We start from the raw sequence: 118,651 nt of genomic DNA on the forward strand, positions 1-118,651 counted from the left end.
GGGTCATGGGGGCAGACGGGTCCCCAGGGTAGAGGGGATTGCCCGGGCCATGGTCCTCCTGCAGGAGGGGCCTGCCTGCTAGCACTGCATTGGGCCCAGGGGTGTTCTCATCAATAAGCTGCTTTGAAATTCTTGGTTTTAGGAGAAATTTAGGTTTGGTCTTGTTAATGTCATGTCTTAAGACTGGTCAGCAAACTGGCCTGCAGACCAGATCCCGTCCACTCCTGGTTGTACAGCCTCCGAGCTAAGAATGGTTTTCGCAGTTTTAAATGGCTGTAAAAAATCAGAAGAAAGGTAATACTGCAGGCTATATGAAAATCACATGCAGTTCCAATTCCTGTGTCCATAAATAAAATGTTACGGGGTGCAGCCACGCCTGTTTGTGCAGGTGTGTGGTCTGTCTGTTCTGCTCCATGGCAGAGTGGGGCAGCTGGCGGGAAGGACAGCCTGCAGAGCCTAAGCTGGCGGGAAGGACAGCCTGCCCAGCCCTTTCCAGAGAGTTTGTCCACACCTATTTATGTCCCTTTTAAATTCGTGAAATTTTAAAAAGGAACTGGTTCATTTATTTGGAAAAAACCCAACTCTGTTCTTCCTGTGTTCATCTTGAGCTTTTGCATCAAACACTCATGGTGTTCCCTGTGGGCAGGGAGAGCACGTGTCTGACAGGTCAGTCCTGGGCATCCCTGCCCAGATTGGGAGCGAGCCCTGAGGGGGGGTGTGGAGCTGGGGTGTCTAAGGAGTTCCTTTTGCTTACACATACCTGACAGTATAGGGTGGTGCCCAGAGCAAAGGTCAGTAGATCAGAGCAGAGTTGGGGGGGAACCACAGTCATCTGTCATTCTAATGGTGGTTTTTCTTTAAAAAAAATTTTTTTAAATTGATTTCAGAGAGGAAGGGAGAGGGAGAGAGAAACATCAATGATGAGAGAGAGTCATTGACTGCCTCCTACACGCCCCCCCCATATTCCCTCTACACCCTCCCCCCAACACTGGGGATCAAGCCTGTAACTCAGTCATGTCCCCTGACCATGAATTGAATTGTGACCTGGTTCATAGGTCAACGCTCAGCCACTGAGCCACACTGGCTGGGCAAGGGTTTAAACCTCTTAACTCTTTCCCTAGAACACCGTGTCCCCTTCCTTCCCTGACTTTAGCTTTTTGAGAAGACCAGGTCCACAGCCATCTCCTGATTTGCAAAGCAGTTTCTTGACTCATCAGTTGGCCTATTGTGGGAGCCAAAGAGTTGGTTTCCTCACACACTCCTGATGATATCTTTCTCACTTTTTCGATCCTTTTTTGGCTTCTACATGTTTTACTTTGGGGAGATTCCTTGGGCTTTGTTCCAACTTATTTATTTTTGTATTTTTTTTATTCTGTCAACATTTATTTGCTCTTCGGCCCCGCCTCCGCTCCCCGTCTTATTTTTGTATTTTTAAATATTAAAATTTTTTATTGATTGATTTTTAGAGACCGAGAGCAAGGGAGAGAGGAATATGAGTTTGTTCCACGTATTTATGTATTCATTAATTGATACTTGTATGTGTCCTGACTGGGATCAAACCCACCACCTTGGCATATCGGGTCGATGCTCGAACCAACTGAGCTACTCTGCCAGGGTCCACCACATTTATTGATTTTAAAAAATTGGGTTATATTTCTTAATTCTAAGGGTTCTAGTTCTTTTTACATTTTGATTCAAGTGCAGTATACAAGAAGGGCATCTAGAAAGCACAAACTGAAATTTCACTGGACACACATGTGACAGTCTCCACCAGAAACAGGACATTTACCCACAGCTGAGAGGCCCCCAAGTTCCTTCTTACACCCCTTTCCCCCGCCCACCCCCCCCCTTTCTCAGTGAAGGCCAGGCCCATTTAACAGGTTAGTTTGCTTTGGCTCAGCTTTTTGGGCGAGATTCATTTACATTGCTGCACTGGTTGTAAATTGTTCATTCTTGTTGCTACGTAGTATTCCCATGTGCGGAAACACCACAATGTATCCACTCTGCTAGCAACTGGCATTTGAATAGTTTCCAAACCGGCTGCAGTGCACATTCTGGTCCTTGTCTTTTGGAACATATGTAAACATTTCTGTCCGCTGTATGTTCAGGAGCGGGGCTGCTGGCTCACAGTTGTTCAGCTTGGGCGATGCTGCTGATCCTTGTTAATTCTTTTTTTTTTTTTTTTTTAAATCTTTATTGTTCAGATTATTACATTTGTTCCTCTTTTTTCCCCCCATAACTCCCCTCCTTCCAGCTCCCACCCCACCCTCCACCCTCACTCCCCACCCGCTGAGTTCATCCATAGGTGCATGATTTTTGTCCAGTCACTTCCCGCATCTCCCACACCCCTTTTCCCCTAAGAATAGTCAGTCCATTCCCTTTCTATGTCCCTGATTCATTATAATCACCAGTTCATTCTGTACATCAGGTTATTTATTCACTTGATTCTTAGATTCATTTGTTGATAGATGCATATTTGTTGTTCCTAATTTGTATCTTTACCTTTTTCTTCTTCCTCTTCTTAAAGGATACCTTTCAGCATTTCATATAATACTGGTTTGGCGGTGATGAACTCCTTTAGTTTTTCCTTATCTGTGAAGCTCTTTATCTGACCTTCAATTCTGAATGATAGCTTTGCTGGATAAAGTAATCTTGGTTGTAGGTTCTTGGTATTCAGCACTTTGAATATTTCTTGCCATTCCCTTCTGGCCTGCAAAGTTTCTGTTGAGAAATCAGCTGACAGTCGTATGGGTATTCCCTTGTAGGTAATTGAGCCTCTTTCTCTTGCTGCTTTTAAGATTTTCTCTTTGTCTTTTGCTCTTGGCATTTTAATGATGATGTGTCTTGGTGTGGTCCTCTTTGGATTCCTTTTGTTTGGGGTTCTCTGCGCTTCTTGGACCTGTAAGTCCATTTCTTTCTCCAGGTGGGGGAAGTTTTCTGCCATTATTTCTTGAAATAGGTTTTCAATATCTTGCTGTCTCTCATCTTCTGGCACTCCAATAATTCTGATATTAGACCGCTTAAAGCTGTCCCAGAGGCTCCTTACACTATCTTCACACTTTCGGATTCTTTTTTCATTTTGCTTTTCCAATTGGGTGTTTCTTGTCGAATCTTTGGTTTGATTCTTGTGCTCCTCTGGTCTGCTATTGGGTATAATATTCTTTATTTCAGTCCGTGTATGCTTACTTTCTAATTTCTTTATCGTAGCATCGAGGGTCTCATTAGTTTTCGTGAGGCTCTGCACAAATTTATGGCAAGCCCTCAAAATTGCGATTCTTAGCTCCATATCTTCCATTTCTGTCATGTTTTTTTGTCTCTGCATCTTATATGCTTTCTTGGTGACCCCCCTTGTGGTCTCTGTGCGCAGTCTTGTTCTAGCCAAGCCTTAATTGTTGTAGTTAACACTAGAGGGATTTGACCACCAGGGTGACTGGCTGTAGGAATTAGCTGTGGAAAACGTCTGTCTTCTGGGGAGGCGTTATTCCAGCCTTTGCCTGAGGCGGTCGGCAAATGGTTGTGCGCAGGGCCTGGGCGGGGCGGGCTCAACAGGGCGGGGGGAGGGAGCAGCTATGGCCGCTCTCAGACTGTCCCCAGGGGCTCTGCCTCTCTGTCCCAACAACCGCTGCAAACCTCGGAGGGGCCGTAGCCAGACAGTCCCGCTTCTCCCGTTTGAGTCTGGGTCCCTAGAGACTCACCCGGATCTGTAGCCCAGAGTCTGAGACTCGCTCCTGATTGAAAACGACAATCGCGCCCTCAGCCGCCAGCCCGCTTTGCGCGCGCACCCTCACCACCGCACCGCCGTACCTTTAAATTTTCCACACTGCGCCTCCGCTGAGCGTCGGAATGCTGTTGTTTTTGCTTCTAGTTGAAGAGACTCTCCTCAGCCAGCCTTCCCGTGGTTCTGGTTGATGTCCGCTCCGACTTTTAGTTGTATTTTTGAAGTGGTTGTCCACGGCGGCAGTCTCCGGTGTTTACCTATGCCGCCATCTTCCTGATCCTTGTTAATTCTAACCCCACCACAGAACGTAAGATTTAGTGCATCTCATGCTCTACATTTGAGGTGATGATGTTGAATTTTGCAAAGGCACAAACTTGAGAGCATGGGAGTCAGTGAAGCTGCCCACCTGTCCTCCACACTGAAACTTGATCTTGCTCTGGGCAAGGTCACCTTAAAAGCAACGTGGATGGCCCACTTTGGGGGATGCCAGCCGTAGGTCATGAGGACACTCAGGCCGCCTGCGAAGAGGTCAGCATGGCAAGGAGCTGAGATCTGCCAACAGCCGGCGACTGACCGCCCGGACTGAGCTGTCTTGGAAGAGCTGCTTTCTCTAAACAGCACCGTGGGTTCCTCCCCGCAGCACCATTTACCCGAACCCTTCCGTGTTGTCATGTATTTTTCTTTCTAATTTCCCTTGTGATTTCTTTCTTTTTTTTTTTTTTTTAAATATATTTTATTGATTTTTTACAGAGAGGAAGGGAGAGAGATAGAGAGTTAGAAACATCGATGAGAGAGAAACATCGACCAGCCGCCTCCCGCACATCTCCCACTGGGGATGTGCCTGCAACCCAGGTACATGCCCTTGACCGGAATCGAACCTGGGACCCTTCAGTCCACAGGCTCTATCCACTGAGCCAAACCGGTTTCGGCCCTTGTGATTTCTTTGATCGATGGGTTGTTTGGATTATGGTTTAACTTCCAGACATCTGATTCTTTTTTCTTCTCGTTACTGGTTTCTGGTTTTAATTCCATTATGGTCTTAGGGTATATGCTGACTTCATTCCTTCAAAAGTTACTGAGCTTTGTTTTCCGCTCCACAAACGGTTATTTTACATGCCCTTGAAAATAATGTGTCTGAGTTGTTGGCTGGAGGAGGGTTTGTAAATGTGGATTAGGTTAAATTGGCGATACCAACTTGAAAACTACCATCTTCCTCATCTTTGTGCACGTCTGTTATTGAAAACAGTATTTAAATGTCTGTAATTGTGATTTTGTCTCATTTCCCATTGTCCTACTGGTTTTGCTGCATGGATTTAAATATTCTGATATTTGGTTTGTACACACTTGGGAATTTTGTTATCCTGTGGAATGACCCCATCTTCATGAAACATCTTCTCTTTATTTCCAGTTCTGTTCTTTGTTCTGAAGTATAAATTGATGTTAATGTAGCCACTCCAATTTTCTTTCGTCAATGCATGTTAGCGTGGAATTTCCTATTTCGCCCTTTTTTGTTTTTTAACTTATATGCGTTTATACTTAAAGTGGGCCATTTGTAGAACACGTGCCCTTAAAAAAAAAAATCCCCAGCTTGGCTGGTGTGGCTCATCAGTTGAGCATTGGCCCAGAATCAAGAGGTCTCCAGTTCAATTCCCAGTCAGGGCACATGCCCGAGTTGCGGGCTCGATCCCCAGTAGGGGGTGTGCAGGAGGCAGCCGAGTAATGATGTTCTCTCATTGATGTTTCTATTTCTCTCTCTCCCTCTAAAAAGCAACTACATTTTTTTTTTAAACAAAAGAAATCAGTTAAAAACCCAACCCCAAGTCATTGAATTTCAATGGAAATTTAACCTGAGCCACATATGTAGTTGGAAGTGTCGCAGCTTTGCAAAGTTTTTAAAAAGCAGGTGAAATGAATTTGAGAACATAGTTCATTTAAGTCAGAACAGCAAAAATAGTCTCAACACATAACCTATGTAGTTATTCATGAGCTACTTTATGTTCTTTTTAATCCTCATGTTGCAGGTTTGCCTTATCTGTGCAGCTCCCCCTCTGCAGACTTTCTGTCCCAAATTCGAATTGCCTCGGCCTCCGAATTCCAGTGTTGGTCTCCCCTCGGGGGTCAGGCTCCGTTTGGGCTTGTCCTCCCTGGGCTGCGGTCAGAATCCCTTCCAGGCACAGATCCTCGAGGGTGTGTCTGCCTTTCTTAGGGACCACCAACCGGAGCAGCTGGCTTTCCAGCTGGTCTGGGTGGTTCCGGACCATTGTCTCCCATGGTCCTTGTTGAGATTTGAATTTACGCTTATCTTGTGATAAATGAGCTGGGGCATCTGTTTTCTTTTTAATATATTTTTATTGGTTTCAGGGAGGAAGGGAGAGGGAGAGAGAGAAACATCAATGATGAGTGAGAATCACCAGCTGGCTTCCTCCTGCATGCCCCCTACTGGGGATCAAGCCCACAACCTGGGCATGTGCCCTTGATGGGAATCCAACCTGGGACCCTTCAGTCCTCAGGCCAAGGCTCTATCCACTGAGTCAGACCAGCCAGGGCTGGGGCATCTGTTCCTTGAACAGCCTTTATAGTTTTCTTTGCCCAGTTGCTTCTCTGTTTTTTTTTTCTTTCAGAGGACAGATGATTTGAAGGTGACCTTTGTACTCTACAGCTGCTGTATGAATTGCAAATTTTTTCCAGTTTGACTTTTGGCTTTTTTAGTGTTCTCTTTTTAATACAGACCTTTTGGAGTCCAATTTATCCATCTTTTGTTTGTGCTCTCTGGGTAGCAGAAAGGTTTTTCTCCACTCCCTCCACTCCCTCCACTTTTGAAATGGCCCCTCATGAAGGGGAGACAGTGTGGGACTGAGGACAGAAACGGGCACACCTGACATGAGGTGGCGACCAGAGGCTGGTGGGAAGCGAGCGCATGGGAAGACTGATTTCCCCATCAAAAGCCATTTAGGCCCTGGCCGGTTTGGTTCAGCGGATAGAGCATCAGCCTGTGGACCAAAGGGTCCCGGGTTCAATTCTGGTCAAGGGCATGTACCTTGGTTGCAGGCTCCTCCCCAGTCTAGGCCCTGGTTGGGGTGCATGCAGGAGGCAACCAATCTATGTGTTTCTCTCACATTGATGTTTCTCTGTGTCTCCCTCAAAAATCAATGGAAAAATATCCTTGGGTGAGGATTAACAACAAAAAAGCCGCTTACTAGGGGGGCCCGCAAGCCTGGCTTTTTACTGACAAAATGGAATTGAAGGGACGCTGTAGGATTCTCAGTTGGGTATTATGTTTTGCTGGCTCCTATTTCGTGACAAATGAAAAAAAACAGAAAAATGAAGCTGTTTTCCTGGCTCCTCTGGGCTGTGTTTTGCTGGCTTGATGGACGGAAGATGGAGAGCAAAGAGCAGAGGACCCAGTGGGTCGGGACGGCGGGAATGGCGACAAGATAAGAGTTCCTGTGTGCCTGCGGCTCAGGGCCCAGCCTTCTGAGGTCTGTCCTTGGAGGTGACTGGCTCACATGACCATCAGCTGAGAGATCAAAGGGATAGGGGATGTCTGGGCGCCTGATGAAAGGCAGTGGAGTGGCTTTTAGGACGTCGCAAATGTGCTGCTTCATACGTTTTGGCCCAAGTGGCTTGTCCTGCAAAGCGAACAAGGCAGACACTGCCCTTGACTTGAGATCACATGGTTATTTGCCTCAATTCGCCAGCTTGCTTTTTAAAAAAAATATTTTTATTGATTTCAGAGAGGAAGGGAGAGGGAGAAAGAGAAACATTAATGATGAGAGAGAATCATTGACTGGCTGCCTTCTACACGCCCCACACTGGGTGTTGAGTCCGCAACCCGGGCATGTGCCTCATTTCTATCTCTCTCTGTCCCTCTCCCTTCCTCTCTGAAATCAATAAAAAAATATATTTAAAAAATCCCAACTCGAGGATATGTTTTTTATTGATTTTCAGAGAGAGAGAGAGGAAGAGAGAGAGAGAGGAAGAGAGAGAGAGAGAGAGAGAGAGAGAGAGAGAGAGAGAGAGAGAGATTGCTCAGTTGCTTCCCATCTGTGCCTAGATCAGGGTATGTGCCCTGACCGAGAACTGGACCCACGACCTTTTGGTGTACGGGACGATGCTCCAAGCAACTGAGCCACCCGCCCAGGGCCCATTTAGCCATTTGTAAGTGTACAGTTAGTGGCATTAAGTACACTCACATTGCTTGCAGCCAAGGGATACACGTTTGACCTGATGAAATCTATGTACCTTGGTGCTCAAGTCCGTATCTTACTTGGCGAAGAGCCTAAGGCACTCCCACTGAGGTCAGGAACAAGGCACTGATGGCCCTGCCTCTGCCCCCCACACGCAGCACAGGTGTGAGCCCGCAGGCCACACAGGAGGAACTACCCGAGCATGACAGCGGCCAAGAAAGTAAACCATCTCCCTGCAGGCTTGTGTCATTTATTTCATGGATGTGGTATTTCAATTTTTAAAAAAAATTTTAATTGCAGTTGACCAGATGTGTTTTTAATAAATGGAAGGCAAAACCTTCCACCAACAGAAAGATTACGACTCCCTTCCTTGCGATACTCACTTCACTGCGATACTGGCGTCACTGCGGTGTCTGGAACTGAACCCACACCATCTCCGACGTGCGCCTGCATAAGAAACCAGGGGCCCTCGGAGAAGTGGTTGGTTCCAGAACTGGGGCAGGAAAAATACAAGCGGAGCCTGGGACATTTTGTGGAACCAGAAAATGAGGATGTGCTTAAAAAGGATGGGCTTGTTGAAAGAATGCAGGAAGCAACCTGAAGGAGCTCCCAGTGGCAAAGCTGGAACAATTGGAGCAAGAAAATAAATGAGGGTAGACCTGGATGGTAAGCCGTAGCACGACGAATACCCATGAACCCATCGGATGTAAATGAATCATTGAAGAGCAAACAGAGAAATGGAGAAGGGACAGCTCTGCCTTACAGAAGGATCCCAATTAATAATGTAAAAGGAAGGACTGAAATACAAAGTCACCGCTCGGCAAACGCCGCAGAAATAGTTGCTGCCGGTCAGACCCTGTTTGGGGAGCCACGGGATATCTGCACAGCTTCCGAGTGCCTCCGCTGAGGCGTTTATTCATTACAAATGGAAAACCAGGCCTTTATAATGGAAAAACCCGGCAGATGCCGCCTCAGCCTAGTGATCAAGGTCAGCTGCCCCAGTGATCCAGCATGCGGACACCACGGCCCCAGCGGCTGCCCTGAGCACTCGCTGTCACTGCTGGGAGCTTCTGCCAACACTCGGAACCACAGGACAAATCAGACAAGCCACAGGCCACAGGAACACGGTGGGGCGGGGGAGCCATGCACGGCTCACTCCGTACCGGCCCTCCCCTCGCCAGCCTGTCTCCCCTCCTCTCCTCTGTCTCCAACTTACCTGCTCCTGCCCATCTTCAGATGTCCAATTCAAGTTCATTTTATATTTCAGTTCATCTTAAAATTTTTTCTCTTGCTTGATCTGTGCCTTATTCCCCTATTTGTGGCTTTCCCACTTCAACCATTTTCTGTTGGGAGACAAAAATAAAATCTTAAAAGCGTGCAGAGGGAATTGCTAAGTGACACGTGGCAATTCCGGACGACCAGCTGGCATTTCAGTAGCAGTGAAGGCAGCTGGAAGGCGGCAGGAAAATCCAAGCGCGGACAAAACAACTAACTGCCAACTAGGACGGGCCAACGTGGCTGACTTATCTTTTCCGAGTCACGAAATAAAGACATTTTCAAAGAAACGAAAACAAAGGGAGTTTACCATGAAAGGAACTCTACAGCCCGAGGAAGGAAGCGGAGATGCAAAGGGAGAGGTGGACAAAGGCACCGGCAACCGTGGGTGACCAGAAACGAGCATCGACTATAAAATAACGCGATGGTAACAGTCCAATGTGGGTCATTTAAACACAAGGGTAGACCCCGAAACACTGGGCGACAGAAACACACACACGAAAGTACCCAAAGCTATTTGCCTTTGGCAGGGGGGAGATTTAGTGACTTTACTTTGTTAATCTAAGTATACAGTTGAGAGTGTGACTGGCACCAGTGAAAAGTCTGGAAACAGGATAAGTGTACAACTCAAGTAGTAGAAAGAAAAATGCGATAGAAAGCTTAATCCAGAAAAACGGGGGACAATACCTGTAGGAGCCTTGGAAAAGCCTGTGGCTGGTGCTGTGGGAGCCGTCGCTGCCACCTCCCACCCTTGGAGGTCCCCCCCCCTCCTGGGTCCCTTCTCCCTCGAGTCAGCAGTTTCCCAATGAAACAGCTCAAGAGCCGTGAAGAAACGCAATGGTGGCCCTTCTGGGTGGACACGAGGCTTGGAGCCTTCCTCGGGAATTGATGACTTTCCTGTCAGGGCCGTTACACACGATCAGAGGACTACTTCCCATTAAGTTGTCAATCATGTGTTAACTCACCAATTTCTTTAAATATATATTTTATTGATTTTTTACAGAGAAGAAGGGAGAGGGATAGAGAGTTAGAAACATCGATGAGAGAGATCGATCAGCTGCCTCCTGCACGCCCCCTACAGGGGATGTGCCCGCAACCAAGGTACATGCCCTTGACCGGAATCGAACCTGGGACCCTTCAGTCCGCAGGCCGATGCTCTAGCCACCGAGCCAAACCGGTTCGGCACCAATTTTTTTTTTTAACATTGAAAAGCTTCCAATGCAATCATTTCCTATTCTTCTAAAGAGTCTTGCTGCTGACTGTACACCCAGAGCAGGACCAGGCCAACTTTCCTTCTGCCCTGGGCTGTCAGTTTCCCTCTCCCAGAGGGATTGGAGGTGGTTTCAGTGTTTTCTTTATCGGCTGGAAGTCACCCGGATGGTGGTGTCCTGCCTCCTGGTTTGCATTTTGATCACGGACGCTTCATCCATGGAAGGAGATGGATTTTTGATGGAGGAATTTTTCCTGGGAGACTTGGTGGCAGAAGGGCCCTGCGTGTGTTTGGCGAGTCTGGAGGGAGTGGCATTTCATTGGGGGACGAGCTGTGTGGATGGGGCTGTGGGGCAGGGAATGTGCTGAGCACAGCTACAGAGCAAAGACGGAAAGCACCTCCCAACAGCAGAGAAAATGGAAAACTCCAGGGAAGGAGAGGCAAGTGGAGTGTGTGTGTGTGTGTGTGCATGTGTGTGTGCATGTATGCATATATGCGTGTGTGTGTGTGTGTGTGCGTGTGGGGGTGTGGGTGCATGCACGCGTGCACAAATATGTGTTCATCTGGACCTTCGTCGGGAAAGGGACTCACATACTAGCCACTCTCATTTCCTAAGCAAGGTGGGTGCCTCGGAGGGAAGGCCACCGCCCCCGAAGCCCACCTTTGCGCCTCCCCCCATGAGCATGCTTCCCCAGCAAGGCCTCCCGGCTGCCCAGGGCCCTGTCTTGAAAGCACGGCTGGGTCTCAATGTGCAAAGCACCCGTTTCCATGCATTTCTTCAGAACATAATCTCTCCCAAACTCTGAATTTTCAGCTCATCCCATTTCTTTGTTTCCAGAGGACATTACTCAGCCACTTCAAAGGGAGTGATTACTGTGCTGTGAAGTCATCCCTCCAGCCCTGGGGCCCTCCCTGAGCTTGGGGAGGCGGGTGTGAGGTGGGGGGGGGGGGGGGGGGGGGAGGGGAGGCACCATCCCCACAGGGCTGTCCTATGGACTTCTGCGTGAACTCACTCCTTGCTCTCTGGCAATCGCTAAAAGCCAGTTCTCTGTAGAGCTAATTTGCCAAGTGACCAATTCCCTGAATCAATGGTTTCTTTGCACTAATTCGTTTCAGTTGAGCAGTTTTCAATTTGTGTTCCTATCAGAATATTCAGACTGTGCCTTAGTCTCTGCCTCAGTGCCCCGGAGATGGAGGGACGGGGGTGGGGGTGGGGTGGGGGATAGGGGGGCGGGGGAAGGGTTGGGAGGGCACTGGAGAGGACATCTTATGCACATAACCTTGACTCCGAAGAGCTCTCATCAACCAGTTCTTTATTAAAGTAATTATCATATTGAAGAATATATTCAAGATGATAGTGATGTGTTTTCCATACACGTGTTTTTTTTCTGTAGATTTATTCTTCCACCTTTTCAATCTGAAGGGGTGAATGAATTTGCTAGTTGTCTGTCCATTTCCCTTTCCCTTTAACAGAAGGCCTTGTGTTTTGGGGGGACATCATTGTGCCCAGTAAAAATCACTTTTCCCAGCCTCCCTGAAAGTAGGGAGGGCTGCAGAGATGTAAACAAATGTGTCTGGGTGGATCTCGTTAAAGAGCCTGTGAAGAGACTCACCCGGGAAGCATGCCCTTTGCCCTTCTGCTTACCTTCTTCTTTCTGCCTGGAATGTGGTCACAATGGCTGGAGCTGCAGTGGCCGTATTGGGACCACGAGGTGACCTTGATAATGAATGCTGAGAGATTGAATACACAAATGGACCATGGCCAGACGATATATAAAAATAAGACCCTGACCCACAGCCTACAGCAACCTGCCCTGGAAACCAACCCGTTATCTCCGTGACCGGCCCAGGGAGTCAGCTGCTGGAAGTCAGCTGAGTAGGAAGTCAGACTGCCATCTCTAGTGACCAGTTCAGGAAGCCAAATGAGGACCCCTGTTACCAGGGATCAAGAGGGACATCCATAAAGATGAAGGTCAAGTCATGAAGAAGAGACAGCACAACCCTAGATGTGTATGTCCCAACAGCAGGGCCTCAAAATAATGAAAATAACAAAACAACACCTGACAGAAGTGAATGTTGACATAGACCACAATGACACCGGAGACTTCCATGCTGTGTCTCAGTAACTGATGGAATGTGTGGACAGAAGATGTAGACAGAGGCCCAGCAAGCAGGGCCTCTAGTCTCCTGCAGGCCTAGCGTGGGGGCTGGGCCATCTGGTCAGGCACTGGCTGGCTTGGGTTTGTTGTTACCATGGTTATCTCAGTGCCACAGACTTCAAATCCCTCCAGGTGTGGCTGCGTCGGCCTCATGGTGACAGCGAGGCTAGTGGGCTGGAGGTTTCTTCTCAGGGTTCCTGTGTCCCCTCTGGTTTAACTGTTGCTGTTTGTCCTACAGAGAGGTCCCTTGCCAAGCTCTTACCCCCCTGAGAACCACGGGGTCTTTGCTCTGCCCTTCCCTCAGCAGCCTCAGCCTTTTGCTTGTAAAAGAGTCCAGGAAGCATGTGGGGGCTGTTCCTGCCCCTGGGAGCTGCTGACCACTTCACGGCCACCTGTGGCACCCATGGCTCTCAGATCTCCTGCCCTGTCCCCAGTCTTTTTTGGAAGCAGCTTGGGGGCAGGGGAGGGGGGTGGTGAGCGGGGAGGGCATGGCAGAGAGCTTGCAAGTGGGTGCAAACTCCTCTTATTTGGGAAAAACTGGAGTGACCCCCAGCTTTTCCCAACTGTCCTACTAACTAGTCTTGAAGAATTTCTTAAAATGTGGCTGAATCCTTCCTGTCCGCCTGTAGGTGGCCACCTCTCCGTCTTGTGCTGTCAGAGAGGAGACAGTTCTCGCCTTGGAGGGCTCGTTTCTTTCTGGAATCCAGTTCACCGCGTCCCTCTGTGACTCATCTGTCTGATGGCTTTGAGGATTACCTGGCTTTTGTCATCGCTAGCGTGGGAGCGATGTTCCTTGCAGCTTCCTGCATTCTAAGTGGAAACGGAAGTCTCTGTTAACGCATCTTTTTGCAGCCCACACTGAATGAAATCACTCTGAGAGGGCATTTTTGGTGGGAATTTCCCCAGTAGGCATCCTGGGGATGGTATTAGGCCGCTGGGCTACATATTATATGATGAGGCCTCAGCAGGAAACAGATGGCACAAAAAACTGGGTCACTGAAGAAAGTGACGAGGCTGGGGGCAGGCGTAGAGAAGTCAGTGTCCTAGCAAGGACAGGCCGCTGTGGCATCCCTTAGGCGTGGAGGGTAAGGGAGGAAACTGCTTCTGGGATCCAAACAATCAAAGAGGAAGTCTCAGGGGAAATAAAAATTACGTTGGACAGAATCAACATGAAAACACAACAGGTTAAATTGAACTGTGCAGGATCGAGAGGGACATTTACAGCAATCAATGCTGGCATTAGGAGAGAGGAAAAAATCTCAAATCAATAATCTCGGCTCTGCTCTCAAAGAGCAAAATGAACCCAAAACAAACAGAAGGAAGGAAATAATAAAGGTAAGAGAAGAAATGAATGTAACTGAAAACAGAAAAATAAGAGAAGCTCAACAAAACGAAGAGCTGGCTCCTTGAAAAAAATCAATCACCCGTTAGCAAGACTGACAACGAAGTAAAGGGAGATACACACACTGCCCAAATCGGGCATGAAATAGGGACCATCACTACAGGTCACTGCATCACAAGGATATTAAGAAAACACTTCAAAGAACTCCACGCACATACATTTCACAGCTTAGAGGAAGTGGGCCGATTCTTCGAAAAGCACAAACTAGCCAGCTCACCTAGTATGAGGTGGATCACTTGACGAGCTCTAGAACTATTAAGGAAATGGAATCAGGAATTAAAACACTCTGCCCAAATTCCTAGACCCAGATGTTCTCACTGGAGAAGTCTTCCAGGCTTAAAAGAAACAAAAAACTTAACACCACTTCTGCACAACCTCTTGCAGAAAATAGGAGAGAAGGGAGCACGGCCAAAGTTACTCAACAAAGACAGTATCACTCTTGATACCAAAGCCAGGCAAAGACAGGACCAAAGAGGGAAACTGCAGACCAGTATCTCTTATGAGTATAGATGCAAAATCCATGACAAAATATTAGCAAATACAATTCTCCCATCTATGAAAAGAATGAATCACTATGACCAAGTGGAGTTTACTTCAGGGATACAAGGGATGCATGGTTGGTTCAATATGCAAAACGAATCAATGTAATCTACCACTTTAACAAGGTGAGGGGAAAATCCATATGGTCATATCAATCAATGCAGGAAAAGCATTTGACAAGATGTAACACCCATTCAAGGTAAAATCTTTCAGAAAAACACAGGAATACAGGAATAGAGGGTGACTGCCTCACATTGATAAAGAATATTATAATTAATGGTGAAAGAGTTTCCCCTAAGATCAGAAACAGGGCAGGATGTCTGCTCTCACTGCTCCTATTCAACATGGCGCTAGACATTCTAGCCAGTTTAATAAGGCAAGAAAAGGAAAAAGAAGGCATATAGGTCAGGAGGAAGAAATAAAATTGTCCCTGTTTGCTGATGACATGATTGTTTACATGAAAAATCCCAAAGAATCTACACCCCCCCCCCCACTAGTAATTGAGCTAATCAAGATTACAGGATACAGGATCAATATACAAAATCAATTGTATTTCTATAGACTAGCAATAAACACATGGGCACTAAAATTAAAAATAATACATTTTCATCCACTAAAACAAAAAAGGTCATATTTGGGTGTAAATCTAACAAGATAGGATGTGTATGCTGAAAACTACAAAATATTGAGGAAAGAACTAAACAATGTTCATGGCTTAGAAGACAACATAGTAAAGATGTCAATTCTCCCCAAACTGAAATACAAATTTAATGCAATTCCTATCAAAACCCCAGCAAGATTTTATAGATACAGAAAAGATGATTTTATTTTATTTTAATTTTTTATAGTTTATGTAAAAATTTATTTGACCAAATGTAGAAAAAGTGATACTATTGCATATGATACAGTTGCAAGAATCTAAATGAAAAGTGTGGGTTTTATTCAATTGCACAATTTGCTAGTGTATCTCCTGGGTAGTGTGATGCGTAATACAGAGGAGTAAGGGGCAGAGGAGTCCAAAAAGCTAGTTTCAGGGTGATTTTTAGGCAGAACTGTAAACTTGAGTTACCCTCCTCACTGCTGGGGAATATGGAATGTTTCAGCTGAGATGTTAACCAAGGAAGCAAAAACACAACAAAGCCAAAATGTGCAGTCCTGCCTACAAAATACTCCATATCCAGTTAAATCAGGAGTTTCTCGGTCTTTTATTAACTTGGTGCTGATGAAGGAATTAAAGCCCTCAATAAGTAAATCTTCAATTTCCCATTCCCAAAGTACAGAGAGATAAGTTAGGCCGATTACATGATCTCTTTGGCCAGAGAGGACCCTTCTGCCCGATATTTAATAGAAAAATGCTCTTGCTCAATGATTAAAGGCTATTTTTGGTATGGCTTCCTGGACAGGACTGAATTCATTCTTGCTGAGTGGATGGCCTCAAATAAGAGTAAATGTTATAACTATTTCCCAAGCATTCTCACACTGTTTGCTCAAAGGATGTTCTGCACAGTAGAGTGTGGAAAAGAGCCAGAATGATGAATCTGTCTATGGTTTATGACTTCCCACAACAGCCTCTCCCCCAACCTTTTTTTTTGCTCTGGTTGGAAAATCCCCACCCATTTTAATGCGATGATCCCTGGCCTCCTATAGTGTGTCCAACGGTGACCCAGTGGTTCTATTCTTCAACCTTTTAAATTGGCCAGTGACTAGATATTAGAGTCTGTGTTTTGGAAGTGTGGGGTTGTTTAATCTCCCAGAAACCATATGCCCTCAGTCTTAAGAGACTAATGTTCAATAGGAAACACCCTGAAGAGCTTAGGAATAAATGCAATTTAAGGATAAAAATAGAGCTAAAAAATTCTGGTGCCATTTGGGGAAGAGGGGAAGGAATGAGATTTAACTGATGCTCAAAGCTTCTCTGATACAAAGTATTTGGTCACAGGCTCATAAATTACGTAGATGCAGTAACAGAAGAAACTTCCTACAAGAGAAGAGAAAGAAGCGGAGGTCTGGAGCTCCTGTTGGAACAAGACTCTTCTGTGTGGTTCTACACAGTTACGTTCCTTTAGTGTCTGATCCAGTGTCGGATGCAAGCCCTTGTTCTCTTCTTTGGCCTGAGCAAGTTTTTCTTCCAGGTCATCAATAGATCTTTCCAGCTTTGCAACTGTTCTCTCTGCAGATTCAGCACGGGTCTCGGCCACTTTCAGTTTGTCAGACAGAAGTTTAATTGCTTCTTCATATTTATCCTCCTTTTCAGAGGCAGCCTCCAGCCATTTCAGGTTGTTAGTGACATTCTTGAGTTCTTCCTCCAGTCACCACATTTTAGTTCAGACACCTCGGCCCGCTCCTCTGCTCTCTCCACTCGCCCTCCAGGATGAGCAACTTACGAGCTACCCGCTCCTGTTTGCGGTCAGCCCCCTCTGCAATGTGCTTGGCCTCTTTGAGCTGCAACTCCTGGGTCTCCATTTTCTCCTCCTCTTTCATGGCCCGGTTTTCTCTCACCTTCATTCCTCTCTCGCTCTCATCGGCAGCCTTTTCTGCTTCCTCTAGCTTCTGCAGGGCCGTGACCTGTCGTTCTTGAGCCCTAACTCCTCCCCAACGAGCTGGATGCCTGGAGCTGTCACATCTCCTTCAGCTTTCTGCGCTGCTCCCGCTCTGTCCAGCTCCCGCTGCAGGCCCTGCTCGCAGTCCTCCAAGGAGGCGTGGGGGCGCACGCAGCGGGCACTCGACTTGGCTAGAAATGGCTTCGGTGAAGCTGCAGCGGCTGCGCCCCAGCTGCCCCCCACTGCCACCTCCGCTCCTCCCTGCCCCAGGCCCAGATGCGGTCAGAGCCCAGAAAAGATGATTTTAAGCGCACATGAAAAAGCAAAGAAACTAGAGTAGCTAAATATTCTTGAAAAAGGAGAGGGATCAGTCCATGCGATTGTAGGCCCTATCACACAGCTACAATAACCAAGACTGTGTGACGCTGGGAAAGAGACTGCGGGACAGACACGGAGGTCCATGGAGCAGAACAGAGCACCAGGGTCACACCCACACGAACGTGCGCAACGGGAGTGGGGGAGAGCAGGTCGGTGGAGCCGACAGTCTTCTCAGCAAATGGAGCGGAAGCAATTGGACATTCACAGGCGAAACAACGAGCCTCAACCCAGAGCTCACGCTTGGTTTCAAAGTGAACTCAAAATGGACCCTGGGTTAAAGCATAAAACGACAAGACTTTTGGAAAAAAAATCATGGAAGCAAATCTCCAGGATCTAGGGAGGCAGAGAGTTCTTAGACCTGGCACCAAAGGCAAGATTGATAAAAGGAAAAGCTGATAAGTGGGACTTTATCAGAATTAAAAATGTTTGCTCGGTGAAAAACGCTGTTCAAGGGAGGAAAGGACCAGCTGCAGACTGGGAGGAAATATTGCAAACCACACATCGGACCGGTATCTGCAGTCTATAAAGAACTCCCAAACTCACCAGTGAAGAAAACACCCCTCCCTCCAAACAAGACATGAACACACATTTTGCCAACGAGGACATACAGTGTACATTCGTCCAGATGTTCAACATCTCAGCCACTGGGGACATGCAAATTAAAGCCACACGGACCAGCGCTGCACCCCTATCCGAATGGCAAAAATAAAACAGGGAAAACACAGAAAGCTGGTGAACGAGTGGGGAAACTGGGCCCCTCCCACATTGTTGATGGGAAAGTGCGCTGGCACAGCCATTCGGGAATGACAGTTTCCTGGAAAAGTAGAGAAACAATTACCATATTACCCAGTGCTCACACTCCTTGGCATTCATCCCAGAGAGATGAAAGGTCATATTCATAAAAAAACCTCGTAGTCAATGTTTATGGCGGCTTTATTCAGAAGAGCAAAATAACTGGAAGCAGCCCAGATGTCCTTCAACTGGCGAATGGTTAAACAGACCGTGGTCCACTCGCATCTTGGAACACAACCCAGCAATAAGAGAGAACAGATTCCTGACCCACACAACCACCTGGTGAATCTCCAGGGGACGATGCTGAGCGGAAAAAGCCAACCTTGAAGGCCACATAGTGTGTGATGCCATGTATATCATATTCATGAAATGACAAATGTATAGAATGGAGATGAGAGCAGGGTGGTAGGGGTCAAGGTGGGGTGGGGTGGAAGGGAAGAGGGCGTGGCTATCCGAGGCCTGCAGGAGGAACCCCGTGGGGAGGGGATGCTCTGTACCTGGACTGGTCAGTGTCCACATCCTGGAGGTGATGCTGACCTAGAGTCCTGCAAGGTGCCGCCCCTGGGGAAACTGGGTAAAGGGTCCACGGGATCCCTCTGTATTCTTTCTTGTGATGGCATGGAAATCTACAATTATTCAAAATAAAAAGATTAATTTAAAAAATGATCGTTTTCTTAGTTATGAAACCCATGAAAGAGAGGTTAATTTCTTAGGCTTGCTCACGTTTCCTGACACCCTGTGCTGTGAGAACGCTCACCGCAGAAGCTACTTCTGACTCCCCTTTGCCCCTGCTAATCCAGTCCAGCCCTGGGCATCTCAGGGACCAGACTCAGACGGAAGTGAGCGTCTGGCAAGGATCACCCAAAGAAGACAGTCCTCTTGTTGTATTTGAATGGTACGTTCCAGATCCGGGAATGATGGGGGCAGGCAGTGGCCTGGGGCAGGCTGCGGCCTGGGCCTCCAGCCTTGATGACGAGGGCCTCACGCACCAGAATCGTATCATCTCTCCTTGTGGCGAATTGAAAAGAACCACAGAAGGTCCTGCCGGAGGGGACTGTGCGGGTCCCGGAGGCTCTGGTGCTGTGCCTACAGACACCCCGGAAGTGACCGGGCGGGACCATCCTGGGTGCCCCCCCCCGGGAGTGGGACTCTCTAGCTCACGAAGAGGCAGTGCCTGTTAGGACTGATCAATTGCTCTGGGAGCAAACGGTCTTTCCTTGTCCTCCTGTGGGCAGAGGGGATCCGTGGTGACTCACCAGCCAAGCTGCAGCCAGGAGGATGCCGGGCTGAGAATGAAGATGTGTGGGCCTCGTGGGCTTGCAGCACCGCACACCTCTCCCCAGGGCCGCTTGGCCTCGCGGGCTCCTCATGCTTCCGCGCTGGGTGGGGTGGTGTCCTGTGTGGACTGGGAGAGCCAGGTTTGCCTTGGTGAGCCCCCTGCCTCAGTTTCACTGTGTCCCCCACAATCCCCTCACTGGCCTCTCCATTTCTGATAGAATTGCCTGTAGCAGCAAAGAGCTGCTTTTGCCACTGAAATTACCCCCATGGGCAGGACAAAAGAGCCCCCGATCCCCTTTCTGCGATAATGCTAACATCCTCCCTCCATTTCCCACTTATACCCTTTAATTTCCGAACAGAAGCGGATGCATTTTTCCTAAAGACAAATGGACACTGAGAATCTGTATAGTTGGAGGGGAGGACAGTGGCCCCTCACAGCAGATCATAACAGGCTGCAGGCCTTTCTCCTGGGCGACTGTGAAATCCTATCAGAAGTGAGTGGTCTAAGGTGGGTGGGGGTAGGGGGGTGGGGGAGGAGCACAGCACGCATTTTGCCTCCTGTTTCCTCTCCCAAGCTTCCTTTAAGTTGGTTTTAATGCAAAGCTGAACACAGGAGCATTAAACCCAATACTTTTTACCAGGTTAGCTGTATAAATAACAGTCCACGTACCTGCCATTTATTTGTCGATTGGTTGATTGATTGATTGGTTGATTCATTCATTCATGTGTTCATCAAGCATCCTTGAGCACTTCTTGCCCACACCAGGCCGGGCCCCAGTGAGAAAGCAGAGAATTGATCTCCCTCGAGCTCATTGGGGCCCATCCTCTCCAGCCCGTCTGCTCCGGTCTTTTCCTGAGATGCCGGTGGAGCCACTCACCTGCCAGACGTTAGCTCTTTAAGAGAACATGATTGCTTTTAAAGCTTCCTATCCCTTACTGGATTTCTTACAGTTTATAACTCGAGCTGACATGACTGGTGGGATGTCTGGTCTGACACATTTGCTCATATCAGGTAGGTGTGGGGGAGGCTCACAAGTTCCAGGGCAAGGTTAGATTTTGAAGGTGCCCAACAGCATGGAAAGATCAGGCAGTATTTAATCAACAAGTCCAGCCACCACGGTTATTCCCACCAACTCCACACTCACCTCATTCGGTTCGAGTTGCATGATTGATTCTGGGTAATTAAACGCCTAATTATGACCATCACTTGCAGATCTAATTAAGGCCCAAACACTGGCCCCATAACCATGGTCTCATTCAGGTGAGCGCTGAGGGAACTTGCATGTCTGGAGTGGTGGGGGAGGGGGGGGCATTAGGGGTCTCCAGGTGGGGCTGGGCAGAGCGCCCCCAGGTGGGGGCTACAGGATGACCCCAAGTGTGGCTGCTTGTTCCTTTAGGGGTGGGGTTTCTCTAACCATAAATATAAAGGAAAATTACACTGTCTGCTTGTAGGTTAGAAACGTGTCCTGTTCCACTGGCCCCGGGTGCCGTGTTCAACATGCACAGCCTTTCACCTGAGACCTGGTCTGACCTCTGAGCCTCGGGCCATCCGTGTTGCTTGGTGGTCCAGCCTGGGGCGGTCCCTGCAAGGACCACATGGAGCCGACATAAGCTTTATGCACGGAGCCCCTCCGCGGGAGTTTGAGGATCCCAGCAGCGGGCTGTGGAGATAAGTCTCAGCTGCTCTTTAGAGGGTTGGCCATGGGCCTCCACACCTGCGATCAGTAACTCTTGGAAGGTTTAGAAAAAAAAAACAGGTGTGGGGGGGGTGGGATCTTGGTGGTAGAGGAGGCCAGTGCAGGGGGCGCCGCTGCAGGAGGCTGGCTGGGACTCCGCCGCCTCCCAGGGGTCCCACTCAGGATGGATGGGCTTGTCCGAGGGGAGCGGCGATATGTAAGCGGGAGGAGCATTTCTGTGGGTTCCTTCCCAACTGGTAAACTGTGGGCAGCACCCCTCATCCATCAGGCTGGGGGCAGCCGTGGCCCCTGGGGCCAGCGGGGGTTTCCTTAGTGCCGGGCACCGTGTGCCCCGCTGCCAGCCACTTCCTCCGGGTCAGTTAGCACCCGAGGGGCACACATCAGCTACTTCACAGGCATCTCTGGGCGCCGGCCAGCGGCAGAGAGAACAGGCAGGTCGGTGAGCAGCCACTGCAGCTTAACATTTCCTCGGACCCACTGCAGCTGGCACGTCCGACGCATTTTGAATGTTTTGTAAAATTACTGGTGTGGAAAACAGCAGAAATGACGCCAGAGCTCTCACCGCCACGAGGAATCATCGGATGCTGAGAAGGCTCGGCTGCCATGTCTCGCTGCTCTGCGAGGGCCACTGTCCGCCTCCACCGCCTCGCCCTCGCACCTGGCCCTTTGTTCCTTAGCCAAGTCCAAGCGTTCCTTGTTCTCACCCTGTTCGCTGCCAGGGCCGGGACACCGTGCCAAGGCTAGTTGCCTGCCATCTTTTCCTCATTTCCCTTCCTTTCTCTCAGCGGGGACGGAGGTTCGGTGTGTAATAGTGCACGTACGTGCATAAGTGTTCACACACACAGACACACACACACACGTATACACACGTGTCCCTGTTCTCCTGCCCCCACCACACACACACATTCTGCAGGATGACTTTCTTCTCTTACATGATTCTCTGGGGTAGTGACCACAAACTCGAATCCATGTATTCATGTGGCAAATGTCTGAGCCTCACATGGACGTCACCAGGGGTCTTCCTAGGGTGTGCGGGGACCTGGGAAATTATTTTCTGCAGGTGCCTCGCTACATAAACAACGTGGGTCACCCCGAACCAGCTCTGGGCTGTTGGAGCTTCCTTGGGAGCAGCAGGGCCGGGGGCAGGCTCCGCTGTGGGCGTCAGAGCCGGGGAAGGCGCAGGGCACAGAAGGGCTGGTCAGCCTGCGAGCCCCCTCGGTGGTGACAACCCCCCTCGTTCCCACAACTGACCGCCAAGACCAGTCCTCGGGCCCACGACCTTCTCTCCCTGATCTCTGGTCTCCAGTCTCCAGTGTGGCCGAGCCCCACTGTTCTGCACAGACACAGACACCCCAGAGCGCCTGCGGCCCAGGCCCCGCCTCGCCCGGCCTCACCGCTGCACCTGGCAGCCCTCTCCCTGCACCTTTGTGGTCTCATGCCAACCTGCTCGTCCCGCCATGCAGCCTCCATCACTGACCCTGCTGTGGGTGCTGCCTTGTTGTATCTCTGCCTGGCTCGCTGCGTTGCTCATCCATCAAGACCCAGGGCCGCCTCCTCCAGAAAGCAGGTCGCAAAGGCTGCGGCTGGAGCCGCCTGGGGCTCCCCGCCCTCCTCCTCCTCATGCCCACTGGTCTTGTAGAGGTCACTGCAGCCACCCTCAGGCTCGCTTTCCCCAGGTTCCCAGGCGCCTCTGTGGCCACAGGTTGTGCAGGAGCACCTGCTTCACGACAACCCTTTATTCGCTGGCTTTCCAGCTTGCGTGAGCTCGAGGGGGCGGGCCGCATGGTGCCTGACATCCACCGTGGGCACCATCTAAGGAGCAGAGGGAGGAGGGAAGGGCAGGAGGGCAAGGGGCAGGGCAGTCCCTGTGCCCACTCCACACCGTGTTGTTCTTGCCCGAGGCCATGAGGAAGGCCTGGCTCTGGCAGGATGGTGGCCCGAGGGACCAGCATGAGTGGGAGGGCACCATGTGTTTAAAAAGGAAAAGCAGGCACACACCCGGGGGAGAATTCTTTCCAATTTATGGGTGTGAGAGTTTGGGACACGCAGCTCTCAGGAGAGGTGGGGAATCTCACAGCTCAAAAGTGAATTCTGTGAGGATGGGGAGCAGTATCCTGGAGTTCAGGGGGGCATGCATGCCCAGGACATGGAACCAACCAGGCCATGCGGCTGCCCTGTGAAGGCCGGTTCTCAGAGCGGAGGCTCTTCGGCAGGTTATGTTGTCCTGAGGGGGCGCGGGTGGGGCCCACAGCCTGGGGGCACTCAGGGGTCTAGATGCAGGCGGGGCTCTGGGTGAGAGCTTAGGTGTGGGGGCCCCTCCAGCTTGACCATGAACAAGCGGGGATTGGCTCTCCCTTTGTGGGCCCAGTGCCACCCAGAAAGTTCCCAATGCCTGTCCCTAAGACATAGGCAGGAAGAAAAGGACAGCTTCCTCCCTTGCTGTGCAGAGAAGGTCAACGCGGCTCCTTATCTGCGCGTTAACGGCTCCATGCCCGCCTCTCGGTGCACGGGCACCAGCCTGCGATACGTCTGTGACCTGCATGGACTGCCTGCTGTCTACAGTGTGACCGGCCGCCTGGGGTCCCCACCTCCCCCCACAGGCACCAGTGCCCTCGCAGCTCGCAAACACAGGACAGGCACGGCCTGGCGCTCCGGGCAGCGGCCTGGCATTTAATGCTGAATTTGCGCGAGGAGCGCATCGCATCGCCCTGGGCAGGCGCTCTGGGTGCGTCTGCGGGAAAGCACAGCGTCCTCGTCTCCACGCGAGCACGTTTCTCAGACACACTCCTCCACGAAGAGAAAGAGCAGGACCCACTTCTGTATAAGAATATATTATTTAAAAGGCAGTTTAAAAGTAAAAATTCTGTACAGCATCATGAATTCCTTTTTTTTTTGTATCGGTGAACAAAACGGTCCTGGTCGTGGGCGCCAGGGGGGGGTCAGGATCAGCTTCTCCCCGCGGAGGATCTCACGCCGAGCGGCCGGGCCCAGGCACCGCGGACGGACGTCCTCTTCCTTCAGGCGAGGTCTGCTCGGGAGGGAAACGGACGCCGGGTTTGTCTTCGTTGGGATTGAAATGCGCAGGCGATATCGCAAGTGTCACAGGATTAGACGCACACTGTGTTTGAAAAATGAGGCCGTCGGACATATTGTTGAACATGTTCAGGGAAAATAAAACAATCTCGATCCCTTTTCTGAGCCATTCAAAAAAATACGATCTGACTTCAAAATTGAAAGCCAGCCTGGCTGGCGTGGCTCAGTGGTTGAGCATCCATCTATGAACCAGGAGGTCAGAGTTCGATTCCCGGTCAGGGCACATGCTCAGGTTGCGGGCTTGATCCCCGGTGTGGGGCGTGCAGGAGGCAGCCGATCAATGGTTCTCTCTCATCATTGATGCTTCTCTCTCTCCCTCTCTGAAATCAATAAAAGTATATTAAAAAAAGAAAAAGAAAAGAAAGCCAGCATTTACGGAGTGCTTCCTATGGACCAGCCCTCTGCTTAGTTAACTGCTAAAACCACAACATGATGGTAATTTAGAGACTCGGGCCCTGAGGCTCAGAGGTTGGGTCTCCAGTGCAAAGCTTGGCCCCAAGGCTTGCTTTGTTGGCTGCTGGAAGCCGGGACCTCTGTTCCTCTAATAAAACCAAACCTAGTTTCTCATGCCGGCACCTTGCTGCTTTATAAACCGAAACTCCCTCAAAGGAACCATCAGCCACCTGTGTGGTGTGTCCTCATTATTCAGGCCGAATGGCTGGTGTGCCTTCTGCATGGACTGAGGGAGTGGCTGATGCCAACAAGTGCTCGGGGAGGTGACCGCAGCCATGCTAACAAATATTTTTCTTTGTGAAAAGCTTGAAAAAAGCGTTTTCCCTTAGGAGTGGCACACATGCTAATTACTAACCTTTTTCTATCAACCAAAGCAGGGGTCCTCAAACTTTTTAAACAGGGGGCCAATTCACTGTCCCTCAGACCGTTGGAGGGCCGGACTATAGTTAAAAAAAAAAACTATGAACAAATTCCTATGCACACTGCACATATCTTATTTTGAAGTAAAAAAACAAAACGGGAACAAGTATAATATTTGTATTTGCATGTGGCCCACGGGCCGTAGTTTGAGGACCCCTGAACTAAAGCATGCCCCCTCCTTCAGAGCCTGATTCTAATTATTCTGAGCAAGGCATACACGTTTTACTTATTTAAAAATATTTGGTATTCAGATTTCCCCCTCCCTCCCTCCCTCCCTCCCCCATTCCAATCCAGCTCCGTTGTGTTGGGAACTGCTGGGCGTCAGTGCACAACAGCATTACCTTCGCTTGGCTTCCCATCTCTGCTTTTCTCCCTTGACTTGTCGGTGCCCCCGCCTGCCCGGCTCTCCGTCTTCCTCTGTAACCAGGACAGAGACAGAGAAGTCAGGCTTGGGGACCCCGAGGGGTGGCTGCTTGTCTGCTCGGGAGCTGCCTGTTGACTGCAGATGCTAAAATGTGAAGCTGAGATGAACGTCTGCAACCTTGTGGTGCCAAACACACACGTGTGAGCTTTTCAGACACAGCTCGGTGCACGGGCCACCTTCCCTGCTACGGGAGGCCTCACCCGGTGCGGCCACTGCCTGCTGCCTGGACGGCGAGCTCACACTGGCTGCAGTGCACACAGCCCCGTGGACTGGCCGTGGCGACTGTGGAGTCCACATCCCTTTCACCTCCTTTCGGGTCTGTCCTTTCTGGGGGCAGGAAGGGGCCCTGGAGGGTCCCAGTGGCCCCCACTGGGCGGCCGGGGCTGGGACTTGGAGACTCAAGGTCTCCGTTGAGATGACGTGTGGATGTCCCCGGAGAGTCAGGCTCTGCAGCTCTCCTGCAGGGGGTCTGGGCAAGGGGACACCTCTTCTTACATCCGTCCTCTGTATCATTTGCTCTTAGCTTTTGGAGTTTCAGCACCTGCCTGTGACCTGCTAGAATCTAACTAGAGATGGAGATGGCTGGTCTGTGGGCTCAGAGGTATGTGTTGAGCACCTACTATACGTCTAGCATTGCACCAAGGAGGCAGAGAGAGACAAGAACAACACAGAACGAGCCTCAGCAGGGCGTGGCGGGAGTTCCCAGTGGCAGAGGCAGGTGGAGGCACCGTGATGGGGAGGCCCTGGCTGAGGTGAGCAGTGAAGAAGACATGGTGCAGAGCCAGGCGGGGGGCACTGCCGGGCTGGGATGGGGTGAGGTCAGCCACAGCCACATGGGGCCAAAGTATGAAGCAGCAGGGAGACTGCTCCAGCTGCACTGGGCCCCCGGAGAGAGGGGCAGCCACACCTGGGGTGGCTGGAGGTCAGGTGAGAAGGTCACTGGGTGGTCCCAAGAGGCAGGGGGCCCTGACACAGAGGTGCGCACACCCCGAGGTCCTGACTTGGCCAGACTAACATGGGGGGCTTTGGGGGAAACCTCGACCCCAGCTCTGAGCCTGCGAACTGGACCTCCCCTGAAAACTATCAATCCCCAAGCTCCCTAAAGCCAGGCCTGGTCTGTATCCCTGACCCCTGGGAGGGGCCGAGCTGCCCTGTGTGAGAGCCTGTGGTCTAGAGCCAGGATGGGACGTGGTGGCGGCTTTTCCCAGGCCAGGGGGAGCCTCTCAGTGAACAAGGTCAGCCCAGGGGCAGGGGGAGGAGAGGGAGGATGTGGGCTGGGTGCTACTGGGGGAGGGAGATGCCGTGGATGCTGACCCTCGTCACGTCACAGCGGGCAGCACTGTCATGTGACCTCCAACCACATTAGATCCCCTGATGTCATCGGCCTGTCTCTCCTTTGGGTGGGAACGAGCGCCCGTCCAGAGGGGCCGCCTCGCGGTGCCAGCAGTGTGGACGGAGCCCGCATCACCCGCTGTCCCACGGGGCCCTACCTCCGTCATGGCGTCGTCCATCTGCTTCAGCTCCTCGTAGCGGTCTCTGGATTCCCACAGGGGCTGCAGCATGCTTTCCTCAACCGCAGGGAAGAGCTGGAGGGGGACACACTGGGTCAACCGTCTGCCGCTGAGGCGACGGAAAGCGTTTGGGACAAGGGCAGGTCGTGTGTCTCAGTGGGTTGCACGGGAATCTGCAGCCGTCCACGGGGCGCGGTCGGAGCCCCCAGTGTGCGGCCTCTACGGCATCCAAGGTGACCGAGGCTCTGACACTGTCCGGTCAATGGTTCCTGGAGCCCCTCACACCTGCCACCTGCCCACCTGGTTCCACGGTCCCCGCTGTCTCCTGCTTCTCACAGGGACCTGGTAGAAGCCACTCCCTCCCCACCCCTCCCCTCCCCTCCCATGTCCTCCTGCCCCCCAACTGTCCACGCTGCACTTTCTCATCTTCCAAAGCCAACTTCACCCACTCGGCCCCCGACAGCCACAGAGCCTGGAGGGACTCGCTCACGCCTGCCCTCCAGCCTGAGCGGCTGTGTCCTCCAGTCTGTCTGCCTGTCGGACATTCGATGAGACTCAGCACAGGGTGCCCCTCCCCCCGGGGAAGGTCACACTCCGCCCTACTGCAGGGGAGGGTGGGCCCGTGGTCACACCACTGCAGCCGGGACCAGCCCTGCCTGCCCGCTGTGAAGGCGCAGTGTGTGGAGAGAACGCTGTGAGCAAGAAGGCAGCTCCCGAGAAGCATAAGGAAGGAGCGCTGAGCTGGTTCTGGAAGATGGAGAGAGCAGCATGTGAGGCTGGGAGCCCAGGGCAGAGAAGGATGCACTTGGCGGTAAAGGTTGGAAGAAAGGCCAGGACCAGGAGCTGCGGGTCGTCCTGCCAGACAGAGGTGCTACGGAGGACGGGGGACCATGGGCCTGTGTTGGGGCAGTGGGGAGCTATGGAGGGTTCAGGAGAGAGGTGGAGACCTCCTTCCTGAAGGTTAACCTGGTGAGAGCCGTGTGCTGGGTGGAGTGAGTGAGATGGAGATGGGACCGCTTAGGAGGTTCTTCCGAAGGTGACGGCGAGAGGAGCTGACACAGGCTCCGCTGGTGCCCTGCGAGCGGAGGGCCACTCGGAGGAGGTCTCCGTGGGGACTAGCAGGCTGGCCGTGGTGGCGTAGGAAGGGGAAGCCGGGAGGTTCTGTGGGTGTGCTGCCGGGGGAGCAGGAGGTGGGAGGGCAAGTGGGGAGGTGGGGGGGAGAGTGTTGGGCGTGTTGGTGTTAAGGTGGAGGGGGACTTCAGGTGGGGTGTCCGGTGGGCAGTTACAGTTCACAAGCATGTGTGTGTGAGCGTGTGGGCGAGTGTGTGAGCGTGTGGGCGAGTGTGTGAGTGTGTAGGTGAGTGTGTGAGCGTGCGTGCACGGCGTGTGCATGTGTGTGTGAGCGTGTGGGCGAGTGTGTGAGTGTGTAGGTGAGTGTGTGAGCGTGCGTGCACGGCGTGTGCATGTGTGTGTGAGCGTGTGGGCGAGTGTGTGAGCGTGTGGGCGAGTGTGTGAGTGTGTAGGTGAGTGTGTGAGCGTGCGTGCACGGCGTGTGCATGTGTGTGTGAGCGTGTGGGCGAGTGTGTGAGCGTGTGGGCGAGTGTGTGAGTGTGTAGGTGAGTGTGTGAGCGTGCGTGCACGGCGTGTGCATGTGTGTGTGAGCGTGTGGGCGAGTGTGTGAGCGTGTGGGCGAGTGTGTGAGTGTGTAGGTGAGTGTGTGAGCGTGCGTGCACGGCGTGTGCATGTGTGTGTGAGCGTGTGGGCGAGTGTGTGCGTGTGTAGGTGAGCGTGTGAGCGTGCGTGCACGGCGTGTGCATGTGTGTGTGAGCGTGTGGGCGAGTGTGTGAGCGTGTGGGCGAGTGTGTGAGTGTGTAGGTGAGTGTGTGAGCGTGCGTGCACGGCGTGTGCATGTGTGTGCACGGCTGTGCACTCCCGTGTTTCTCACTGCCTGTCGTGTCGCCCCGGGTGTGGTGATGGTCACTCACCTTGGTCACTGTTTCAAACATGGGGATCAGGACGAACTTGATGAACCCAATCTGGGCCGTGGCTTTGGTCACTTTGTCCCGGTCCATGAAAGGGGCCACGGGAAGGCCTTCCGACTTCTCGCGGTCGCTCTGGGGAGTGCAGCAGACGCAACGTTAAAGAAACACGCAGGGAACTTGGGGGGCTCTGGGGATCACTGTTCTTCGAGGAGGAGAAATATGAGCTAATATGCCGCAGCCAGCCCAACCGCGGTGCGTTATGTAAATCAGTAATAACAATTACCAATTGTTTGAAAAGATGATGCTATTCTGAGTGCTACATCGGGTGTGCAGGGCCGTGCAGGGCCGTGCGGTGAGGACTGAGGGGAGGGCACAGGAGGAGGCCAATGAAGTGGGTCACAAGAATGCGCCGTGTGGCAGAAGCAGCTTGTGGACACCCCTCCGGCTCATCAGAGCTTCCCCAGCTGCCCCCGGGGGCCCTTCCTGTCTCTGCAGTTCTTGACCTTCAGGCCTGACATGTGTGCCCCTCAGAGCGGCTCGCTTAGTGGTGACAGGTGGCAGTCACAGCATTAGCTTTTGCAGGCAGCCACGGCCTCTCAGGTCTGAAATGACAGCCTCGCTCCTGTTTGCTGTGCGCCTGCTGTGAAGGCTTTCTGGGGGCGCGAGGCACTTCTGCCGACCCGCCTGTGTCCACTGTGACCCACCTGCCAGGATTCAAACTGGGCCTCACGTAAGGGGCCAAGCAGAGCGCCAGGAGGCGTGACTGCTGTGCATGAGATATTCCCGTGAAATACTCTTACCTGCATGAAGTATTCTTCTAATAAGCAGTCCACCCAAGGCTCTGAGACTTCCATCGGACGCACCTCGTTAGAGATATCACAGCATTTTATCAAAATCATCTTCAGCTGCAAGAAGAGGCTTGGGGTCAGCAATGGCGCGCAGACCGGAACCCACGCTGTTTGGGCTGGACTTGCCCCCCAGGAGCGGGCGGGGCTGTGGACGGGGCTGAGCTCTGCTGCCCCTCCATGGCTCAGCCAGGGCGCCTGTGGTGGGGGCCCTGGTGGTCTGCATCTCGACCCTCAGCCTCAACTGGGGAGAATGAGGGGCGTCACTGCACCCCCACAGGATCAGAATGTTTTTCTCTTTTTTTAAAATCCTCACCCAAGGGTATTTTTCCATTGATTTTTAGAGGAAGTGGGAGAGGGAAAGACAGAAATGTCGAGGTGAGAGAAACACATCGATTGGTTGCCTCCTGCATGTGCCCTGACCAGGGCCTGGGCCAGGGAGGAGCCTGCTACTGAGGTACGTGCCCTTGACGGGACTTGAACCTGGGACTCTTCGTCCGCAAGTTGATGCTCTATCCACTGAACCACACCGGCTAGGGCTCAGAATGCTTTCTCGGCGGGACCTTGAGTGGTAGAACAGCCCATTTAACACGAGGACCTTCTGTCAAACGAATATACATGATGAAGTTCTTGATTATTGAAGAGACAGGAAAAAGTGTAGAGAGGCATCGTTAGTGATGAATAATGGAGCCACTACAGTCAGGCTGCTCAATTATTAACATCACGCTGCCTACGGCAGGAGGAGATGATTCTAGTCTTGTTCTAACCAGCTGGGAACTTGCACTTGAACGCTCCAGTCCCGTGTCAATGCCTGGACATACAGCAGACCTGCAGGTAACCCTCTGATTGATTACCTCAGAAGGACTAAGAAAAGAATGTTCTCGTATCCAGACGGCTGAACGTGACCAGACCTCCTGGCGTCCATCCTCCAGACCATCTGGACCAATCCGAGGGCCAAAATGCAGACTGGTCCTTCTCCAGAATGTACACTTTGCTACAACTACTCTTAGCTTTTCTTTCTTCTCCGGGACATTTCTGGGTTTTGGCCTAGCTGTGTTTCTGGTTGGCAAATCCTAAGATCCTTGAATGAATCTTGATCATTTATTTCTAGCCAAAGCTTCCAGACTCTTAGTCATGTGACGTTAGGAATCGGAGGTTAAAAGGGCAATAGGCGTGGATAGTGCTGGGACGCCCCCCCACCCCGTGACAAAGCGGCATATTAGAAATATAGGGTGAAGGGGACCCTCAATGTAAAAGCAGCAAGGGCATAGTCTTGGCGCCCCAACCCCTGAATAGGATGGGCAACCGCAGATTCCTCCTGTCCCCGCAGCCCAGGGTTAGCAAGACTCGCCAAATGTCAGAGGTGGCATTAGCTTCTGCCCCCTGCTCCAGGCCCGGGTCTTCCCTGTGCTAGCAGGGCTCTCTGCCTCTGAACCCGGCCAAAGCCGCCACCCTGCAGAAGCCTCCTCTCCCCCTGCGTCCTTCCAGGTCCTGCTCTGGCTCCTTTCTCCAGCCTTCCTGGCCACCCCAGCCCCCTATTTCAGCCCCCACAGCGCCGCCCTGTGCCCGGCCACATCTTGTTTGTGCTGTTCCCTAGTTGGGTGCCTGTCTGGTCCTCCCAGGAGACCCACTCCCTCCAAGCCTGGTGAGGCTGGGCATGCATTTGGTTCCTCGGATGGAGGCTCGCCAGGCCAAAGATTCAGCCAGAGCGTTTCCACCTGAGCCAGCCACGTGAGTGCCTTTGGGACCGGCTGCAGCACCAATGACTTGCTCCAGGCCCAGCGACTGTCACCTGGAATTGCCAGTGTTTGAGGTCAGTGCTGGCTGCCACTCAGAGTCTGATGCGGGTCCACCCAGGCTGTGGGCCCCGAATCTGCCTGGGCTGCTCTCCCAGGAGGGGGGCCTTGGAGAACTTGACTTGGCTCAACTTGAGCAGAACCTCCAGGTGACCGCTGCCCTTCAGTCCTTCCCTCGTCGCCCTGCCCCATGGCTTCCTGGGAACCGATCCAGGCCTTTCTCGTCTCCTGTGTGAGGAGTCGGGCTGTAGGCCACAGGCAATAGGGCTCTCTGCCTGGCAGGCCTCGGGGGGACGCTGCCCCCGACACCAGGCTGGGGCCAGCAGGGCACGGCCGTCCTAAGGGGAGCTGAATCAAGGCTTCAGGCCTGGGCCACCGGGTCCCCAAGCTGCCCTCCGAAAGGCTGGGTTCAGCATGTTTTCCGGGGCTGTCCTTTGTGGGAGAGCTGACTTTATTCTCAGGAAACCAGAGCAAGATGAATCGCCTTCACCCGCTTACTATCCTCACACAAGAATGAGAGGGAGCGTGCAAAAACGCTGCCCCATAGCCACGACGGAGCTTTACCTTTACCGGGGGAGGTTCCCAGCAGGCAGCCTTCCTGGTGAGACTGGGAACTTTGAAAACCAGCTTTATCGGCACCTCCCCCCAAGGCAAGGAGGAGTTTTGGTTTCTCGGTTTCTGGTCTGAGCTGGAGGAAGGACTCCCTCACCAGCTCCCCCACCCCCAAGAGGCTTAAGGAGCCTACTCACCAGGGTCATGTGCTCCTCGTTGCCGTAGTCGAAGTTCTCCATCTTCTCTTTGAAGGAATCCATGATCTCTGCGTGCCTGGCCATGTCAGTGGCCAAGATTAATGTGATCATGCCCTGAAGAGCGGAAGAGCAAAGCATGAACACCGGGCAAATCCCAAGGGTTCCCCATTGAGCGCCGACTGTGTGCTGAGCCCTCTGCACACACCATGTCATTTACCCTGTGTGTGTGTCTAGGAATCACTGTCCTCATTTTCATTTTATTCATGATTATTATTTTTGTTAATCCTCACCTGAGGATATTTTTCCATTGATTTTTAGAGAGTGGAAGAGAGAGGGAAAGGCAGAGAGGAGCATTGATGTGAGAGAAACACATTGATTGGTTGCCTCCTGCACGAGCCCTGCCAGGGCCTGGGAACCTGTAACTGCGGTACCGGCCCTTGACCTGCATCGAACCCCGGACCCTTTGGTCCACAGGCCTACGCTTTATCCACTGAGCCAAACCAGCTAGGGTGCTGTCCTCACTTTTAGATACAGAAGCTGACACTTGACGAGACCGAGGGCCCTGCCCAGGCTGCAGGGGGAGGGTGGAAGCCTGGCATTCAGGCCCAGGTGAGCCTGACCCCTCCCCCTGTGCTGTGTCTGTGAAGCAGCAGCAGCCACACCAGGTCTCCCAGGACAATGTCCTCATGGATGGCAGCTTGGCCGCGGACAAAGGCTTCCCTGCAGTTTAGTCATCTAGGCCTGTGGTGTGTGGCTTCCAGATCTTGTTGGAGGTCAATGACCGATTTTCCAAGGGTATTTTTCCCCTGTTATCTAATCTGTATGTGATGACATGTGTACCTATTGCTTGGGAGTGATCAAAGTCTGACTATGTACAATGGCATTCTTCTATGAACGAATTTGTGAATGAGGATGCAATGAGTTTTTAATATAAATAATCCATTACCTTACTAATCAGATGTTGGCTTAAAAGTAACATAATTCAAAACCATGACCATCTGACCATCCATCCATCCATCCATCCATCCATCCATCCATCCATCTATCCACCCATCCATCCATGCAATCCACTTACCCACCCATCAATTTATCCATCTAACTTGTCCATCTGTCTGTCCGTTGGTCTGTAGATCCATCCATCCACCCACCCACAAGCATTTACAAACACACCGCTGTGCTGAGCATGGTGTTCTACTTTTTCAAAAAAATGAAACCACAATCATCAAATGCAGAGCTCAAGTCATCCAACATAGATCATCTCAGATGTGTTTGGAGGAGGGGGGCACGGCTGACATTCTGAATGGAGCCTTTTCCCTGTGAAGATTTAATTGTGTAGTAGGGAAGGACCTATGCCGTGAGGAGTTAGCCCTCAAAATATTCAGTGACAAAATGTTATTAAAAATCAGGACAACTGCCTGGCTGGCGTGGCTCAGCAGTTGAGTGTTGACCTACAAATCAGGAGGTCACTGTTCAATTCCCGGTCAGGACATATGCCTGGGTTTGGGCTTGATCCCCAGTAGGGGATGTGCAGGAGGCAGCTGATCAATGATTCCCTCTCATCATTGATGTTTCTATTATTCTCTCCATTTCCTTCCTCTCTGAAATCAATACAAATATTTTTAAAAATTGGGACAGCTGATTTTATTCTCAGAAAAAGTCTCGTTTGAACATGAAGCGTTTGAGGTAGGACAACCCTCAGCAGCAACAGCCACACCAGGTCTCCCAGGACAAAGGCTTCCCTGCGGTTTAGTCATCTAGGCCTGTGGTGTGTGGCTTCCAGATCTTGTTGGAGGTCAATGACCGATTTTCAATGACCTCGTGTGCCCCATGGCGGACACGAGGAAGATCTGGCTGTGGGGTCAGCCGCTCCTCCAGCCAGGCACTTCCTTCCCAGGGGTCGCTGGGTCTCCCACGAAGGGGCATTCAGGTGCTCGGATTCTCCAGGTCGTATGTATTCCAGGTCGCTGGGCAGCCGTCAGGGGCAGCAGCCAATGCAGTGCTGTCTCCAGGACTTGACCTTTACCTGCTTCGGAGAAAGGTTCCCTCGGGCTCTTCAGAACAGCAGGTGGCACTTGCTTGCCCGGTGGTTCCATAAGCATGGAGGGAGGCAGAAGCTTGGGCTTGAGGAGGGACTGTGCCGGGAACCGGTGATTCAGCGAGGACAGTAAGCACCGCATTTAGCTCTGAACTTCCTGGAACCGGGGCCAGTGGGGAAACGTGGTTTATGAAGCTGTTTTCTGACTGAGTGAAGCTTATCAGCCTCCAGCGGGAGGGAGGGTTCCCAGCTCTGGATTCTAGACCCTTTATCAGGCGCATCTTCAGGGAAGGCCACGAAGACATCTCATGGGTGCGGTTTTCATCCATGGACTGTCAGGGCGTGGCTCCTCCAGACGCGGACCTTGGCTCCTGTGCAGTGTCCCAGGCTGCCATCCACACGGACCCGGGGACGCAGAGGACCACAAAGGTGTTGTCTCAGGGTTCTGGAGGCCAGAAGCCTGAATCCGAGGTGTCGGAGGGCCCTCCTCCCTCCCAGGGCTCCAGGGCAGGGTCCCCTGCTTCTTCCAGCTGCTGGTGGCTCAGCGTTCCTTGGCTTGTGTCCACATCACTCCAGTCTCTGCCTCTGTCATCTCATGGCCTTGTCATTCGTGTATCTGTGTCTTCTCCTCTTCAGTCTCTTATAGAGATACTTGTCGTTGGATTTAGGGCCCACCTGGCTAGCCCAAGCTAGTCTTACCTAGTGATCCTAACAATGCAGCTGTGAAGACCTTTTTCCAATTAAGGGTACCTTCACAAGGCCGAGGGTCAGGAGGTAGACGTACATTTTGTTTTTGTTTTTTTTTTGTCAGGGGTGCGGTTACCATTCAACCTACTACATTCCTCCAAAGGTCGCCCTGATGTCCTCTCTCCCCTGCAAACGTCAGAGGGTGGGGCACAGAGTCGCGCTCCGTGGGACCTCCTGGGCGAGGGCTGTCATTTGTGGTGAGTGGAAGTGTCTGCCTCAGGACAGGGGGCGCTCTCAGCCTCCTCCCAAAGCGCCCCAAGAAGTGGTCAAGTCTCTTAGCTGAAGTGGGCAGTGGGCAGACTGGGTCATGGGGTGGCAGGGGACAGTGGTCAGGGCCCTGCTAGGCTGGATGTAGCAGGTGTGTCTGTCCAGGGTCTGCTGGGTACTCCCTGTGCTCCCTGGGCAGGTTCCCCAGCGTCTGTGGGCCTCACTCCCCCGCGTGGCAATGGAGAAAGGGAGTATCTCCAAGGATAAGTTCAACCCTGGGTGTGAACTGCTGCCAGTGGAATCCCAGGTACGCAGGCCAGGGGCATGCACCTCTTCCTGGGCGCTATGTGGCCTTGGAGGCGGTGGGAAGGGGGGTGCGCTCCCTAGGATCCCTGTGGGCGTTGCTGTGACTGGGAGCTTCCGGAAGCCTCAGCCCGGAGAAGGGGTTCTCTCGTGGTCGTGCTGGCTGTCTCCCCCCTAAACCCCCCCCTCACCCTGCAGGCAGCGTGCCCCCACCCCCGCACACCTGTCGGATCTGCTTGAACCCGTCGGGCTGCACGTTGGAGAAGATGTTGCACTCGGGCTGGGCGAGGATCTGGAAGGCCACGGCGCAGTGGTGGTTCTCCAGGGGCGAGATGTCGTTGTAGCGCATGGCCAGCTCGGTGCGGGCGTTGATCTGGTACCTGGAATTGGGGGCGAGGGGACAGGAGCCTCAGGAGCCCGCACTTGGAGGCGCCTGTGTGTCAGGGCAACACGCTGAGGGGTACAGTGCTGCCCGTAGGGGCTAGGAAGCAGTTGTGAAGGGGCTGGTGAAGGCGGCTGCACTCCGCCCGTGCCAGGAACTCACTTCTCCCGGCTCCCTGACTCTCTGCTGCCCCTTGAATGAGATGATCCCAAGTTTTTACAGTCCTGCCAGGTGGATAGCACCCAGAAGTCTCCATTTCTCTGTTATGGTGCCCTGAAGGCGCCCAGGCCTTTCGGTACGGCACCTTGCAGACATTTCAATACGTGCAAAAGGCAGGCATTTGGGAGAAGAGTCGGATGCTGTGGTCCAGGCCCCGTGCTGGCCCGTCGCCGAGGGTGGGCACTGAGGGAGTGGGTGCCCACGGGCTCCCATGCCTTAGAGTCCATGGTCCTGACCATGGCAGCGAGGTTCTCGGGCACATTTGAGCTCATTGTGCGTAAAATAAGACTCGGTGCACAGATACACACGTCTGATAGAAAGAAGCCATGCGTCACTGTGAATGCAAACCAATGCCACGCGGTCGGGACTGCGGCGGTCAGGTGGGTGGGACTCTGTGCCTTTGCCTCCAGGAGGCGGGAACGGATCAATGTTCCAGCAAAGCCCCCACGGCCCACCGTGGACCCCTCCACTCCCCGCTCACCCACCCTCCTCTCGCTCAGTCCCAGCCCTGGCACGGTCCCTGTGGGAACAGGGTGGGGAGGCGGCCGTGAGGGGCGTGAGATCCAGAGTGAGATCCCTGTCCGTGTGGGCATCAGGCCCTGCTTCAGGTACCGCCAGGGCTCAGGCCTGTGCAGAGGCACAGCCTGGAGCCAGGACCACAGAGGGTGTGCAGCCTCGTAGGGTTTGGTAACCTTGAAGGGTCTGCCCAGGGAGGCCCAAGGCCTTGGACAAAGTTCCAAAGTGGGGAGCTGTGTCCCATGGAGTTGGCGCTGGAGGGTCGGAGGCCTCCGCTGACAGCTCCGATTTGGGGCTGGTCTGAGTATTGAGCTGAACCGAGGGCCCTTTAAAACGAAAAGTCACCGTGCACGCACGTGTTGTTGTATCCTGGATGGTCCAGATCGTGGCAGATGGCTGCGGTCATTAGGATCAAGATATCCATTTGGGAAAACTTCTCCTGGATTAGAGAGGGGGGTGGGTGGGTGAGGAGGGGTGGAGGGGGGTGGGAAACTAGTGATAAGGGCAGGATGAAGCCCCCTCCAGCCGGCCTGGTGGGAGAGGACCCGCCCCCTCTCTGGGGTGGGGTGAGGGGACCCACTTGCTCAGTGACTCAGAAGCGCCTCGCCTAGGAGGGCGATGACACTGATGGGCTGGGTGGGTTCCCTGGAGGGTGGGGGAGCTGCTGCGGAGCCCCGAGGCTGTCTGTCCCCTCTGGGTGGGGGTGCGTCCCTACCATCCCCCGGAGGGGCTCCCCCAGACCCACCTGGAGCCCGCAGAGCCAGATCATGCTGTACATCATCTGGGCCACGCAGAAGCAGTGCCGGAAGTTGTGGAAAGGGTTGTTCCTGTAGTTGTCGTGCACGCAGAGCTGCGGGAGACGAGGGTCTGACCGCCCGCGCTGTGCCCACCGCCCTCTCCAGCTCCCTCGCCAGCCGTCCCAGATGCTCCCTGCCCCGCCCTCGTCTGACCCCGAGGCCAACAGTGCTCCTGTGCGTACGGGTGAGGACGGGTGGCCCAGAGGGCAGGCGTGGGGACAGACCTCCAGGCTTTCACCGTGGGCTCCTAGACTCAGGGTGTCTGAGCAGCCACACTGGGACATGGACATTCCGCTGTGTCCAGGGCTGAGCCAGGGGGACTACCGGGGTCCCAGTGACTGTCTGACCTTTAATATTTGGTTCTGAGCAGTATTTTATTTTTAAAAAGGCCTGCTATTAACACACACTCATACATGCACATTCACACATGCACATACTCATACACATACTACTCACACCCACAGCCACGCATGTACAAATGCACACACATGCACATTTACACAGGCACACCCTCACAGACATACTCACATACACATATACCTACATACACATACACTCACACATGTACACTCACACACACATACGCACACACAATACTTACACAAGCATATTCACACACATACATACACTGACACATGAACACACATGAACACACTCATGCTCACTCACATGGTCCTACTCAAAGACACTCATAACATTCTCACACATACTCATACACATGCAAACACTTGTACATGTACATACGCATGTCTACTTTCCTCACAAACACGCACACACTCAGACACTTTCACACACTCATACACACTTGTGCACACGTGCATACACACACACACACACACACACACACACACGCCCCTGCTTTAGCACACTTGGCTGCACTGGTCTGCCCTGTTCTCACCGTTGTCTCACTACCTAGAGCAGGAGCGCAGGGGGGAGTGTGTGGTGGGGACACAGACCGGCAGAATGTCCTGGCAGAACTCTCATGAGCGCCCAGGGCCACCAGGACGGTGCCCGGATGCCCACTCCCATGTAACTGGATGAAACTGTGTTCACGAGGGACTACAGGGGCTGCCACTTACCAGCCACCTCTTGAGCGTGATGGGGTTGATGCTGAAGTCTCTGACCAGGCAGAGGTCGTGGTACATGTGCTCCAAGCAACTCAGCATCTGCGGGCACAGGAAGAGCAAAGGGTGGTCAACAGCACGCGGGCCACCCGCCTGGCCCTACCGTCCCGGGAGAGGTCCGCAGGGCAAGCCGGGCAGCTTTTCCAGGCCCGTCCCCAGCGGGGAGCCCTCCCTGGCCCGGGTCCCCCGAGAGTGAAGCCTGTTGACTGGGGGTTCAGCATCCCGCAGAAGGGATGGGGGTTTGAAAGAGCAGTCGGTGTTCAGAAGTCAATGGAATTCTATACAAGAAGGAACAGCAAGTGGCTGGATGAGAGGGAGTGTGCTGCGCCCAAAGGACCACATCAGAGATGATTTCATTTATTTCCACTCACAAGGCACAATCTCTGTGGGTCAACCTTGCAGTCTGATCCTCCGGGACTCGCCTCCATCTAACTCAGACCTGAGAGCCGTGCCCCAGAGAAAGGCCCTTCACTCGCCTCAGGCCTGAGCGCCTTCCATCCCCAACACCCTCACTGTGCCCCCTGGGGCCTTAGAGCCACTTATTAATATGTTAAATTTAGTCCAGAAGGTGAGTGCATTCTGGGTAAGTGCCCTCCCCTCCCTGCAACCTTACTTCATGGACTGTCTTCTAAAAAAAAAGAAAAAACCCCTGCTCACGTTGAAATAGATTTTGTTTTCAGTCCCAAAGAGGATTTACTGTCACTGTTATTATCTATTTAAATATCGCTCAGAGCTCTGGAGCTAATTAAGCGAGGGAAGACAGATTAAATTATTTTTAATAAATGAAAGTTTGACAAAGTGGGCTTTGCCTTCTGGGAAAGCAGGCCTTGGATGGGAAGCCCAGGGAGACAGATCTGCAAAGCAGGGGCAGTGAAGATGTCACCAGGGTGTGCAGAGCTGACACCGGCCAGCGCCTCTCTGCCCAGGGCCACACACCTGTGCCCTGCCTCTGTCACATCCTCCGGCTGCCTAGTGCCTGGGCAGGCATGGCAGGGCCTCCGGACTGAGGGCTGCAGCCCCGACACCCCTTGCCCCACCCACCAGCCCATGCGCCGCTCCAGGCAACCCCCGCGAGCTGCATGAAATGATCGGCAGACAAAACCATCTGGTGCCATGTCTGAGGCACGTGTGGTGTCTGGAGCAGGAGTGATGTGGCCATGCATTTGTCTCCAAGCTGGTGGCAGGTCCTGGTCGGACAGCTGGGCGGTGGGGAGTGTGGAGGACTCAGGAGGTGACCAGGAGGCCCAGCCTGTGAGCCCCGTGCTCAGTAGAGGCGGCCACGCTGTGCTTCCCGGCCCCAGGGAGCTCTGACAGCAGCTTGCAGGGGGCAGCAGCAGTGTGAAGTCATAGACTCCTGGTCGGTGATGGGGGAACGCTGGGCTGGACCCGGGTGATGCTGGGCACAGCATTTCTCCTGCTCGAAGGGAGAGGTGAACCATCACCACTGGGGGCTCTGACGTGCTCAGAGTGCGAGGTGCTTTGTGGGTGGCCAGATGCAGTTTCTCGAGGGCCAGGTGGGACTTCTAAGTTTTCAGTTGTGACTCTTTAGTTGATCATCTTTGCCGTCCATGGTCCAAAATTCATTGCACCCCCAGATTTGCCAGAGGCCCGGGGTCCAGTCTTTGGGCACCTCTGGTTGTCACCACAGGCAGCAGGAAGAACCAGGCCCCTCACAAGTCTCTGAACCACTGAGAGATGCTGGCAGGAGCCCCAGGCTGGCAGGTGGCCACACAGAGGCCAAGCCCAGCCACAGGGAGCTGTCTGGCTCCTCCCACGCTGGCCCTGGTGCTGCTATACATACACCCCCCATGTACATGCACCGCACATGTACATACACCCTGCGGGTACATACACCCCGAGTGTTGTAGGACAGGGAGGCGGCCTTCCCATCATGGATGCGTGAATCCTTCACCTCTCAAAATGAGGGCGTGTTCTCTCTCTGGCCACATCACCCTGTGCTCAGAGGAGACAGAAATGGCAGTGATGCCCATACAGGTGCTTTGCCATCAGGGGACAGGCTTCCCTCTTGCTCCTCGTGGCTGAGGACAAATGACTCCAGGGACCGTGCTTTTTCTCGATGTCTCTATAGTGGTGCTTGTCCACCTGCCGGAAGCAGGGACCTGCACGGTCTCGGTCGTTGCGACCAGAGGTCACACCTCTCGTTTCTCCAGGCCACGTGGCCTCCCGCACCCGGTCCATTTCTCATGGTGCATTGGTCTGGCAGGTGATGGCCGCTCCCCTAAAATGCCTCCTGCTCCTTCATATCCACACTCCCGGCCTGCACGCGGCCTGGACGTTGTGGAGCACGTGCGCCATCTGGCCCAGTGTTTGCTACGGGACCATCCCTGGCACACAGGCTGGCTGCGGCGGGAGGAGGCGGAATCTCGGGTTTCTGGTCAGTGCTGCCGCAGCTTCCCCTTTGCTGGGGGAGCAGGAATGAAAGCACAAGCAGGGTTCACTCGGGGGACCCGAGCGCCCTGGGTACGGGCCAGCGCTGGTGAACCTCCCTTTCCTGCCGTCGCAGGGATGTGGCCGCTGCCGCTCTCGTCCAGGCGGGCAGCTTGCTGGGGGCAGCCTTTCTGCGTCTCTGCTACTGCAAAGCTGGAAAGTCCGTAGATTTTGGGGACCTGATGCCTGTGATGAGGGACTGTGTTCTTGAGGTTCAGAAGAGACGGGTATGACTGATATGATTTGGTAACTAGACCAAACAAAGAAAACCTCCTTTTTTGTGTTTTCTCAGCAAAAGGGAAAGTAAAAAAAAATCTGGTTAAGTGCCTCGCCTCCCAGGTCCTGTACGTGTGCCCATCGGGGGCCGGCTGCGCCTTTCCCCATAGAAGCCGCTCTTGGGGGGGGGGTGTATCTCCACAGTGTGGGGGGTCTGTGGGCAGCAGCTGGCAGCTGAGAGGGTGTTTGTGGGGACAGTAGAGGGCCCCTGGGGACTCTCGACGATGATGCTCCCTGGGGGTGAGCACCTGCAGCCAGCACCCCAGGGTTCGAGCCCCTGCACTGGACCGCCTGTTCCTCTGTCTGACACCCCCTTCCTGAGTTCTATCTCCAGGACCGCCCCTGAGTCAACCAAGAGTCAGTTTAACTAAAATCTGGAGAATCAAGTGAAAAAAGCAACAAAAAGAACAGAGAGGAGAAAGGCCAGGGGGAGAGTGACGGGGATGCTTCCGTCACGTCCCGAGACGCTGGTCCCGGGGGCTCCCTCACTCACCTCGTTGGGCTCCCAGAGCCAGACGTCAAAGGTCGGCTTGCGCAGGCCCTCTATGGTCTCTGGCGAGAGCAGGTACTGGAAAGGACAGGAGGGCGTTAGCCTCTGGGCTGAGCCACTGCCGTCACCTCTGGGGGACGGGGACTTTTCCTCTGTCCCTCAAGGACACCCGTGTACAGGCTTGCAGGCTACATTCTGCAAGAATTCTGGCGGCGGGCAAACTCCAGGGACGGGAATCTCACCCCGAGGCAGGGCCAGAGCGCCGGGCATGCCCACGTGGGCGCGAGGGACCGTTCTGGGGTGACAGGGACGCTCCATTCCTTGACTGTGGTGGATGTTCCGTGACTACACGAGTTTGTCAAAATTCACCATACAATGCGACTCACTGCACGCAGGTAACATCTCAATAAACTGGTTTAGCTGTGGTCTGAGGGCCTCCAGGACACGAGTCAGAGTTAAATTGTCACAGGAAACAGGACTGCGATTTTAGAGGTCAACCAGTCATGGTGTTTTGGGATTAGATATCCTGCTCCCCAAGGGTCATGGGGTTTCGGTTTATTTTTTTTTTTAGGAACTGCAGTGGAGCACTGAGACCCTGTACTTTGGACCAAGGCTGGGCCTCATGACTCCCTGGGGCTGGAACGTGAGAGATTTGGGTCACATTTTCCTACAGAAGAGACACCAGTGTCCATCTGAAAACCCTGAACAAGCCTGGTTGGCGTGGCTCAGGGGTTAAGCGTCGACCCAAGAACCAGGAGGTCACGGCTTGATTCCCAGTCAGGGCACATGCCTGAGTTGTGGGTTCCATCACCAGTAGGGGGCGTGCAGGAAGCAGCCGATCAATGATTCTTTCCCAATATTGGTGTTTCTATCTCTCTCTCCCTCTCCCTTCCTCTCTCTGAAATCAATCAAAACATATTAAAAAACAAAAACAAACAAACCAGGACAACCTGCAGGCCCTTGGCTCCTGTGAGCAAGCGGGAGCCCAAATATCAGCTCAAGAGGGCGCTGAAGGTCAGCTGGGCTGGGGGCTCGTTCACTCACCAGCTGAGGGCTCTGCTGAGATGGGTGACCACCATCCCGAGAGCCCCCTCCCCAATTCCCGGGGCCCTGCTGCTTTCACAAGGGCCCGGGGTCTCTGGTCACTGAGAAATCTTTTGTGACCGAAAAGCAAAACTTCTCATAATAACAGCGTATTGTTCAGGAACAGAAGATCCAAGAAAACAGAACTTTAAAAATTTACTTAAAAATTTACCTCCTGCCACAGGAAGCTATGGTCTGGGACCACTTTGGCTAAACAAATATCAAAGAGAAAACTATTCTGCTTAAGAAGAACAGGCGCGTCCGGCAGCCCACGGCCGCGGCAGGAGCTGTTTCTGCAAATGTGCAGACATTGGGCGGCCAGGCCAGGAGGCCAGGGTGGCCGAGGGCGGGGCCTGTGCCTGGGGCTGTGGACACAGATGCTGGATCTTCAGAAGCAGAATTTCATCTTACCTTGGGATAAGCGGGGACATCACGTTGAGGTGTCAACTTCTTGTTGTTATCCAAAAAACTGTATTTACAGGGGCAGCTGGTCCTAGCGGGGGAAGGAAGCAAAGGTTAGTCTGCACCGTTGCTTCAGTCTGGGTGTTCACGTGGGCAGGGACTGTGGGCACCTCCTCAGAGCAAAACAAACTGCAAACCCCATGCCAAGCCCAAAGCAAACCCTACAGACGCCCTTGGTCGTATCTGTTGTGGGAGGATAAGTCATAAAGCCAGAAACGTCTCATCACTAACCCCCAGGGCCCCTGCTGGGCCTCCGCAGGGACAGTGGGCTCTTGGAAACATGGGTCTGCATTACAGATAAGCTCCTAAAAACTTTTTAAAATGATGAAAGCAAAGCGCGTTCCTTCCATAAAATTCAGCCAACACAGAAGTAAAGTAAAATAAAAAAAATCAAAGTTCCTACATCACCCCCTCCTTTCCTGTTAAGTCGAACACCTTGGAAATCCCTGCTGCGGTGTGGGGTATTCTTCCGGAACATCCTAGGCCTGGACACACACGGACAGCCCCGTGCTTTCAAACAAAGGTGGGATTGTACAAACGTCCTCCTCGGCCGCTAGCTGTTTTCACCTAACGCACCACACACCTGCTGGTGTTGCTTCACAGAGCCCAGCCTTGTTAAAAGCAAGCCCTTCTCCGGTGCCCGGGGGCGTGGCCGCACTGCACGCTATCAATCCGGTCCCCAAGACGACTTCAGGATGCCCCCAATTTTCCCATCACATACGTGCTGACAGGTGGATCTGCTACCTGGCTCGGTCTTCGTCATTACTCAATGTCAAGGCGTCCCACAAAAGAACAGAAGGAAAGGAGCCAGGTGTGTTCTGGATAGAAAGCCACCCTCCGGTATCGGGGAGAGTGTGCTGGCCCGTGGGGTCGTACCCGGGGCTGGACGTGGAGGGCCACTCCAGGAGATCTGGCCGCTCCGTGGCCCCCTCCCCACCTGGGGACCTTAACTTTCTTGTATGTGAACGTGCTCTCCATCCTCCCGCTGATGGGGAGCACAAGGGGGTGGGGGTGTCTGCACCCCTCTGTCTGAGATTCTCAGGCTGGTGGGCAGCAGCAGCTCGTGCGGTTTGTGGGAGAGCCATTGACAGCCGTACAGTAAGAGCCATGAAGACATGCACACCCTTTCAGCTCGAATGTCTACTCTGGGGGATTCACCTTAAGAGAAGAATTAGGCACAAGCAAACAGCTCTGTGCACAAAGGTATTCATCGCCGCGTTATCTGTTGGTGTAAAAAACACCGAACCGAACGAGAAGTGACTTAAATGGCCCCAAATGGGAACTGATTGAAGCCATTTTGGTACGGTGTGATCTTTAAGATAAATGAGGAAGCGATGTGAGGTGAGGAAAGTTTGGGTGAAAAGAGAAGCGTCGCCCACAGCACGTACTGAACCGGAGTGCGGAAGTACTCTACCAGGCGCGAGCAAACACGCTCACGGTGGGTGGACAGCCAGCCGGCGGTGTGCCCTCTGGAAGAAGGGGTGAGCCACGTGTGGGTTAAATCTGACCTATTTCTCTCTCACAATGCCGTGTGTGAAAAAATTAAACATAGTATTTCTTAGTTGTTTTTTCAAAACTAGATGTTTATATGCAAAAAACCCCCTAAACAAACAAATAAACAAAAATGCTTATGGGAAATCAGTGTCCGCATGTGAATTGGGGGCCTTGTGGCTGCTGTCATTTTGGCAATTCACCCCCACATCAGGTTAGTCTGATGGCTTTACAAGGAGGCTGTGCTGCTTGCAAACTCAGGATAATCAAGCTATTTTCTTTCTGAAAAAGGAGCCCTCGGTACTATTTTCTTGGCATGCTGCTACTCCTTCCCTCAACTCTATGCTAATAGGAGCAATCAGAGTTGCTGTGACAGTTTCCTGCGTGAAGCGGGTGTAACAAAAGAGTAACAAAGTGAACCAATAGAAGGTCCCAACCACATGATTTCCATGTCACCACGCGAAGGAGAAATGCCATTTGCACATTCCTGAGCAGCGCTGAACTTGGTCTGTGAACTTCAGAAAAGAGATAACGTTATTATGACCTTTTTTCTGCTTTTACCCCCTTTCGTATAAATACCCACGCACGTGCCATGTAGGTGAGTCGTGTGCATTTGCCAGGAGGGCTGTGGCAAGAGGGCTGGACAGCTGGAATCCAGCCGCTTCCCTGAAAATCCCAGCATTGGGTGCCTGGCAACTTGTGCCAGGGCCTCTCCACCTTGCCAGGCGGCCCTGCCTGCTCCCTCTGCACCCAGTTGCCATGGGAACCAGCATCCTCCAGCTGATAGAGCAGCTGGCATGATGCCTTTCCTTTTCATTCTATTTGGAGCGTGTTTTTCTTTTCATTTCCTGGGCTCTCAGCCTCCACTCCCCTGGGGCTCACACCACTGGTCAAGGCCATTTGTTGGAGATGCAGTTGAGATTACAGACCCCAGAGCCCTCAGATGCCACTCATGTTCCTGCAGCCCTCCCCCGCCCCGAGTCAACCAGCAAGCTCCACCCTGTGGCCTAAATTCCAGCAGGCCACTGGACCTCTTCCCTCGTGGGGGAAAAAAGAGAAACCCCAAGGTGTGTGTCTCCAGGGTGGGCGGCCTACTCTGGGGGTGTCTGTGAGCCTGCCCTGGCTCACAGTAGTGACCGGGCTGCTGTCTGCTGCTCCCTGAGAGGAAAAGGAGGCCTGGTGCGTGCAGACCTGGCCCCGAGGCCCTGTCAGGGGTGCTGTGTGGGTGGACCTGGGTCGGCACTTCAGGCTCATTAGCCTTTGGTTCGTGGGGACAGAGTGGGGCTCGCCCAGCAGGTGCCTTTGTCCTCTCCGCGCCACCCCCCCCAGAGAGGCAGGGCAGGGTGGACAGCATGGGAAGAGCTACTCAGAGGTGCAGTTTCTCCCCCAGCACCGCAGGGGGGTCCCACTTAGCAGGCCGAGTCCCAGGGACGCTGAAATGACACCCCTGCTGATAAAAATGGAACCCTGCCGCCAACAGGGGCAGGAGAGAGCGCCAGCCACGGCCTGTTCCACTCCTCCGTCTGTTTCCCATAAAGAAAAGGGAAGGCTGTTCTCTCTGGCACAGAAGGGGCTGTGAGCTCCTGGGCCCGGCCTGGCGGGTGGGGGTTGGGGGGCGATGCTGCTGAGGACTGACCTGAGCCCAGGACACGGACTCTTTGTTCTAAGTGTGTGGTGACATTTGAGATCCGCCCCCTGCCCCCACCTGTCTTTGACGGAGGAGTCACTTTTACCCCCTCTTGTCTCTCGCCTCTGTGGGCTGCTGTGAAACTGTCTGTTGAGAATATCGGCTTTGGAGCCCAGGACGCTGGACGTCTTCTCTTTGGATTATGGAGCTGTGAGTTCTAGAATGTGCTTCCCTGGGGGGCGGTGCCTTACTGGGGTGAGCCCCAGCGCTCACCACACCTCAGCTCAGCCCGCCTGCCCCAGAGCGGGGCCTGCAGGTGACATCTTGTCTCTGGGCCCCAGGCTGGCTTCCTCTCACAGGCTCTGAAATCAGGTGTGTTTTCCCCCTGTGGTGTGTGGTGGGTTGAGTTGTATCCCCGAAAGGTCACGTGTTAAAGTCCTAGCTCGGGGACCATGTGCCTTCATTTGGACACAGGGTTGTTACCGACGTGCTCAGCTAACACGGCCAATGGGAGCAGGGTGGGCTGTAATTCACTAGGACTGGAGTCCTTTTAAAAAGGGAACACGACACAGTTATGCACCCAGGGAAGGCTGCCATGTGAAGACAGAGATGGGAGTAATGTCACTACAGCCCAGGGAACCCCGAGGATTGCCAGCACCGCCAGGGCTGGGAGAGGCCTGGGACAGAGCCTGCAGGGGAGCGTGGCCGTACTGACACCTTGATGCCAGACCTCTGGCCTCTAGAACTACGACAGGATACATTTCTATTGTGTTAAGCCCTCAGTTTGTGGTATTTTGTTATAGCAGCCACAGGAAACTCATACAACTTGGACAACATCCTGTTCTTTCTCCTGCAATCTGACCCGCAGGACTGCGCAGGCCAGAAAGCCCACCATGAGCGGCACACCCTTCCTGTCCCGCCTCACTTCTACCGAGGGCGGGAGGTGGAGGAACGAGGGTGCCTGGGCCGTGGCAGGGGCGAGACCCGCGAGGCTGGGCTCAGGACCTGCCCTGGCGCTTTGAGCAGGTGGCATTAGGTCATGGGAGAAGGGACAAGAGGCCGCAGATGTCTAGTGCTCTGTGGGCTCCGCGGACAAAGCTGTTTGTGGGTGAGTGATGCCCACAGAGGTGGGAACACACCCTCTGGGCAGGGGCTTCTTCCGCCCACTGTACAGACCAGGGGCAGAAGCAGAGCCAGAGACCAGAACTCGAGCTGAGTCCTCTTCCCTCCGATGCTGCTGGGTGACTGGAAAGGCCACCTGTGCTGGACCCACATCCCCTTCCAAGGTGACCTGCTCCACCTGGCCCTGGGTAGAGGGCAGCTGTGCCAGGTGGCACCACACTGGGCTACCGTCTGAGGCCAGTCAGAGAGGGGATGGGGCTAAGCATAACCAACAGGGCCTGGGCAATTGGGCAGTAGGACTGGCCACAGGATGGAGGTCTGGCGTGTGGCGGCTGGGGCACTCGGACAGCCGGAGGGCTAGGCTGAGCCATGGAAGTCCTGAGCCAGGGTGACACCGTGACAAGGGTCAGGTCAGGTCTGAGCGTCCTTCAGTTGCCACACCAGGTCCCAGCCCTGGGGGCCCAGCCCTGAGCAACTCCAGGACTGTTACTTGTCACACGGAGGACGCCTCCTGTCCCCTAAGGAGCTCCCACTATGGGGAGGCGCGGATGAATTATTCTGTTTCCTGTGGTCACAAACTCCTCTGCCCTGACTCCCCAAATGGGATGAGACACCCTGAAATCCAAATGACCTGCACATCAGCAGGACATAAAGGTGACCTGGTCCCTGTAGGACACATGCCAACAGGGCTCTGAGCTGTCAGGCTACTCCCAAGCCCACCCGAGGCCGCCAGCCCCGCCAGACTCTGATGGACTGAGCACGACAATCCGGGATCCCTTCACCTCCTGCCCCTGGACGACCCTTTAACACAGCCCCCTCCCCTCTGCTAAGCAGGCTGCACTCAGCGTTTTAAAACAGGGAAAGACTTCCAAACCGTCAGGTGACTCTGTAAGAAGCTGGCGCACGGGCAGGGCTGCCCTTGGGTGCGTTAGTCCCCATGAAACCCCGCCAGGCCCTCCTGGAACCTCCGCAGCACTTAGCTGTATGGTGGCTGGGGGTGCAGCCACGGTATCACCACGCGGTCTCCAGGGTGGGAACTCGGGGCGGGAAGAGAATCCAGCAGAGCAGGCTGGTCCCTGGGAGCAGAGCCCTCCACAGCCCACCCAGTAAGTGCTAAATGCTCGAGCATCTCTGCCCTAAACATGAGCATCTGCCGTGACTACGGTTCCGGGAGAGGGTCCTATTGTACGAAAAACCCACTTTCGAGGGGGCGTAACGAAGACTGGGGTCTTTGCTCACAAATTTCGGCTCCACAGGGGCACGTGGGGATGGACCCCATGTTTGGCAGGACACGGGACTCTGAGCCCAGGACAGCTGGGGGCCATTCTCCCTGACCCATCGCTCTGCACTACGGGGACGTCCGCCCAGGAGTGACCTCTGGGGCACCAGGACATTGTCCCCTGTAGGCCAAGAGCCTTTTCTTCTTATTTGTTCCCGTTCTTAAAACACTAGAGCTAACTTCTTTCAATCTGGTAAGTTAATCCTAACACTGATCTGGAGGCTTATGCCCCTGGATGCGCACTCAGCCTCCAGCCCCGCTGCCACCAGCGCTCTTTTTTGAGCAGAAAGCGCTGCGGTTGAAGAGCAAATCCCACCAGGAGCAGGGCTGCCTCCAACAGCCAGAGCTGGATCTGGCGCCCCAGCTGTGCTTTTGGGAAAGCGAAGACCAGAGGCTCCCTGCCTTCGCCCATTCAGAGCACCCCGCCCGCTGTTCACCCAGCACCCAGCGCAGACCTTACCTGTTGCTTCTGGCTGCCAGTTCCTCCCTCATCTTTTTGATGTCACTCTTGCATTTCTCAATCTCCACCACTTTCAGTCCTTCCACTGGTGACAAAGAGAAACAAGGGGGTTACCATGGATACACAGAGAGGCTCTTGCAAGGCTGCTCAGTGGGGGCTGCCGCCTGACTCAGCGCAGTGGTTCCCACTCCTGCTCAGGCTGCCGCTGTTCAGGTCGGTCCCGCCGCCTACACTCGGCTCAGCCACAACTGACTCTAAGACTGTAGGCCTATCCCGTGGCCAAGTGTGGGCCGTCCCCTTCATGTGTGGGTTTCTAGAGGATGAAGTCCTTCTCCCTGCTCCCTGAATCTTGACTTTTCTTGCACCCACTTCTAGTTTCTCTCTCCAGACCCCTAAGCATGAGTTGAGCACATAGGACAAAGAAGTCTCTTATCCAAAAGAAAAGAAAGTGGGGTGGGGGGGTGGGGGGTACTGCCCCAGGGCATTAAAATGCAATGGGGCTCAATGGGCAAGACCACAGCCTTCCCAGCAAGGGTTCACATTTCATTAAGGTTAAAGCTTTGCACTTAAGGTCCTCCCCGGAGCAGTTCACCAGGAGGGCCGGAAACGGGTGAGAAATGAACAGGCAGCGTTCAGGATGGGCAGGCCTGGGCGGGATGGCATTGCTGGAGTCCCCTGGCAGAGGTGAGCCCGAAAAGCCAGGATGCAGTTTTCATCTAAGAGTGAGCTGGGGCAGCCCAGCCGGCGTGGCTCAGTGGTTGAGTGTTGACCTATGAACCAGGAGGTCAAGGCACATGCGCGGGTTGCGGGCTTGATCCTTGGTGGGGGCTGTGCAGGAAGCAGCCGATCAGTGATTCTCTCTCATCATTGATGTTCTCTCTCTCTCTCTCTCTCTCTCTCTCTCTCTCTCTCTCTCTCTCTCTCTCGCTTTGTCTCTGAAATAAAAAAGTGAGCTGGGGCTTAGGCCTCCAAGCCCGCGTTCAACATCCAGCCGTTCACTCCGGCTTTGAAGAGGCTTTTAGATTAGAGTCGGTTACATGAAATGAAAAGACTTTGTAATCACACCTCAATTTTTATGCAAAACGCCGCGGCCACAGACTCTCTGTCCCCCTTTTCATCAAGAGCAGCTCTGGATGTGGCTAAGAGTCAAGCGCTGTGATTTCCGAGGAAACAAAGGCGCTCCGCCTTCGCAGTCCCTCCCTCCCCCAGGAAGTGCTGGGCTCTAGAGCGCGCGTTGGGGGCCTCTCCAAGGGCGATGCCAGGGCAGCCGGGCTGGGACCATCACCTCCCTGGGCAGGCTTTCCAAAGATGCCCAGGCTCGGGGGCCAGATGGGGGCAAGGCTGTGTGAAAACACTGCTTCCTTCTGCCCGACGTGACCGGGATCTGGAGGACCTGATACTCAAATCTGGTCCTGGTGCCTTGCTTCTGGGCCACGCCTGGGACTCTCCTGGGACTCTCTCCCGCCTCAACCAGGACATGGGACCGAAGTCGGGGGCCTTAAATGCCAGTGGTTGGAACCAGCGAGGTGGCCGGCCGAGGCCAGATGGGCTGCCGTGGGGCAAGTAGGAACCTGGCGTGGGCTGTGTTTCTGCTCACTCACTAAGCGCACACACCCTTCCTCGTGGCTCGGGGTGTTCTTAGCTCTTCCTTGCATCACAGGGCCGGTTAGGAAGTCAGTGAAAGCCACGGGACCTCTTCCAAGAAAAGACACATCAGTACACACCCTCACCGTTTGCACTTGGACAGGGGCGCTGTGGGGAGGAGATGAGCCTGCGTGTAGAGCCCGCGGGGGAGCTGCGCCCGGCCAGCCAGGGACCATGGTTACACTCATTATGCTTCAACCATCGTTTTATACAAAATAACAGGTGGTAATTGTGGAAACCAGGAAATACGGAGCATCTCAAAAAATATTTTAAAATCTATCTACGGTCTTACTGGGGCAAAAAACAACCCATTTCATATTAAACATATTGGCGTGTACCCTCCCATGCATGTCTCCCCCTCCCCCTTAGCCCCCTTGTGTTCTAACTATCTATCTACTCTTCATTTTAAAAAGACAAACTTAGGACCATGCTACGTGTTCTGTTTTCTTTTTTTTTTTTTAAATATATTTTATTGATTTCTCACAGAGAGGAAGGGAGAGGGATAGAGAGTTAGAAACATCGATGAGAGAGAAACATCGATCAGCTGCCTCCTGCACATCTCCCACTGGGGATGTGCCCGCAACCCAGGTACATGCCCTTGACCGGAATCGAACCTGGGACCCTTCAGTCCGCAGGCCGACGCTCCATCCACCGAGCCAAACCGGTTTTGGCCGTGTTCTGTTTTCTCACTTGCTTTTCTCCCATCATCAATAGCAGCCACCTCCCAGCATCCATATGGGAGTGGACGCAGATCAGAGTCCCTGGTCATGGATTGGGGGTGATGTTAAAGTTAAGCCTCTTGGGCCACACAGTATAATATCACCCCTTTGAATCCCACCGATTCATGGCAATTACCTTGACGAAGAAAGAGCCTGGTTGCCACGGAAATTGATAGTGAGTCACAAGATGGCACAAGTCGTGCATTAATCAATGGAAGAGAACAACATCATCTCAGCCTCCCCGCCCCCCATGCTCAGATTAAAGAGCTGAACGTGGGCTGAGATGGTCACAGAGCGCGAGGCAGGCCATGCACCAGCACACCGGGGGCCTGGCTCCCAGTCCTTCCCGATACCAGGCTGCCTTTGGGAGATTGCACAGCCCGCCTCCTGGGCCCCTCCCAGCCCGGCCTGCCCCTGCCTGGGGAGGGAGAAGGCCCCTCGAGGAGCTGGGGCCTCCCCCGTGAAGAGTCCTACACAGACTTGGGGGAGACTCCAGTTGAGATTGCACAGCAGTTTCATACATGCGGCCCCACTCATCCATCTCGAACTTTAAACACAGGTGGGCACAGACCAGAAACTCAAACTAAAGCAGAGGTGCCCAGCACCCCCAGCACTCGGCTTATTCTCCCTCATCAGGCCCGGCCGGGCAGGCGGATTCATAGCAGGAGCACACCTGGACCCCTGGCTGTCCTCCTGCGGACTGTAGATGTGCTCCGTTGGGAGGTCACAGGCCACTGTGAGAGAGAACCTTTAAGGATGATGTTCTAAGAGGGACCCTGGCTTTGGGGACTCAGCAGGCAGGAGCAGAATGGGACCCGGAGGCAGCTCTGCTCCACGCGGGCCCCTCCCAGAGCTTGTGGAAGAAGCCCGTGTGTGTGTGTGTGTGTGTGTGTGTGTGAGTGTGTGTGTGTGTGTGTGTGAGTGTGTGTGTGAGTGTGTGTGTGTGTGTGTGTGTGAGTGTGTGTGTGAGTGTGTGTGTGTGTGAGTGTGTGAGTGTGTGTGTCTGTGAGTGTGTGTGTGTGTGCGTGTGTGTGTGAGTGTGTGTGTGAGTGTGTGTCTGTGCGTGTGTGTGTGTGTGTGTGAGTGTGTGTGTGTGTGAGTGTGTGTGTGTGTGTGAGTGTGTGTGTGTGAGTGTGTGTGTGTGTGTGAGTGTGTGTATGAGTGTGTGTGTGAGTGTGTGTGTCTGTGCGTGTGTGTGTCCCTTCAGCTGCAGAGCTGGTTAAAGCTGTTTAAAGCCATGTGAGCCGTTTCAACACTTCCTCCAAGGACTTTGGCAAAGAATTCACATAAAGCACATTTCCCGACTGACAAGGAGAAAAGCAAGGTTGGTTTCAGCTTCGAGTCTCCTCGATTGTTTGCATGACCCTCGGGGCCGGCTCTCCCTGTGGTTAGGTTTTAGTCCAGGCCCTGGGCACAGGCTGCCCTGCGCCCATCCTCAGGGACCCTGGCGCAGGGACCCCCCTGCACAGCGGCCAGTGGCCAGTAAACAAGGAAGGAAGTGAAACCCTTGAGATGCTTCATCGCTGACCAGGAAGTGAGCGAGGACCTGGGTGTCCTTTGTTTACAAAATAATCTCTAAGTGGAGAGGGACCCCAGACTCCTTGAGGAAGGCAAACATTTCACATGAAAAGGAAGAAAAGCTCTTAAAGCGAATTAAGGAAATGGGGAAATTTACATTTGATTCAGAAGAACGATATGTTTGGAAGGTGGAAAAAAAAAAAGCAGGAAATTCCATTGAAAACAAGTCAAACAATGTAATGTTGCCTACAGATGGCCGGTGCTGGCTGGCCGCCTGCTCGAACTCCAGAAGCAGAAAACAGCTCACAATGACCAGAGAAAGTGTGTGTGCACGTGACCACAGTGCGTGGATGGGTGTGTGTCTGTGCATGTTTATACGTGTCTCTGTGTTTACAAGTATGTGCATGCGGGGGGGTGGTTATGCATGTGAGTGCATGTGGGTATGTCTCAGTGTCTTTATATGTGCATGTGTGCATGTGTGTGTGTGAGTCTATACCTGGCCTGGGCCCAGTAGAGTGGTAGCAGTCAGTTCCTGGCAGCCTTCCCAGTCCAGCGCCCTGGCCAGCTTGTCCGGCAGATGGCTGGGTCAGGACTGCCCTTCTGAGTAGCGGGATGACCTTTTCCCCAAGTGATCAGCATGGGAGGTCCAGCTGCAGGACCCCTCTCCTCAAAGGCCTCCCCTTCCCCTTCCAGGGTACCTGCCCCGTCCTTGGGGTGAGGCACTGCTCTCTCCGGAGGCTCTGTGGAACGCATACCCCCTGGGGATTGGTGCAGGCACGTCCCTGCCACTCTGTGCTGATGCAGAGGCTGCTGGAGGCTGGGAAGGTGGCAGCCAGAAGCACCAGGAGAGGGCCAGCCCAAAGCCAGGTGAAGTTCAAGGAGGTCGAGAGCCCTTCTGAGTCGTGGCCACGTTCCTGATGGGAGGCGGGCAGCCAGGAGATGGGGAAGCCGGGGGCTGGTGGGAGCAGAGGCTCCAAAGTGTGGCTGTGGGGACCCACTGCCAAACCCACAATTCTTAGACCATTTCCCATCTCCCTCCCTACTCCTGAGAGGGCGGCTTCCTCCATCCCATTCCTGCACCCTGGGTCTTGGTCCTGGAAATTAGCACAGCCAGTAAAAACCCCAGTAATTTCGACCTAGGCAGCGAGCCTGAGCTTGGAGGGCGGAGGCGTGATGCCTCTTACAAGCCATCATGTGAATTTGTAGGGTTTCTGTGGTTTACCCAAGGTCCCTGCAGGGAGATGCCTTCCTGCCAACGAGCAAGCCGGTTCTGGAGAATTCCGGGCCTCAGACAGGCCAGGGAAGAAGGTCCTATGGGCTGCGTCCTTTAATGGTCCTTCATTCACATGGCACTTGAAGGCAAAATAAAAACTCTTCTTGGCCTGATCGTCATCTCAACCGCCAGACGCCGGAAGCCACCCAAGTTGAGGTCAACATAGATCTCTGCAGGGGTTTTCAAAATTCCTTCATGGCCTCTTCGACTTGCCTGTTTGCCTGGTGGTGGGCGGTGGGCGCTGGAGCTGGCTTCTGTGTGGGGAGGGGGAGATGGGCGAGGGCAGGAGGAAGTGGGAGGAGCTGGAGGGCAGGAGGCTGAGCAGGCGGCACCGCTGTCCTGGACATTGGCATGCCTGGTGGTGACCGGCTTTCCCCTCTGTCAATGTAGACGGGGACTCAGCAGTGAACGTTCATTTTCTGTGTTCTTTGGCTGAACCCCTTCCCATGTTTGGAAATGCCAAATGCTCACTGCAGTGGCTCACATCCCAAAGATGTGCTCACATCCTAAATCCTGGGACATGTGAATGGGACCTTATTTAGAAAAAGGTTCTTGGCAGAGTCCTCCAGGTGAGGTCATTTTGGATTAGGGTGGGTCTTAAATCCAAAGACAGGTGTCTGTGTAAGAGACAGGCAGAGGGGACGTGAGCCACAGAGACAACACAGGAGGGAGAGGCCCTGTGAAGATAGTTTGGAGTGATGTGGCCACAAGCCAAGGCTGGCTGGCAGCCACCGGAAGCCAGAAGAGGCCTGGAACAGATTCTTCCTCAGCTTTTAGAAGGAACCGACCCTGAAGACGCCTTGGTTTTGGACTCTGGCCTCCGGAACTGTGGAGGATTCTCTTTTTGTGGTTTAAGCCTCCCAGTTTGTGGTACTTTGTCACGGCAGCCACGTTGTCTGGCCTCTCTTGCAGCAAGGGTGTGGGCACAAGGCCCTCTGTCCAGAATTTGAACCTGTAGCCAGTACTTGGAGAAGCAGCCTGATGTCTGCAGCAGTGCCCATGGGGCAGGTACCATACTTATGCGGTTCTGACACGCAGCTCAGCATCCTCACGGAGTCAGCTATGCTGAGATTCCGGGCACCCTTCTTGCTGCAGAGCCCGGCCCTATTCCTGGGCCCTCCTGGTGACCATGGGAGCTCTCCCAAATCCTTTTATCCTTTTGAAAAAGCGCCTTTTCTCCTGGCTGGTGTGGATCAGTGGTTACAGCGTTGGCCCGAAGACTGCAGGATCTCGGGTTTGATCCTTGGTCAAGGGCATGAACCTGGATTGCAGGTTCAATCCCCGGCCCGGTCAGGGCACGATGCATGCAGGAGGCAACCAATCGATATGTCTCTCTCACATCAATGTTTCTCTCTCTCTGCCCCCCTCCCTCCCTTCCACTTTCTCTAAAAATATCTTCTTATGAGAATTTGAAAGAAAAGAAAGAAAAAAACCCTTTTCTGTTCAATGCAGCCACAACCGGTGGCTGCCGGCAGCCTGCTTCCTAACCTACATTCTCAGGCCCCCTTGTGGGCGCCCAGCCAGGAGTGGAGGAAGGTGACATGTCACAGAAGGGCAGGCGGCAGGCGGCGAGAGCAGCCCCGCCAGGAGCCTGGTGCTGGTCCCAGGCTTATTTACTTTTCTAATTTGCTGAGCGCATTTGAGCAAATCACTCATCTCTTTGTGGCTCTTCAATGGGGAAAAATAAAACTGCTCTGAAGCTCCCATGGTGAAAAGGATTTCAAACGTGTCATTGCCCTTTGAGAAGTATGACTGTGCGAATCACGTTTCACGTGACTCAGGCGAATTGGCTTTTACATGCTCCTCAATTTCCTTTCCCCAAAACACCCAAGCAATTCTCGCAAGGTAATGAAAGGTGCCATCCCGCCGAGACCCGCCAGTATGAATCAGCCGGGTGGTGTCCGGGAAGCCGCAACCCCGCTGGCTTCAGGTCGGGGTTTGCTTAGTCATCCTCGAGGCGAATAGATAAGGTGCCTTGAATCCCTGCCCTTTGCCTTGACATTGACCAAGAGCCTTCCTTTGAGTTGGGAGTTGGATGGGCCGCGTGGGGCTCCAGCACAGCTCCTTACTCACCGAGGAGGACACACAGACCGCGCCACTTGAGGCTGCTTTCCTCCAGAATTCTAGCCGTGTGGCCACCGGCTCAAGACGGGAACCACCCTCCTTGCTCACCAGCAGGGTTCCTGCTTTCCTTGCGGTGACCGGGAACCGAGAGGTAACAGCAGTGGACACACGCCCCCCAAACTGTGACACCACGGAGTGTGGGTCCACGTGACCTCAGTTACTTGGAGGAGACCCACAAGGTATTCACAGAAGCTCCTGTCCAGAGAGGCGTGGTCGAGGCTTCCCGATCTCACCCTGTGCTCCGAGGGCATGGCAACACGTGACCGTGCACTCGTTACTTTTATTTAATTTTATTTTTAAAAATATATTTTATTGATTTTTTTACAGAGAGGAAGGGAGAGGGATAGAGAGTTAGAAACATCGATCAGCCCTAACCGGTTTGGCTCAGTGGATAGAGCATCAGCCTGCGGACTGAAGGGTCCCAGGTTTGACTCCGGTCAAGGGCATGTACCTTGGATCCCCAGTAGGGGGTGTGCAGGAGGCAGCTGATCGATGTTACTCTCTCATTGATGTTTCTAACTCTCTATCCCTCTCCCTTCCTCTCTGTAAAAAAATCAATAAAATTATTTTTTTTTAAAAAAAGAAACATCGATCAGCTGCCTCCTGCACACTCCCCACTGGGGATGTGCCCGCAACCAAGGTACACGCCCTTGACCAGAATCGAACCTCAGACCCTTCAGTCCGCAGGCCGATGCTCTATCCACTGAGCCAAACCGGTTAGTGCTGTACTTGTTATTTTTAAAACTCGCGGGTTAGTCCCTGCGCTAGCCTTTGCTAACATGACATTTAGGCATTTCACAGAGAAAAGACCCCACGCTTCCCTGCACCTCCCTCCCCTGGTTTATGAGGTTAAGTTAACCAGAGGTCAAAGGACACATAAGCGAAAGGAAAACCGAAGCTGCACTCACATTCCACACGTTTCTCTAGCACTGCCAAGTGATTTGCGACTTCAGCTTTGAGTTCGTTGATTTTAAATGCTCTAGGAATGAAAAAAAAAAAGAAGCCATAAGCCATACGTCTTTCAGTTAAAATGGGCTCAGCAAACAGCTGCTGGATCACGGGCAGGGGGAGGTGTGTGAGTGGGCAGGTGAGGGGGGGGCACCAAGATGCCAGGAGTTGCTTTTAAGGAAGTAGCACTGTCGGGGGTGCAGGGGAGGAAAGAGAGACGCTCTCAGACTCTCTGGAGGTGTATTTCCCAAGTGGGACCACAGCAGCCCCTGCCAGAGGGGATGTTTCCTTCCATGCCTGGGAGTGAGCCCGTGCCCCGAGGGGCGCTCTGCTCTCAGCTGGATGCCCCTCCTCCCCCGGGCACACACCACCTCAGGGCACTGGGTGCCCTCTCCAGGCTCCAACCCAGTCAATAAGACAATTCTTGGGCTTCAGGAAAGTACCAGCCAGCCCAGCCAGAGTGGCTGAGTGGTTGAGCGTCGATCTATGAACCAGGAGGTCACTCGATTCCTGGTCTGGTCGGGGCACAGGCCCAGGTTTCGGGCTCGATCCCCAGTAGGGGGCGTGCAGGAGGCAGCAGATCGATGATTCTCATTATTGATGTTTCTCTCTCTCCCTCTCTGAAATCAATAAAAATATATTAAAAAAAAAGAGAGAGTACCACCCATATGGCCTCTCTCCATTTGAACTCCCCTGGGCGGTGAGATACCACAGTGACCAGAACGGGAGGACAGCTCAGAATGAAACGGTCAGTAATATTTTTATTACTGATTTCAGAGAGGAAGGGAGAGGGAGAGAGAGAGAGAGAGAAACATCAATGATGAGAGAGAATCATTGATCAGCTGCCTCTTGCACGCCCCCTACTGGGTATCAAGCCCACAACCCGGGCATGTGCCCTTGACCAGAATCCAACCCGGGACCCTTCAGTCCACAGGCTGATGCTCTATCCACTGAGCCAACCAGCTAGGGCAGAAGGCCCATGTTAAAAATGGTCTCAGTGCTTGTAGCCGGAACTCCGAGTCCCAGCAGAGCCCGTCGAGAAAAATCTCGGCAACATGGACCCTCATTCTAACAGCGCCCACCTCACACGGTCTGGGACATAAGGTCTTTGCTGTGTTTCCTGGACCCCACCCCCTGGGCTGAGTACAGAAGTCGCTGCTCTGCGAAGGCAGCTCCTCCAGGCAGGAGTCTGCGGCTGAGCCGGGCTCCCCCCGCTGCTGAGAACACGCACACGGCTCCGGAGGACACGGCTCTGAAGTCTGTACCTCGAGAACTGCTCTGCCACCTGGGTCAGCACGCTCTGGATTAACTCTTCTTTCTCTGCAGAGCGAAAAAGAAAGACAGATGGAAAAAGGAAAGGGGTGCAGGTCCGCCCGGCCTGACCCACCTGCTCTGGGCACCTGGCACCGATGCCGCGGCGAGGAGCTGTCCGCCTTACCTGGATGGAAGCTCTGACACCTGGCAGCACCCAGGACTGCTCTGTCCACCTCCAAATGCACTTTCCCCCTGGACTGCTCCAGGCCACTAACCTGCCTTTTAATGTCTCTCAGCAGAGGGGCCCTCCCATCCCAGGAACCGGCTATAAAAGCAGGCGGGACTGGGTCTCTGACTAGGGGATATTTTCACAGAGTTCCCTGGTTCATTTTATGAGGGCAATTACCATGACAGAGCGGGTTCAAGGCATATTTCCAGTGCAAAACACGGTGTTCTTTTCTCGGGGCAGGCCCCGAGAGCGGAAGCAGGCGAAACCTGTCCCTTTGTTGCCTGGCACGCAAAACAGGCTGGGCGGCTGGATGACAAGGCCCAGGCCCAGGCTGAACTTGACCTGCCTGGTTTCCTGTTTCCTGCCTGGCCCATGCTGGGTACCTCGCGGGAAGGTGTAGATGCCCACAGACCTGTCTCTCCCAGCAGTCTATGCTTGTGGACGGGGAGCGATCGCTTCTTGGCTGCAGCTGCCCATCAGTTCACGCCCCTAAACACTGAGAGCCTACGCGAGGCTTAGTGAGACTCTGCGCCTAACCCTTCACCAAAATCAAAAGAATCCTGCCAAGCAAACCAAAAATCCCAATAATCGCCCGGCTGGCGTGGCTCAGTGGTTGAGCTCCAACCTTGAACCAGGAGGTCACGGTTTGATTCCTGGTCAGGGCACATGCCGGGGTTGCGGGCTTGATCCCCGGTAGGGGGCGTGCAGGAGGCAGCCGATCCGTGATTCTCTCTCATCATGGATGTTTCTCTCTGCCTCTCCCTCTCCCTTCTTCTCTAAAAAAACCCAAAAAACATCCCAATAATCCAATTGGGCAATGGGGTTCTGAAGCTGGAAATATCAGATGCTCTGACCTCGTGTCTCCATTTCTAGGAAATACTCATGTCTGTGCACAGAGCTGGCCGCCAGTGCTGTTTCACATGGTGGGAGCTGTAACCGCCTGTATGTCTATTGAATGGACATTGAATAAATGACATGTCCATACTCTGGAATCCTATTCTGTTATTAGAAATAATATCTTGGAAAATGTTCATGTCTATTGTTAAAGCAAAAAAAAAAAAAAAAAAAGGATTGTAAAACAGTATGATCCCATATTTGGAGATATTGGGAGGATACAGTTTCAAATAATAATGGTAGTTATTTTTTGGTTGTAAGACTTTATGTAAATTTTATTTTCTTATTTTTGCTTCTCTGTATCTTATACATTTAGGTAATATGCATGTTTATTTCATTTAAAAAATTAAAAAAACGAATCAATCTAAATTAACCTAATGAAAGGGTAGACCAAGAGACCAAAGGTTCCCTCTGGTGTAAGTATTCTATGTCTTGATGCGAAGAAGAAAAATGACGTTTTGATATGTTTCTGGAAACTATAAGAGTGAAAATGTCAACCAGGAAACTTTCATAGAGCTGTGTGTTGAGCTGCTGCCCGATCCAAGGCCCTACACTTGTGGGGGGCTCACACCCACCAGGGGACAAAATTGGCGACTCCATCGATGGGAACCACCAGTGTGAAGGCTTCACAGGCCTCCTTGGTGAATCAGCAGGACTGCCGATCACTTATCCTGAAATCTTTGGCAAAAGTAATATATCACTCATGTAACCTCCAAGAGTTAATGATCTCAAAGTCTTGAGATAAATTTAGAAGGCCATCAAACAATTGACATTTATAGACTGCTCCACCTAACAGTAGTGGGACATGCGTTCTTTTCAGGTGCCTACCAAGATAGACCACATCCTGGACCGTAAGGAAAAACCTCAACAAACGTAAAAGAACGAACACCACAGAGCGTATGTTCTCTGGCCACAAGAGAATCAAGCTAGAAACCAGGAACAGAAATATAGTGGGGAAGCCTCCAAACACTTGGAAACCAAACAGCACACATCTAAGTAACCCATGGACCAAAGAGGAAGTCTCTGGAGAAATTAAAAAAAGGCATCAAACCAAATGAAAATGAAAATATAGCACAGCGAAAGGTAGCTGTGAGACATAGCGAGGACAATGCATAAAGGACATTTATAGCACCCAATGCTTACATTAGAAAAGAGGAAAAGTCTGCATTCAATAATCTAAGAGCCCCCAAAAAAGCAAAGCAAAATAAATCCACAACAATAGCAGAAGGAAGGAAGGAAATAATAAAGAGCAGAAATCGATTAGACGGAAACCGGAAAAACAGTGTAGAACATCAATGAAAGGAAGAGCTGGTTATTTAAAAATATCAGTAAATTGACCAACTTTGAGGAAGACGGACAGAGACACACAGAGAAGACATAGATCACCAAAATCAGAACGAGAAAGGGAAGATCACTCCAGACCCTCCAGGCATCAGAAGGATTATGAGGGAACACTACGAACAACTTCATACACACACATTTGACACCGCAGGTGGCAATGGACCAATTCCTAGAAAAGCATGAACCACCACACTCATCCAACATGAAATAGGTAATCTGAACAGCCAGTCACTATTGAGGAAATTAAATTTCTAATTGAAACCCCCCAAGAAATTATCAGGTACAGATGGTTTCACATATATTTACATATATGACCAATGACCACATACTTCACCAAACATTTGAAGAAGAAGAATTAAGACAAATCTAAACAACTTCTTCCAGAAAACAGAAAAGGAGGGAACACGTCCGGATTCATTTTATGAAGCTAGTATTAACTTGATACCAAATCCAGACAAAGACAACCAAAAAAGATAATACAGACCCATATCCCTCATGAATACCAATGTAAAAGCCCTTTAACTAGCAAATAGAATTCAGCAATATATAAAAATAATTATACATCGAGATTAAGCGGGGTTTATTTCAGGGATGCAAGGCTGGTTTAACATTTAAAAAAATCAATGTAATCAACTATATTAATAGGCTAAAGAAGAAAAAATTATACAATCCTATCAATTCATAAAAAGCACTTGAGGAAATTCAACATCTGTTCATGATAAAACCCTCAGGAAAACAGAAAAAGAGGGGAACTTCTTCAAGTTGATAAAAAAAATCTGCAAGAAACCTATAGCTAACACTATACTTAATGGCGAAAGACCAAATGCTTTTTCCTGAGGTTGTGACAAAGCAAGGATGTCTCTCACTGCTCTCGCTCAGCACAGTGCTGGCAGTGCCAGCTGGCGCAACAAGGCAAGACAAGGAAGTAAAAGGCATGCATATCAGAGAGGAAGAAATATAACCGTCCCTGTTTGCTGATGACACAATTGTCTACATAGAAAATTCCACGGGATCTATAAAAAACCCTCTTAGGACTAACAAGTGAGTTCAGCAAGGTCACAGGATACAAGATATACACACGCAATCAGTTGTATTTACATATATGACCAATGACCACATACACACTGAAATGAAATCACAAGGCCACTTACAAACACTTCAAGAACCTTAGGTGCAGATATAACAAAGCATATGCAGAAGATGTATGCTGGAAACCACAAAATATCCAGGAAAGAAATCACAGAAGATATAAATAAATGAGACCTACCTGGAAGCTTCAACATAGTAAAGATGTCAATTCTCCCCAAATTGACAGACAGGTTTAACACAATGTCTATCAAAACCTCAGCAGGATTTTATTTTTGTAGAAATAGACAAGATTTTCTAACATTTATATGGAAATAAAAAGGAACTAGAATAGCTAAAACAATTTAGAAAAAGGAGATAAAATGAGAGGAATTGCCAATCTAATTTTAGGACCTAATATACAGCTACAATAATCAAGACGGTGTAATATTGGGAAAGATACTGAGGGACAGACACAGAGGTCAATGGAGCAGAACAGATAACCCAGAATCATAGCCACACAAATATGCACAACTGATTCTGATGGGTGTCACAGTGGAAGGGACTTGGGTGTGGCTCTAAGAGGGGAGTGTGAGGGACCCTGTGGGATGGGACATACTGTGTCTGGACTGTGTCAGTGTCAACAGCCCGATTGTGGTATCTCACTGTAGCTTGCAAAGATGTGATCATTGTGGGAAAACGAGTAAAGGCTACATGGGCTCTGTTCGTATTTTTTCTTATAATTGTGTGCATCTTTAATTACGTTAAAACGAGAGGCCTGGGGCACGAATTCATGCACCAGTAGGGTCCCTTGGTCTGGCCTGTGGGATCAGGCTGAAGCCGACTCTTTGACATCCCCCGAGGGATCCCAGATTGCGAGATTGTGCAGGCCAGGCTGAAGGACTCCACTAGTACATGATCAGGGACAGGGAGAGACGCCGGAGGTTGGCCAGCTGGGGAGGGACCATTGAAGTGCTCAGTCCCTATCGGCTGGACCCCAGCAGCAAGCTAACCTACCGGTCAGAGCGTCTGCCCCCTGGTGGTCAGGGCACGTCATAGCGACTGGTCGACCGGTTGACTGTCCTGTGATGATCAGCGCACATCATAGCGAGCAGTTGAGCAGCTTTAGCATATCATTAGCATATTACGCTTTGACTGGTTGAACAGCCAAAAAGATGACCGGACACTTAGCATATTAGGCTTTTATTATATAGGATAAAAAGTTTAATGGAGGAAAGAGTCTTTTCAACAGGCGGTGCTGAAGCAATTGAACACTCACCGGCAGAAAAATGAGCCTCTATCTAACCCTCAACACAGTTTATCTAAAAATTAATGCAAAATGGACCACAGATAAAAAATATAAAACTTGAACATTTTAGAAAAAAAATAGGAGAAAATCTTCAGGATCTTGGGCTATGCAGGGAATTCTTAGATTCGACGCCAAAACCACAGTCCATACAAGGAAAAATGGATAAACTGGATTTCATCAACATGGAAACTTTTGTTCTGAGAAAGATCATGTTAAGACGATGAAGACACAAGCTCCAGTCTCGGAGAAAATATTTGCAAACCACACATCTGACAAAGACTTGAATTTAGGTTATGAACATAATTATCAAAACTCAGCAGTAAAAACCAAAGGACCCGATTTAAAAATGGGCAAGAGACACTGGCAGACACTTTACTGCAGAGCATGTACGGACGGAGAATAAGGACAGGAAAGGATACTGAGCGTCTTTAACCACCAGGAAATGCGAACCCAAACCACAGAGAGATTCGCTGCGCATTTATCAAAAAGGCTAAAATAAAAAACAGTGACAACCCCAAATGCTGGTGGAGACATGGACACACACATTGCTGGCGGGAATGTAAATGGTACAGCCGCTCTGGGAGATGGTTTGGCAGCTTCTTAAAAATTCTAAAGATGCAACTCCTGTATGACTTAGCAATTGGACCCCAAAGCAGAGAAATGGAATTTTATATTCACACAAAGGCCCGCACATGATGTTCCCAACAGCCTTATTTGTAATAGCCCCGAGACTGGGGACAACCCACAGGCCCTTCAGTGGGAGAACAGATAAACTGTAGCCCACTCTGAAACACAACTCAGCAATAAAAAGGACTGAACGATCTCGACACACAACCACCTGCACGAATTTCCAGAGAATGCTGCTGAGCGAAGGAGGCCAGTGGCAAAGTTACCTCCTGAATGACTGCATTCCCAGAACACTCTGGAAACGACAAGATGATAGAAACTGAGAACACACTGGGGATTGCCAGGGGATAAGGAGCTGGTGGGGAACGGAAGGAGCTTGGTGTGGCCGTAGAGGGCGGCGTGAGGGACTGTGGGGTGGAGCATTCCGTGTCTGGCCTGCATCGGTGTCAGCCTGGCTGCGGTATCTCACTGTAGCTTGCAAAGATGTGACCCTGGTGGGAAAACGAGTAAAGGCGACATGGGCTCTGTCTGCATTTTTTTTTTTTACAACTGTGTGAATCTTGAATTATTTTAACATAAAAAGTTTAATAAAACATTTTAGAGAGAGAATGGAAGAAAAGTGTTAAGGAGGGATTTACCTTTGGACTTTTGCGGTGTGATCCTTCGAGCATTGTGGGATTTTCATGCCTAAATGTAATTTCCAGCCCCCCCCCCCGCAACCTCCATACCCTGAGCCCAGATCAGGAAACGAGGCCTCCCTCCCACCTGGCTCATTGCAATTCCTGCAGCCGCCACCGCTTCCTCCCAGTGGATTCCAGCACTTACAAACACACTGTGATTTAGTTTGTGTAAAGGACTCTGGACAGGACCCGCAGTGAGCGCTGCTTGTACGAGCTCTTGTTATCATTGTTGTTATGACATCACTGAGTGTGCTGTCAGCCACAGGTGTTATCATGATAGCACTGGGGGTTCCCGACAGCCACAGGCATTACATCACTAGGGGTCACTGACAGCCCTTTCTTGCCTCCAGTGACTTCCCTGGTGAGTTCCTGTTCCCTGGGGGTGACAGGCTGAGTCTGGGGGCACCACCTCCAGAACCCTGCCTGCAATGTCTGGAATGTGCCCCTGGAGCCCTGAGAGCCCCACACGCCTGGACTTAGGGGCGACAGCAGTTTTCAATCACAAAGGTTAGTTATTCCCAATCATTCAGGCCAAACCACACTCCATCAGAAAAAAAACCTGACAGTATGTAGGACTCCCCGCCCCCCCTCCGCTGCTGCTGCATGGCATACATTTAAAAATGAATGCCCATTCAAGTAATGTTGCTTTGAGAATTTCTCGACAGCTTTAAGGATAACCAGCAATTTGGGGTGCACATGACTGGGTCTGTGGGGGTTCCTCTGGACCTGGACTTTTTGAGGAAATCGGGAGAATGGAAATGAGATTCTGAGAGATGGGACAGCAGCACGGACTACGGGTGATCCGTACAGATGGAACCCAACTCAGCAAGAAAAAGGACTAAACTATCGCTACACTCAACCACCAGGATGAGTTGCAATTAAAATCCTGCAATGCTCAAAGGATCACGTGCCACTTGCATGTTCTCCGGAGGAAACTGCTCCTGGAGCACAGCTGGCCTATTATATAGAGCAGTGGTTCTCAACCTTGGCTGCACATCAGAATCACCTGGGAATCTTTTTAAAATCCTGATTTCTGGGCCTCATCCTCTGGAAATTCTGTTTCTTTGTTACTAATGTTGTGGCCCCACCCCATAACAAAGAAACAGAATTTCCGGGGGATGAGGCCCAGAAATCAGGATTTTAAAAAGATTCCCAGGTGATTCTAATGTGCAGCCAAGGTTGAGAACCACTGATCTAGAATGTCCTGGTGCCTGGGCCTACAGCAGCTGCAAGGGCACTGCTGCAAGCTCACCTGTGATGGGCTCCTCAGCACCAATGGCTTTAAAGGCAAAACATTCGGACCATCAAAGGGTAGAGGTTTCTGTAGGTTCATCATCGGCCTCTTCAAGTCTGGGCTGCTATTCACCTGGTCACACCTGGACTGACCTACATTAGATGCTGGGCGCTTGTCTGGCTGGCTACCCAGGTGACAGGCACCGATGGGGAAATCCTGGGGCTGGCAGAGCATCTCCTGTGAGACAAGACTCTCATTTAGGTCCAGGGCCATTGTAGAGGCTGGCCGAGGCTGGGTCCAGTTTTTAGGGTGCTGCCCAAACAGCCCAGCTTCCGGCCATGAATCTGTACTCAGTGGCCTCATGACCTGACCCTTGGAACAGACCCAACGGGACTGGACTACCTAACCCTGGGAGAGGACTGTGGAGTTGCCTCTCGGGGTTCACGGGCAGGACAGAGTCCGTGGGGTGGCAGGGTGGCAGGATGGGCCGCCTCCCGGCGGTGTTTACGCAGCTGCTCTCACGAGTGCCGGGGGCAGAGTCTACGGAGCCTGCATTTCCCGATGCCCCGAGGCTGGGCCCTAACTCCGCCTTGAGCTGCAGCTGACAGTTCAAGGAACCTGCCTCTGCCTCCCCCACCCCTTCCAGGAATTGTTTACTGTTTCATAGAAGCCCGAGTCTCCCCAGCACAGAATGACATGAGAATCTGCTTTAACTGAGCCACAGGACCACGCAACCTACAATTCCTGCTCTAAACATTCGTTTACCATGATGCACTCACTCCGTCGCCCAGCCGCTGCCTAGCATATCGCTTCATCTCGTGCTGAACAGAACAATAACAACGGCCATCATTCTTTCCGTCGTCCGCACACCTGAGCGGGTTGGGGTGCCTCCCTGGGCAATTAAACGCAAACTTGGCCCTAGCCATCAGCTGGCCCCCAACCTGCACACTGAGGGAAGACGCTCAGATGTCAGCACAGGCATTTGAACCCCACGCCTTTGAGTCCCCAGTAGTGCGATGAACAAGACCTGAGGGTATGCGTGAGGTGCCTTGAGGTTCCCCACTGGCCCCATCTCTCGTGCTATGAGGGCAGCTGTGGCCCACCCATGTTAATAGGATGTGCGGAGCCGAGCTGCTTCGCCTGATCAGTCTCACCCCAAGCAATGGCGTGAGCTGCTGAGCATCCTCCAGGATGCATGTACGTAACAGATACTCTCCCAAGGCCTTCAAAACAAGACACTGCAAACCCCTCACCTTACTTTGCACGACAGAAAACAACCCACAATGCTTGGCTCCGAAGAGACAGGCTCCCCAAAAGCCCTGATTGGGGGGTGTATTATTTCCGTTCTTTCCAGGGCTCTGCCTAGGAAGGGCCGGGAGGGGGACTCCCCGTTTGCCTCTCTCCACTCCTTCTTGGGGTGTCACTCCCTCTTCCAGGGAAACAAGAGGGGTGCACTCACCTGTTCCATGCCTGCTCTCCCGGCCCTGCCAGCCGGTGGAGGATGTCCTGGCCCAGGGTGCAGTCATTGGCAACTCACTGTTTATGAACGCCATAAACTAGATGTGCTGAACGAGGACAGTTCCTTTATAACCCAGGAACACAATAAAGTTATATGGTCAACAGTGACCTCCCCTTGCTTCTTAAAGGCACAGGAGCCCTTTCCAGGGTCTGTCCTACAGAGAAGTCACTCATGTTTATCAGGAGCCAAAGGTTCAGATGTCCCAGATAACTAGACACTGTCAGTGGTTCTGATGTAACGAAGAAAGCAAAGCAGACAGAAGGACCCCGATGAGCAGATTGGGAAATTTGGAGGATGTTTCGCACCCGTCTGGGTGCTCCTTGCTGGAGAGGGGACCTTCATGCTCTGCCCAGTTTCAGTTGGATTTCAAAAGTCTGGGTGCGATGCTCCCCATGCCCTCCTCTCCTCCGCAGGCTGAGTGTGCCAGCGGAAGAATGCCTGGAAGGGGCGCGGCCTCTGGGACAGCACATTTTCCTTTACTGCTGGTCAGACTGCGACAACCACACAATCTTTATTGGGGTTTTATGTTCCAGGCACTGTTCCTAGTGATTTGCATACATTGATCATTTAATTCTCCTAATCACCCTAAGTGGCTGCGTGATCTAGAGACAAGGCCAAATCACAACATGGCCAAGTCACGTTCCCATTTAGGGCTGCAAAGGTGGGGCAGCGGCACTCTGACCCTGGAAAGGTCTTCCACGCGCACACGCCCCCTCCCCTCCCCCGCCCCCCGCCCCCCGCCTCTGAACTAGCCCCTCCGCCCATGTGCCATGAAGTCAACTTCGAGGGAGAAGGACGAGGGGATGACATTCTCTGGAGAATGCCCTCCGATGAATTTGAGCTTGAGAATGAGCAGCTGACGGCGCCTGCTGGCCGGACTTTGCTCCCTGATAACCAGTGAGATAAGGCACCCCGTGGGAAAGTTTAATTGTGGCGAAGTCAAAGGGGGTGAACTCTAGTTCATCATGTCTGGGTTCTGACAGTGCGTCCAATGGCCCCACGAGACTAGTTTCAGGAAGAATTCTGTCAGGGTAAACTCTGATCCAATAAACTATTATGGTGCCAATGACAGGACTTCTGCTAAAACCTATAAAAAGACTGAGCCTTTTTTGCAGACCAAAGGTCTGACTCCATCTGTGGACCTTACCGTGTTGCACACGATTGTAGAGGCTGCAGCAAGATAAACTTAAAAACAAACCCGAAAATGACAGACATTGAAATCAGCAGATTGAGCCTTTCATGCCACGATTGTAAGCATGTCCAAGGGGGGTGGCAAGGATGACTGTTCCCTTTCATTTTCATTTAACGATATTGGAGGTTCAACTAGTTCAAGGCAAGGAACAGAAATAAAAAAGATTGGGGTGCAAGAAGTAAAACTGTTCTCATTATCAGAAGATACCATCGTCTCTATGGAAAACCCTCAGAATCTATAAAATAAGCACCAGAACTAATGAATGAATGTCAGAAGGCACCAGGCCAACATATAAAAATCTGTTATATTTTTTATAAACCAGCAGCAAACAAATGGGAAGTTAAATTAAGAGCCCGTTAACAATAACACCAGAAAACAGAAAATGCTGAGGAATAGATTTAACAAAAGGTATGCAGGACTCCCGTCCTGAAAGCTGCAGAACTTGGCTGAGTGAAGGGACGTATCACGTTCATGGATCGGAAGACTCCGTGTTGTTCAGATGTTGTTATTCCCAAATTAATTAAATTATAGCAATGTATCGAATGCAATCCCAATCAAAGTAATTTTATTTTATTTTAAAATATATTTTCATTGATTTCAGAGAGTGAGAGAGAGATAGAAACATCAATGATGAGAGAGAATCATTGCTTGGTTGCCTCCTGCACATCCCACACTGGGGATTGAGCCTGCAACTTGGGCATGTGCCCGGACTGGGAATCGAACCGTGACCTCCTAATTCATAGGTCAACGCTCAACCACTGAGCCACGCCGGGCTGGGCCCAATCAAAATCATTTTAGAATTAAGAATTAAGAATTAACTTGTCAATGTATTCTAAACTTTGTAGGGAAAAGGGCCCATGTAACCAAAGCAAATGAAAAGGAAGCACAAAGGTGGAAGACTACCTGATTACGAAGCCAGTGTGGGAGTGGTGTCAGCACAGACAAATAGTTCAATGTCACAGAACAGAGTCCACAAAGACCCTCACATAGAGAGACATAGTTTTCAACAAAGGTGTCAGTGGGAAAGGAAAGCCTTTTTAACAAGTGGAGTTGTAACAACTGGATATGTCAGAAAAAAAAAAGACTGTCAACCCCTACCTCACACCACACATAAAATTAACTTAAAATGGCCCATCGGCATGGCTCAGTGGTTGAGCGTCGACCTATGAACCAGGAGATCACGGTTTGATTCCAGGTCAGCGCACATGTTTAGGTTGCGAGCTCAATCCCCAGTGTGGGGTGTGCAGGAGGCAGGCGATCAATGATCCTCTCTCATCATTGGTGTTTCTATCTCTCTCTCCCTTTCCCTCTGAAATCAATAATAATATTTTTAAAAATGAACTTAAAATGAATCATAGATGACAATATAGCAGCTCTAAGTCTAAATCCCCTAAAAATTGATCTTTATGACCCCAGGGTAGGAAAGGGGCTCTTAGAGAAGACACAGAAAATACAAAACAAAAGAGAAACTTGTTAAATTAGACTTCATCAAATTAAAAACGCCAGCAAATGCCCTCATTAAGAAAATGAACAAGGTACGTCACAAACTGAGGAACACATTTTCCAAACATATATCTGACCAATGAAATATATCCAAAATATACAGAATTTCCTACAAACCAGTGATAAAAAGACAATACAAGCCACTTTAAACAATGAGCCAAATACTTAGAACAGACACTTCCCAAAGTGGGATATTCGAGTAGCCAATAAGCACCTTAAAATCATGCCCAACAACCACTGTTATCCAAAGAAATGCACACTAAGGCCATAATGAAGTATTTCTCTATGCCTTCTTGAACGTCTCAAATGAAAACCACTGAGCCTGGAGCCGGGCTGGCTGTGGGACGACTCGATCACGCACACACTGCCGGAGGGAGTGTGGGACGGTGCGTCCCTCGGGGAGACGGTGTGGCAGTTTCTTAGTAAGTTAGATACACTGTCGTGGGAACCAGCAGCATCCCTCCTAGGTGTCACCCAAGATAACGGACATGTCTGCAATCAGACTCGTGCAATGCTTAAGGTAGCTTAACCCCACACTGGAAATTACCCCAACGTCCATCAGCAGGAGAGTTTACGAAACAGCTGTGGATGTTCACACGATGGCGGACTACTCAGCAACACAGACGTTAATAAGCGAATGCCCGGATCTTAGAAACCTGACGCTGAGCGGAGGAACCCGCTCACAGAGGGTGAAACTCACGCAATCAGGAGGAGGAGGAAGGAGCCTGTGGTGGTGGTGTGAGCAGGCTGTCTAGAAGAGTGGCACAGGAACTTTTCTGGGGTGACGGGAATGCCTTTTGTCTTGGTGGGGGGCCCACTTACACACGTGTGTACATGTAAAAATATTATATATTTTAAATATATATTTTTTATTGATTTCAGAGAGGAAGGGAGAGGGAGAGAGATAGAAACAACGATGAGAGAGAATAATTGATTGGCTGCCTCCTGCACACCCACTACTGAAGAGTGAGCCAGCAACTGGGGCATGTACCCTGGAAAAATCGAACCGTGACCTCCTGGTTCATAGGTCAATGCTCAACCACTGAGCCACACTGGCCCGGCCAGGCATATGTACTTTTATTGGAGCCCGTCAGCCTGGCACTTCCCGTCTGTGTGTCTCACCGCAGTTAGTTACATGGGACGTGGACGTGTGTGGGTTCTGCCTGGTCCCGGAAAGGCCTGGAGGCAGGGAGCCCTGGGAACGTTTGCTGCCTTGAGGTGCTTGCAGCGCTGGCCAGAGGTCACCGTCTTTACTACACTGGGTTCTACATTCATGACACATGGATCCAGTGTTCCTGTTGGCCACCCACGCTGTGACAATGATGCTGTCTTTGTCTACTAGGCCACCCCACCGGGGCACGGACCACAAGCCCACAAAGCGGCAGGAAGCAAAAGTGGAGTGAGCCAGCCCTCCAGGCGTCGCAGGAGAGTGGTTCGTGCTCATCTTATACACTGCGCGCTTGTTGTTTAAAAAATAATGCAAATCAGAATGACTAAGGCTGTGATTATAAAGCTGTTTGCAATGAAATTGCACTAAAAATAGAAAACGTTATTAAGAAGCTGTATTATTTTTCACAAACAACATGTGTGTGCTCAAATTTCAAGCATTATCTTCACGTGCAAGTGAGAATGGAGCCAGCGGGACAAGTGTGGTTTTAGCTGTGGGAGGCATTCCGGTTCTATTAAGACCCAGCAGGTCCCGAGAGACAGAATGGCTGGCCGTTCAAACATGCCCTCTAGGCCATTTGAAGAGAGAGCCGCCATTTACAGAGCACTTCCCGAGGGGCAGGCGCTGTGCAAGGCATTCTGCATAAATTACTGCCTTCATCCTCTTAGGAACCACGTGTATCCCAGCTCCTATTCTGTGGGGAAATGGAAGCGCAGTGGGGCTAGGGGTTTCCCTGGGGCCATTTTACCCACTGACAAGTGAGGAGGGCAGAGGGATGGCCCTTTGTTCTTATCCTCCCAGCCCACCCCCAACCCCTGGCCCTTAGGTTGGGTCCCTCAAAAGCTGGCTAGAGACAGGAGCTGGGTGCCGGTAGTGTATTTGGAGGTGATCCCAGGAAACCCTTGGAGGACATAGGGATTGAGACAAAGAAGGAAGGAAAGCCCATTAGGGGGAGTCAGTGAGAGGGTCACCCCCGAGGCAGCTGCCACTCGTGGCTCTGGGATCCCTTTGAGCAACTGCACAGATGACACTGGAGAACAGACTGTCCCACCCCCGGCAAGGGGGTGCATCAGCTCCCTCTGTCGCCAGGACTGTCCTGGGAGGAAGCAGAGAGGAAGCCACAGGCAGGCGGGACTCATCCTGGCACCTTGAGAAGAAAGGCTCTTTTTGGTCCTTCACTCAAAACCTCATGCCGCTGAGATATTAATATGGCTCTTTGTGCTCTGCGGTGCAGTTTGTGATCCAACCTTGGTGGCTCCTAAGATCCCAGGTTTGGGAGGGACCGAAATTCCCAGTCCACTGTCCCCCTCCTCACTCAGCCACCTGCTGGGCACCCCATGAGGACGTGAAAACCCAGCCCTTCACCCCAAGTCCTGTGGGAGGCAGAGTTCGGATCTCAAGACAGCCAGTTCTACCCACACTGGCTCTGGCTTTTGTCAAGTTCTTTCCCTGAAGGAGCCTCTATTCCATCTCTCATTGGTGCTAGCTGGGCTCCTAAGTTACACAGAATCCCCTATATTCTGCCTCCACTGACTGTCATGCGACTCTCTGAGCATGGACTTCCTTCCCCAAGCTCATCTCTGTTGCATCCACCCCTCACTCAGGGCTTCCTTGTCCCTGGTCAAGTTGCCAATGTCCTTCTTCCTTCTGGAATTCTGTCCATGAGTCTCAGGGCTCAATCCTTAGTTCCTCCTGCTTTGGGGAGCTCATCTCGCCCATGGATACAAACATGTCACTCCCCCATGTCACATCCCTATCTGAGGGGGAGCTCTAGGCTCCTCTCAAGGAATCTAACTCAACACTGATGTCCAACAGCCAAACCACACCCAATGCATCCAAAACTGAGCTCCTCTCTCCTCCCTGTACCTGCGCACCCTCGGCTCCCGTCCTATGGGGGAGGGGTTCCATTCCACCCTTTCATGGCTCAGGCTGGACCCTGGAGGCTTCTTCTTCTTCTTTTTTTTTTTTTTAAATATATTTTATTGATTTTTTACAGAGAGGAAGGGAGAGAGATAGAGAGTTAGAAACATCGATGAGAGAGAAACACCGATCAGCCGCCTCCTGCACATCTACTGGGGATGTGCCTGCAACCCAGGTACACGCCCTTGACCGGAATCGAACCCAGGACCTTTCAGTCCGCAGGCCGACACTCTATCCACTGAGCCAAACTGGTTTCGGCTGGAGGCTTCTTTGACCTCTTCTGTTCCTATCCCACTTCCACTCAGGAAATCACCTGACTCTTCCTTCAGAACATGCCAGAATCTGACCACTCCTCACCACCTCCACTTGCCCCCTCCTCCTAATGCAGTGGCCTCTGCATGGTCCTTCAGGGTCCCACGTGATCTGCCCCCAGCATCCCTCCACCTCATATCCAAATGTCTGAGTTCCAAACAGCCAGAGAGTGGAGAAGGCTCGGTGGCCAGCCAGGAGTCAGCAAGGACCGCAGAGGGACCCCGCCTTAGCAGTAGGACTGAACTGTGCCTGGAGCCAGGGTCCTCTGCAACCGTTCCTAGCAAACCTTAAAACCGGTCTCAAAGGCACCAGACAGACGTGCGCGTCACTTAACTGCCTGCCCGACAGGGCCCACGCTCTTTAAGGAGAGAAACAAAGTCCAATCAACAATATAACAAAAAATGCAAACGCTGATCTATGCAAAGGAATGAAGAAAAAACATCACTGACTACAGAAAGCAAAAAAAAGATAACAGCGTATTAAGAGTTTCCCCGTGGAAATAGAAGTGAAATGAATGACAAATAGCACAAAGAACGAGGCGGGAGAAGCGAAAGCACAGTTGTGAGATGCTGACACTGCTGAGAAGGGGTGTAATAATATGATTTAAAGGCTGTGATAAGCTGAGGATACATGTTGTGAAACCAAGAGCAACCTCAAAGAAATTCAATAAAGAAGCAAAGAGCATAAACCGAGAGTGGAGAAAAATGGAATTAAAAAATGCTCTCTATGCAAAAGATGTAGGAAAAGATAGAAAAAAATGTCAAGAAGGATTGAATGAGACAAGTAGAAAATGAGTATCAAGGTAGTAGATTTAAATCCAACCATATCCATAATCACATATAATGTGAATGGTTTAAAAATGCCACTTGAAAACTGAAATTGCCAGTATTGATAAAAGCTGCCTGTAAGAAATCCACTTCAAATATAAGGACACAGATATATTAAAAGTAATAAGATGGAAACGAATATAACCATGAACATTGCGCATCAGAAAGCTGCAGTGGCTATATTAATAGGAGATAAAGAAGTCTTTAAAGCAAAAAATAGTCCCAAGGATAAAGGGACGATTTCATGTGGATAAAGAAGTAGATACACCAAGAAGACACAACAATCCTAAATAAGTACGTACCTAATGACAGAAATTGAAACGGTATGAAGCCAAAACTAAGAGAACTGAGAGAAGAAATAAATGTATCCACAATATAGTGGATATTTCAATCTCATCTTTCATCAATCAGTAGAACAAGTAGACAAAAAAGTAGTAAAGGTATAAGAGCCTTGAACTACACTACCAACTAACTTGACCTAATTGACATTTCTAGATTATTCCACCCAAGAACAGCAGAATATACATTCTTTTCAGGAGTACCTGGAACACTCACCGAGGTATACCATTTATCTCAATAAATTAAAAAAGACTGAAGTTACACAGGGTTTACTTTTGATCAGAATAGAATTAATAGAAAGCAACAGCAGAAAGCAAGCTGGAAAATATCCAAGTATTTGAAAATTACATAATATACTCCTAAATAACACATGGACCAGAGAAGGAACCACAAGGTAAATTAGAAAATATTTTGAGCTGAATAAAATTGAAAACACAACAAACCAAAATGTATGAGATACAGCTTAAATATGTGTAGAGGGAAATCCCTAGCTTTTAATCATTATAAAAAAGGAGAAAGATTTAAAATCAATGATCTAAGCTTCCACCTTTATTAGATAGAAAAAGAAGAGCAAATTAGACCTGGAGCTAAAGAGGAGAAATCAATGAAATAGGAGACAAACAGAGGAAGCCAATGAAACTCAAAGCTGGGTCTTTAAAAAAAAAATCAATAAAATGTAGTATAAATCTCTAGTTAGACTGATTAACTCAAAAAGGGAGATGCTATAAATTACTAATATCTTGGATGAAACTGAGGATTTCGCTATCATCCTATGGACATAAAAAGGATCACAAGGACATATTTCAAACTACATCATGCCAATAAATTCTTAGAGGAAATGAACACCACCTCTTCAAATGAATTCCCAAATAAGTACAAACCCTTAATCTACTAATCTAGTTAAGAAATCGAACTCATGCCCTAACCACTTTGGCTCAGTGGATAGAGCGTCAGCCTGCGGACTCAAGGGTCCCAGGTTCGAGTCCAGTCAAGGGCATGTACCTTGGTTGTGGGCACATCCCCAGTAGGGAGTGTGCAGGAGGCAGCAGATCGATGTTTCTCTCTCAACGATGTTTCTAACTCTCTATCCCTCTCCCTTCCTCTCTGTAAAAAAAATCAATAAAATACATTTAAAAATATAAAAATTATAAAAAAAGAAATCGAACTCATAATTTAAAACCTTCCCACAAGGAAACTCCACACACAGATAGATTCCCTGAGGATTCTACAAGCACTTAAGATAGAAACAAGGCCGGCTCTATACAAACCCTCCCAGAAAAATCACGCTGAGGCCCCGGAAGCCTTCCTAACTCATTTTATGAGGTTAGATGAACATATAATAACAAAGCTAGGACCAATATCCCTCCTAAACTTCACAAAATATTTGCAAATTGAATGCAGAAAATATACCATGGCCAAATAGAGTTTGTACTAGGAATGCAAGATTAGTTTAACAATTTAGAATCAATCAGTAAGATTCGCCATGAACAGGACGGAGAAATAAAACATGAACCTCTCAATAGAGGCAGAAAAAGCATTCGACAAAATTCAACACCAATTTATAATGAAAACTCTGAACAAATTAGGAATAGAAAGAAAAACCCCTGATAAAGGATATCTAAAGAAAATTATTACAGCTAACGTCATAATTGATGGTGAAAGAATCCATACATTCTCTCTATGATTGATAACAAAGCAAGAATCTATACTCTCACATATTGTACTGGATCTCCTAGCTAGTACAATAAGGCAAGAAAAAGAAATAAAAGGCACCTAGATTTAAAAGCAAGAAGCAATTCTCTCTTGGAAAATCTACAAAAAGGTATTGGACTTAATAAGTGATAGTTTAGCGAGGTCAATAAACAATAGCAATTATATTCCTATAAAATAAAAACAATTAGAAATGAAAAAATGCAAAAATCTATTGACAATAGCATGAAAATAGAAAATACTTAGTAACAAATATATCAAAATGTATTTAAGAACTTTCCCCTGACAACTATAGTAACACATTATAGAGAAACATTAAAAGAAACCTAAATGAGAGATATTCCATATGCATGAATCTGAAGGCTGAACATTATGACAATAATTCTTCCCCAAATTTTCTATATATTTAATACAATTTCCATCAAAATCCCAGTAGACTTTTTTTTTTGGTACCAATTGACAGACTGATTCTAAAATTTATTTGAAAATAAAAGGAACCTAGAATAAGCAACATGTTTTTGAAAAAGAGAAATCCCTTGGACTCACATTTCTTGAATTCAAGACTTACTAAAAATTTACAGGCCAAACCCTAACAGAACATATACTTAACCATATGATCCAGAAATCTCATTCAATTCCATAGACATGAAAATATAGCCCAGCCGGTGTGGCTCAGTGATTGAGCGTCAACTTATGAACCAAGAGGTCATAGTTCGATTCCCGATGAGGGCACATGCCTGGGTTGCAGGTTCGATCCCCAGTGTGGGGTGTGCAAGAGACAACCAATCAATGGTTATCTCTCATCATTGATGTTTCTGCCTTTCTCTCTCCCTTTCCCTTCCTCTCTGAAATCAGTAAAAACATATTAAAAAAAAAAAAAGAAATGAAAATATACATCCCTACATATATACTCACAGCAGCCCTATTCATAAAGCCCCAAACTGGAGACAGCTCAGAGATCCTTCAGCAAGTGACCGGATAAACCAGCTGTGGTCCTTCCCACCATGGGGCACGACTCACCTATAAAAAGGACTGAACTACTGACACACTCAACACACGGGCACGTCTCAAAAACATTAGGTTGAGCCAAGAAGAGCACACATATTATGTAATTTCTTTTACCTGATACCCTTGAAAAGACAAATCTCACCTTCCGTGTCAGAAAGCAGGTCGGGTGCTGACAGAGAGCAGGAGTAGAGCGAGCGGGTTCATGGGAGGGGGCACCTGAACATTTACATCACCTGTGTCGTGGTTTTGGGGTAGTTACAGGGGTGTATACATTTTCCAAAGCTCATCAAAGTCTACACTCCAATAGGACCGTTTTCTTATGCATGCAGCCTACATAAGTGAGAGTGGCACGGTTCCGGGAGGAAATGGGATTTTAGGGAAACAGCACCGCTGGCTGAGACATCCTGAGGGCTGCAGGCTGCACGTGGCCCACCTCTGTGGCCCACAGTCTAAATGGGCAGGGCAGGCACTGATCTCAGGAGGACAAGAGGGGACTGTCGCCCAGGGTCCGCCAAGTCCCTGGGGAGAGAATGGCGGGGTGTCCCTGAGGAATTGTCATGTGCAGTAGAAGCCTGTCTCTGCAGTTATAAATGGCTTTAGATCCTGGAATAGTATGCGGCTTTAGATGCTAATGCATAACGAATACACATTCATCACAGGGTAGCCTGGAGCTTTCTTCTTTCTCTTTTAATATTTAAAATGACAGCAGGGCCTTACCAGAGAGTTGCTTGAGGGCCACAGGTCTCACTTTGTAGGGAGTGCTGCAAGAGAAGACAGGTCACTGTGAGATGCTGTCAGAGACGGCCGGGCACACCTGGCTCCAGAGATAAGCGCTCAGGTGAATTAGAATTCACTGGATTAGTTGTTGTTGTTGTTGTTTTTAAAATTAGTTCCTGCCTGGCCCGGGTAGTTCAGTGGTTGAATGTTGACCTATGAACCAGGAGGTCACGGTTCGATTTCAGTCAGGGCGCATGCCCCAGTTGCAGGCTTGATCCCCAGCAGGGGGTGTGCAGGAGGCAGCCAATCAACGGTTCTTTCTCATCATTGATGTTTTTATCTCTCCCTCTCCCTTCCTCTTTGAAATCAATAAAAATATATTTAAAAAACAAAGTACCTGTCTTACCACTGTTTGAACGGCTGGCATTAGGAATACTGTGACAAGGCTGGCTCTACACAGGTGTGGCGGGGATGGGGAGAGAGCCAGAGGCGCTGAAGACAGACGCCCCAGGGACCAGACTTGGGATGGGCTTATGAAGAGACCCTCCCATCACCACAGGATCCTGAACGGAGCCCAACTCTCCCTGAAGAGCCTACCTCAGCTGCGAATGCGCACAGGTAACCCTCTCGTGGGTGAACTGGGGAACGGGGAACCCCAAACTGGGAACTGAAGCAAAAGTGGGCGTGGGGCTGGACCTGGAGACTGAATGTACCGAGCAGTCACAGGAACCTTCCAGGCTCTTGAACCAGACGCCCGGGTGGAGTTTCTGGCCCCTCCAGGTTGGCTCCTTGGTCCTTAATCCTGACTCTGAATATACCATGGCCAAATAGAGTTTGGGTGCTCTCAGACCCAGGCAAGCTGCTGCCGGGACCCATCAGCTCCTGGCTCGGTCAAGGTCGAGCTGCCTCGCCATTCTCTTCCTCAACAACAAACCGCTGCAAACTACTCTTGGATAAACTGCCTTGAACTTTCATTGCATTTGTCTTTTTTTGAAAACATTACTGCCTGGGTGCTCTCCTTGGCAGGAGGAGCCCGGCCGGGACCCAGGAGGCCTGTCCCCTAGGCTGAGGGGTGCCCGTATGCCACCTCACAGGCACACAGCCCTTCACCCACCAGAACGAGACACCTGTGACGACTGGGCTAAAACGGGAAACCGGAGGAGCCCTTGTGCGAGGACACGGGGCTGCGTCCCTCTGGCCCCTCCTCTCTCCCTGTGCCCGGCCACAGGCCCCATTTTCTTCTCATGCTATTTGAGCGTCTGTTTCTCTCTCCCGATGAGGATCTATCTGGACGCAGCTGTGGCAGAAACAGAGGGGTGGCGTGGTCAAGAGGCAACAGCTTTGTCAGCCGGACACCCTGGGAGCCAGAATGGCCCCCCGTCCAGCGCGGGACCAAGGTCCCTCTGAGCGTTATCCGAACAAGGTTGGGACGCGTCTATTCTACTGGTTGGTCCTCAGGGGTCAGGTCTGCTAGGTGATCAATCTCCCTTCTGACCAGCCCCCAGAGAGAGCGGGAACCACGCAGCCAGCTGCGGTTAAATGGGAGCCGCCCCCCCCCCCCCCACCCCCGGGATCCCCTCCTCCCCCGCCTTGTGTCATCTGTCGCAGGTTATTTAAAATGCAGTCTGGTCATCCTCTGACCTGGGGAAGGGAGGGACCCCCAGTGGGTCCTGGCCGTGGGAGGAGCAGGAATTCAGCACAGAAGAGGGCATGCTTTTGTGGTGGGCCCTGCTGTGCATGGGGCCATGGAGCTGCCCCTGACCCTCTTCCCCCATGTGACAGCCATAATATCTCCAGACATCGCCAGAGGCCCTCTGCCCCCGCCCTGTGGAGAAGTGCTGCCACAGAGCCAAGGACCAGAGATAACGAGTGACAGAGTCTGGACAGAGAAACTGTTTCAACTGAATTCAGACAAAAATGTGGTTTCGCTCCATCAGAGACCAGCTTGCACTGACAAGGCACTGGTCTGAGTGAGAGATCACTTGTCTGGTGGACAAGCCAGGGTGACAGGTCACGTGTCGGCTTTCCTTCTGCAGCGAGCTCTGGTTAGGCCGGAGCCTGGCTGAGATCTACAAGAATTTCGTTGACGTCTTTAGGGAGCCAATTAGCACCGTTCCTTCCGGGGAGCCCGGAGCCCATAATCAGGGGGCAGACGCTGCTGATGAGTGAAATTCAGGGAGGCTGATGGGTGCGGTGGGCGGGGGAGGCCTGGCTGGGGTGGGGGAAGCCTGCAGGGGAGGTTCCAGGTCACCTGCCATTCGGCAGCCGCGAGCCCTCCAGTTGCCGGGTATGTGAGGGTCTGCCTGGTGCAGGCTTTCTCCCGAAGGCTCAGACCAGCTGGCTCAGGCCAGATTCACACATGTCGCTTGGAGGGGGTGTTCAATGAGGACCAGGAGACACAGCTTGGGGTCCCCAGGGGCACCCCCACACCCAATCGCACTCCTGTTCCCCACAGAGAATGCAGTTTAAATTGCCTCGCCCAGCCCCTAGGATGAAGTGGGGGCCATCGGGGTGCTCTCCTTGACCAAAGTCTGCAGAGCACTGGGCAAAGGGGCCGATCAAAGATGGAGGGGCCCTGCTCAGAGTCCTCGTCCTTCCTTCCTCTTGCCACACACATATTTGTACACATATTCGAAAATGTGTTCACCGCCGACCCCTCTCCTGCCCTCCCATCCGCACCCCTCCCCCGGCTGCCTCCCCTCCCCTGTGCAGGGAGGAGTCCCTGGGACTTCATCAACACCAGGATTCGTCCCGGTGGGAAAATGCCAACTGTCCCCCAGGGGCTCTGATCAGGGAATGTCCTGCTCTCCTTCTGCAGGTGGACAGGGGGGTGGTTCCACTACTCGACACTCAGCCTCCTTGCCTCAGTTTGCCCATCTGTGAAATGGTAATAACACCAGTCCCTGCTCACAGGGCTCCTGGCCCACTTACAATTGCTACCATCTGGGTAAGGAACCAGCTGAACGAAGCCTCCTTCACCGGCCCTCCCACCCCCACCCTCCCATCTTTGCTTTACATTCAGATTTCTTCAGCATTAAATCACAAAAACAACCACAGAGATCCTCGGGTGGGTGTGGGGAAGTGTCGGAGACACCGCGAGGACAGGGTCGGACTAAGCCGCCAGCCGCTTACCTCTCGGAATTTGCGGGCATGGTGGGGTCGATGGAGACCATGGCGTCGTCCGTGGTCAGCAGGGAGATGGTCGTGTTCCTGGAAGACACGCCAAGCCGGCGCCTTCACGTGATGGCCTCACGGGGGCGCACCCTGGGATGGGCCTCGCGCGAGAGGGGCGCCCGGAGTCCCGAGAGCACGAGCGGACTTGTGCTCCGGACCTGACGCCCCGGTTGTAAATAAAGCGGAATGGCCGAGTGATCCCACGTGCATGGTAGACTTCATGGTCATTTAAAACGGGACTTGGAGAAAGTCTCACTTATTGAGTTGGAAGATTAAATAAAACGGGTGAAATGGGAATAAATGTTATATCGTTTGCCTTCCTACTTCATTCCTTTGGGAGTCCACGAATGGGCACGAATCTCTCGGACGAAACAGTTTTAAGTGAAAACGTGGAGTCTCCCTCCAACCGCTCCTGGGTCCTCCCGTGAGCGGCTGCCTGGGCCACAGGAGGTGAGCTGCCTGCTCTTCAGTTGTGTATTTTTAAAATCTGTGCAATGGGTGACACTCAAACCTCAGGGTTGGTCTAGAGCAGTGGTTCTCAGCCTTGGCTGCACATTAGAATCACCTGGGAATCTTTTGAAAATCCTGATTTCTGGGCCTCATCCTCCGGAAATTCTGTTTCTTTGTTATGGGGTGAGGCCACAACATTGGTAACAAAAAACAGAATTTCTGGAGGATGAGGCCCAGAAATCAGGATTTTAAAAAGATTCCCAGGTGATTCTAATGTGGAGCCAAGGTTGAGAACCACTGGTCTAAAGAATAACATACAGTGGGGCCTTGACTTACGAGTGTTCCGACTAACGAGTTTTTGAGATACCAGCGGTCTCTCGGCTGATTTTTTGCATTGAGTTGACAGAGTAATTTGAGTTAACGAGCTCCTTAACGAGCTCGGTCTCAGAACGAATTAAACTCGTAAGTCAAGGCCCCACTGTACCTTTATTTCTTAGCACAGCACTTAACAAAAGATGCCCCAACTGGTGGGCTATTTTTGCTGCTACAGACTGCCTGCTGTTTGCTGTAATTCAGCTCCGAATCCCTTTTTCACCCGCCTGTGAAAGACTCCGTGGTCCTCGCTCACCTTCCTAGACCTGGATCCTGACTTTAAAAGCAACTGCCGTGCCAAAGCTACTCACAATCACTCTATAATAGAAAAGGTATGATAGCTTTTCCACTTGCTCTAGGACACTGTTGATTTGGGAAAACAGTTCTCACGGAATGCTGACAATTCTATAAGGTAGGCAACTGGTCTTTTCAACGCCTTTCTGAAGTCAGTCTCTTCCCAGATATTGATCTGTGATGACCCGCCTGAGATAGAGGAGGCACCTGCTGGACCGTTTGGGGATGGGAGAGGTGGGGGCAGGCAAAGCCAGACACAGCCACCCTCCTTCATCCTTCCTCCAAAAGCAGATGAGTCAATGGAGGAGAAAGGAAACTCTTGATGCTACTTTCTGCCTGATTCCGCCCAACGCTTTCCTCCGTGCAGACACCGGAGCCTGTGGCGCCAGCGGGCCGGCTGTGGCCGAAACCGCCAGGGTTTCATTCCCAGATTTGAAAGGGTTGCCCAGGTGGCCCTTCTGCCCCTCTCATCCCTCCCCCAGGGCCACCCCCGCTCTTTCCCGGTCAAGGTGAACTGAAAGACACGGAGGCGGGGGCAGAGACGCCCTCCCGGCGGCCGGCGGCACACTCACCGAGGCAGGCCGGTGGCGATGCAGAAGAGGTCCATGATGTCGCTGGAGTTGCAGTACTTGCTGAACACCACCTGCGGGACAGAGCGACAGGCCGTGAGGAGCAGAGTCCTGGAGCTTCCTCTCCGGCCCCAACCCGCAGGCTTATTTTAAAAAGAAAAACCGTAACCTTGGGCTCTGGAATGTTACACATAATACACGTCATTCAGTGCATGGAGAGAGGTTGTGACTAATTTCATTCCTTTGCCACTGAAAAGACTTGTAAAATCCTAAGCTACCGCCCCCGTAAACGCCCCCGCAGGTGACAGGCGGCCACATGCCCACCCTCCGCGGAGCCTGACTCAGCGCAGATAACCTTGGCTTAGGGATGTCTCATTCCAGGGAGTCCCCAGTGACCTCATGAGGGCCATTATGTTAAAAAAATAATAATATATAAATTTAAAGGTCCTTAGCTTTAAGAAAATTGCCTTTTAGAACTAAGGGCTGATGTATGACTAAATCAGGAAATCACAGTGAGAAGGGATGTGCCATGAACCGTGGTCCCCAGAGCACACCATCTGGGTGCCTGCCCACCCGGACGGGGGAGACCGAGTTGGCATCAGCGCCTTTTGTCCAAGGGGTCCCAGCTCCCTCCCTGGGTGACTTCAAGTCCACCCTGGGAGCTGTTCTCCAGGCCTGACAGCGCGTGGACACAGTCCCCGCCGAAGCTCCACGTCCATCACAAATGTTTCCTGACCCGGGCCCTGCTTGCTCACAGCACGAGCTGGGCTGGGAGGGAAGCAAGCCTGAGTGGGTGGTGGCTTGTCAGTGCCCAGGGCACCACTTTCAGCTAATCTCAGTTTGCATCGTCCTTTATTAGACACAGTTAACTATAAAGAGCAGGTGTTTCCCCCACAAACTTAGCCCTTCTGTGACCAACACCAGGTCCTGTGTGCTGATGGCCTGGCAACGCTGCGACAAGGCCACTGTCAGTGACGGTGCCATTGGCCTGCACTGCCCACCCTGCAGCCGCTGTCCTGGCTCAGCCCTGGACCCTGGCACCGACCTGTTTCTAGATCCAATTGGGCCACAGAAGGTCCACCTCCTCCCCTGGGCACATGAGGTTCTAGGGTTTGTCTGTTCTAGCTGAGTCCTTGCCAAGTTCCTATCCCCAGCCTCCACTCTAGGCCTGAGCGTCCCTACCCCGGGCCCTCCCCTCCGGCCCTCTTCCTCCTCCGCTTCCCGTATTCCCTCTCCCTGTTCCTGGCCACCAGGACTCACTGGCAGCTGCTCCTCTCGGCCTCTGGACCCGATACCCCTGCAGAGAAGTCTTGTCTTTGACCGAGTGTCAGGCCCATGTTTTCATGGCTGCGCATCCCCAGAGGCCCTGGCTACTCACGCACTGGCACGGGGATATTTCTACTTCCCCCTCTTGGACCTCTGTCATGTTCATTTCCATCGCTGGGCAGAAGTCCTGGGTGCTGGCGGGTGGGGTGGCACTGCCCGGCTCAGGAGCACCACTGGTTATAGTTCTTCAAGGCAGATGTGACGCCTTTATAAAGGTCCCTGCCCCTGGGCGCATGTGTGCAGACACCACACGTCTAGTCCGGATCCCGTCCCAGCCCCTCGGAGCTCATGGGGTGGGGACGATCTCGGGGTTCTCTCCAGTCTCGTCTGGAAAGACAGCTTCTGATCACGGCGTCTGAGGACTTGACTAGAGGAGTCATGTCAACAACAGCACCTCCGAAGGCGAGGGGGCCGCAGCTCTTAAAACAGGGGGTCTCCCTGACTTTGCCAAGAGCACCCGCCCCACAAACGGGACTCCCCATGTAGCAGTTGGGGTGAGGTGGGGTCCTGGCTGCCCCGTGGCCCTCGAGGCTCCCTCGCCTCTTATCTCTGTGACTTGAGCAAACTACCCAGCTTCTCTGTGCTTCCATTTCATCTTCTGTAAAACCGGCAACCCAGGTCGCGGTCACCGCAGAGGGTGTTTTACTCAGACACCTGCTGAGGCTCCGCGAACAGCTGGAGTCCAGTTTGTGGCTTCACTGCAGGACCGACCGCCTCAGAGCCCCAGAGGACAGGACCCCGGGGACCGGCGTCAGACGGCCTCATACAGACGATGTTCGTACCGTTCCTGTGGGCCGACTGGGAGTTCAGTTCAACAACAGACAACTGATGCGATGGCTCACCCGAGACCCAGCGCAAGCAGAACGACGGCCGCGTTGTAGATGTTTTCACGTTTCATTTTCCGGATGGATAGGGAAGCTCTTTCTCCTCCGAAGCTGTATGTCACTCTCAACAACCTAACAGCTCCTTTTGTAAAGCGAAATGAAACATTTTCACATGCTCTCTGCGTTTTACTGCCTGCCCTCCCCTAATTCAGAAACTTTCATAAGTTTTTGCTTTTCATGGCAAAGCTGTTATCTGCAAAGTCTCCATGAGAACCAGATCTCCTTCTTACCAGGCTGCACTTGGGGACATCGGTCTTGCTCGTTTACTCAGGGGTGACCCAACTCTTGTAACGAGGAGTTGGTGCTTGCGGAGCCCTCCTTGGGGACTGACCTGGTCCCTGGCCTCCAGGCTCCTGCCTTCCAGGTGGGAAGAGAGGCCCCTCACCTACTGGCGGCACAGGGGCCGTGGGATATTCTGGGGAGCTTGACAAGAAACGAGTTCCCCCAATTTGTAAGAGAGTTTTGTGCGCTGGCCTTCCTAGCCTCGGGACAGCAAATAACGGAAGCGCTGACAAGCCCAATTATGAAGTCTTTCGGCAAAGCAAACACAGAAGGCCCATCTGGCAGGCTGGCCCTCTAGCCCTGCACAGAACAGCCAAACCCCGTGAGGCCAGCCTTATCCTGCGATCCAGAATCATCTTTTCTTCAGGTCACTTCTGCCAACCGGCGGGGAAGTCTGGAGTAGGAAGAGTCCAGGGGGTGTCTCCAGGGGTAAACCACGTTGTGTCCATTGGCAAATACATTTCAACATTCTGCATATAAACGCGTGGTTCTTTGGCCCTGGCTGGTTGCTCAGTGGTTAGAGCCTCGGCCTTCAGACCATACCTCAGTTGCACATTTGATCCCTGATCCCGGTTGGGCGTATGTGGGAGGTAAGCAGACCATGTTTCTCTCTCTCTTCCCCTCCTTCCTCCCTCCTACTCTTTCTCTAAAGATCAATGGAAAAAATACCCTCAGGTGAGGGTTAAAAAATAAAAATAAATGCATGGTTCTTTGATTTCTCTTTTTGAACATCTTACCAGTTCCCTTGTTCAACTAATGCATTAGATAAAAATCTTTGATGTGTATCATATTACGGCTGTGTGAGAGTTGTGCCTTTGCCTTACTTATTTAGTGAGTTAATGAGCCTTCAGCAGGGCCAGGGCAGGTGAGAGGCAGGGTGAAGGAGCAGGTTCGCCCTGTGTCGGACGGGCTGGGAAAGCAGCGTCTTACCGTCTCTCCAGGTGTCAAGAGAATGTGGCGAGCCGGCACGGCCATGGCATACTCAGCCCCATGTTGGGTGCCATATGTGCCGAGCCAGCTCAGCCAGGTTCGGTGAGCCTGAGAGGGGGAGGTGAAGGATTGAGAAAAGACAGACAAGAGAAAAAAGCTGGGCCTGGGTGGGATGCTGTCCTCTGCGACAGCGCCACAGGCTAGTAGCTGTGTCTTTACTTTACAGCCAGATTCCACGAGGCAAAGTAAGGGTGTGGTCTAGACGTTTACAACATTCTCGTGCGTTTCGATCCTACTCAATTACATGCACCTGAACTCTATCAAGCCCACATCATTCAGGCACGTGGGGCCACGTGTTCGGACCATGGGTTCAAGCTTACAAGTACAGCCTTTGTCTATAATTGTGCTGGGAGGGCTTTGCCCTCCAAGCTGGGACTTGCACGTGGCTTTGCCATGAGAAGACTGTGCCCTCTCATTAGTCTGAGGCTTGAACCTGTCCAAACACTGTAGCCGCGCCCCACAGGAGAAGCTCCGGCCTAGACCAGGTGTTGCTGCTGTGGGAACCAGCCCCACAGCACACGTGCTTGGGTGGCCTGGGAGACACCCCACCCCCCGGGGCAGCCTTGTCAGGAGGGCACAAGGCTTTTTGTTCACACGTTGGATCATTTTGCAAATCCTTTATCCAGAAACAAAGAGCACCAACAAAAAAGGTTTTTTTTTGATAAAATGAAATTTAAAAATGAAATACGGAGGCAGTAAGATTAACAGAAAAAATAAAGATTTGGTACTGCTGTCCAACTTGAGGCAAATCGGGGCCAACATTCATGAATGAGCACAGCAGGTCACCCCAAACTCTTCTGTGGTTTGATTGGCAGCCCGTGATATTAAAACAAGACCAGAGAAGTAAACGAGAAGGCAGAGGTCTCTCGTACCCGGATATTAATCTCCCCTCGTATTTACTAGTAGCTGGGCCTTGAATGTCAGGGGAACTTCAGAAGCCTCCCACTGCCTGCATCACAGAATGACTGACGCTCGCCGAGTGTGAGCCACAGGCCAAGCCCTGTGCTAAGGGATCTCCACATGGGGACTGAGGCACACGGAGACACGCGAGGCTCCCACAGGTCCAGCCCATGAGTGGCAGTCAGGATCCCAGGCCACCGTTGTTCAGTGCTCACACCTGAACACAACACCCACGGCACCAGGTCTTTGTCTTTTGACGTCTACACTCAAACCAGCCGCCGAGCAGTGGTGCTGTGGCAGGAGCCGTGGGTCCAGTGCTTGTCCCAGTTTCTCCTTCTGTTTCACCCTACCCCGACCCATGGGCAAGGCCATAACCACTTGGAGCCTCAGTTTGCCATTCTGTAAATGGGGCCGATCATATCACCTCTGCCCGCCTCTCAGGACCGTGATGAGAAATACGTGAGGGAACGCGTTTGAAAGGAATCACTCGGAACACCTGCGGCTCGAACACAATGTCATACCAGCCCAGGTGCCCATGGATCGCCCGGTCCCTGCTGGCTCCAATGCCCTGATCTGGACTCAGGTCTTCAGGGGTCTCCGAATTGCCAGATGCATCCAGAACAACATCTGGCCACATTTCGTTTGGGACCTAATTTGATTTTAGTAGGAATTCAATCTGCAGAATCTCCAGAACGTGAGGAAGGAGCGTCCAATCCGCTCCTGTGCTTCCTGGCAGGGGTGGGAGGGGGGGGGCTGCCTTTGACTCTGGAGAGTCAGGATCGGAGGCCTGGGAGCCTCGACCCGAGCTGCACGCTCATGGCCGATGATCCTCTGCTTTGTGGGGACTGATCAACAGCCAATCCAGACAAGGAAGGAGGTAAGTGTCAGTGGAGCACACACAGGTTGGCTGGACCTTCTGGCCCAGCTCAGGATTGGGGCTGGCCCATTGGTGTTGCACAGCCCAGAGGTGGGGCCTCGTGCTCTGGTGAGGACTGTACCGTTGGCTGGGTGGGCACCGTTCTGATAGAGGCCCTCTGGGCCTGTCCTTACAGGTGGGGACTTAGGAGCGAGAGCCAGGGGACTGCAGCGGCCAGCCCATTACCGTCACAGCCTGGGGTGCCTCGACCAATGGGCTGTCCAGCTCACTCCCTACAGCCCCGGCTCCTGGTGACCCTGGCCCACCCCAATGACCTATGACTGGCCATTACCCAGTCCCCTTTCCTCACCGGAACGTTTACTAAGTAATCTGGAGCTGGTGGCAACTGGGGTAAGTGCAGGGTCATGGGGAGTCTGTCCTCAGCCGACCACACGAGCCACCCAGATGAATAAGGAGGAGCAGTCCCCGAAGAAGGACAAGAGGGAGGCGCCGATCACAGAGGGCAGAGAGAGGGAAGCAGAGAGCCCAGGACCCCCCGGTTTCCTGGCACCCTGGATCCTGGGGCTCTTTCTGGGGACCTGCACGGTCATTACAGAAGCTCGATGAGCTCCCTCCCCGCATCCATCGACCCCACCTCTACACAAACCCAGGCCTCTTGAACCGGCATAAGAACATGTCTGTTTCTCGATATCCAAGCGCCTTGACCAATACACTTAGGAAAACAGGGCTGGTGATGGTGGAGCAGATGGCCAGAGGGCTGCCAAACCCGCCAGGTGGCTGCCAAACCTGCCAGGTGGCTGCCAAACCCGCCAGGTGGCCTCTGGGTTAGAGACAGGAGAAGCTGTTTCTAAAAGCCTGGGAGTGGCTGCTTCTCCATTCTGAGGCCAGAGGCCTCTTCCCGGGACACGGCTCTATTGATAAGAGCTCTGTGCTCCCCCTTTCCCCTCGGCCACCCCACCCAGGCGCTCACTGAGGGGAGCATCAGGAAGGGGCCCCTCCAGGGCCCGCTCTGCAGCCACACGCTGTGCTGTGTTGTGCCAGGAGGCAGGAGCGCGATGCGCCTGCAGACTGCCTGGCAGGTCTCGATAATCGCGTTTGCCCGTTACGAGGTTACGTGTGCGGATCTGCTCAACGCCGAGCCGGAGCCCTTGGGAACTCTGCACCAGGGAGATGTGCAAGGGAGTCTCCAAGGGAGAGGACAGGGGTAAACAATGAGCCGGTGGAAGGTTCTGGAGTGGAAACAGGATTCCGATGATGTGAGAGCTGGATAGAAACTAGGACGCAGGCCATGTCAGCAGTGACGTGGGGGCGGTGGGGAGGGGGGACCAGGCTTCCGGGAGACCAACAGAGGCTTTGAGGCACTCGCCCACTGCCTGGGGCACCCCACCTGTGCCAGACCTTCTCCGGGAGCTTCTTCCATCGCTGAGAGGGGCCTGGCATGGGGCCTCCTCACCTTGGCCTGTGGGGAGGAGCCAGGGCTCGTTCTGGTCACCTCCCGATTGGGGCTGGACCTCCTGCCTGGACCTCTCCCAGCTCGCCAGCGAGATCCCTCTGGCACCGGCCCTTTAATTCAGCAGCAGATTCCACCACAGGGAAGCTGCCCAGCCTGGGCCCGCACACAGGCATGACCACGCCCAGGCTCCCCCCTGGCACTCGGAGGGAAGGGAGGTGTGCACCCCCAAGGGCCTCCCCGACTCCATGCCAGCCTCGTCTGTGCGTTCTTGACCGTGGAGTGTGGCAGCCCCAGCGCCTGCTTGCACGCGCCCCCGGCCCTGGCCACAGATGGCCGGGGCTGCCACACCATCTGCTTCCAGACGAGGAGGCCGTGCCTGTCTGTGTGCCCGGAGCCAGGGCGGGTGCCGCCCAGCAGGTGCTGTGTTCCCTTCCTGCCAGGTACCAGGTCTGGGTTTGGGAGCGTGCACTTAAGGACGTATGTTCCCTTACAGATGTGATTTAAATGCACGTATGAGTTCACCCTCATGGCAACGTTTTAAAAGAAAGCTTTTTAAGAAAAGCTGGCCTTAATGTCTAGCATCTGCTCTCCTTTTTCTTCTTGCCTTTGTCTTTTGGGGGTGTTTTAGGAGCTATGGGGGTGCACAGTCCAGAGCTGGGGCTCTGTGGTCCCAGGCACACAGGAGGAGCCTGGCGGCTGGGGAGCGGGCAGCCTGAGGAGGCTCCTGCTACGGGGTGCGGGCAGGAACGCCCGGGAAAGCATGCGTGTGGCACCCTTCAATGTGGGCTCCACACGTGAAATGACTTCATTGCCCTGCCCCGTCTACCCTCCTCATTCCAGACCCATTCAGGCCACACACTGTCACTCCTTCTGAGCAAGGAGATGCCGGCAGGAGGGTCATGACCACAGCAGGGGACTGAACAGCGAGGACAGCCACGCCCTCCCCCCCCCCACCAGCACCCCGCTCGCACATTCTTCCACATCTTCCACACGGGATGGGGGAAGACCCCCGGTCTAGTCTCCTATTTCTATTTGAATAGAAACTCCTTGCAGCTGCTGAAAACGTTCTTGTTGGCTGCCCTTTCTAGTTTGGATTGGCATGAAGTCAGTGACCACCAGAAATTGTGGGTTTGTCCCACGGATAATTGTGGGGCTACGCTATAAATGCTCCCAACCCAGGGCAAACAGGACAGCCCGACAGCAGTGAAGGTTTGGGTTGGCTTTGCAGGCTGGGAAAGACAGAGACCGCCACTAACACAGGAGGGAAGTTCAGGTTGTGGGGCCGGGCAGGGTGGGGGCCGGAGGAACCGGGGTCCCGGGATCTTTGCCGTGAAGCCAGATATGAGCTCCCCCCAACCGCCCCCCCCCCCCCGCCCCGCGCCCTCGAGACGATCTCACCGAGCAGGTGAGGCGTTGTGCGCTTTCAAAACCACAGAGAACATCTGTGTTACCTTTCAAAGCCATGAAAAACGGTGTCAGGGAAGTCATTCTTTGGGGTTGGTGGTTGTAAAACATGCCATTACGTTCATTGTCTCGCTGGTACTGCCATCACCGACTGTGAAATTGCCTTAGCAACAATTTCCACAGCACTCCTTTGAAGTTGGAGTAAGGACTCTAGAGAAAAATTTTCCACCTTATAATTCTTCCACAGTCTCTCCCCCAAGGGGTTTTAAACAGCTACAGGTGGAGGCGAGGCCTGGAGACAATGTGATACCGGGTCCTAAAGGAGCAGGGAAGAATGGAGGGGAGGGTGAGGGCAGCGGGGGGGGGGGGGGGGGGGTTTCCTAGGGGCGTGCTTGAGCTCTGTTCCCCCTTCCTCCATCAATCAGAGCTGGCACCTCTGCCAGCCACCCTTCCTGCTGGCCCCTCCTCAGTCTCTTCACATTGGCTGTTGATCTCGCCCCCCCCTCCCCCAGCACCTTAAATCTCAGCCTAACACTTCGTCACAGTTTTATTTACTCTCATAACTTGGTAATGACGTTGATTCATGATCAGTGTGACACAGAAATCTCCACCCAACCCAAATAAGGATCCTGACATCTAGAAATAGCCACACGGGCCTCTGAGAAATTGAATTGTTTCATCAAACTGGCCACAGTGAAAAGGGGGTGAATCGCTAACATCTGGAGGCAACCCAGACGTCCTTCCAGGGGTGAATGTTAAGGTGTGGTCTGTGCACACCCGCAACGCTGCCCGGCAATGAGAGCGAACCACCGATCCACACGACCGCTACCACGGGTCTCAAGAGATGTAAGCTGAGTGAATAGAAGCCAATGCCCAAAGGTTCCACGCTGTCGGGTTCCATTTGTACGGCACTCTAGAAATGACAACATTACAGAAATGGAGAACAGAGCCGTGTCTGTCCGGGAGTAGGGACGAGGGTGACTGGGTGGGGAAGGAGCTGGACGGATGTGGTTGTAAAGGCCGGGAAGAGTTCTGAGTCCTGACTGTGGTGGAAGATGTGAGAACCTACACGTGGGACGGCCTAGGACAGAACCGAACACGCACTCTCCAATGAGCACAGCTCACGGGGCAGTGAGAGTGACAGGTGGGCTGTCTCACGGTCGGTATCCTGGTGGGGACACCGTGCTGTGATTCTGCAAGACGTCACCACTGGGGGGACCCGAGGGAAGGGCACGCAGAGCTCTTCACAGTTTTTCTTATAACCGCACGTAAATCTACAGTCATCCCCAAGAGCCTGTTTGAACTAAGGAGGCGGCACCAGCTGCCTGGGCTGGCGAGGGGATGCCCTCAGAGGAACGAGCGTTCACAGAGCCCGGGGGAAAGTGGTTTGGCAGTATTTTGTCCCTTTGACCCAGAATCCCATTTCTAGGAATTGCTCTTAAGGAAGTAATAACAGCAAAGTCATAAAAGAGCTCATTAAGCTCCAGGCACCGCTCTGGCCTGGCACTTAATGAATCAGCAAATCTGCAGGGCGAGCCAGTCACCTCCCAGGGTTACACCCAAACCACTGCCCTGTGATGTCGCTCAGCCGGCAAAGATGCACAGGGAGGGATGTTCCTCTTCTTTATTCCATGGAATGAAGCTAAACATCTCACAAAGGATGAAATGATTACATTTTAGTCAGTCTCCATCATGGAACATTACATAGGCATTAAAATCATGTTTTTGAAGACCACTTAATGTTATATTGGAAATGCTGCTGAATGCGATGCTGAGCGAAAATGATCAGGATAAAAAATTAGGTGAAAGAAATACACACACACACGCACATGCACACGTGCGCACACACGCACACTCGTAGGAGAAACACCAGTGGGAGAGGTCCTGATATGTTAGCGGTCTCCTCTGTGTGGAGTGATAATGGGTATTTCATTTTCTTTTTATTCTGCTCTGCATTTTTCAAATATTCTACAATGAATATGCAGGGTTTTGTTTGTTTGTTTGTTTTGTTGTTAATCCTCACCCGAGGATATTTTTCTATTGATTTTTAGGGAGAGTGGAAGAGAGAGGGAAAGACAGAGAGAAACATCGTTGTGAGAGCCACATCGATTGGTTGCCTCCGAACAGGGCCAGGGCCCGAGGAGATTGCAACCGAGGTATGTGCCCTTGACCGGGATCGAATCGGGACCCTTTGGTCCACAGGCCGATGCTCTATCCACTGAGCTAAACCGGCTGGGGCCATGGAGGGTTTTGTAACCAGGAAATAAGTTATCCAGCTCTAGCAGCGGAGCTTAGGAACTGATAACAACTCGCTTCTGAACGCTCCCTCCTAATAGCTGCTGCACTGATTATATAAAACTCTCCTGAGAGAAAAAGGTCTTTACCATTTTTATTTGGACGGAATACTCTTTGGTGTTAAGCCAAGAGGATGGGAAAATTAAACGACAGTGAACCAGGGGACAAACGCCAGAATGTAAATAGCACCCAGCTAGGAGTTCGGGGAGGTGGGGTGTGAAAGGGAGGCATCCAGAGAGAATGGGGGGCAGGCGGGTGTGGATGGAGGCAGGGGCACCAGATTGAGAGCAAAGACAGAGCCGGGCACCTCCTGGGATGGAACAGGGAGAAGGCTCCATGGTTCTGTGCTGGCCGCAGGTGGGCAGGCCGAGGGACAGAATGAGGAGCAAGGGCACCTGAGGACACGCAGAGGGAGAAGGGAGTGGGGAGGTAATGCCCCACCCCCACCCCCACAGCCACTATGGGTCCTGAGATTCAGCTGCAGCCTGGCTGCCCTCCCCATAGAGCAGTGGTTCTCAACCTTGTGGACCTTTAAATACAGTTCCTCATGTTGTGACCCAACCATAAAATTATTTTCGTTGCTACTTCATCACTGTCATGTTGCTACTGTTATGAATTGTAATGTAAATATCTGATATGCAGGATGGTCTTAGGCGACCCCTGTGAAAGGGTCGTTCGACCGACAAAGGGGTCGTGACCCACAGGTTGAGAACCCCTGCCATAGAGGTAAAGGGTCCTATTAAAGAATTTCTCAACTCCAGACCTTGTCCTCATGGCCCTCAGATCCGTGCGTTTTTAAGACCCCACTGGTGACCAGTAGGGTGTGCAGGCCCGGGTCTCCTTCCGAGGGGGCTGTAGGGAGCCTGGGCAGGGTCCAGGCAGGAGGTGGGCGGAGTCTGGCTCTGGTGGGGAAGCCACACCCCGATCTCTGACCAGTGATGCCCCAGAACACAGGGGGTGGAGGTACTGGGGGCAGTGGGTTCCGATTTCCTTCCTTTAAGTAGGTCTACATAAACTCCTTGAGACGCTAATGACAAACAAAGCCAGCTCTCAGCTGTAACAGCCTAAGTATCAATGCATTCGAGGAGGGACACGTGTTTTGGGGTCAGGTCCCCCCAGGAGGCACGACTGCTATCCTGAGACCCGAATGTCTCAAGACGCCTGCTGGCTGGCGAGCCGCACTGCCCGGGCCTCAGGTCTGGCCACGTCCACCTCAGGCAACATTTGGGGGCCAGCAAAATGAACTGCTGCTGAGGCCAAAGTGAGCCCATGGATGCCATCCTGAACCCCCCGTCCTCACACAAGGACCCTCCAAGCTCCCGTTAATTCTCTGGTGGGTGCTCTAGATTTGACTTTGTAGATTAAATGGGTACTGCGATGTCACTGTTCACATAAGTTTTATATATTAGAATCTCATGTAAAACTTTATGAGAAAAAGCAGTTCAGTTGCTAAAACTGCTCGAATCACTGCCCTGACTCTGGGCATCGGGGCAGAGTGGGGCCGGCAATGAGGGCGGTCAGCAGGGTGACCTCTTCACTGGCTCTGTGACGGGTGGGGCCTGCGTTGGCCAGAGCGAGTGCCATTCCTGATGTTTCACATCCCCAGGGTCACCCTGGCCAGAGGGACCTCCTGAGCTTGGTGTCATCATCATCACATCACAGAGGAAGGCTCTGAGCCACAGAGAGAGAAGAAGCTGGCCTGGCCTCGTCCCTGTGGTCCAGGATGCACCCTCGGGCCCACCTGGCTCCAAGCCCAGAGACGTGAGTCAGAGCGTCAGTGCAGGTCTGCGTGGGCAGTAGAGGTGGTCTCTGGCCTCTCTGCCCATCACTGTCCCTCAATGGTGTGTACATTCTCTGTTTGCCTTGTTCTCAAATGATTGATATTTTCAGTTACACACTTGGAGTGACTATTGATTTAGAGCCCCCTCCCCAAGGAAAACAGATTAATTCAAATTCCTTTTGTCTATCAGACCGTGATCACTTTTTATAGCTTTTATAAACAATTAGAGGCCTGGTGCACGAAATTCGTGCACTTAGGGAGAGGATTCCCTCAGTCCGGCCTGTGCCCCCTTGCAGTCCAGGAGCCCTCCGTGGATGTCTACAGGGAGTGGGCCTAAGTCGGCAGTCGGACATCCTTAGCCTTGCCGTGGAGGTGGGAGAGGCTCCTGCCACTGCCACTGCACTCACCAACCGTGAGCCTGGCTTCTAGCTGAGCGGGGCTCCCCCTATGGGAGCGCACGGACCACCAGGGGGCAGCTCCTGCATTAAGCATCTTCCCCCTGGTGGTTAGTGCAGGTCATAGCAACTGGTCATTCTGCTGTTTGGTCGATTTGCATATTAGCCTTTTATTATATAGGATTACGCTTTTATACAAGCTTCTGTAAGGCTTCGTCTGCCCTCAAAGCAAACCAGTCTGGCTCCAGGACCACACACTCCAGCTCTAGGAGTTAGAACCCAGCCCGCGCAGCCCATGGAACAGCCCAACTCCAACCCAATGTGCATTCACAACTTTTCTACTTCTGGGGAAGCAAACAGTGACTTTCCATCGCCTTTTCAGCACATGAGAATTCCAAATGTTTCATGTATAAAAGAAGCGAAAAAGAGACCAAGACCTAAATCCTACATTTTATTACTCAATAAATAAATACATGTTCACTGAAAAGAGGCTGTATAGTCTGTCTCTCTATGCATCTCTCCCTCCTTCTTTCTCTCCCTCCCTCCCTCCATCCATGTACTAGTTACCTGCAATTCATCTCTAATTATGTTATAAAGTTGTTCATTTCATGACGCCCCTGATTTTCAGAACACTCAACAATAGCATCACCATCAGAATGGATTGCAGGGAACCAGCAGGCAGGCAATTGCTGCTTTTTGTTTGCTAAAATAAAATCTGTATTAGGCCTTATTTCCCTTTCCAATTTTGAAGGTAGGTTTCTGGTCACTGCTTTTGGAAAGAATATAAAATACTACCAGAAATTAACATTTATTACCATGAGCAGACACATGACATACATTCTCTTAAAAAGATATTTTGCATAATGGAAGTGCTCCAACAGGTACAAAAACAGAGGGTGTGGCTCAATGAAGCCTCCCTCCCCGTCCCGGCTTCTACAGCTGGCAACACGAGACGCGTCCTGCTTCGTCTGTACTCCAACTTCTCCCTGCTGGGGTTATTTTAAAGCTCGTTCTAGACATCATATTCTATCATCTGTATATATTTCAGCGTGGATCTTTAAAATAGAAAATCTCTTTCTTTCAGTCTAAGATGGCCACAGTGAGATTATCACATGGGAAGAAAATTAACAATTTCCCTTATCTTCTCAGGTTGTCATATATATACACAGGGTGCCCCTCAAAATGTATGCACACTTTAATAGCTGAGAGCTCAATTTTGAAAATGAAATGTATTTTAATAAACACTGCCCTTATAATTATTTAAAGTGTGTGTATACATTTTTTGGGGGAGATTATATCTATCTATCTATATATCTATATATATATATACGTATATATATACATATATAGGTATATATATATATCTATATATATAGATATATATAGATATATATATATAATCTCCCAGAAAACATAAATAATCTTTAAGGCATGTTGTAAGGATCAGAAGTAATATATGTTCTTCAATAAACAAGTGGCAAGGGATGTAAAGGGGCCAAAACATATGGATAGAGACTTAAGAAGACAGCAAGCCAATGCAATGTGTGTTCAACAAGAGCATGTGTGTGTGTGTGTGTGTGTGTATGTGTGTATCATATAGTTCCTTTTCTTGCCCTTTGTTTGTTGAAGAACACGCATAGTATTCTTATAGTATGTGTGTTAGCTGATGAAGGCCATGGTATGGGTGAAGGCCTGGGGTTGCTGACAAAAGCCGGATGCAGGACACATACAGAGCCTCCTGGGATTGTGGGAGAGTTAATTTTGGGCAAATACAAAGAGAGGCTCCTAAATACCAACGTCACTGTCTTTGCAGAGTGTGGACGGCCGTGATGAGATGGAAAAGAAGTCCAATAAGCCCGCTGAACTGGATGGTGGAAAGGGCTGGAGCTAGGCCTCAAAGACCTGACTCTGGCCCTTTCTCTAACAAACAGTGTGGCCCTAGACACATCTCTTCACATCTTTGAGCCGCAGATTTTCATCTTCAAAGTGGGGATGAGGCCAGTTCTACAGCTTCAAGATGCTGTGAGCTCCCATGGGGCAGTTTCTGCCCTGAGACCGAGATGCTTGAATGACCATCGCATCCCATGGGTAGGCTTCTTTCTCCACTGAGAGGCATGGCCACATGGTGCTGAGGAGCCTGGAGCCAGCCTCCTGGCTCAGCTCCAGCTCTGCCTCTCACGGACTCCAGATTGTGGGCAAATTCCTCACCCTCTTCATTCCATACTTCCCTAAACTGCAACATAGGGAAGACACTAGTAGCCTCTATAAAATACTTACAAAGATATCTGGCATGTGGTGAGCACCATACAAATGTCTGCTAGAAGGATACTATCCCCGTTTTATAGATGTGTAAACTGAGGCCCAAGATCATACAACTGGCATGTAGCACTGATGGATGCAAACCTCAGTTTGCTGATTTCAGGGTAGCTGGATAAGCAACCAAGGTAGTGGTGGTAGGGTGGGGTCTTGAGGTTCATGTTCTGAAGCATACCATTGCCTCCCAAGATTCATGTCTTTGTCATGTACCTTCTCTGGGGTCCAGCACCTAGGAGGGCCTCAATAAATGCCTGTTAGGTGAAAGGATATGAGAGGCACATTTGCTTAACTTGAGTTAACTTAATCACAATGTGCAGCAAAATTTGGTGGGGAGAAGGGAGCTATCTAAGATCCTGCTTGTAACATGCAGCCGGCAGACAGGGGAGGCAGTGATGTCAAACACCCACAAGAAATTAAACGTGGGTGTGACTGATGCTGTGAAAGAGGGCGGGCCTTGAGGGATGAGGGGGCCACAAGGAGAGGGTGGCATAAAGCAGGAGGTGAAGGGAAGATAGGGTCTCCTCCAACCCAGTGGTTAAGAGCCCTGTAGCTCCCAAAGATACACACCTCTACCCCCAGGAACCTGTGACTGTCCCTGTGATCCCACAGTCTGCAGGTGGGACGAGATTAAGGCTCTTGAGATGAGATTACCCCAGATTATCCAGGTGGGCCCTCAATGAAATCACCCTTCGCCAGGGAGGTGGAGGGAGAGCTGACAATACACAGAGAGAGGCTGGGATCTTTTTCGCAGGCAACGAGCTCTTTAAGCTGTGTGAGGCATGGCGTGTGCATGTGACTGGGACCAAGCTTCAGGAGGGGTCAGGGGAAGATGGATTAGAAAGCGGCGACACTGAAGGCCGAGTATCAGGTCCAAGGCTACACCCCTCCCTCCCCCCCGCCCCCATAAGAGCTGATGTGGGCCTGGGTGGGAGCTGGGAGGTGGGGAGGCCGGAGGGGACCGTCAGGGAGCTTGTGGGGAATCCCTGTCCTGGTTGAGGATGTCCTTTAGCAGGACGCAGCTCCCAGGCTGTCCGCACCCCCTCCGGCTCTGGCTCACCATTCCCCACACCCGCGTCTGCCGTGGTCTCGGGCCTCCTGTGCACTGAGCCCATTTGTCATGGCTGATCCGATCACGGCTCCTGTCATCTCTCTGGGTTGCTTTGTTTGTTATTTTTTTCATGTCTGGTGTCTGAGGCCAATCTCCGCTGTCATAAATAATGGATCACAGGGGACTGAAAATGCAGAAATCGGGGAGCTGAGAGAATGAGAAGCGTGATGAGCGGGAGCTCAGAGGACTGTGTTGTAAGGGGACGGTCGGAAGGTGTCTCTCTGGTTTCAATTTGCTTTACTCCTTGAGCTCAGATTCAAGGAAGAGGCAACTGGGGATGCCCATTCCCTGTACTTCCCCTCGCTGAGCCCTCGCCCTGCTCTGCCCACTTCTCCTCTTGTATCAGGACTCCAGTGTGGTCCATGCGACCTGTCCCTGGGTCAGGGCTCCTTGGCACCCCCGAGGAGGGCAAGGGTAGAGGAGGAGATGCGGGGGAGGATCTGGGGCCGCAGCCCACCCCCTGGGACCCTCCATGGGGAGCCCTCTCCCAACAAGCAGCCCCTGCAGCCCTGTCTCACGGCGGGATGCTAGAACTGCCAGATGCGAGAACAATGGTTGGGCAAAGGAGAACAGACGGAGACGGAGCCGTGTGACATCGGGACCCGAAACCCAACTTAGACCCAGAGAGCTCGGCTGTCCTGGTCACCAGCATCATCCAGACGGGCCCCGAGGCTCTCACACAGGCACCCTGAGAACAGCGGCCGAGTGTATGCAGTCGGAGGCGGCGGAGGACGGCCACGTGGACCACAGGAGCCCAAAGAGCTCCCATCTGCAATGGGGAGAAAGCGTCTTCCTCTCTCCCTTGCCTCCTCTTCTCCTTTTCGTGGCTTGAAGTTTCATTAGAAAAACTGAACATGGTTTTCCTGCCAGAAAAGAAATGTCTCGGAACGTGGGTGTCAGGGCCCTCGAAAGGGTCCAGCTTGGCTCCTGCTGCGGTGGCTGGAGTCATTGCGCACCCGTCCTGCTTCCTGTGCGGCAGAGGCTGCAGCCCTGTGGGCCTCCTCTGCGCAGGCACCCTGGAGGTCGGGTTTCTGCTCAAGGCCGCTGGGCTTTCCTGATGTATCGTCAGTGTCCTCCGGGCCACCCTGAGACCAGCATCGTGCAGTTGCCATAGCCACACCACGCAGCACCCGTGTCACACAGCCTGCCACTCACTGCTGCCCATGCCACCACCTGCACTGAACCACAGGATCGCTCTCGGGCTCACTGTTCAGTTTGATGCCTGGAGATCTCGGCAGTTGGCTGAAAGCTGTTCACCCCCCGGCTCTTCCTCCCAGAGGCCAAGCCTGGCACTTCATGGGGCAGGTGGGAGCTGGAGGTGGCTCGAGGGGCTCAGGCTGTCTTCTCAGAGCGGCGTGATCTGTCACCGGAGGAAGCACAGTGGGCCCAGTGCAGAGGCTGAGACTGGATCAGAAGACCCAGCGGGACCCGGAGCCTACCAGGCGTTGGCATCCAGCGGTGGCCCCGGCTACTGCAGCACCAACACCAGGAAACAGGGGAGCCCCAGTCCCTGGAGAGGCCTGGGCTTTTGGGAAAGGCCTGGAGGGGAGATGCTGTGAAAAGCAGGTTGGGAAAAATGGGGTGCAGAACTTGGCACTCTCGTCATGTCCCAGCCGTATGTTACGGTGGCTGGGTGTAAGGAGGTCTTGACGTGTCCGTAGCTCAGAACATCAGCCTGTGTCACCGGCACACTCAGCCCACACTGTCCAGGCTCGTTCATGGGCGCCCCTTAGGACAGGTGGCGATTATAAGGGTTAACACTTTCGGCGCCTGGGAGAGGCAGGTCTGACTCTGAGAAGAGCCCTCTGCCTGCCCCACCCACCAGGTGTCTGTCCCAGTTCCTCGCCATCCACGCCTCACCTGCACCAAAGTGTCCCCTCAGCTTCCCCAGGCTGTGGCCCATCGCAGTCACCTTTTCAGCGTGGCGCCGGCCCACACTGTTTCAGAAATATTTGTGGAGGCAGCTCACCGCTCCTCCACTTCCCGCCTATCACGTTGCCGCGGGAGTCCTCTCCTGACCCTCGCTTCTTGGAATATTCCGGGCTGTCCTTGCCAGGAGGGCACAGGTGCCACCTCCCGTCTCTGCTGTTTGGGGCTCAACCTTCAAAACACCACACGGAAAATGGGACTCAAACACATGTCGGGACCACGGCTGCACATCCCGGTGGCTCAGGGGGACGGCGTAAGTCCTACGGACTCCAAATGGCGACGCAGTCACCGGCCACCTCTGGGGCCCCATCTCCCAGCACTTGTGTGTCCTGAGCCTTGGGTGTTGTTATTCATTGTGGCAGCAAGAGAGTCCAGGCTTGCGTGAGACGCTTCACTGAGAGATTCCAGAGTACGTCTGACCATTAATTTTGAACCTCTAACCCCACTCATGTTGTAACCTTTCCCTGTGTGGAACACGGCCCTGAGCGAAAACATGTTGGCGGCTGTTCCCCAAAGCACTTTGGAAACGGTAGGATCAACAGACGTGCCACAGATGAGCCTCCAGCCACACCCAGCTGCTTCTGCTGCCTGTCAGCGTCAGTAACCAGCAAGGATGCTCCCTCCCGGCGAGCTGTCCTCTCGCATGTGAATGCCAGTGGAGAGATGGCTGCGATCGCTACGTGATAATGTCCAATGTGCTGCCTCCTCTTTGGTTATCTGTAAGGCTCTAGAAGTTTTTTTCTTTTTAATCCTAAAGGCAGACACGGTGAGGATACAGACAGCCTGAATCACTGCTCTGCTTACAAAATAAATCAGCGCTGTGTGTGACTGGCCCCAGGATGAACGGATCCCACTGGAGAGATGGCGCCCTGGTCACTACACCTGCCCTGGTCACTACACCTGCCATTCCGAGGTGGTGACAGGAGGAGGCAGGTGACAGTTTCCCTGATACCAGTGTTCTGGGCTAAACCGAGGAGTGCTCGACTGTGGCGAATCCTGCCAACTCCAGCCACTCTATGGTGGGCTCAGACTTTGTTTCCCCCAAGCCCCCCTCCACCCCCCAGGGCTGAGCAGCTCTCCCAGGCTGCACAAGGGGGGCCCGCGGGCCCGCGGGGGAGGTACAGCCAGCAACCAAGTGACAAAGCCGGCAGAGTGCTCGGGGCTGTGATGGACAGCAATCAGCCAAGCCCTCTCCAAACAGCCTGTTCTGGCGGCAGAGCTGACTTCACCTGTCAAATTATCAAGTGCTGCGGGCATCACTACCACCCCCTCCCGAGAAGCCAATGAGCCGGAAGCCTGGAGCTGTGCCTGCGCTGAGTGGCTACCCTCCCTCCCTCTCTGCTTCCCTGCTTGCCTCCTGGCCTCCCTCCTCGTCGCAGCCCTGATGGAGCTGCACCTCCGAAAGGTCGGAGGAGAAATGAAAGGCATTTGAGGTCCTCTCTTTGGGGGGAAGGATGGGGGAAGGAGGGCGGGTTGGGGGTTAACCTGGGAAACACAGTCACGTGGTATCATTGAGCTGGAAGCACCCCGGGGCCGGCCGGCCCTTTGTTCACGGAGCGCGCCTGGACCCGTGGCCCTGTGCTGGAACCTCCACTGATGCCCACGGGCCACCCGCCAACCCGGGAGCATGAGGCTGGGATCTGGGCGAGATTCCCCAAACCAGACACGGAGATTCAGCTGCCTCAAATCCACAACATAAAAAATAAATAATAAGCAAATAACAGTAACCACGACTTTACCCGCACTCATTGTGTGCCGGCCCCGTTTTAGACTTGATCCGAGTTCATGCCTCTCATCATAATGACCCACTTCACAGACGGAGGCACCGAAGTATATAAGCAACCTGCACACACACTCCCGGTTCCATCGCAGACAAACAAGCCCCAGAATCCGCGCTCTCGGCCATGACACCATGCTGCTGGGAAATGGACTGAGGGCAATTGAACCTGAAAAGCATCTGTTCACGCCTCTCCCCGCCTGAAACGTACACAGACCACACCACGCATAAGCCTCCTGGAGGAACAGCTATGACCAGGGAATGGGAGGGTTCAGGGAACACAGTTTTTTCCTAAGGCACAGTAATACACCACCGCAATGGCCTAGGTTTGCAAACCAAGGGAGTAAGCATGGAAATGACAGGTTTAAGAACTATCAGGCAGGCCCTGGCTGGTGTGGTGCAGTTGGCTGGGTGTCGTCTTGTGCACCGAAAGGTTGCCGGTTCGATTCCGGGTCAGGGCATTATGCCCAGGTTTGGGGCTCGATCCCCTGTTGGGGGCATGTAGGAGGCAGCCAATTAATGTTTCGCTATCGCACTGATGTTTCTCTCTCTCTAAAAATCAATAAAAATATTTTTAAAAAATCAGGCAGATTCATGATGGATGAATGGATAAACAGAATGTGTATATACACGCAATGGGATATAACTCAGACTTAAAATGGAAGGACATTCCAATACACATCTCAACATGGAGGAACCTTGAGGACATTATGGGAAGTGAAATAAGCCATGCACAAAAGAATAAATACTGTGTGATTCCACTTACATGAGGTTCTAGAGCAGTCAAATCCATAGAGACAGAAAGTAAATGGTGGGCAGGGAGTGGGTGTTAGCGTTTAAGGGGGACAGAGTTTCAGACTGGGAAGATGGGAAGTTGTGGAGATGGACAATGTGATTGGGCTCAAGGCCACTGAGCTGTGCATCAGACATGGTTAAGATGGTGAAGTTTTATGTTATGTGTCATTTTCTACAATTTTTAAAAATGAAAAAAAAAGTTAGGGAATCTAAAGCCAATTGAATACAAGGTCTGGCTCTTCTTTACTTGTGTCCAGACCAAGTTTTCGGGGGCGGGGGGGGGGGGGGGGCTGTGAGTTTCCGTTCTGGCCAAATGCTCAGGTCAGCTTTGGGACTGCGTTGGTAACTATATACATGGCGGGGGTGGAGGGGCCGAGGCAAATAACCCACACCGTGAACTCAAGACGTATTTTGAGTGTGAAATGTTTGACGCCGTCTCCACAGCAGCTCACCCACCACAGGACCCCGAGCTTAGGCGCCCAGGAGATGCGCGCGCTTTTATGCTCCTGCGGGCGACCTTCAGGTCTGCACTACATTAGAATATTTTTTCCCTCAAAAAGATTCAGAGTCCTGGGAATGCAGATCCTCAGCCACAGAGGCAGGAGGACTCAGCTCAGTGAGCTGAGCAAGAGGCTGGGAACCCCTTTCGACTGAGCCAGTGACCTGCAAACTGCTGCGGGCCACCCTCGGCTGGAGCGTCTGCTCCGAGGGCGAGGAGCAAGCCGTGCCTGGGCGTGTCTGTCCCCAGAAACACCTCCAGGGGGACAGCTCTCATCGCACTGCCTGTTGGGCTGAGCGGGAGAATGGGGAGCAAGAGGAATTCCTTCCCGGAGGACCAGCTGGTGGGCTGCTGCTGCCTTGGCAAGATGGACACCTGAGGTCCCTCTGTCCTCTGGCGACTCCCTTAGCCCTCATGGCCAAAGACCTCCCCCAGCCCCCAGGCACGCTGCCTGCTAAGCCACCCACAGTCGGGGAGCGGGTGACCGAATAGAGGTGGTTCAGCTTGGGGTGATTGTGGTGGGAGAGACGGCGGGGAGGGGGGTATGCTAGCTACACCCCCAGGCAGCAAACCCAGAACAGGGGTGCAGGAACCCAACCTGCAGTGACCCAAGGCTGTGTTGGCCAGCCCCTGCCGCCCCCTGCTGGTCTGGCTCTGAGGCCAGCCTCCTGGGTGCCCCTGCTTTGTCTCTCATTTGCATGCTGTTCACATGAGTGGTCTGATGTGCCTGCTGTGCCCTCCCTCTGCCCTTGCTCTCCTTCCCTGACACCAGAGTGTGTGCTGCCAGCTTCTGAGGCCAGGCAGCCCCTCTGCCCTAACGGCTCTGGTGAGGCCCCTCAGCTTAGGGTGTGAGGTACCCCGTTTCCCATAGGAGTAGCCCCTGCCAAGCTGGAGACAAAGGTGCCTGGGGCAGTGGGACCGGGGTCGTGGGGTCCTCGGCACTGCCTCCCTCTTTGTGGTTCAGATTCACAGCGGCCTCACAGAGGCACAAAGCAAAGGACAAGACAGCGCCCGCCCTGGCTTCTTCCACAGGCTCCTAGTGGCAGGTGCAGGGGAGAGGAGGGGCCGGGGTTGGGGGGGGCCCTACTGTGCCCAGGCCTGAGGACGGGTCAGGTGTACTGAGCCTCCCCAGTGCCAGCACTTTATGGGTATTACTTAGTGCTGCCTTCAGCCACCCCATGGGAGGCACCACTACTGCTCCCATGGCAGAGACAGGCGGTCTGTCCTGCCACCACGGCCTCCACCCTCGGTGTGACCGACAAGAGCAGCCCCAGCCCCTCTGAGATAGGGCATGCTGCCTTCAGTCCAAGAGGTAGGTCCCCATGTCATTATCTGTCAACCCTGGTGGCATTAGTGGGGTTCAAGCCTCCAGCCACCCCCTTCCTTGCCTCCAGGTGTTGGACGTGTCTGGTTTAACCGGCCTTCAGACCCTGGCACCTGGGAGGGAGGAGGGAGGAGGGAGGCAGCAGCTCCCTGGCTGCTCAGCGTCCTGGGCTGGACTTTGAAAACTGTTTTCCGGAAGTTCTTCACGGACAGCGCCTGCTGTGGCATCGCAGGCGGCTGGGCCGATTACTTCAATGGTTGATGGACTTGTTGAAAAAGAGACGGAAAATCATCACACTCATTGTTAGTTTTCACAGCCCAGCTCTGAAGCAGCTGGAGACAGAGGGGTCATCGGAAGCTGGGGTCGGGCTGGGAATCAACAGGGCCCCACTTCTGTTTTTCACTGGAAATCCAAACGGGAGTGGGGTCACCCCTTTCTGTGACCCCCCTTGGTCGCAATCAGCTTACGTTACCATTTCAGTATCTTCTTAAAGATAGTAAGTTATACACATCCAAAGGGAGATCAATGGGCTTTGCCGACGAAGGCCAAGGGGAGTGTACCTGGCAGGAAGGAGGGAGCAGACAGGTGCACAGAAGCCCAGAGAACTCTGCTGGGTCTGCCTGGCTCTGTGCAAATGAGCGAGGATCCTGCCATTCCCCGGGAAAAGGGTGCTCTGAGTGACGGGCCAAGCAGGAGCGCAGGTGTTAAAGGGAAAGGAAATTTCCACTGGGCAGCGCCAGGCGCCAGGACAGGCACATTCCAGCAGGGGAAGGGACTCTAGGTCCCACCGTGTGCGCACACTGGACAGGACTTGGGTCAGGTGTGCCCTTTGACCAGTGGGAGATGGGATGGCTCTAGAGACAGGTCAGCTGTGTTTGTGCCCAAGGCAAGAAACAAAGGCAGAGGAGCCTGGTGCAGGGCAGGGCCCGGCAGGGGCACAGGGAGGGACAGGCAGTAGGGAGCAGAATTCCTCAGGCCAGACCCCGAGACCGCCAGCAGGCAGGAGGGCCGCAGCCACAGAAGAGAACCAGACCTCCGGGAAGACGGTGGGTCAGGGCCCTGCAGTCCCACGGAGGCTGGCTTCTGGGGAATCCAGGCAGCATGATCTAGGGTCCCACGTGGCGAGAGGGCCGGGCTGGGTGAAAGACAAGCACTGTGAGAAGGCCGCACAGGCTGAGCACATGGGGTGCTTGGCTCCAGCCAGAAAGGAGAGCAGTCACAGGTGTGTGTGTGTGTGTGTGGGGGGGGGGGGGGGGCGGTTGTTATGAACTAGAAACTGTCTTCTTTTGACATTTTAACAACGTTTGAGCTCTGCTCTTCCCTTTCAGTTGTTCTCATTTGGTTCCTGTTTTAGAGTAGAAACAGCTTTGCAAGTGGCTGTTTGCTCATGAAGACCTGCGTGCCAGCTGCAGGTAAAGGCAGGGACAAGGACACAGCAGCGGAGTGGCTGACGGTGGTCCCGCTGAGAGCGTGATGAGGGGACTGTCCCCAGGGCGCTGCTAGGCCGGGGCAGTGCACACAGAGTGGTCCCGTTCTACAGGCCCGAGAGCTCTGGGACGGCCAGTCTTGCCCAGAGAATGTTCTCACCAAACCCAAGCCCATGGCCAGCCTGGGATCCCACCAACGACCCACTCGGCCCCCGGCCCCCTCCGGAAGGTCAGCAAACCGCCTGGAATGCCACAGGCAGGAGCCCCTCAGGCTGCCTATGCCGAGTGCATTGTCCCCTCATGCCCTGTGCATCCCAGGGAGCACTCCTTTCTCCACACCCGCAAGCCGGTGCCGAGGCAGGGCCCCCAGGCCAGAAGCTGAGGGAAGATACAAGCAAACCCTCTGGACAAAGATAAGGGGCACCCGCTCCCTGAGGGAAGTCCTCAGGGCAGGGGTCCCAGCTCTGCAGATGTGGGGACACAGCTCCAATCCCTCCTCCTTCACCTGGTGCCGGGAGGTGCCAGAGCCACCTGTGCTCCTTGGCAAGTGGGCGAGCAGGCGATGGGGACAGTGTGGAGGCGCTGCTGGCTGCGTGAGGCTGCACCCCCGATATTCAGCAGTCCCTGGGTCTTCCTAAGGTTGCTGGGTCCGAAAACGACCCCTTCCCCACAAAGCTGGGCCTCTCAGAGGAAAAAACTCTACTCACCAGGCCCACACGCGACTGGCACCATAGCCCTTCCCACCAGCCGGGTCCTGCCGTGTCCTTCTGTCTGTCACAGGACCCAGGTCCAATGCTTGGCACAGGACAGAGGGAGCCATTGCTCAGTGGGCTGAGTGTCATGAATGGCACATTCACCCTGGACCCCAGCACTCGGCACGTAGTAGCTGCTCAATAAACTCATCTGGCTAATTGACGAAGTGATTGACCTTGCCCTGTTTGGTTCTTCCAACAAGCAGCACTACCGTATACCCAAGTGACATCAAGAAACAGTGGCTTGGAGGCTAAGTGACTAATCCGGGGCCACGGCATGGAAGTGGAGAAGCTGAGCACCGGCCTCTCCTCAGACACTGGCCATCCACCCGAAGCTGTGCTGGAGCAGAGAACACCCGCGGGAGCCACTGCTGGGGAGAGCAGGGAACAGCCAGCAGTGGGATCACTCAGGGGACAGAGAACAGAAGGAATGTGGGAGCCAAAGGACAGATGACCAGACGGGGCAACACAATATATACTCGATGACGTCACACATGCCTTCTCTCCTCCCTCCACATCCTCCCTTTGGAAGCAACATGAGGTCTGTGCCCATGACCTTTCACAAACAGGACGGGATGGATAAAAAGGGAGACAGAACCTGACAGCATATGGGGAACTTCAGAATTAATCCCGTGTTTGGGACTTTAAGAAAACTCAGCCCTCAAAGCGTTGCAGAAAGAGCCCTGAGCAGAGAGAGACATTTGAAATCTGGACAGAGCTGCTGGCGTGGAGTTCAAGGCGGGGTGAAAGGTGACCAGTGTCCAGCATATGCTTGGAAACCCCAAGTGGTCTGGCTCTCAACCAGGCTACAAGTCCAGCCCGAGCCTCCAACAGTGACAACGGCAAGGGGGAGGCCACGGAGCAAGGTCGAGAATGAGTAACAGGCATGGCAGCGATGGCAGAGGTTTAAAGACCACGGCCCTCCTCACTGTGTCAGTTAAAGGACATTTACTGGGCAGAGAGCGCGCACAGCGCCATCATGTTCTGGCTGCGTCCCGGCTGTTTACAGGAGTTTGTTTACTTCTCCTGACCGTCGATAAAGCAGATGCTAACCCCCTTCACAGGCGGCAGGCGGCTCAGAGCAGCCTGGGGACTTGCTCCAGACCACAGAGGCGGTGGCGCCAGCACACATCAGCTCTGGCCCCTCCCAAGGCCACGGCCTCCCTCCTGAAGGCAGGTGCCCCAGGTGTCCCCAGCTGCCCGCAGCGCTGCTTTCCTGGAGGCCACCCCCACCTTGGGTGTGCCACCTGTTGGAAACCATCCTCCCACAATCAGAGCGAGTAGCCTGCCAGGCCAGGTGCTCGCCTCCTGACCTCTGGAACCTCTTCCGCTCTCACCCACTTCGTCAGGCTTCTCAGGAAGCTTTTGGGGAAGTTCTTGGGAAGCAGCTGTCACTTCTGAACTGGTGGAGGCCGTCTCATCTCACCTCTTTCGAAAGATAAAAACCGCTGATGTTTGCTACCTTTTATTTAGTGGGGCAGAAAAAGTGTGTGCTTGTATCTGTGTGTGCACGTTTGCCTGTTTGCATATGTGTGTATGCATGTGCTTTGGTGTATGTTTGCAGGTGGCATGTGCGCACGTGTGCACACGTTTTCACATGCATGTTTTCACGTGCATGTTGTATGTGGATGTGTGTGCACACTGGAGCAGGGGGCTATTCAGTGGAGGGCCATTTCTTCCTTTGGGGAGGCTGTTATGAATTCCTATGCAGTCACTGGGCACTTGGGTCTAGTCCTGTGTCTTCTTGTGACCACCTGCCCTTGAAGATGCTTCTGGTCCCCGCTGTCCGATTCTGTTAGAGTGGGCTATGGGGGGGGGATGGGAGGGGAGGAGGGGAGTCTGCACTTCTCATTTCACAGGGATCAAGCTGGGGGGTGGTGAGAGCGAGGTGGCTTGTTGGCAAGTCTATCAGCTGGTGGAAGTGCGTCTGAGAACCAGAGCCCTGAGCCCTGAGCCCTGGCAGGCACCTACTCTGCCCGGCTGGGCATTCCTCCTTGGTTTCCTGGTGGGGTGCTCCTGGAGAAGGGCAAGGTGAGATGATGTGCCGCTGAGGTTTGGGAAGATGGCCTCACGAGGGCATTTCCCTGGGGAGCGGAATCTAGGTGGGGCCAAGCAGCTCACTTATTGTTCCTCTCTGCCAATCAGAAGCAGGGGCCAGGGCTCTCTGGACCCCTGCCAGGGCTTAGAAGAGGAGGGGCCACCAGAATGGTCGGCTCTGGATGCCTCTCCTCTGGGACTCAGTTGGTTAGGGACACCCCGTCTGGAGGGCTTCCTCTCTCCGGAGGACGGCAGCTGGGCAGCAGAGCTGGTCCAGCGCCCACCCAGTCTCTCTGCGGGCCCGGGAGATAGGGCAGCCCCTGTCACCCCCTCTGCTGTCACAGACCCCGAGGGAAATGGGGACAGGGACACAGACAAGAGGCTAGGGGCAGCCCCTGCTTCCCCGCGCCCCGCCCCCCACCTGCTCCCACCCGCCAGGAAGCCGCGCGGTCCCCAGCGGGCGGCTCGCACCGGCATCCTCCGTGCATGGGACCGTCCGCAGGTCTGCCCACCCGCTCCGCTCCCCTCCGCCGGCTCGGGTTGTTCCATCAGAAATGAAGTGCGTTAATGCACAGCCTCTCAGAACCTACAAACTCAGCCTAAGCAGATTTGTTACAAAGAAAGCTCTGCCCATGAAATGGAAAAAATGCCGCGGGTCGTCCCCTCCCACGGGGATCCAGTTCGTGGGGAAACCTGACCGAAGACCCTGCTGCCCCCGCCAAAGTTGTCGGCGACCACAGCCCGGACCCCTGGACGCTCGGACGCTCGGACGCAGGTCCCCCACCCGCCGCTGGCGCCGCGACCCCCGGGCTGTCACCCGGGCAGGGGCCGCCGTGGGGGGCGGGCAGGGTCGGGGGTCGCGCGCCGGGAGGTGCCCCGCGGCCGCGTGGGGAGGCGGTGGGGAACTACCTTCTGAATGCGCCCGTCGATGTCCAAGTAGATGGCCTTGGGCCGGTAGCTGGAGGAGCCGGAGCCCATCTTGCGCCCGCGGCTGCACTTGGACTTTTTACTGTACTTTCTCGACGCCAGCGCCGCGGGGAGGGCGGGGAGTGGGAGGGAGGAGGGGGCGGGCGGCGGAGGGCGCGGGGACCAGCCAACCAGAGCGCGGCCGCGCGCCCGGCCGCTCCGTCGCCGCCTCCGCCGGCTCGCGCGTCCTGGCTCGTGCTCCGCCCCTCGGCCTCCGCCTCCCTCCTGCCTCCTGCCTCCTCCCTCCGCTCTCCTTCTCCCTCTTCCTATCTTCCTCCTCTTCCTCCCTCCGCCTCCCCTCCCCCTCCCCTCCGCCTCCTTCCCTCTCTCCCCCCTCCCTCCCCCTTTCTCCCTTTCTCCTTCTTCCTCTCCCTTGTGTGCGCTCCCTCTCCTTCCTTCCCACCTGAAGGCACACTCTCCTCTTCTTCCGTTGGACTCCAGCCACCTCGGGGACAGGGCCAAACGGGCAGCCTATCTCCATGTGCCCTCTGGACCAGTGCCCGTAGCTAGCGACCCCCTCTGGCTGCTGCAGGGCTGGCCACCTCCTCAGGCTGACAGCGGCGCACAGCGACCTCTCCAGGTGGACAGGCAATCCTCAGCCAGCACCTGGCTGGCACCGGGCCCTAAGCCGTTTGTGGTCATGACCCAAACCCAAGCACCACCTAGCACTCGGGAGATGGCCCTCGGCTCCCCTTTCCCTGTTCATTCAGTTCGAATAGGAAGTGAGAAGAATTCTTCTCGTTCAGGCACAACCTTCCCCTGAGTTTTCTGTACGTTCTTGGAGGTGACCCCCTCTTCTACCTGCCCCCGGAGCTGAAATGGTAATTTTATTTTCTGCCCTTAATGTAGCCAAAGCAAGGGTTACCCTGCCACCGGCTATTTGCTGGTTTAAGCCCTTTTCCAACCCCCGCACCCCACACCCCTCGCCCATTAACTGTCCCAGGGCGTGTGGAGCAAGCAGGAGGGGGAAGGAGGGACTTCCGGCAGATGTGACCTGCGGATCCCATGCGACTGCCTCTGCGGCTCCCCAGTTCTCAAGGCTCCCCCAGTGGGCATGAGCTGCCGGCGGGGCCAAGTGGTCTCAGTGCCTGTGGCTTCGGGAAGGGGGTGTCCACCCAGCTGGAGAGTGAGGGCCTTACTGTTCCCTTCTGAGTGAGTCCCCAGCCCCGGCCTCCATCTGTTGGATGTCTGGGCTTTGCTGACGGAGAGTGTGCCTGGTGCACACAGGGGACTCTCCCTCCAGGCCTGCTCAAGCTAGGCTGACCACAGCCACGGTCACTGCCTCGCCCTTCCCTGCCACCGGGCCCAGCTGGAGCACAGTCCCTGGGAGACTTCTGGTCCAGGGCTGCCTGCGGCATGGGCCGGGCCGGAGCCCTGGGGATGGCGGGGTCATCATCTTTGGGTGAACCGTCTTCCTCGGCCTTTGGACAGACAGTCCAGGATGTGTCACTCTGTGAGGGTCTCAAGGAATGGCAAAGGCCTTGCCCTCGACTCCAGTGCAGTGAGGGGACCGGTCAGAGCCGGGCACCACGTGACTTGCTTTATAAATGAGATGGGGGGCAGCCAGGAGGCCTTTGAAGTGTGTGTGTGTGTGTGTGGGGGGGGTGATGACAGTTAGTCACTTGACTCACAATTGTGATAATGTGTCTCCTAAACCCTGGAGAGATAACTATGATTACATTGAACTCTGTTGTTGAATGTTCTGATGCTATTTGGACGGATCTAGCCACTCGTTTGTGGGGCTGGTGTGCTGCCTGGCGTGGAAATCTCACCGCCAGACAGATGGCTCATTCATGAGCTTGGTGCCTATTTATTTGCCACGTGTTTTTGTCATCTGACCCTCTCAAGTCACCTCCTTCTAGCGGGTGGGGCTGCTGCCCGCTGACTGGAGGGTGCGGGTCTGTGACTGTGCACGTGCCGCCCGGTGGGACAGGCCTCTCACCGCCTGGCTGATTCTATACTCAGAACGATAATCGCTCCCCTAAGTATCTGACTGATTAGACTGCTGTACGGATAGTCAATCAATGACATGGCAGTCCTGGCCCCGACCCGTCCCCGATGGAGCAGCAGTGACTCTTACAGCCACCACGCTGCCCTTAACCATGTGCTGGTGCAGGGCGCTCACTGGGCAAGAACACAGAAACCAAACCCCCGGCCTGGAGGAGCCAGCGTGTCCTGGGAGATGGACAGATGGGCTAAGTTAATATGACATGTAGCCGGTTGGATAATAATTAGTACAAAGGAGAAGAGTCATGCAGAGAAGGGGCTACAGAATGTGGAGTGTGGGAGCAAGGAGAGGTGTAGGTGGGAGGAAAGAACCTTCTAGCAAAGGGCGCAGCCTCATGCCAAGGTTCCTCCTGCAGGAGGCTAGTGTGGCTGGAGGGGAGGAGGGAGAAGTGGAGGGACTGTATTGGGGTGTGAGGTCAGAGAGGTGGCAGAGTGGCAGGCCCCAAGGGGAGCCATAGAAGGGACTTAGCTCTACCGCCCCGCGCCCCCGCCCCCCCCCCCACCCTCCCCCATCTGATGCAGTTCACGCAGGAAGTTAAGCAGGGGCAGAGGGGCCTACTCGTGCTCTAACAGGGCGTCCCGCTCTGGGCCGAGAATGCACTGGAGGCGGAAGGACTACAGCGGGAAAGTGGTGGGATCCTACATCCAGTTTGGAGCCTGTTGGAGCCTTTCGTTTCTGCTCATTTGTTAGGTTGATGCGATTCTGCTTTTTGCTCTCCTTCCCTTTCACAAAATGTGGTTCTGCCGAAATTGATGCTCCTTCATCCTGCATGGGCCGGGGGGCAGGTTCCAGGAGCCAGCCCTTGGGTGCCCATGACATTAGCCGGAAGATGCCCCTTGTGTCCTTGACTTGCATTCCGGATCCTGGCTTGTCCACCAGGAATACAGCCCATGTAAGGTCCCAGAATCTCGAGATAAAAACGAATAAATGAATAAACCGCAGGTGTCTGCCATGGGCCGGGGGCAGGAGGAGGAGCCTGGGGAGCAGGAGGCCTGTGGGTCTCTCTGGACCCCATGACCCTGTCTGCAGAATCCTGGAGAAGTTGGGGAGGGGGGTGTGAGCTAGCCCTGGGGAAGCTCCAGGGAGGGACTCGGGGACCTGGGTGTGAGATCCCGCCCACCTGAGTCTCACAGGGAGGGGGTGTAGGTGCAGGACCTCCTGGAGCTGCAGACACGAGGCTCCTGAGAGGCAGCGCTGGGTCCGGCCTCCTCACCCACCCCGTATGGGCAGCAGTTTCTTCCGGTACCGTCCTGCCTGCACACAGGAGCTTATTCTTTACTTGTCGTAAAGCCTGCACCAAAGGAGAATGTCAGAGCGAGGCGTGATGAGAGCCACACTGATGATCAGAGGCGCCGAACTGAGACCGTGCGCGAGCAGCTGGGCTTTGGTCCCCCAGTCCCACTCCAACTTGTCAACCTCGGCAAGAAGGAGCACAGCCGTGATGAGGAGGAGAAGGAGGGTCTGCCAAGTCCCTGCAGAGTGGGCAGTGCCCCCAAGGATGCGGACACAGGGAAGGAGGTGGGAGCACCGAGGAAAAGGCTGGAGGGTGAATCCCACAGCGGAAGGAGGCGTCTGCCTGTAGCAGCTCCTGCATCTGCTCCCAGCGGCGCCCCTGGACCGGGGAAGTGGGTCAGCAGGCTGCTGCTGACTCAGCCCTGAAGGCACCCTCCTCCTGTTCTCTCTTGGGTCTAACTGGCATTTAAAAAAATGACTATTCTGAAAAGAATCCAACTGCTTCCTACACCAACTCTTCTGAGCCAGGGATGGGCTGGGGGGACAAAATGAATTTGTCAGACCAGGAAAACATACTGGTGCCCACTACATACAAGTCCCAGAGCAGGCCTTGTTAAAGGGTCGGGCGCCCTAGAGCAGTGATGGCGAACCTTTTGAGTTCGGCGTGTCAGCATTTTGAAAAACCCTAACTTAACTCTGGTGCCGTGTCACATATAGACATTTTTTGATATTTGCAACCATAGTAAAACAAAGACTTATATTTTTGATATTTATTTTATATATTTAAATGCCATTTAACGAAGAAAAATCAACCAAAAAAATGAGTTCGCGTGTCAGCTCTGACACGCGTGTCATAGGTTCGCCATCACTGCCCTAGACTCTGGAGCCAGGGAGAAGATTAAAATGATAAACTGGTGCTCTTCCCGTCTGCGGCCATCGTAGAGCGCCAGCGGTTGAAATGAAGTTCCATCCCTCTGTGACTCCCCACCGAAGCAGAACCGTAAGAGGCACTTCAGTGCACCTTCCCACACTCGCAGGAAGGTTATGTCTTCTCTTTCCATGGAGCTGAGACAGAAGTGCAGTGTTCGATCCATGCCCGTCCGAGAGGATGATGACATTCAGGTTGTGCGAGGACATTCCAGAGGGCAGCAGATTGCCAGAGTCGTCCAGGTTTACAGGAAGAAATATGTCATCACACTGAACCAGGCCAGCGTGAAAAGGCTAATGGCACAGCTGTTCATGTGGGCGTTCCCCCCAGCACTGTGGTTATCACGAAAGCTGGACAAAGACCTTGAACGTAAAGCCAGATCTCGCCAAGGAGGAAAGGAAAAGGGAAAATACAAGGGAGAAACAGTTGAGAAGATGCAGGAATAAAGTAATCTTAATGCAACTTTCCTTAAAAACTTAAAATGAAAAAAACAATTACAAACTGGTCAGCGATAAGGCACTTTCCATTCTGAAGGCCTGACCATTGGCCTCTTGGCAGAATCAGACTTTTGTACGTCTGTTGGGAACTCAGCAACATCCGTGACCTGCTCTGACGCTCTGGGAAAGCCAGGCAGGGTGCACCGGGAGTTCGAGAAAGGGCCTGTGCCCTTGACCGTCTGCCCCAAGCTTTGGCACGAAGGGAGGACACACTTGCACAGAAATGACCATGGCAGCGTCTGTTTTAGCAGCATTTGATTTATACACACTTCTTTCTCTCTATGGGCTTGGTAATTACAAAATTATTACTAGTTGTAAATTTTTCAAACAATATAGTAGCAAGTCAAAGTCCCATCTGGGTGGGAAGACAGGGATCCGCCCCCTTCGTACTTGTCCCGTGGGTCTTTGACCTGCAGGCTCTCTTATCTTAGATAAGATGCACGGTGTGATGGATGGGCGTTGCCATTCCCCAACAGTTTTTGGTTGTAAACAGGGTAAAAAACCAGCCCAGGTATATCCTTTGGTAGTTGTGCTGCTGTTCTGTAGAACGGATTCTTAGAAGTAGGATTTCTGGATCACGGTGTATGCCTATTTCAATTTTTTATGTTGCCGAGTTGCCCTCCATAATGGTAAGTGGTCTGAGCACCCCATTCCAATGTGTGTATTCACGTGTGGGTTTCCTACACCAACGAGCAATTCTCTGACGCCGGCTGGTGTCCTGTAATTCATCTACCTGGACAGGCTGTCAGACCCCACGGTTAAGGGCTCAGTCCCACAGACTGCTCTCCCACTTCAGATGCCGATTGCACGTCCAGGGTGTCGCCCGTGTTTCTGATTGACCGCTATAGATCGGAGGTTCTCGATGAACGTGCTAGAGCAGCTCTCAGGACTCAGAGAAACACGCTCCTTATCAGATCACCGGTTTAGTGTAAGAGGGGGAAACTCAGGAACTGGCAGCCAGATGGGACGCACAGGGCAGGTGTGGGAAAGGCCCTCTCCGAGCGTCCTGCTCTCCGATGTCCGTGTGCCCAAGCCTGGCAGCTCTCTGAACCCCATCCTCTGAGTGTTTATGGAGGCTCCACTACATAGACAGGATTGATTAATCATTGGCGGTTGGTGATTGATGCCACCTCTTCCCTCCCCATTGATCAGGGCGGTGAGGTTGAAAATTCCAGTCCTCTAATCATCTGCTTGGTTCCCCTGGAAACTTGCCCCCACCCTTCGGCTACCTAGGTGCTGTCTAAAAGTCACCTCATTAACAGAATCTCAGGTGAAAATCAGGACACCTTTACTGCTGTTATCACTTAGGGAATTCCACGGGTTTTAGCAGCTCTGTGCCAGAAACAGGGACGAAGAGCAACGACATATTTCTTACTAGAAATCACAATATGGCACCGGGTTATACCAGCTTATGCACCCACCGTCCCCAAACCAGGGTGCCCTTCCAGCACACTGTCAATACAATAAGACTTAACCTGGCTGCCTGTTTCTATCTAATAAAAAGGAAATGTTTTGTCTTAACTTGCATTTCTCTATAAATGAGAGGAGACACCCCCTGGCTTGTGGCCATTTGGGTTTCTTCAGTGAATTCATATTCTTTGCCCTTTATCCTATTTTTAAAATCTTTTTATTATTGATTTAAACTGGCTGTTTCTATACAAAGGTTAGTAACCCTTTGGCTGCCATATATTTACAAATATTTTCTCCCAGTCGGTGGCTGATCTTTTCCATGTCTTTTTTTTTTTTTTTTAAATATATTTTATTGATTTCTTACAGAGAGGAAGGGAGAGAGATAGAGAGCCAGAAACATCGATGAGAGAGAAATATCGATCAGCCGCCTCCTGCACACCTCCCACTGGGGACGTGCCTGCAACCAAGGTACATGCCCTTGACCGGAATCGAACCCGGGACCCTTCAGTCCGCAGGCCGACGCTCTATCCACTGAGCCAAACCGGTTTCGGCTCCATGTCTTTTTTTTAAAAAAAATCTTTTATTGTTGAAAGTATTACATATGTTCATCTTTTTAAACTGAATTCATGGTATTTGCAAAACGTGGCTTGACATGTTTCCATAATCAAAACTCTACCACGTTTCCTGTAAGCATTCTGGATTGCTTGTCCGCTTAGAAAGGAGATAGCATTTAATACAGAAAAATTAAGAAAGAAAGAAAAAGTGACCCACATTTTCAAAGATTGGGACATTTGCTGCTGAAAGGAAATTCAAGGTTGATAATTATGACGAGTGTCTAGAGGCCAAGAAAATTCTGGTAACTTCAGTGACAAGGTAAAATCCACAGAAGCATCTAGGCCAGTGGTCGGCAAACTGCAGCTCGCGAGCCACATGCGGCTCTTTGGCCCCTTGAGTGTGGCTCTTCCACAAAACACCACGTGCGGGCGCGCACACACAGTGTGATTGAAACTTCGTGGCCCATGCGCAGAAGTCGGTATTTTGTGGAAGAGCCACACTCAAGGGGCCAAAGAGCCGCATGTGGCTCACGAGCCTCAGTTTGCCCACCGTTGCATTAGGGTATTACTTCAGGACTCTATCTTCCCTGACCCCCCAGCTCCCTGCATTGGGGTGGGGAGCTCCTCCTCCCTGTCTGGAGACCCGCACGCCTCCGTGGTCCCTGCCGTGGCCCCGGACGATGCCCGTCCTCCCTGAGCCTCAGACTCCTCGTTGATGGAATGGGGGTGACAACTGCCGGTGCTGAAGGTGAGTGGGGAGCCTGGGATAATGTGTGACCACCCATAAGCCCTGGCGCGCAGTGGGAGCGCGGTTGATTCTGCTGGGCACGGCGACATTGCTACAGCACTCACCCCGGCCTTGTCACTACCCCCCTCCCGCTAAATGATGACCCTGTGGGGGAGACTGGGTCAGGGGTCTTCACGACAGGCCCAGGCCTCCAGCGGCGTGGCCGTCACGCTCCACCAGTGAGTGCCTTTGTGTGATGCAGCAGCCGTTGGTCCTCTTACAAAGCTCTTGGCCTGTGTTGAAAGTTTGACCTTGGCTTAATTAGCAT

At 52.6% G+C, this 118,651-nt stretch overlaps 1 protein-coding gene and 1 pseudogene across 4 annotated transcripts; both read right to left on the bottom strand.

Moving 5' to 3' along the window:
- Positions 1–16,395: 16,395 nt before the first annotated feature.
- Positions 16,396–19,571, bottom strand: LOC139002715 (tropomyosin alpha-4 chain pseudogene; annotated as a pseudogene).
- Positions 19,572–23,869: 4,298 nt separating this feature from the next.
- On the bottom strand, positions 23,870–111,038 carry PDE9A (phosphodiesterase 9A). 4 transcript variants are annotated; one of them, XM_070407134.1, is made up of 19 exons: positions 110,910–111,038; positions 83,454–83,524; positions 81,724–81,801; positions 78,592–78,635; positions 59,009–59,063; positions 57,704–57,774; positions 49,518–49,602; positions 43,488–43,569; positions 41,997–42,071; positions 38,735–38,821; positions 37,604–37,708; positions 37,215–37,297; positions 35,965–36,121; positions 32,450–32,563; positions 29,860–29,964; positions 29,063–29,191; positions 27,057–27,152; positions 25,484–25,559; positions 23,870–24,204 (listed from the first exon to the last, which is right to left on the bottom strand). In XM_070407134.1, exons 1-19 carry the CDS (start codon positions 110,976–110,978, stop codon positions 24,194–24,196), a joined length of 1,593 nt encoding a protein of 530 aa, XP_070263235.1. In that variant the 5' UTR covers positions 110,979–111,038; the 3' UTR covers positions 23,870–24,193. The 4 variants fall into 4 exon arrangements, with proteins under 4 accessions (XP_070263235.1, XP_070263233.1, XP_070263232.1 ...); XM_070407132.1 differs by having other exon boundaries at positions 23,888–24,294; positions 110,910–111,037; XM_070407131.1 differs by lacking the exon at positions 23,870–24,204 and having other exon boundaries at positions 25,464–25,559.
- Between the last annotated feature and the right edge of the window lie 7,613 nt (positions 111,039–118,651).

The sequence above is a fragment of the Myotis yumanensis genome, unplaced genomic scaffold (assembly GCF_028538775.1).
Source record: "Myotis yumanensis isolate MYYU_CA2020_CCGP unplaced genomic scaffold, mMyoYum1.0.hap1 SCAF_2, whole genome shotgun sequence".
NCBI classification, from domain to species: Eukaryota; Metazoa; Chordata; class Mammalia; order Chiroptera; family Vespertilionidae; genus Myotis; species Myotis yumanensis.

Excerpts from the sequence above, each read along its gene's own strand:
- PDE9A (XM_070407131.1), bottom strand. The coding sequence starts at position 110,978 with ATGGGCTCCGGCTCCTCCAGCTACCGGCCCAAGGCCATCTACTTGGAC. Across the intron at positions 49,603-57,703 it reads GCTAGAGAAACGTGTGGAAT|TGGAAGGACTGAAAGTGGTG; the intron begins GTGAGTGCAGCT and ends CTTTGTCACCAG. Across the intron at positions 42,072-43,487 it reads ATGTCCCCGCTTATCCCAAG|TACCTGCTCTCGCCAGAGAC; the intron begins GTAAGATGAAAT and ends TGTCCTTTCCAG.